Below are 142,500 nucleotides of genomic sequence, written 5' to 3'. Positions count from 1 at the left end.
CTGTAGGTTTAACATCTTTGCTGTGTGCTTGTTTCAAAATCGAACTCGGATGAATTATTATTAAAAAGATGTTGGCTTCATTAAAATGCATGTGAATATTCTATTTAATTGATTACTGGGCTAAAACTAATATCAAATTCTTAACAAAGGTAGAAAAGAAAAATAAGCTTAATATATTAAAAATTTGATTAGTTACTTGATGATTCATTAAAACATAATATGCACTGAATTCAGATTATAGAGTACGTCCAGTATAGTATAGGTAGAAAATCACGCAATTACTTTCTATGTTAAGAAAAGAAATCAGTTGAAGACAATCTAGTACGTGCAATAACGGTCGGCAACTCTCAGGGGTTCAGACGTTTTGACATATTGGTTTGTACGAGTTTAACATCCAACTTAAATTATTGTTTGGAAGGAAATCGCTGATTTAATTCTCTTATTGCATGAAACTTGACAAATTTTTATTTAAAAAATGAACTTTCTGTTGTATTACGTTTCATTTTACTATATCTATCTTCTCATGCAGAAAAGGGGTATTTTCTAGTTTGACTGTAGAATTTCATGTTTTCATCCAGGGGGGAATTATCAAATTGACTTCCATGGTTTTTGTTTTTTGCCTGAATTATATTTATTCTTAATTTTGATTTTCTGCTCTACTGAGATGTTGTTTTTATTCCAAGAAGTGTGTTTTGTATAACTAATTACAAGAAGGCAGATATTACAACTGAAAGTAGAAATGCAGTACTCTGTTAAACAATATAAAACTGATAAATAAAGGCAACAGTAGTATACCGCTGTTCGAAACTCATAAATCGATAGAAAAAAACAAAAAATAGCTTTACACAGTATAATTAGTCGTCTACATCTGTTTTCTTTGTCTTTAAAGTTATTACAACCTTATGATTTTCAGAGACATTAAAATCTAAATTTAGACAGTTGGTTTCTTATTTCTGATTGATTTCATGTATCGATACAATTATTTCACTTTTCAAAATCTTTATGAGACTGATTTTTTGGAGAATAAAATTAAATCAATGAACGAAATCAGACTTTTTGCTGCTGCTTTGGAAGCGTAGTTACAACGGTTAAATGAAAGGTCACATGACTACGGTGTCAAATAATATTGAATCATTGAAATATAGGCCAAAAATAAATAAGTGATATTTTGAGCTAATTTTTGGAAGTATCGTTGTCCATAAAATTGCACAAAATGAAATTTTCTTCGATAATGTTAATTTTTACATATTCTTAGTAAAATGTAATATAAGCTACAGCTTTGACTCAAAACGTTATTTTTAACATTCACACAACATCGTTAGTTTGCCCAGTACATTTCATAATTAGCAGATCTCAGATCTAAAAAGGCATTTTGGGAGTTTTTCGAATTAATATTGCTTTGCATTAAAGTTTAAACCAAATGAAAGAACAAAAAAAAAACGGAAACAGTGTAAATCTGACACAATTATAACTGTATATTGAACACCTGACTAAGAAATCAAACATTCCTAACAATGGGCTAGTCCTACCTTCTCCTTTGACACCTAATTACTTTTCTTTTTTAATATAGTCCGAGATTACCCTGATGTCTTACTGTCAGTCTTTTGTGTGATCTTGATCCGGTCGTTTAGTAGTCATAGCAAGTTTAAAAAAAAAAAAGGCCACCGTTAGATGTGATAGCATTTTCTAACTACGTATATTGAATGATGTCCAATCTCCCTTAATCGACTTTCAAATCTAAAACAACATTCCAGCTAGTTTTGTGGTCATACTTTTATTTTTCTATTCTATAGAGTTATGTATTTACTGGAAAAACATTTACGCTTGTAGATTTGTTGTTGTTTAGTTCATAGCTTTTATGACCAAACTAAAGACAAGTACATTTAACATTTGATTACGATGGTGTTCAAATTGGGGATTTTTTGTTAAAGTTATCAGACTTTTTTAAATTAAATTAAGGAGCCAACTATCCACTAAAAAGTAAAAGCCGTAAATTTAAGCAACAATAAATTACCATTTGCCCTTCAATAATGAGCAAAACCCATTATGTATAGTCAGTTATAAAAGGCAAGAACATGACAAAATTTGAAAAAAATAAAAAAATGTTTGACTATGACAAATGATCATCGAAAAATAAATGTGGCAGACAGCAACCAATAACATCCACTGATTTATAGGTTTCGGGATAGCCACATATAGAATGTGTCCGGTTTAACATGTTTGTGAGTGTCCCTTACACTATAAAACCAGGTTTAATTCACCATTTTCTACATTAGAAAATCCCTGTACCAATTCAGGAATATGACAGTTGTTATCCATTCGTTCGATGTGGTTGCCCTGTTGATTTTGTCGTATGCTTAAGGACTTTCTGTTAGATTTTTCCTCGGAGTTCGGTATTTTTGTTATTTTACTTTTAACCTCCAATTAGATTGTAAGAATAAAAGAAAAAATTGATTTATTGTTTTATAATAGCCATATAAACACCTCATTGAGAACACAATTATAAACAGAAGAAATACAAACATATTTATTTTCCAACAAAGATCTCTGATTACTAACATGGTTACGTGCTACCGAATTTAATTCATCAAATACCATTTGAAAAATCTGATTATGATGATTTGTACACTGGATTGATGACCGATGGAATCAGAGAAGGAAAAGATGCGAAAAGGACCTGATTTAATCCAATTTTCCATTGCTAGTTTAAATTTCTGTTGTTAGCTTTATTAGAATTGAAATAATGCAAAACTAAACATATGTAATATAAAGTCATACTAAAAGTAGTAATGACGTCATAAAAAGGCAATTTTGAACGTATATTAATCTTTGAGATCCCAAATTATAGAGCACAAATGAGAACTTCTAAAAAACTAAAAGCCGTGACAATTGGAAAGTCTTACAGAGATCTCATCTGCATTATGATTTAGGAATAGTATCAATTCATGTGAATACTAAGATTTTTATTTAATTTTTGTATTCTATAAAAATATGTTACGCATTTGCGTTTTCAATCATAGACTGGTGAAAGAGTTTATTTTTCATATATATCATAGTCATTTATTTCTAATGTACATTGTACTTTGAGAGATAGAGACTTTATTTAACATTAACAGGGTTGTTATTTTACTCCGATCAAAATCCATTGCAATTGTTTGTTATATATCCAATAAAGACAAATAAATAAACAAGCACGAATACCATTTTAGATGATAATATGATAATGTTTCCGAGTGACCATTATATAATAAGCAGTTATTGAGATACAAATGTAATAACCAGTCTCATCAATGTGAAAAACAATTGAAGATTACTGTTCCTAACAAATTTTCCACCTTATACATTGATATATCCTTAACTTTAAGTTTTTTCCGCAAACAATTGTAGATGGGAGAATTTTTGAAAATATTGACTTCTTGCTGGTATAAAATAGAAACTTATTATTATTTATCATATCTGCCACATGCTCATTCTTTTGAAAAAAAGATATATTCAATAAAATAGTAGACATGGACAAGACCTTTTCCATGGCAGATTTTGCCGTTTGAATATCAAATGATCTCAATTACTGGAAAAATGGTTAAAATACGCGTTTAAAAACTATTTCTGCGTTATAATAATAGCATAAGTTCATGTTACCATTATAATTATTACCATTGTTATTGAATATTTTGAATTAAATAGTAAAGACAATTTGTACTCACAAGAAAAAGATATTTAAATGTAATTTCCATGTTTAGTATTTACACCGATATTCCATAACTATAAGTATTATTCCTGTAATTCAATTTCATAATTGTTTATTGAGATTGAAAATGAAATATCTCAATCCTAGATGTTATAGTTTAGGCATGTTATCAATATTTTAATCAACCAATAGGAACAGCTTAGATAATCGATCCTTCCAGTCAGGTTCCAATAACTGCTTTAACTTTTATAGTAATTATACAGAATGAACATGATTGAACAATTATCGAAAATCCAAGAAAAAAATATAAATTTGAACAAAACATGTATTCTGCATCGGAATCAAAGCGGAAATCGAAAAACATATGCACTTTGTGTCGTTATGCGTCTCTGTTATGAACTTTTAGTAATTAACAATGACTTTGATATATTTGCTTAATGATTCAATTGAAGTCAATGTTCAACTATTACAGATGTAGCCACAGTTTATGTTATGCCTTGAGCAAAACTACGTCCCTTTTATAATACATTTTACACAAATTAGGTACGTAGCTAGAAACCAATTTGCAACCAAAAAAAACGTTCATCAAGATGCTCATATCACGTTAAAATGTTGTGGCAAGTTACATTCGGTGATGTCTAAATCATGAAAAGGAAGACTTCCGACATTGTTATAACGACCTTTGTAACATATTCGTGGTCTTCTATCTGACAGCTATTCTATAACGGTCATCCAAATCATACCAGTGTCTGTTAAACTTTCTAGTAAGTGAAAAATATAACTTAAGAATCTCTTGATTTTGAGTATTGAATTATCAATCAAAAGTCGATTGTAGAAGATCAAAGCAAGATATAATTATAACGAGAAATAATCAACTACGTTATACAACTTTACAGCTACAGCTACAGTTATCAACTGAAAGTGGGGGATTGGGTGAGTTAATTTGACAATGTATAGGCCACCTCATCACTTAGAAATAAGTTGACTAAACAATTTATAAAGTAAGTAATAAAAGCAAAAATATTTAAACTAATGAATCAAAGGAATGAAGTCTCGTCGGTTGTATATGTGACACCAGAACCCAGTTTCAAGGGTTCTTCGAGATAAGAAAATGTCCTTACTAAATTGAATCAAAACAAGCACTAATAATATAATACAAACAAATTTACAAAAAATGAAAACATCACTCTATTTCATGATTCGGAAGCGCTTTTTTTTTATTTACCTTAGTAAAGAACGCCGTCAAACAAATGAATTAAAGTCAAAGTCCAGTCTTTTTATTGGTATTGAATATGCTATGTACAGAGGATATGACAATCAAACACGACAAGACATACTCTGAAATCCAAATAGTCCTCTACAAAGTAATTGTAAGGTACACTTATTATTTATCGAACATACTTTCAAGCGGTTGGTTTTCCGATAGAAAAAACAGTGTTCCCCTTTTTATTCATTAATGCCTTTATTATTTAATAAACTTTACAAAGAGATAACAAAATAACATTTGAAAGATATTTCAACAGCGCTTGCGAAACAATTCGACGGTGCAGTATGTTGTACTGTGGGGGATAAACAATGCGATACAGGTTTCATGACCAGTCCTATCAAATATGTCAACAATATTTATGAACTTCGGACAATTTGTGGATATCTGTTCAAAACTCTTTGTTAATTTACCACAAATGTAGACATTTTTTAGGTCATTTTTAGTAGCAATAAACAAAAAAACTATGTCAATTGAACTATATCTGCCCTTGAATTTTTACTAGATAACATTTGTGTTCGCTTTGGAGATTCCGTATATTGTCTGGTTATCGGAATTCCAATGGGGACTAACTGTGCACCACTTATTGTGGACCTGTTTTTGTTTTGCTATGAGTTACAATTTGTGACATAAATCAGCAAAGACCCATCGAAACAACATCTGATAAACAAATTTAATAATACTAGATATTTGATGATATTTTGGCTCTCAATAATGACGACTTCAGTATGTACATTAATGAAATTTATCCTGTTGAACTTACTTTAAATAAAGCTAATACTAACAATGACCACTGCCCTTTTCTCGATCTTGATATCTATATCACTAATGGAAAGCTGAATACTAAAATTTATGATAAAAGGGATGATTTTACATTTCCTATCGTTAATTATCCGTTTATAGATGGTGACGTTCCCTTGTCACCATCTTACGGTGTTTATATATCTCAACTTGTACGATTCGCTCGTGTATGTAATAATGTTTTAGATTTTAACGAGAGAAATTTATGTATTTCTAAAAAATTATTACACCAAGGTTTTTGATATCACAAACTAGTCAAAACATTTACTAAATTTTATCATCGGTATAAGGACATCATTCGTAAATATAGCTCAACATGCAGACTTCTTATACGTTAAGGTATTTCACATTCATTTTTTTATGGAAATATTCTTTATAAAGCACAAAATTTGTCGGTATTCACCTCAGAAACTAACAAAACCTTTAAATAGGCTTATTTTAAAGAAGGGATATAGTTGTGAGGTAATTAAAGATTGCATATTTTGGCGTTAATATTGATTCACTTATAGGGTCTTTGCATCGGAACTAAACACATTTATTAAAAAAAAAACAATTCTTGGCATGACACGGGTTGTGTTCTTCTCATATATAGTATGATGGTATGATACTAAACTCCTAACGGGAAGGATTGTGTCTGATATTCATATGATGAAATCATAATCTTTCAATCAGTTTAATTGAAGTCTGGAGCTGGCATGTCAGTCAACTGCTGGTAGTCTGTTGTTTTTTTTTTATGTATTATTGTCATTTTGTTTATTTTCTTTGGTTAAATCTTCTGACATCAGACTCGGACTTCTCTTGAACTGAATTTTAATGTGCATATTGTTATGCGTTTACTTTTCTACATTGACTAGAGGTATAGGGGGAGGGTTGAGATCTCATAAACATGTTTATCCCTGCCGCATTTTTGCGCCTGTCCGAAGTCAGGAGCCTCTGGCTTTTGTTAGTCTAGTATTATTTTAATTTTAGTTTCTTGTGTACAATTTTGGGTTTAGTATGGCGTTCATTATCACTGAACTAGTATATATTTGTTTAGGGGCCAGCTGAAGGACGCCTCCGGTGCGGGAATTTCTCGCTACATTGAAGACCTGTTGGTGACCTTCTGCTGTTGTTTTTTCTATGGTCGGGTTGTTGTCTCTTTGACACATTCCCCATTTCCATTCTCAATTTTATTTCTTGTGAAAATACATTCAGCTTTCACAAACTTTTTACAAGGTGGTACTTTACATCCATCTTTTTTACTATAATAACATTTATAACGCTTAATTATGTGAAATGAAAATAACACCGCTCTCTTTTATGTTTTTTTATTGAACAGTTTTGAAAAGTTTTAAGAAATTACTTCTGGTCAAATGACAAGAAGCTGTGCTACTGAACCTTTTTAAATTAGTGTACTGAAAGATGTCTCATGCCTTAGTTTTATGTCTGTCGCGTCTGTCTATTTAATATAGATTCAAAATACTTGTTTGTTCATTTTGTAAAGAACTTTGTCGAAAACAATTGTCCGATTCCTGACTTAGTTCAGGCATTTTCTAGAAAATGGTTGATTAAACCTGGTTTTATAGCTAGTTTGACTTCTCACTTGTAGTAGGATTATCACATAAAATTTCATTATACTGACAATAACGCATGAGTAAAACAAGCAAAGATAAAAGGTAGAAATGTTAAAAAAAAATTGGGACACAGCAGTCAACATTGTGTTAAAACTTTAATCACTATAAAATGACAAATCTTTAAACAGACTAATTCACAAGGAATATAGTTACGGTACTGTTGTCTAGTCATTAAAGATGTATTTTTAAAAATTTTAATATTGATTAACTCGTATGGTATTTGCAGCGTAAATGAAAATATTTATTTTAAAATCAGTAGTTGAATGTTCTTCTCGTATAACTTATGATGACACGTGCTTGGACCTTAACCGGAGGTGTTTTGCTTGATTTTCATATGATGAACACATAATCTTTCGACCAATTTAATAATGTCTCTGGCGCTAGCATTGCCAGTAACTGCTTGTAGTCCTTGTTAATTTAATTATTTTTATAATTGTCATTATGCGAAGACTTCTTTTAAACTGTGTTTTACTGTGCACATTCATATGTGTTTGTTTGTCCACATAGGGTAGAGGTATAGGAGGTTCGTTTAGATCTAACAATACATCTTAACCCTATCGCCTTTTTGCGGCTGTGTCTTTAGTATTGGTTCATTTGTATGTTTCGGGTTTGGTGTGGTGTCTATTCAACTGAACTTATTTATATTGCTTATGGGTCAACTAAATCCCACCGCCTGGTGTGTGATTTTGTCGCTGCATTGAAGATCCATTGGTGACCTTGTAGTGTTTTTAACTCTTGCTCTTTGCAATAATCGCAGTTTCCATTCTCTATTTCTATTTTGTTATGTTTTGCTTTTTTCATAATAAAATCAAAGCTAGTATTGATAAAGACAATGTTCGAAATCTTACTACAGTGTTTCAGAATAAGTTTATTCAAGAATCAATACTTTTAAAAATGGATCTTATCTAATTTTGGGGCTCTGTTATTAATATCATCGTAAAAAAGGATTTTATTAATAAACATGGTTTCTGTAACATGTATAGTATGTCAGTACTTTGATAATGCACGTGTAATAACTCATGCGCACTGGCACTTCCGCCCAACTGTGTTACACATGTTATTCTTGTAAACAATGTAGACTAACCATGCTGTATATTAAACGTAGTTCACTATAACTTGGTTCTCTCTTAATGGTATACTATGGGATATAAACATGGTGTCAGATGTTAAAACCCGATGTCAGACAACGAGGAAAACGAAAACATAAATGAGCCGGAAGAAGAGATCATCCCAGAGGAACAAGCGATAGAACCACAAGCAGAACTAGCGATTGAAATGGCAGCCGTCCCACCATTGTTTAACATTCCATTCCCGGGGAAACTGGACTTGGATGGAAATATATCAACAAACTGGAAAAAATTCAAGCGGACATGGGACAATTATGAAATCGCATCAGGTTTATCTACAAAAGATACAAAACTACGTACTGCAACATTGCTTACTTGCATTGGCCCAGAAGCAATGGATATTTTTGATGGACTAGCTTTCGAAAATGAAGAAGACAAGAAGGACATAGCAAAAGTGATCGAAAAGTTTGAAGCGTTTTGTATAGGCAAAACAAACGAAACATTTGAAAGATACACTTTCAACATATGTAATCAAAGCGAAGCCGAAAACATCGACACTTACGTCTCAAAGCTAAGAAAACTTGCAAAAACATGCAACTACCAGGATTTAATAGAAAGCCTCATCCGTGATAGAATTGTCTGTGGAATACGGGACAACACGGCAAGAAAAAGACTTTTGCAAGAAGACAAATTGACTTTGAATAAGTGCATAGATATTTGCCGTGCTTTAGAATCTACTTCAGCAAAAATGAAAACCATGACAGGAGCATCTAACAACTTGGATATAGGAGAAGACATTAAGGCGGTAAGAAGTAAATCATCTTTTAACAAGCATAAAACATTTACACAAAAGCAAAGCAAAAGAAACTGTTCCTACTGTGGAAAACAATGCACTAAAGGAAAATGTCCTGCATATGGAAAAAAGTGCGACAGTTGCGGCAAACTAAATCATTTCGCTTCCCAATGCAGACAAAAAATGAAACCTAGAGGTAAAAGATCAGATGTAAGGCAATTTAACACATTATCAACAGACGAGAGCGATAGCGAATATGAGATAATGACTGTAGAAGCAGACGATGTAAACGTAAACATGTTACAGAATAAGATATTTGCAAGGATGCTATTAATAGATGAGAACAAAGAGGTTAAGTTTCAATTAGATAGCGGTGCGACTGCTAACCTAATTCCGAGATCTTATCTCATTCATTCACAAATTGAGAGTGGAAATGACAAGTTAACGATGTATAATCAGTCTACTATGAAATCGTATGGCACATGCATGCTGCGTGTAAAGAATCCAAAAACACACAAACGTTACAAGGTCAAGTTTATTGTTGTTGATGATAAATACACACCTCTACTAGGAGCAAAGGCCATTCAAGCTATGAATCTAATTAAGATACAATTTCAAAACATTATGGTATGCGATAACAAGAATGCAACAGGCATTGCGTCTATGGAAAGCATTATTTCTGAATACTCTGACGTATTTGAGGGAGAAGGAACATTTAAGGGAGCCTTAAAATTAGAAATTGATGAGTCCATACCTCCTGTTAAGTCTCCGTTAAGACGCATACCTATTGCACTTAAGCCGAAGTTAAAGACAGAACTTCAAAGACTGGAAAAACTAGGAGTTATTAAACCAGTTGATACACCAACAGATTGGGTATCCAGCCTTGTAATTGTCAAGAAACCTAGTGGGAAAATAAGACTATGCATTGACCCAAAGCCATTAAATAAAGCATTAAAGCGGTGTCATTATCCGTTGCCAATTATCGAAGATTTACTTCCAGAATTAAGCAAAGCTAAAGTATATTCCAAGTGTGATGTTAAAAATGGATTTTGGCATGTAAACCTAGCAGACGAGTCAAGCTTTTTAACTACTTTTGAAACACCGTTCGGAAGATACCGTTGGACAAAGATGCCATTTGGAATTTCGCCTGCCCCCGAATATTTCCAACAATTTTTGGAAAGAGAAATTGAAAATCTACCGGGAGTCCGAACCGTAGCTGATGATATTATTATTTATGGTGAAGGACAGACCATTGAAAATGCAACGCTCGATCACGATAGAAAACTCAAAGCATTATTGGACCGTTGCCGCGAACGAAATATCAAAATAAACAAAGACAAACTTGTTCTAAGAGCAACAGAAATGCCTTATATTGGACACTTACTGACAGCAGAAGGAGTTAAGCCAGATCCTGAAAAGATTGCTGCGATTATAAACATGGTGTCAGATGTGGGAAAACCGACAGACGTAAAAGGCGTGCAGAGACTATTAGGTATGATTAACTACCTAACAAAATTCCTTGAAAACTTAAGTGATATTTGCGAGCCGATAAGAAAACTTACGCACAAAGAAAACGCTTGGAACTGGACTTTTGAACACGACAAAGCATTTGAAATGATTAAAAAAGCAGTGACAAAAACACCCGTTCTCAAGTACTTTGACTCTAAATCCGAAACAACACTACAATGTGACGCTTCAGAAAAGGGACTAGGCGCTTCCCTAATGCAAGACAGTCAACCGATTGCTTACGCTAGCCGTGCTTTGACGAAAACTGAACAGAATTATGCACAAATAGAAAAAGAACTCTTGGCAGTTGTTTTCGGTATGGAGAAATTTCATCAATATACGTACGGACGCAAGGTGTACGTTGAAAGTGACCACAAACCGCTCGAAAGTTTGTACAAAAAACCTTTATATCACGCTCCTAAAAGGTTACAGAGAATGTTTCTCAGATTACAACGCTATGATATCGAACTAAAGTACAAGCAGGGTAAATATCTGTACATAGCCGATACATTATCCAGAGCATATTTGAGAAGCACCGATGGCAATGAATCAAAAACACAAGACGAAATACTCTTGGTGCGCTCCGACATAGAAGTCGAAGTTGAACAGATAAATATGACCGACTATTTGGCAATAACGGAAGAAAGACAAAAACTCATAGCACAGTCTACTCAACAAGACAAAACACTACAACAGCTTATCAAAACTATTGAAAATGGCTGGAATAATTCTGAACACCCGAGTGAACTAGATCCATTCTATAATGTACGTGACGAACTTTCTGTACAAAACGGCATTATATTCAAAGGTGATCGATGTATAATACCAAATGCAATGAGAAACGAAATACTGAGCCAGATTCATACTCATATTGGCATTGAAGGATGTTTAAAACGTGCACGAGAATGCGTATACTGGCCTAGAATGAATTCAGAATTGAGAGACTACATCAGTAAATGCGATGTGTGCCAGTCACTTGCTATGAAACAACCGAAAGAAACTTTAAAGTCACACGACGTGCCATCGAGACCGTGGGCTAAGATAGGAACCGATTTATTCACACTATCGGGAAATGACTATTTGATTACTGTAGATTATTACAGCAGTTTTTTCGAGGTGGATAGACTTTATGATACTTCGTCAAAGACAGTAATCAATAAACTTAAACAACATTTCGCTAGATGGGGAATCCCTGAAACAGTTATCTCAGACAATGGACCGCAATATTCGTCCGAACAATTTAAACAGTTCAGCAAGCAATGGGATTTTCAACATAAAACATCTAGTCCGGGACATGCACAATCTAATGGGAAAGTCGAAAACGCAGTGAAAACAGCAAAACGCCTAATGCGAAAAGCGAAAAAATCAAACAGTGACCCGTACATTGCGTTACTGAATTTTAGAAATACACCACAACAAGTGACAAAATACAGTCCTGTACAACAAATGATCAACAGAAGGACACGAACATTGCTACCAATGAAATCAGCATTATTTGAATCGAAAATTCCAGAAAATGTACGAAGCAACATCATGGATAATAAAAAACGTCAAGAAAAATATTACAATAAATCCGCAAGAGACTTAAACGAACTTAAACAAGGTGAAATTGTCAGATTAACACCACAAGATCGACAAAAAGAATGGGAAAAAGGAGTGATCAAGAATAAAAAATCCGAGAGATCGTATGAAGTCGAAAAGGAAAATGGACGTACCGTAAGACGTAACAGAAAATATTTGCGTAGAACTAATGAACAATTCAATCCGAAATGTCAAACGGAAGAAATTAACATTGATCCGAATGAACAAGAGATATCTCATGATGAAAACAAAAACAATAGTTCGGACCCTAAACATTCAGTCGTGCCCGATGTTGAAGAGAAATCTCAACCGTGTAGCCGTTATGGAAGACCAATTCAGAAACCAAGCTGGATGAAAGATTACGATTTAAAGTGACTTTTAACGGTTGAACATTGTAAATATTAGTTAGAGACTAGAAGTTAGGTTTAGTTAATTTAGTATTTGAACTTTAAATGACAGTGCCTTAGAAAAATCATTTTGATTCTAGAACATATACATGGACAGTTAAATATAGCAGTTAAAGAATTTTATAATTTTGTTCAGTAATTATTTTGAGTTTAGATTTTCTGATAATTTGATATAAGCTTCAAGTTGAAAAAAGAAAGGATGTAACATGTATAGTATGTCAGTACTTTGATAATGCACGTGTAATAACTCATGCGCACTGGCACTTCCGCCCAACTGTGTTACACATGTTATTCTTGTAAACAATGTAGACTAACCATGCTGTATATTAAACGTAGTTCACTATAACTTGGTTCTCTCTTAATGGTATACTATGGGATATAAACAGTTTCTAGAGGTGCAGCAAAACTTTCAAATCTTTGTATGAATATGTAGGTTTTCAATTTTGATTATTTGAGATAATGATATTCCTGACTTAGCATTAATTTACCAGTTATACAAACATGTATCTAACATGAACAGCAGTAGTTGACCTTTTCTAGATTGATACATTTTCATTTCTAAAGGGAAACTTCATATTAAAATTTACGCTCAAAAGAGAAGACTTTTATTCCCTATTGTTAATTTTCCTTTTTTAGACGGCGTCGTTCCTTTGGATCCATCACACGATGTTAATTAATATATCCCTACTCGTTCGTTATGGCCGTGTTTGAAATGCTGTCATAGATTTTAACGAACGTAATCAATGCGTCACTGGTAAGTTAAAATGTCACGTTTGATATGAAAAAGGAAATATTTTTTTATATAATTTTTTAATCAAATTAACATGAATGTCTCCTCATTTTTGATAGAAAGTTTTAACAATTCTTATCTAACTTAGACGAAAATTCCAATCAAGTCAATAGAAAAATTATCTAGCGAATATTTATATAACGATTGTGTTTGATTGAAGAGCATTGAGGACTCAGAAAAAAATCAAATGATAAATTCATACCAAATAGGACTACGATAATCTGTGCATAGAACTAGAAAATTCTTTGTATTTTGCCTAATTCAAAGTTTTTAAACAGTATTTATAAAAAAAAATATCATTGATATTTCATGCCAATAAAGAAATATAAGCCAACATTGTGCCAACAATATGCCAACGTATTAGGTACTTATCTCCCCCTTTATATCACATAATTAAAAAAATATTTTTTTATATTATTCCAACGTTCTAACAAAAAAAATGTGTTTTTTATTCTCTTTATCTAACATTTTCAAATCTGTGTAGTCATTTAAATATATCTACCTAAATGATTGAATAATTTTATGCACAAACAAAAAATATTTAAAACCAGGCCAAAACAACAAATACAATTTGAATATATTTTAATTTTTTGCATTTTACGTCAAATTGGGGTCAGTGACTCAGAAATGGAGTCAGGCCATAACCGGCAGTACAGAAGGCTCTTCAAGACGACTTACAACAACATCATTAAATAGGCAAAACACACTGCAAGAGTTATCCAGGTCAGTGACTCAAAAATGGAGTCAGTACTTATCTCCCCCTTTATATCACATAATTAAAAAAATATTTTTTTATATTATTCCAACGTTCTAACAAAAAAAATGTGTTTTTTATTCTCTTTATCTAACATTTTCAAATCTGTGTAGTCATTTAAATATATCTACCTAAATGATTGAATAATTTTATGCACAAACAAAAAATATTTAAAACCAGGCCAAAACAACAAATACAATTTGAATATATTTTAATTTTTTGCATTTTACGTCAAATTGGGGTCAGTGACTCAGAAATGGAGTCAGGCCATAACCGGCAGTACAGAAGGCTCTTCAAGACGACTTACAACAACATCATTAAATAGGCAAAACACACTGCAAGAGTTATCCAGGTCAGTGACTCAAAAATGGAGTCAGGCCGTAACCGGCAGTCAAAAACTAAATCACTTCAAATACAGTACGTACTAAAGAAAAGATCGTTAAGAAGACCAGCTACACTGCAAGAGTTATCCGGGGTCAGTGACTCAGAAATGGAGTCAGGCCATAACCGGCAGTACAGATGAATCTTCAAGACGACTTACCACAGCATCATCAAAGGGGCAAAACAAACTGCAAGAGTTATCCGGTCAGTGACTCAAAAATGGAGTCAGGCCATAACCGGCAGTAAAAATTAAATACTTAAGACAAATAAAATCCAAATTAATATGATTTTAAAAAATAAAAAAATAATAAAAATTAATCCTTTGAAATAACTTAACATATTTAAAATTAGATAAACAGAATGTAGGGATAAGTTAATTAAACTATTAAAATTATGCTAACTAAACAAGAACGCACGATAACCTTTGGCTTTTTTTTTTTCCAAATTCGCGGCACCCCAAATTATTTTTGTTTCTACTTTTGGTCATTATATAAATTTTTCATGTCATTAAGCCGCTAGTCAAATCTAAGACTTAAAAAATGGTACTTCGCAAGATCTGGTTTGCGCTAATCCAGTTTTAATTAGCGTGGGGCACTGTCTTCCTGCGGATAAGTGTTCCAGTGTACTAGCACTCTAAAGTCCTGCAACTACGGTAGGCTAGCACAAAGCAGTCAAAATTCACATACACCCTTTGGTTTTTTATTTATTTTATTTTATTTTTATTTACTTTTCTTTTTTTTCTATTACATACAAAACATCCCACTAAATATTTTTGCAAAAACTCACATACACTAATTTAGGCTTATTGTGGTTTATACATAATATTTGGCATATAAATTCACATACACAATTTGGCATATCAAAATTATCCGCTCTTTACTTGGCTGCTGGTGTACCAGGACAACGTTGCTGCCGTTCACTGCTGTTTACTTGGCCAAGCTTTCCTCCTGTTCCTACTTCCGGTGGCTCCGTGTTTAATAATTATTTATTTATTTTGTTTTATTTTATTTTTATTTTTATACAAAATTATTTCTATATTATTTTATTATATTTAATTTTATATTCTTTTATTATTTTTTATTATTTTATTATTTACTTAATCCTAAATATTTTACTTTTTTCATTCATTTATTTATCTAAAATTTTGCTTTTTAAATTTTTTGCTTTTATCAAATTTTCTTATCATTATAAATTATTTAAATTACCACATGGTAAAAATATAAATTATTTAATGCCCAAAAAGGCGCAAGCCAGGGCCGACCGTGCAAGGGCTGTATAGCCAGTCAAGGTCGTTAAAAACTTCCATTTGTTGTTACGTCAAATTAAAAAATCGACTTTTCTTGCTTTACAATTGACAAATGTGAAACTACTGAATATATATATACTATCATATAATATCTACCAGAATGCAACAACTTTTCATTATAATGGATATATAGTTGTAGACTATATTTAAAAAACATATGGTAGACATCCACAAAACATATCCTAGACATAAGAAAAATATTTTGTCCAGATGTTTAAAAGATGTTCTTTGGATATTTTCAATTGACACTGAATAATATCAAAATTATGTTATTTCAATATAAAATCAAGATATTTAAAAATAATGCTCTTTAAACATTCAGAACAAATATTTCCAGAAAATATGCTATTCACACGAGTACAGCCAGACATATCACGTCAAAAACATGTTTTTGAATGATATTTTGGTGATATTTTGCAATATATTTTAAAAATATCAATAAAATGTTTTTGTGCTACCTGGGTTATTAAGTCAGGGATTTCGTTACCATAAGTTACTTAACACTGCTACTAAATTCTTTCATAGATACAATGATTTGACCTTACCTGTAAAAAACTTATTAAAAACAGTAATACACATCCTAAATTTAATGGTAATATTGTACTAAAAGCGCGGACATCACTATGTGATCTGGGTTAACTTATCGAACCTTTAAACAAACTTATTAGTAAATGTTATCTTACCAATGTTGTAATTAGATCTTTGAAAATAGGTTAAAATGGCACTAATATGGATTTTGTCATCAGCAAATTAAAACATAACAAAATTTGTTTTCTTTCCAAACGGAATGTTTAAAGACACACACACGTTCATTTTTATCAAGGGGGTAAACTCCTTACTGTTCTACTGCCTGTTGATACACTTGTTTTTGGCATTGCACAAGTCATGTCTTCTTTGACTGTCCAGGAAGTAAGATACTAAATCTATAGGATGTGTTTTAGTTGATTTTGGTCTCTGATGCATGATTTTTGTGCCCCACCTACTATAGTAGAGGGCATTATGTTTTCTGGTCTGTGCATCCGTTTGTCCGTTCGTCCGTCAGTCCGTTCGTTCGTCCGCTCCACTTCAGGTTAAAGTTTTTGGTCAAGGCAGTTTTTAATGAAGTTGAAGACCAATCAACTTGAAACTTAGTTCACATGTTTCCTATGATATGATCTTTCTAATTTTAATGCCAAATTAGAATTTTTATCCCAATTTCACGGCCCACTGAACGTAGAAAATGATAGTGCGAGAGCGGAATCCGTGTACTTATTCTTGTTTATTGTTAATTGTTTTGGCTTTTAACTAGCTGTCAGTAACTACGAGTACTCTCAAATGATCTCAAATCGTACTTTCTTGTTAATTTGAACTGTTGATACTATTTGTAATGCTTTTTTGTTATTCAATGTCTATATACCAGCTTTGATTGTTTTTAACGAATGATTACACAGACAGAAGAAGTATACTTAACAACAAAATTATTTTCATTTACCTGTGTAAAATATGACGTAATTTTTTTTAATGTTTTTTTTTTTAAATTGTTTAGCATTTCACAGCTGTACAATACTTTTACTTTAATTATTGATCCCTTATCTTTATTAACTTTGTATTTATATTGTATCAGAGATCAATTTTATTCGTTCAGTGTATGTTTATTTGTGGATTTACGTTTTTTTCCGACGTAGTCGATATAGTTTCGGTTTGTGCCCTTTGAACTTAAGGACGCTTAACTATGGCAACAGAATACGCATGCTCGAAAATCCTTTCTGTGATTGGACAAAATGCTGTCATGGTGGGTGATTAAGTTGTGTTTGAAAAAACGTCTCGTTAATTATATCGTGATGGAAAGCAAGTGAAAAACTATAAATATTTGAACCAGATCTTACAAAGATTTATATTTTTATTAAAATAATTGTTTCTCCAATAGCTCTTTGTATCCGTGACAGCTGTTTATTCGGGACAATTATATTATTTTTAATGTAAACTTTGTTGTACGAACGTACATGACTTTTAGAACGCACCTGACGTTACGCACGTTATTGCGTCAATACTGTGTATTCAACAAGTCCACACTAATTAACAGCTTTTCTATAAAATCTTAACAGTTAAGATATATAAAACTTATATCCATAGACTAGACAGGTAAATACTATTTCGAAAAAAAGTGCAAATTGTTTTATCATACTTTACTTTAGTCTAAAATAAGGACAACATATTGACAAAACGTCAAAAATATGCGTGTCAGACGTAACAGACTATACGCATAATAACTTTAGCAGGGGTGTTTGTGTTCTTCAAAACAGTGTTATATCCACGAAAATTCGAATGAATAATATGCTTTATATATAAAGTATTACAATATTACTGAATATGAGTTCCTGTAAAGATCAACACTATTTTTTGGTAAAAACAAATAGTGGTCATTATGGTCAGATTTTGGAAAATGTTAAGTTATCAAAATTTATAGGTTTTAAAATATAAGATTATATGATATTTCGTTTGTGTAAATTATGCTCACAAAAGTACATATACATAGACCATATCAGAATCGAATTTTTGCAGCACTCACACTTCATATAAAAATGCAACGGCTTCTGGCAAATGTCTTGCAAGATGTCCAATGTCGGATTTTGCCGCTTTTTACAAATAAATTGGCATTTGCGACGCTATTCATCGAAAAATTAGATTAGTTGCATGCTACATAGTGCTTTTCCGTAATTGTGCTCTAACTTTGCAAAACAGCTACATAGTTTTCAATAATTTGCGTAGTCTAAACGACTTCGTTTTCAAAGAAATGAAATGTCTTGCAAGTTTGTCCACTGGACGATTTTCATACCTTTTCAACGTTGTCTATTCGGGGTACACTATTTATGGTGGATCATCTGTATATTTCCTCAGACAGAATTTTCTTGATGGTCAGATACTATCAATAAGACCACAAAGTATTAAAAAAAAACCGATGACTGGGGTTGTTCGTTTATATGAGGTTCTTAAGTTGTGAAAAAGTTAGTATCATGAGAGGATAAATAAATCCTCTTTTTCAAATTTTCAAATTTGGGAAGCGTAAAACTTCGATTTTTTTTTTATTTCTCTGCAATAAGATTCATATGTATAGAACTTGAAAGTAAAAATGAAATTGGGCCTAAAGCGTGCCTTTGGCTATATACACCTCTCCACATCATACAAAGCTTTTAAATATATGAGATGAATTATAATTAACCTTTAATTTCTGACCATCGTTTCATTTCTTAATCTAATTGTACCGCTATTAGTAAATTGAATTTTATAAGCAAGACCTGTTTAACTTGTAATTCCCGACAAAATTTTTATAGTAAAGCAAAATATATATCTTCCTCCTTTTCGGATCTAAATGGGGAAACATTGCATTTTATTACGTTTTATGTCAATTGGTCTCTGGTAGAGAGTTGTCTCATTGGCACTCATCATACCGTATATATCTTCTCATTTCATATAGATTTATGCATTACCCAAATACGATATATTTTGTTGTTTGTTGCTTACGTTACTTACAGTGGGAAATATTTCATGCATATTCAGTACAACTAATCATTAAGAAGTATCCATATTGATATGCAAAACAAAAATTACAAGCGAAATAAAAAAAACTTATCCCAAATAATCATTAATCGCCGTAAAACGTAAGAAATTGACGTTACCATTTGAGACGCAATCTCGTGCTTAACGTCACCTACGCATGTGAAATTTCCGCGGGGTTTTGGTGAATGTAAACAAAAAGATACACTGAGGACCGGGAATACTGAACACAAACAGAGAAAACGTAATTAAAATGGTATCTTTGTGCTTCTGAAGGTTATCGAAATGATAGTTTTAAACATATACTCAAATTTAAATACGTCTGATATCTTTTTTAAAGATAGTTCTTGTTATTAAGTTATGCCATTTCAATTGATATGTTATAAAGTGTCTTTCTATGTTGTGATGTAACACTATTGTTTCAGATAAGGAGGAAGGTTTGGTTCCATTAAAACGTTTAATCCTGCTGCAATTGTTTGCACCTGTCCTAAGTTAGGAATCTCATGTTCCGAAGTTGTCGTGTGTTGATGTGGTTCATAAGTGTTTCTCGTTTCTTGGTTTTTATATTATCTGGACCGTTGCTTTTCCCGTTTGAATGGTTTTAAACTAGTAATTTTTCGGGGACTTTATAGCTTGCTGTTCAGTTTGAGCCAAGGCTCCATGTTGAAGACCGTACCTTGGCCTATAATGGTTTACTTTTATAAATTGTGACTTTGATAGAGAGGTGTCTCATTGACACTCATACCACATAAGGGATAAGCTTAAATGACTGCTCTGAACACCCTTCTATGTATTCGGCAATGATCGCCAATGAGACAACTCTCCATCCAAATCACAATTTGTAAAAGTAAACCATTTACTTAAGGTTAAAGTACGATCTTCAACACGGACGGAGCCTAATTGGCTCTAATCGAACAGCAAGCTAGCTATAAAGGGCACCAAAAAAGGCTAGTGTAAAACCATTTAAACGTGAAAACCAACGGTTTAATCAATATAAAAAACGAAAACCGAGAAATCACATCCACAAACGACTACTTCATATATAACAAATCCAAATATTCTGTATAGAATTCAGACTATAATTTCAACAAATGGTATGCACTAAATATAAACCATAAATGAAGAATCCTAACCACAAAACCACATGAATCAAGTTCTCCCGTTTTGTCTGGAAGCAGAATTGTGTGATAGGAGTAGGCGTCTGATATGTATCTATTAAATAATTAAAATTTGAATAAATCCAATAAGTTAATTGTTAAATAATTAATGGCGCAGTTAGATTGGAAATTACATAGAGTAGGCCAGTTGCGTATACTATACTAAATCATTATTTTTCTAAATGAAATTGCCTTGTTAAATAATTGGAAGCCGAGCTGACACAAATAATTGTGAGGTTTAGATAACCAATACATATAAGTATGTTTTAAATGTTAAGAGCAGTCCTATAAGCTCGTGAAAGATATCAGACTTAAAGCTTAGATGTGGTCATTATTTGATTGTTTACTATAATTAGTTATCAAAAGTACCAGGATTATAATTTTATACGCCAGACGCGCGTTTCGTCTACATAAGACTCATCAGTGACGCTCAGATCGAAATAGTTAAAAAGCCAAATAAAAACAAAGTTGAAGAGCATTGAGGATCCAAAATTCCAAAAAGTTGTGCCAAATACGGCTAAGGTAATCTACTCCTGGGGTAAGAAAATCCTTAGTTTTTCGAAAAACTCAAAGTTTTGTAAACAGAAAATTTATAAAAATGACCATATAATTAATATTCATGTCAACACCGAAGTGCTGACTACTGGGCTGGTGATACCCTCGGGGACGAAACGTCCACCAGCAGTGGCATCGACCCAGTGGTGTAAATAGTTATCAAAAGTACCAGGATTATAATTTTATACGCCAGACGCGCGTTTCGTCTACATAAGACTCATCAGTGACGCTCAGATCGAAATAGTTAAAAAGATAATATAAGACTGACTCTCTGTGAAGCGCACGGCCTTTAATGTAGATTGATTTATAATTCATTCTTCAAAATATCTGTGTAGCAATTACGACATACCACCACCAAATTATATTTTTGGCGGGTTTGTCGGACGAATGGAGGGCCGCACGGCCGGGTGGACAGAAGGACGGACGGATGCACCAGACAGAAAACACAATCATGAAAATAATTTTACACTTCAAAATTAATTAATTTCAATATTTTCTTACTTTTATGTTTATAACATCATTTTATCATAATTTCTTAAATTGAGGTAAGGAAACTAGTTAAAACAACTGAAATATTAGTCGTAGAACACTAATTGGAAGCCTAGCTTGTCTACTACAGTGACTCTCTGTAAAATGCACGGCATTTAAGATATTGGCATTGAATGCATATTGATTTATAGTTCATTCTTCAAAACCACTGTGCAGCAATTACGACATACAACCAAAACATAACATTTTTGGCGGTTTTGTCGGTCGGTACAATCCCTTCGTATGGTATTTGCATATCTCAATTGATACGTTATTCTCGTGCATGTTCACACTATACGGACTCCATATACAGAAGAGCACGTGCTCCTTACGCAAAAACTGCTCACACAGAGATATAACAAATTAGAAATAACACTGGTAAATTGTATGGTCACCATCACCTTCACGATGCGTATGTGTCTAAACTAACTCACAACATTTTTGCCACGTCTTAGATTGTGGTAAACCATATGTAGACGTCGTATAACATATTTATTCCACAATGTGAATGCTTTGCCGAGTGTAATTTCGTATTGCTATTCGACGTGTTTCTATATTTATATACTAATATCCAACATTTATGCATGTAGTTATGGTGTTTCTTTTGTAAGACAGATTTGATATTTTGTTTTGTCTAATGTCTGCTGTTGAAGACCACGTGGTTCGGTATTTATTTATCCCGCTTTTGTGTATTCTATTGTTACTTTCTTACACGTATGGGTCCGAAGGGTTATTTTGTGCTGAGTTTGTTGTCTGCTTATTTCGTTTGTGGTTTGAATTGTGTGTTTACGGTACATTTCACTTATGTCTTATTTGTCATTATTGTCGAGTTACTCGTGGTTCGTCTACAAATATTTTGTTTTATGTTTTTGTTTTCATGTGTGTTAACTGTTTGGTCTTACTTTATCTTGCCTTATATTAGAGGTCGGTCATTTAAAGACGTATCAACCGTATCATATGCGTTGACGTATCCGCATCTGCAGATATACCAAAAAAAAAAACAGTATGTGATCCCGAGCTTTAGTTTTATGTACTTTCAATAATGCAAATGGGCGACTGATTAATTTCTAATGCAGAAATTTACAAAACAATTAGGAAATATCGAGTTTTTTTGTGGAACATGTAACCCGACTTTAAAGATATTCCGGATAGTTGGAACAGTTCACAGGCATGATAGGAGTGAATCCGGTAAAAATGTTTGTTTGTGTATGAACTAGTGCTCACGTATAACACGCAGAACCTAATTGTTATTTGACAAATAGAGTGATAGTCAGTACTTTTCTATTACCTTTTATGATAAAATCGCAAATGAACAATATTCAAGTTCCTTACATGTATATAAGTAGTAACGTTATATTTGATTTTTTTTATGTTTATTCAAGTAAGATCTTGAAATATTTTTTTAACTAGATTTTTAAAGGATTGTGTACGATATTCGTGTATCTGCCTTACATTGGCTACTTTTTAAGGACATGTAAAAGTAGTTGATAGAACCCGTTGTTTTTTGTACAAAACACCACTATCACAAATATTGAAAGTGTATGTTTGATTGTTTCGAAGAGATTCCATTTTTTTTATATAAAATGAAGCATGGTCTTATTTATTTAATAAGTTTGGGATCACATAATATTTTTTTTATATATCTGCAGATGCGGATACGTCAACGTATACGATACGGTTGATACGTGTGTAAATGACCGACCTCTATTACAGTCATTTTGTAAAATATGTAAAAGTTCAGATACAAAATCAGCTACTTCATTTTTATGATTTTGAGTTTAAAGCAACTACATGTGTTTGAATGCTCAGGATTTCTTTGTTTATACATAGTTTTGATTTCAAGGAAAACCCGACATAGTTAGAAAATACAAGTTATAACACCATTACTAACACAATTTCATTTTAAAACTCTTGTCAACGTTCAAAAAACACATAAAACAAAATCGAATACACTTGTACTGTCTACAATTAAAAAAACTATCTTATTTTAGAATTTATCCGTGATAATATAAACGTCACATAACATCACTTTTTGAGACGTTGATCCATTAAGTTGAGCTGACGCTCAGTACAATACTCTGTGTGTGATGACCTGTCGTTAATTCGTGGGAGGTGTCTGTTGTTATTCTGTGGTTTTCATGTTGTAATGTACTATTGCATTATCTACTTGTGTATTTCTCCGTTCTTAGTGTTCTGGCACTGATTTATTTGTACTGTATTCCTTTCACGTAGTGATTTTTTTCGCAGTATTTGTAACATTGCCATACAAGCTGGAGGTTTGACTAACCATAAAAACCAGATTCAACCCAACATTTTTTCTTAAAACGTCGCGTACTAAGTCAGCAGTATAGCAGTTATTTTCTAGGGACCATTTTTATGTATGTTGGCGTTTTTGTTGTAGTTCATTGTTTCTGTGGTTCTGTTGTCTTTCTCTTATTGTTGATGTGTTTCCCTCGGATTAAGTTTATAGTTTATAACTTGGATTTTTTTTTTTGCTTAATCGAATAGTGACTACTGGACAGCGGTATTCTACTGTTGCCTACAACACAATATTGGTTTCGATTATTGTTGTAGGAACTACTGCGACTTGCCCTCGTTCCATCTTGTCCTTTTGCCTTCAGAAAAAAAAGTTTCATTGACAACCATATCATTTATCAATTTTGTAATGAAGTCAAAAATGCTTGAAAGATGTCGACCATTTTAAAAGTTTAACACAGTTACACTTATCAGTCGTTACCTTTTCGATTCCACCGCTACAATAGTATCAAACTCATTGATCATTTATGATTGCATTGTCGGACAAATTAGAAACAGTCACAAACAACCATTGTTTTCTGCTAGTTTCGCCGGAATCCCTTCATATATTATTATCATATGAATTTGTGGAAATGACATTTGCAACATTTAAAACATTGAACATGCAATATTGTATATTGACAGTTTATTCGGGAAATTCTTAATCATACATATACCACAACGTTTAACGAAATAACATTCAGTAACAGTAAATATAATAACAAGTTCTAATGTTTTCTGCTAGTTTTCCCTGGAAGCAATTTATTCAGAAAAACGTTTGAGAAAATTACATTCTAAACAGTTAACATTAACTCTTTCCTCATGAAACATTTCATTTATAAGTTTCCAATGGACACATTCAAGGAAATGAAGTTTGACAACAGACTTTTAATTGTCGGCTATGTTGGTATCTTCTGCCTACTTTATGAATCTTCGTTTGCCTAAAATATTCATAATGTATACAAATTATTATACAAACAGTAGAGATTGTAAAGGATAAAATGTCGAAGCTTGGATTAAAAGATTAAAAGAATGAAACCTTTTTATGAATATAAAAACATTTAAATTGATCAACCGTAATATTATCATGCCTTCAAATCATTCTCCCTTTGTGTGATTTAATGAGCATACGAAATTAGTACAATCCATTGTGTTCCCTAAAGAGCGTTTTGGGTCCGTCAAATTAAACGAGCAAATCATTATTTCCTTAGGAAACAATACACGATGGAGTTGTTAAGGAATTTAAAAAAAAAAGACAATCCTTTCATCTTATCTAGAATTGATAAAAAAAAAACATATTAAAAAAAAGAAACATTTAATTTGGTGGGATTGCCAATCAGACAACTATCCACCCGAATTCAAATGGCGAGATATAAGTCATAATGAGGGGTCTGGGTTGAAATTGGTTTACCATCTTCGTCGTCTTGTTTGCCTAGTACCGAATGTGACTGTTTTCCCAGGTGTTAATTCGCTATGCTATAAGACGTGTCTCGGTATTAATACATCCAATATTCATGTATTTAATCATGATGTTTCTTTTGTAAGTCCGGTTGAATATTGTGTTATGTCGTATCGTACGTGGTTAAATTCTGGGTTTTTTTCCGGTACATTTACATTTCACATATGTCTTATTTGTCAGCATATTCGAGTTGCTCAGTGTTCGTCGACATTGTTTCTATTTTATGTTGTTTGTTTACAAAAGTGTTTACTGTTTGTTCTTTCATGATATTGCCATATATTACAGTATTTTTTTCTATATGTATGTAAAAGTTAAGATGATAAATAAGCTTTTTCATTTATAGGATCTTAAGTTTAAAGCAATTATTACATAGGACTTTTTGTAATACATAGTTTCGGTATCGAAGAAAAACCAACACGGTTAGAAAATACAAATATCTATCCCAATTTAACATTCTTCTACATATAATAAAACAAATCTATTCTATCTTTAGAAATTTACTTGTTATAATACAAACGTCACTTTTTGTGGCGTTGCGCCGGCTTAGTTGCTCATATGATTGATGTTAATACCGGTAATTTAGAAAGAAGTTTTGTGGATCACTTGGAACACCCAGCAATATCATGTTGTTTGTATGGACACTAAGTAATATACCTGTATCCAATATAGTAAAGGAAGATCCAGTTCTTCATCTTTGGTTGAAATTCAAGAGGAACATAGAACAGGCATATGATTATTCTCTTTGTCCTCCTTGGTAAGTGTCCTTGGTAAGTGTCATGGGGGTATATGTTGAGCTTCCGAGTGAATTGTTGATTCATAAATCCTTTATCAAGCAGTTTGTGTAATGTGATTTACACAAAAACGATTTTGTTTGAAGCTTTGTCAGCGAGGACAACAAAATGTGTCATGAAGATAGGACAGATGTTATGCAACATTTGGGACATTTGTCAAAGAGACAACAGCCCGAACAAGGAGCAGAAAATAGAACTAGGTTACTTGTGGTTCTTCAACGCAGCGAGAAACTTTCAAACCGGAGGTGGTCTTCAGCTGGCCCCTTAACAATAATGTATATATATAATATTTCAGCAAAATAGATGTCACACTCGAGATTGCGATACGTAAGCGCGTCACTGTCTTTTTTTATATATCCTATGGTGCTTGTTGCTGATGAAATATGTTCGTTGTTGTTCTGAAGTTTGCATAGTGTGTCGATTATTATATGATTTGTTTGTGCGTTTCTCTGTGATGAATTTTATTGCATGTGTTTGTGCTGCATTTCTGTCACGTAGTGTTGTCATTTCAGCGACTTAAAAAAAAAAAATTGTCATAATACGGGAGGTTAGGCTAGTCATTAAACCAGGTTCAACCCCACCATTTGTTTCTTAAAATGTCCTGTACCAAGTTTAGAATATATTAGTTGTAATCAAATAATTCGTTTGTATGTTAGCGGTTTTGTGTTCACTTCAGTGTTCCTGTTGTTCGTTTGTTTTCCTCTTATATTTGATGTGTTTCCCTCGGATTTAGTTTGTTACCCGGACTTGTTTTCTCTCAATCGATTTATGGCCTTTGAACACCGGTATACTACTGTTTCCTTTTTTTTAATATGGTTTGTGATATCTCAACCACCCCTTTATACCTCTAGCCAATTTGGAATAAACAAACACACAGAAAAGCGCAAAGTAAAACTCAGTTTTAAAAACAAATGGATTCCGATGTTAAATTATGTTACAGAAGAAACAATGCAAAATAACAATACTCAACAGAACAGTTAGTGACTTGCCAGCTCCAAACTTCATTTCGAATGATTAAGTCTTCTGCATATGAAAATCAACAACTTTGAACAATCTCTCCCGTTAAGGTCTATTAAGTAGCATGCCATCATGAATTATACTAGAACCGAAGGCCATTACCAGTATCATGAAAGAAACTGGTTATACAATAGATAAGTATATTCCAGATGCAAGGACACTATGAGTGAATCCATATTAGTTGAACGTATAATATGTCTACACGTTGATTTGTATTTACAGATGATGTCTTGCGCTGATTTTAACAAAATTGACAAGTTTGTAATATTGATAAAAATATATATATATCAGTGACAAAGAGATTTCTTCCGTTAAAGCTCAAATCATACAAGAGCGAATCGAACAAGTTGATATACTAGTACATACACAACAAACGATGATGCCAAGAAACCTTCTGCATTTCAGTGAAAGCGGATAATCAACAACAGGAAATGGAAAACCACCTCTTTTATCGTTAATTTCAGTATTAAGCTTCCCGTTGGAGCTTCATTTACACATGGTGTGAAGATATCCAAAAATGACACCATAACTAGAAAATAAATGTCTCGTATGTATAATTCTGCATAAGAATCCATAACAAGATAAAAAGAGGTTTTAATTTATTCAACGTATGTCAATTTTCACAAAGTCCTTTAAAAAATCTTCAGTGAATTCTTACTATCTGTTCTCGGCGCGGGACGTTTCATAGGACATTTGCACTTTATTTTTGGACACTTGCGCTTTAAATCATAGGACGTTTGCGCTTTTTACATTAGACATTTGCGCTTTTTTATTATTTGGGTTTTATGACTTCCTTCCTCTTTTATCGTTTCTCTATCGTTAACTTGAAGATTTTTTTTGGATTTTGACGTCCCAACGAGATAACCTTAAAAGATAATGTGAACATCTTCTCTTGAATTAGTCAAATTTGATTTAGATTTTCTTCTTACTTTGCACACAGCCTTTGATGGTCTTTGATACTGACTGTAAATCCATAGGATGAAAAGTATCCTCTGACACCAATATATTTTAATACAGCAAGGATTAATTTTCATGGTCTCTATGTAAGGTCCGTTTTAATTCTAGCATACAAAATTTTTTCTTCCATGAAAGGTTTTCACTTTTGAAGATTCTAATATATTTGTATATGAAGTAAGGAGATATGTAGTACACAAATCCTTGTTTAAACAATGTTTATCATCTGCCTTTGATATTCAGACTCTGTATGAATATTGAGTATTTTACTGGTTTTTTTTATACTTTCAGAAATAGACAGTTGTAGACTTCATTACAACTGCAGCGTTTGGAGTATATAGGCACCATCACAAAGAAAAACATGCATGCTTTATTGCGGATCGCATTTATAAAAGAAAAATGCAACCCAAAATACCAGCAGTAAATTCAACAATTAGGAGAAAAAAAGAAAAAAAATCCATGTAGAAATTCATTTTCTTGTTACGGTATCCTTTTTGGATATTTTCACAAAATGATTGATAAAACGTACGCTTTGGACAGTACGTCACACCCCGTCATCATGAAACAAGCGTCAAATCATTACACGTGTATGAAATACTTTTATAGTTACAAACGGTTATGATCAGAAAAGGGATGTTTTCTCTTGTCAATATTTTACTGATCCAAGTAAATACATTTTCATGCGAAAGTCTAATTTGTTATCATTATCAACTCAATTGACAAGAAATAATTATCTTTGAATCTGATAAAAATGGAAAACATACTTTAGATTCACCCCACAAAAAAGATCAAATAAAACCGCTTGGCCAAAGATTGCTTTATAATAACCTTCTATTTCAATGCATTTATAGCACGTTTTTATAGTTGAATGCCCTCATTTAGACAACTTTGTTTCTTTTAGCTTCTAATATTCCATTGAAATGATACTATTCTGTTCAAATTATTGTAGATTAATACAACTGATAAAAGAACAACAATTTACCCAAAAGAAATTAGTTTCCGGAAATAACTTGAATAGTTAATAAACCGGACGCTCCAAATAGTTAGAAGATTTGAAATATATATAACAGCTTCAAAATCTTAACACAAATAAGTACAACAAACGGCTTGTTTGTGTTGATTTTCCAATGAAGAAAATGAGTAATTGACCAGAACTTTCGTTATTTCTGTCAACAGAATCTAATAAATCTCCATGGCAAAATGATATGAAATGTGCAAAAAATTATATATTTTTTAGGAAGATACGGGTTTTTTTTAACCTGAAAAAAATATGTAATGCTTGGTAGTTGTTGGCATTGTATAAAAAAACATCATTTATTGTGTCGTATTTTTAGACTAGCCCTTGTTGATAGTTATCAAAGGTACCAGGATTATAATTTAGTACGCCAGACGCGCGTTTCGTCTACATAAGACTCATCAGTGACGCCCATATCAAAATATTTATAAAGCCAAACAAGTACAAAGTTGAAGAGCATTGAGGATCTAAAATTCCAAAAGAGTTGTGCCAAATACAGCTAAGGTAATCTATGCCTGGGATAAGAAAATCCTTAGTTTTACGAAAATTTCAAAGTTTTGAAATTGTAATAAGATTGTTTCGTCACTTTTTTGTCATGTATAAAGGTGAAATCTACGTATGATGATACTCACAGTTGTATACATATATCAGTCTAATCACAGCTAAATTTTCCTAGACTGATGAGGGTATATTACGAAAAAAATCTATTTCTCATGAAGGTTTGTGGTTTTTTTCTTATAAATCATTGTGTAACGAAAACTATACATCTTTTTGACCCAAAAACACGCAATTCCAGAATAGTTCCATAGCTGTGTATAGTACATATCATATACAAAACTGAAACTATCTTCAGACTATTGAGTATGTTTCAATCTATTTCATGTTGTACACTTCAATATGTAAAATAATTAGGTTTTAGAAATTGAACATGAATTTTCAATGAACATATGTTTACTACATAAATATTATTGTGAATTGTTGTAAGGTAATTATAAGATACATATGTCGCATGTTTATTCTCTTCAAAATTCATCTGATGTCATTGTTGGTTTGGAAGAAAATTCGAATTTCTCTTACGTGTAGCAATTAAGACTATCCTTTGTAAACTCGCACACATGTCCCATTGCTTTTGACATGTTGCGTTCGTTTTTATCCTAGGTTAATCGATAAAGTTTCACATCATACTGTCGCGATTTTTTTGTAATTTTGAGACAAGTCGTAAGGCGGGGCTGGGAATAGTATATATATCTTTTCCTGAGCAGGGTGAATTCTTTTAAAAACCACTTAGTATTAGATACACAAGTGAGGGCGTAAGTTTCATTGGGTGTATTTAATTTACACCACGATATAATTGTCAATGCAGAATACATGTAAAAAAAAATCAAAAATTTAGAAAGGGAAGTATAAAAAAGAAGATGTGGTATGATTGCCAATGAGACAACTATCCACAAGACACCAACATGACACAGAATTTTTTTTTTTTTTTACCTTAATCCTTTCATTATACTTGAAAGGCAATAAAGAAAAACATATAGACATTTGTATTGGTCAAAATTTTCACAATTCTTTTAGATATGGCCTCGTTAATTCGGTAAAAGGATCGGACTCACTAGAAGATCGAAATTATCGGATTTGAAAATATTGCAGGACGAGGATAAACCATTCTGATAATAACTTATTTGTCGTTTAATTAATATTCATAACAAAATGTATATTTATCGATTCTTATTCCTGCTCTGTCTTTGTGAGATTTTACAACAAGTGTATTACATGCAGCTGGTACATTGATTATATGTTCATAAATTGACTTAAAATATGATTCATTAAACAGAACAAGGAACATGTTCTATGTTTTATAATCCCGTGCATATTACTAAAATATAACGGATAATAATAATACTCATTTTATACTTGTCGATATGTTGACCAGTAATAAGTTTCAAATTGTGTTTCGTCTGATATAACTAAACACTTTTTGTGTGATTTTTATAGAAAACATACTTACTTATTTACTTACTGCCCGGTATGCCATTGTCTTTGGCCATTTGTTCTACTGTTCCCCATGGGTTATTCGTGGTCTTAAGTCCTCCTTCTACAGTACGTCTCCATGTGTTTTTTGGTCTTCCTCGTTTTCGTCTTCCTTCTGGAGTCCAATGTAATGCCGTTCTATAGTGATTGCATTTCTATCTCTTATCATGCCCAATTTATTTCCAACGCCTTATCATTAATATTGTACCCATGCTATCTTGATGATTGACACTGTCTTAAAAGGTCTTCATTTGATATTTTGTTTGGCCAGAATTTCCGCAGGATTCTTCTTAATCTTTTGCTTTGAAAAACTGACAGTTTGTTTATATCGACTTCTGTCATCCCCCAGCATTCTGATCCGTATAACAGAGTAGGTAATACACAACTCTGGTACAGTTTTAGTTTGGCCTGCTTACTGTACTGTGATGATTAACATACATTGCTTAATGATCTGAATACATTTCTGGCTTTATCTAATCTGTTCATGATGTCATTTCCTGCACCTCTATCATTTGTATTGTACTTCTTAGGTATGTAAATGTTTCTGTGATGGTTAGATCTTTTTCATCTACTAGGATAGGAGTTTGGTTATTGATGTTAAGGGTCATGACTTCTGTTTTCGTTTGGCTGATTTTGAGTCCAACTTGAATTGTCATAAGCAGTAAGGCATATATATAGAAAACATAGTAATCATTATTTAGTAATAGGACACAAAATGCGACCTAACAGAGAATATGTCACGATGATAAGGGACTTTGAAAGGGTTTTGTAACCTTAAGGTCATGTTATCGGCAGTAAATGGTCTTTGTCCCAGATTTTCAGCGTTCCGAGTGAATATTTTAGAACGGACATATTTAATTTTGTGTGTTTGGTGTTAATTTTGCGATTTCTTGTCAGTAAAAGAAGGCATACTTTAAATAATACCAGCATATTTTGTCGAGAGAAAAAAGACAATATGTCGAAATTAAGAAAGGTTATACGGCTGTGGAGTTTAAGGAAAAGGGACAACCGATGCATTATGTTTACACAAGCAAGAGTCACATATGTGGATAGAGTTATAGTCATTCATTTAAACTTCTCCGTCTATTATTGGCGAAGGGTGGCTGGATATACACGACCACGTATGGTCGAAATGAGAACTTCCATTGAATGCACCATCTAGTCTTCAGACACTGTTCAAAACACCAAGCCATTTCCTTCTTAGACCCTCTAGCCCCATTTGCGGCCCACATAACCTAGTCGATTAATCGAATGTTGAATACTAATAGTAGTATGTGATCGTCTTTAGTGAGTGGGGGAGATAATCGGTGGAGGACAAAGAAATTTGGCCTTTTTTCTACCTTAAGGGTCCCTATACATCAGGGTTAGTCTAGCGGGTTCAATGATTCATAGTTACTTATATAGCCAAGTTAGGTTAGGGGTTGTTTAAGGCTAGGGTCAGGTTAGGGTTAGGTTTAAAGGTTAGAGCTAGTGTAAGGTTTATGTATAGGTTAGGGTAAGGTTTGGGGATAAGAATACATTATTATAGTATATATCCGTTACCCTGCCCTGAAGGCCATGATCTAAAGAAAGTCGGGATGAAATTACATCAACGGTTAAAAAAATGGATGCTGAATCTTTATGTTATTAAATATCCAGTTAAAAAAGGTAAAAAATTAGTACGTCTGAGGCTGCAAAACTGAATTTTAGAACCCCTTAACATAGAATTGTAAATATTTTGAGTTAGAGCTGGTAGAAATTTCTACAATTTTGATCACTATTTGTCCCGGCATTGGTAGTACACTGCCTACACTGTAAAAATCTTTTTGAGATAGAGCAGGTGCGATTTTTTTAATTTGAATTTGTTGTCTATAAGAAATGCACTACAAAATAAGATTATAATTATCTGTATTCTCCGAATCGGGCCTTTAATAGTTCTAGATTCATCCGAGTAAACAGTACGTCAGTATTTTGATAATATTACAACGACATTTTGCCGCGAAAATAAACTTGAAATATAGTTATCTACCTTTAACATTCCCCGGTTAGCCAGCTGGCGGGGATTATATGTTGTTTGAGTTAGACGATCTTTGTACTATCTAATCACACAAAGCCACGTGTATGTATACACCTTTAGCATAATAATTAGCTGTGTAATTTAAAAGTTAGGAGAAGACGTGTATTTAATTGAATAGTCATACAGTGCTAAGTTTGCAGACGACAGGATTGCAGAAGGCATATTTTTTTTCTGGTAAGACTTGCACTTGTGGGTTGTGTATAGGCTAATGAAAAGAGTTAATCTATACAGCATTACATGGTATTTATCATTAAATTTTGGGAAATTAGATTTACAGTTAAAAAAGTATTACTATCGAAGAGTTACATATACTTAGAACTTCGTTTATTACTGTTTATATATATTGATCATTAATTAGTTAATATCCTACTTGTAGTTTCAATTAAACTTCATATTACATAGTAAATTATCCTGTTTTTTTCCCCTGAAATCAGAGATACATGTGGTATCATCTGCATCGGGGTTGGTTGGGGCTATAGAACCGCCCCTTTGTGTCTGTTGCAGTAGCTAGGGAAACTTACATTCTCAGAACCTATTACTGCAGTATATGTTATTTGCTGTAAATAAAGTTGAACTTTTGTTACCTTTTAATTTGTTTGCTACTCTGCATCAGATACAGAGGTTTGTTAGAGCTTTTTAGTCTATTGGTACCTGTTGCTGTTAAATAATCAAGTATATTTGATATAAAATATCAGAGTTGTCACTGGTTTAGACGTACTTATAACCAGATAACATGATTATTTCTGTGACTGCATCCTACATTAATTTGAAAGATCTTCTATGTCTATGATAGATAATTCAGCTGATCTGTAAAAATTCCATCTAAATGCCTTATTATACCCCATGCAACGAAGTTGCGCAGGGTATAATGTTTTTGACCCATCCATCTGTCCCTCAGTCTGTCCATTAGTCCTGTTTCTTGTCATCGCAACTCCTCTCAAAGCACACAACAGAATTTCACGAAACCTTTTTAGATGAAAAGGACATAATATGTAGTTGTAGTATTGGCAGGAAATTACGATTCAATTTTTTTCTAGGAGTTACGCCCCTTTGAACTTATTTACTTTAATGTACTTCTGCAACAGTTTGTCATAGCAACTCCTCTGAAACTACACAACAGAATTTCATGAAACCTTTTAAGATATCAAGGACATACTATGTAGATGTGCATTATTGACAGGAAATTATTATTCAATATTTTGCTTATACAATTTTTTTTCTTACACTTATTTAATTTCTCCAATGACAATGGGGGGACGTGGGGTATGTGAGCATGCTTACTAAGGTTCTTTAATTCATCATGTACTGTATTAAGACACTGATTAAAACTGATGAGGAAAGGTAACACCCAGCCACCAAAAGCTTTATTTTTGTAGAGCTTAGGTGGTCAAGTGGGTCTAGCACAGAACGAGGCGATTTGGTGACATGATATATCAGAAGCATGAGTTTTAATCCTGGCGAGGGACAAACAAAAAATTTTCTCCTGCAAATTTACCCATTTAAGAATAAGGTTGTTGGGCTAATATCATTTTTTACATGAATATTTAGATGATTTATACATATTTATGATATATATACTGTATGCATAATTCCAGCAAAAGAATATAAAAGATTTATAATTACTTTTTTTTCCATAGCTATGAAAGTTTCAAATAATATGTTTTAATTACATTTTTGTAGTTATGTATTTTTCACTGTTTTTTTTTTTTATTGTTTTGAAAAATGTAATCTTTATTGTGTCCAAGAATATGTACTTGCTGGTCCTTTTCAGTGAAACTCTACTTCTTATTGCACTTGGGTGTTTCAACTTTTTTATATTTGCCAAGGTTCACTAAGCTACAGTTCTGTAGCTACTTACACGTTCTTCATTTTATTATAAATTAGAGTACATTTAGATGTTCATTAAAGATATATTATTGGATTTACTGAAGAAGCATTGTTAAATATGTACCTCATTTCCTATATTGTTTGGACATGATATTGAATTTTGATCAGCTTGTAACAGCTTTTACAACCACAAAATATTGATATATCATTTATTTAACAATACAAACATGTTCAGTAAAATGTAAATTATGTAGCATTATACCTTTAATGTAAATGTAATAGGACTACCAATGTATTTTAATTTTAATTTTATTTTATTAAAACATATATTGTTGGTAACTTGGTTTTGCGTACTTTGGACTCATTTATTTTTGTGTGTTCTAATTTTTAGCTCGCCTGGGCCAAAGGGCCAAGTAAGCTTTTCTCATCATTTGGCATCTGTCGTCGTCGTCTGTTAATTTTTACAAAAATCTTCTCTGAAACTACTGGGCCAAATTTAACCAAACTTGGCCATAATCATCATTAGGGTATCTAGTTTAAAAATGTGTCCGGTGACCTGACCAACGAACTAAGATAGCCGCCATGGCTAAAAATAGAACATAGGGGGAGATTTTGGCTTATAACTCTTGAAACCGAAGCATTTAGAGAAAATCTGATTGGGGTTAAATTGTTTATTAGGTCAAGATCTATCTGCCCTGAAATGTTCTGATGAATCCAACAACCGGCTGTTGGGTTGCTGCCCCTGAATTGGTAATTTTGAAGGAAATTTTGCGGTTTTTGGTTATTATCTTGAATATTATTTTATAATAGATAGAGATAAACTGTAAACAGCAATAATGTTCAGCAAAGTAAGATCCACAAATAAGTCAACATGACCAAAATGGTCAGTTGACCCCTTAAGGAGTTATTGCCCTTTGTAGTCAATTTTTAATAATTTTCATAAATTTTGTAAATTTTTGTAAATTTTAACAAAATATTTTCCTCTGTAACTAATGGGCCAAGTTCATTATAAATAGTGATAATTGTAAGAAGCATGCATGTTCAGTAATGTAAGATCTACAAACACATTACCATCACCAAAACACCATTTTGTCATGAATCCATCTGTGTCCTTTGTTTAATGTATGCACATAGACCAAGGTGAGCGACACAGGCTCTTAAGAGCCTCTAGTTGTGGATTGAGGAAAAGTATTATTTTTCGTGAATATTTGATTGCAAGATTTACATAAATTTGCATTCAAGCCATTGTAGAAAATATACATGAACTTCATTGAACATTTAAAAAGTCAAATTCTTTAAACATGTTAAATTTATTATTGATATGAATGTTTTATTTTTCGCGAAATTTGCCATGGGATTAGCTTTGGAAATGTTAACCCATCATTTAAATTTTAATAGCATTAATATTATTTGTGTCCAGGCTCCCAAAAAATATACATAATTTTAAGTGTATTTACTGTAACTTGATGAAAAAATTAAGGCCTGTGTGTTGGGGTTTGGGAGGGGGGCCTTATCTGGTTCCAGATTCAGATCTTTTATTGTATTTATATGTATTTCCAGTTGTCAGCCACTATCAAAGTTGTTTGAGTTAGTCAGATATGTTTATATTTAGTTTGACACAATACTTAAAGACAATTTTCAGCATAATGCTAGTGGTTGAACAAAAAACAACTTTGTGAAGAATTATACCAGGGAAAACATAACTTGTCCAATTTTAAATGAAAAAAAGTTATGATTGGCTCTCAAAAATTAGGGTGGGTAATCTTTTTTTTGGGCTCCATTTAACATGTTTATTTAATAAAATAAAAAAGCAATAATTAGTGCAAGCAAACAGTTATAATGCACATGATCATGATCATGACATATAAATTGATATTTAATTTTTTGGATTAAATGATGGAGAGTAATCAATCAAAAATATAAAAATATATAATTTATATGTTAATAATACATTTACATCAGGCAACAGAAGTTCAATTTTAGGTCTTTGTATTCATGAATAAATACTGAACAGATAGGAACGTTTTAATGTTAATTATTACTTTTTGAACAGAAATCAGAAAGTTTGTCTACCAAAACATTTGCATAATTTATATCCAAATTTCAATATATTCAAAAGTACAAGTTTACAAGTACTAAGTTAAGAGAGATAAGAATTCTTATATCCTGTCATTGTTCAATGCTGATATTTATATTCTGTTGAAAGTGATATAATGAATACCGGTACCACAGGTTGGACTGCTGGGTCTGCCTACCGCAGTTGCACTGAATAATAGATATTTAAATATATTGATAGAGGATGGCTGTATATATATATAGAAGAGATATCAATTTGTGATACTTGCTTTAATACTTTAGTTTATATCCTTATTGACCAAAAGTCAGAAAGTTTGTATAATTTTTACCATGTTACTTTTTTTTTTTAAATTTGAAAGAGGGACTGAATGTCCCCCTCAAGATGACTTTCACCAATTTATATCAATAGTGCTAGACATTCTTGTGACTCTTAGTAACTATTATACTGTCAAATGTTTTAAACAATGTTTTTTTGTTTTGTTTTCAGAAATGAATTTCACTTGTTTATTGCTGGTGTTAGCTGTTGGTCTTTCTTGTGGTGAGAAAGAAACCGACAAGCATGGAGCAGGACACAAACCACCCAGCCACATGCACCATGACCATGAAAAAGATGGGGAACATAACGCACATTATGACCATGAGGCAGTGTTAGGTATGTATGAACTAGTTCATACTGGTGATTACTAATCATGCTAGTGTGAACAAGATCCTTAGCAAATCAACCATCTGTTCTTATCCCTTGGTGCTCAACATGTCTGAACTAAGCAAACAGAAGTTGAAAAAGGCATAAATTTTGAAGTAGAAATAAATTTAATTAGTTCTCAGGTATCCACATGTTCTGGAATAACACTCATCAAGTATGCAAAGGGACTTCTCTGAAAAAATAATTTACGCATGTAAAGTAGACTGTTTGTGTGTCAAATTAACCAGTTACATGTGCATAGATGTTTGCTGTTTCTGGTTGAAATTAAAATACTTCTTACTTATTTTAAGAAGTTACTTGTACAACCAAAGTGCATAGCCGTGATTTGAGTTGCTTTTTTGCCAAATGAGTCAATACTTGGTGGTTTTGAAAATATGACATGGTGCATGGAACATGATGTGAATGTTATTTATACACAATAATGACATGTTAAGTCACTTATATTTTGTCATACATTATGGTATAAATATAGGGGTTCTTAAATTTTTTTATCATCATTTGCATGTTATGTCTATTCTACTACACCAACAGTGTAATTCTTTTGCAGTTGAAATATTTTGTTTGTTTGCATTATATTAGGGTGTTAAAAAATATCAATATTTTGTTTGTTTCTATTGTAATAGGGTCTAAACAGTTAGAAGAAGAGTTTGATGAGTTAAGTCCAGAGGAATCAAAAAGAAGATTGGCATTATTGGTAAAGAAGATGGATGTCAATGGGGATGGATTTGTAACAGCAGAGGAACTAACACAGTGGATTCTTTTATCATTTCAGTTAGTTTATTTCAAAAAGGCTAAATTTGTTTCTTTGGTGTTGTTTAAATCAGTATTTTTATGCCCCACCTACGATAGTAGAGGGGCATTATGTTTTCTGGTCTGTGCCTCCTTCTGTCTGTGCGTCCTTCCGTCTGTCCGTTCGTCCCACTTCAGGTTAAAGTTTTTGGTCAAGGTAGTTTTTGATGAAGCTGAAGTCCAATCAACTTGAAACTTAGTACACATGTTCCTTATGATATGATTTTTCTTATTTTAAAACAAAATTAGACTTTTGACACCATTTTCATGGTCCACTGAACATAGAAATTAAAAGTGTGAGTTTCAGGTTAAAGTTTTTGGTCAAGGTAGTTTTTGATGAAGCTGAAATCCAATCAACTTGAAACTTAGTACACATGTTCCTTATGATATGATCTTTCTTATTTTAAAACAAAATTTGACTTTTGACACCATTTTCATGGTCCACTGAACATAGAAATTAAAAGTGTGAGTTTCAGGTTAAAGTTTTAGGTCAAGGTAGTTTTTGATTAAGTTAAAGTCCAATCAACTTGAAACTTAGTACACATGTTCCTTATTATTTGATCTTTTTACTTTTAAGGCCAAATTAGATTTTGTACCCAATTTCACGGTCCATTGAACATGGAAAATGATAATGCGAGTGGGGCATCCGTGTACTTTGGACACATTCTTGTTATATATTTGTATCACTCTAAATACTGTCAAAGAATGTCCATTGAAGATGAGTCTTAATTACAGTAACACTTATAAAAAAGAAAATGTGATGTGATTGCCAATGAGACAACACTTCACAAGAGACCAAATGACACAGAAACTATAGGTCACCTTACAGCCTTCAACAATGAGCAAAACCATACTGCATAGCCATAAAGGCTCCAAAATAACAAATGTATAACAATTTAAAAGAGAAAACTTATGTACAAAAAAAATGAACTAAAAACAAATATGTAACACAGCAACAAACAACAACCACTGAATTACAGGCCCCTGATTTGGGACAGGCACATACATACAGAATCCTAGTCTATTTTTTCTCCTGGCAATGCTTCAAAGGAGGAGATATGTTTGGGGATTATCCTTATTGGTTTCTGTATCTACCAAAATATAAAAACTGTTTGATACAATTTCTGATTTTAAAAAGAAAATACATATTACTTATATCTTTATCGGGCAGTTTAACTGTGACATAGAAAAACTTAAATTGGAGACATTTTAAATTTGATCCAGACTGTCCAACTTGATATATTAAATTGGTCAAAGTATAAAAATGCCTTGTAATAATAAATAAAAATGATATACTGAATAAAAAAAGTTTTTTTTAAAATTATACATATATATTTAAAAATTAGAATACTTCTAAACATATCAATAAATTGTATCAAAGAAGGTTAATCTATAGGTTTAATATTTACTTAAGAAAAACACGATTATAAAACTTATTTCATTGTTTTTCTGTGAGTTTGATATTTTTTTTTTTTATTAAAATATATGTTGCTGACTTTATTAATCTATATCGCTATTATTGCAAGATTTAAGCAAAATTCCTTAATATTTTCTGTCTCATTAGAAAATTAGATGAAGAAGATTCTTCAGAACAATTAAAAGAACATGATACTGACAAAGACGGGAAAGTGACATGGAAAGAATACATTAGTAAACAGTACGGTTATAATCCAGAAGATATGGAAGATTTTAAACACAGAGACCAAGAAGATCTAGAAGACTTCAACAAGGTAAAAAAGGTTAGTATACAGGACAACTCTTTGTTTATATGGATTTTATATCCTTTGGTGGCAGTTTACAGTTTTTACTTTGCTTTTTAGCTTACCTGGTTATTTTTATTACTTTTATTATTTTTATATCTGATGGAAGGAATTTTTTTTTTTTCCTTACAGAATATTTTTGTTGCATGTTAGACTAGAAAAATTTAAGATTTTCTTACCATTTTAATTTGCTTAGGCATAAGATATGAAATATATTTAAACCTGCCTTAACAGTCACCTGCTTCTAACAGTAATTTTCAGACCTTCCCAAACGTTTTCACTACACAATTTAATTTGAATTGGGGGTCACCTGTTTAAAGCTGTCATTAGTCTCCTATTTATAGACGAAATCTTCTTTTCAACTTTTAACAATGGTCATTTTAATGTTTTTACTACTGAAATAATCATAAAGAAAAAATCCATGTGTTCAATATTGAAGTGAAAATCAGAACCTCATTTCAAAGGTCACCTCTTTTGAGTGGTCACTTTTGATACTTTCAAAGAGTGATAGCTTAATACAGGTTTGACAGAACTTTTTTTTGGGGGGGGGGGGGGGGAGGTGTTAAAAGTATATATATATACTAGCTCACATATAAAATAAGGCCAACATAAAATAAAAATGCTTGTGTCTTAAAATGCCTTCCCTGATATTAGTGACAATTTTGACTGTTATTCATGAGAAATGGCAAGTTACCCCATAAATAAAAGTAAAAAAATAGTACAACAAATGAAATCCTATCCTACCTACTCTTCTGAGGAAGGAAACCCTTAACATTTTTTCCCCAAAGTATGTTAAGAAAGTAAAGATAAGAATTTGAAAGAAGTATTTCTTAGATATAGAAAAGTCAATTTTTAATTGCTTCTGAGCAGAACAAGATAAAGCTGAATAATTAAGGTTTAAGGTTTCTAATAAATAATATGTAAAGGCAACTTTTGACCTTTCAATATGTATATTCCTGTTATACTTTATTTTGTGAAGCTAAACTTTAATTGGTGTTACAAAGTATAAAGAAGTAGGTTGTTGAATTGTTGTTTTATCATGTGACAACTTTTAATAAATGTACATAGTCAATAAATGAAAGTTAATTTGAAAAATAAAGTAAAGACAAGTCAAATGTGATAAATACAAAATTGAATGTTAAGTGTATATAGTGTCTGGATTGTAAACTGCCATCTTATCATGAGTTTCCTGTATACATCAAATACAAAATGTAGTTTTAAGATTATTTCTCCTGATTTATCATTGTAATATACATGTAAGGTACTGAGACCATATTTGACAATGTGATTACATGTTTCTAGAAAGGTGCACTATCTATGTAAACTGACACTTTTATACAACTTTTTTAAACATTTGAAGACTGCAGATTTTTTTTTTTGTCTAATTAATTTCTGTTGAGGACCTTCAAATTCAGCTTTTACAGCAAAAAATGATTCAACTATACAAGATCTACAAAAAATGCCAATACAACTAAAACCATGGAAGGACATAAATGGGAGTACTTGAATGACGATTTTTAAAAATTGTTTAGTATATTTTAACCAGCGTTTTGCATTTGCGCCAATCTGCATTTCATTTGCGCTGATTTTTTTTTTCATTTGCCCCGATTACAGGTGAAGAGATATAAGAAGATGTGGTATGAGACAACTCTTATTTTCATATATCATTAAAAACCTTTTTTCATAAGTTGTACAAATGTTATGAATTATCAATATTAACATGTTTAAAGTGATAGAGCATTGATCAGGGTTAATCTTTGTTGATTTAATTTATCACACAAATTTCTAGAAATTGATTTAAATGCATTTAAGAAATTACTGTCCTTTGGAAGTGTAGAAAACACTAGTTTTCTGCAGTCAACAATTAATTGGCTTTATGTTTCCCTATTTTGAAAATTTCTTTTCCGCTGATCAATCCCAATTTTATTGATTATAGCCTGTTTTAATGGGACATAAAAAGTCCTTCGGATCCCTTCCAGAAATGGACATCTAGTTAGAAAATGTTCAAGGTTTTCTAATGTTACAAATTTATTTTTCATTCATTTTTTGTACATAAATAAGGCTGTTAGTTTTCTCGTTTGAATTGTTTTACATTGTAATTTCGGGGACTTTTAAAGCTAACTATGCGGTATGGGCTTTGCCCATTGTTGTAGGCCGTATGGTGACCTATAGTTTTTAATTATGTGTCATTTTGGTCTCTTGTGGAGCGTTGTCTCATTGGCAAATATACCACATCTTCTTTTTTTATATAAACACAGTAAAAATTAGTCTAGTCAACTTTTGTCTTCTCATTGTAGAACCAGGAGTGATTGACTTTCAATGAATATTTTTTTCCAATTTTTGTGTGGATGAAAGAGAAAAATTTTAAAATTTCATTGGGACATTTTGGTTGAGTCATATATTAGTTCAGTTGTTGCCTAAGCAGAAAGTGTCGAACTATACATATTTCATATGAATGATCAATGCAAGTTTGACAACCTTGATGAGTAGAACATTGATTTAATAGAATGAGTGAAAAAAAAACAAATCCACTAATTATCTGAACACGTAAAATTTTGTAGTAGTTTAATGATCCCTTTAGTTTACTTGTTTACCAGATTTAAGATTGTTTTACACATTTATTAATAAAATGAAACTTCTATAGATGTACACTCAAATTGGATGTCAAACTAATACAATTTATATAAAAAAAAATATAAATCCATTCTTTCAAATTATTATCCTTGGCATTTGTCTCAGATGCATAAGTGGGTGTTTGAATTTCAGATGTCAAAACATTGAATAATTATTTTATTTACTTTAATTAAAAAATTGTAAGTTAAATAGATCTGCTCTCAATTTAATGTCAAACATTTACAATTAATAGATTTTTTTTTAGATCAATTCTTTCAAACCATGATCATAATTGTGCTTGCATCTGATTCTTTATTATTATTATTTTTTTTAATTTAAGGTGTCAAAACAATAATTATTTTATATACTTTATAATCTGTACAAGGTCTACATGACCTTCAGACGGGGCCGTCCTGACTTGTCATTATATCATGGATCTGTGACCAAAGTTTTGCTTTCCTCATTAAGTATTTATCTCAATTACTATAAAATCAATAGGTCAACTTTATGTGGTGTATGTCATGATTGTAATGTACAAATGTCAGACTCACAGGTTTCATTTGACATTGATTTCATTTTCATGGTGCATTGGTCAGTGTTAAGTTTTTGTTGGTTGATCTGTTTCTCTGATACTATTAGCAATAGAGCCACAATATTTGGTGTATGGAATGATTTTATATGTCTGTCTGGCATGTTTCATCTGACCTTGGCATCTTTTTTTCATGGGTCATTGGTATTTGGTGTATGGAATAATCATAAGATGTATATTTTTTATATTTTTGTCTGACAGGGTTCATCTGACCATGTTCTAATCATAAGGCAATGTCAAGTTTTCATTGTTATTCCATTTTTAGCTCACCTGGCCTAAAAGGCCATGTGAGCTTTTCTCATCACTTGGCGTCCGTCGTCGTCGTCGTCTGTCGTCGTTAACAATTTTTCAAACATCTTCTCCTCTGAAACTACTGAATGGATTTGAATGAAACTTAAAATGATTGTTCCTTAGATTATCCTGCACAAAGTGTGTGCTTCGATTTTTGATCCGTCAAAAAAAATGGCCCCCGTTACTTAAAATAGAACATAGGGGTCAAATGCAGTTTTTGGCTTATATCTCAAAAACGGAAGCATTTAGAGCAAATCTGACATGGGGTAAAAATGTTCATTAGGTCAAGATCTATCAGCCTAGAAATTTTCAGATGAATCAAACAAACCATTGTTGGGTTGCTGCCACTTAATTGGTAATTTTAAGGAAATTTTGCAGTTTTTGGTCATTATCTTGAATATTATTATAGATGAAGATAAACTGTAAACAGCAAAAATGATCAGCAAAGTAAGATCTACAAATAGGTTAATATGACCAAAATAGTCAATTGACCCCTTAAGGGGTAAATGTCCTTTAATGACAATTTTTCACAATTTGTTCATCATATTTGCTAACTTTAAAAAATCTTCTCCTCTGAAACCACTGAATGGATTTGGATGAAACTTAGCATGATAGTTCCTTAGATTATCCTGCACAAAGTGTGTGCTTCGATTTTTGATCCGTCAAAAAACATGGCCGCCCTTACTTTAAATAGAACATAGGGGTCAAATGCAGTTTTTGGCTTATATCTAAAAAACAAAAGCATTTAGAGCAAATCTGACATGGGTAAAAATGTTCATTAGGTCAAGATCTATCAGCCCTGAAATTTTCAGACGAATCAAACAAACCATTGTTGGGTTGATGTCACTTAATTGGTAATTTTAAGGAAATTTTGCAGTTTTTGGTCATTATCTTGAATATCATTATAGATAAAGATAAACTGTAAACAGCAAAAATGATCAGCAAAGTAAGATCTACAAATAAGTTAAATATGACCAAAATTGTCAATTGACCCCTTAAGGGGTTATTGTCCTTTAAAGGGAAACTTCGCAAAAAAATCAAAAATTGATATTATGTCCATTCTGTATAAAAATGCTCAAATTTATAGATATTAAAGTTTTATTCCGCTAAATAAGAGATCACCATCGATTTTAAATTTTGAGTATCAGTTCTCTGCTCTCCGCCATCTTGCCACCTTCTCCGATGAAAAATCCTGATATGTCTATAAACCACAAAGGAACAAAACTACAGTAAACGATGTAGTCGTAATTGCGTGTCGAAATCTTGTCAATTGTACGGTTGTTTTATCTGACTGACTAACTTGATACGGAAAATGGTCTTTAAATAACCATATAGTCTGTTATTTTTAAACTGTTAATATTGTAATTAGTTAAAAAGTCAAAGTTCAAATCATAAATAAGTGTTCCGTGTAAATTGTTTTCGAAAATCTAATTCGTTCATAATTCTTTCAAGTAATAAACTTTATTTAAATAAATTCGGATCTTCCCTCATCGGATCACCAGCATGGCTAAAGGTATTACTCCCAAAGGTATTGGAAGGGGTGTAAGGTGACACGTCCAGGTATTCAATCGATTTCCTGTCCGGCGGGCTTGCAAGTTCATGCATCGTTTCACTTCTGTAGGTATTGATCAGTGTACACGAGCGTTACTTATAACTTTCCATTTTGAACTATCAGGTGCATGTATAATATACATTTTTGTCTTGCGTGTCCGAAAGTGATATAATATACTAGTCATTACTGAACTCATACGCTTGTTTATAAATAACATTTCTGGTGTAAATAATATTATTTATAAAAAAAAAAATAATACAAAAAAAAAAATTGAAGAAATACAAATCTATTTACATATTTTTCCTAGGGTTAATTTGGGAAAATGTAATATATACTCGTTGTCAATAGTTTAGGACAGATTGGAACATACCAGAATTATTGATTTAAAAAAATGTGCGCACTTGTCGACGATTCGTGTATACATACGCCTGGGTAGAAAGTTACGGAACTATAGTCAGTAGCGCAATTTAAAATATGTATACATGTATACATTGAACATAAGAAAGAAACATACATTTTGTGTAACTTGTGGTAAAAGTTTTGTAAATAGACTAGTCCACGTATGCCAACAGTATGTAATCAACGAATTCGATAGACTATTGTATACCAAAAGAAGAAGAAGAAAAAAAAGAAACAATTTGATTTAAATACAGGTCAATTTATAACTTGCTTTGGTTCATCGAAGTTAAGAACATAGTAAACTCACAGATTTATATATCAATTAGATTGTTCTCGAATAAAGGACGAAATTCGTCATCATCACAATTGTTCCAACATTCATGTAAAATATATGCAACTTGACGTACACTAATAATCCTCGAGGGATGTGAATATTTTCTAGGAAAACTATTGAGTATCAATTTCGGGATTTATTTTCTTTCTTGATATTCAATGACAGCAAGTTAAAGAATAAACTGCTTGTCGGATATTTGTCCGCTTTAGGGGTATTCTTGCAAGTTCAACAGACTTATAATAACATTCAAAAATAGGGAAAGATAACATTAAATTCGTCGTCTTTAATTTTAAACATCGTTGGTCAAATAGTTATTTAAGTATATATATACGTTGGGAGACGACGATTATTATAGTAGTCTCAGATTTTAATAAGGACGTTCCCGATTATGAATAAATTTGGTCGATGTTTTTCACACTTGAAAAGAATATCTATTCGTAATTTTTCGATTCCATTCCAATACAAAAGTATTTTTTCTTTATTCGTACATATTATATTCCGCTTCGGTAGAGTTATCTTCAGATAGTTTCATATATTAATTAATACATGGCTTTCAAAAGTCTAAATGTAAGTATTCTCGTACATTTTTTCGCCTAATAAAGACAAATAAAAATGATTTAGTAAAGCTATTTCTAATTTCTAAGTCCCCCTTTTTTATGAGACATAAATCAAGGACAAGACTTGTATATCATTTCATTCTGACATATGAATTAAGTTTCCCGTCTTTAACCGAAAATTGTGTATTTCTTAGTAAATTAACTTATTTGAATTCAAATAAATAATAGCACCAAATATAATTAAATAATTCCACGGCGACCAATTTTTATTTGTCACCAACTTGAATATGTATTTTTAATGTGTGTATTAAATGCTCCCACTGATCCGAATAGACAGTCACACCTGGCAAGGTGTGCCCTAGAGGCGTGGTTAAATACTGAAGTGCAAATAACAATTTACCTTTCAACAAGCCATCTACGAGTATTGCCACAGAACCGTGAATACACACATCGTATAAACCTAGTCATAGCAGAGATAGTAAAAGGTCAATAATAGTACACCAACATATTGGCTTGACAGATTATTGTACTTTAATTTGTTCACCTTATCAGTCCGAAAATGCATTTAATAAAAATAAATTTATAACTTTTTGTGTTGTCTACAAAAATAATTCGAATATATACGTTTAACATAGATAATTTATCTCACGAATGAGTACAATTGAACGTCTGTGCGTTTTATCTTCTTATTATCGGATGGTTATTAGATAAAGCATAAGTCATCGGCGCGCTTACGATTACGTTAAAATATGATTAAAAACCAAGACTTTTAATGATTGTATTTTAAATCCCGGCATGCAAAAATCAGGAGAAAACGTCACGACCTACAGGAAGTAGTTGATATTTTTTCATTAATTATTGAATTTCTCCTTTATTACTGCACATATAGCGATAAAACTTTGTGAATATATATATTATGTCATAATGAACATATTTAAACCATAAGTAAAAAATCGTGAATTTTCCCTTTAATGACAATTTTTTCACAATTTGTTCATCATATTTGCTAACTTTAAAAAATCTTCTCCTCTAAAACTACTCAACCAAATTCAACCAAACTTCATTGGAATGATCAGTAGGGTGTATAAAATAAAGTTTGTGTTTTATTTTCTATTTCGTCAAAAAACATGGCCGAAGGCATTGTTTACCAGGTGAGCAATTCAGGCTCTTGAGAGCCTCTTGTTCTGATACTATAAGCATTAGGTATGATATATTTGGTGTATTGAATGATTACATGGTGTTCATGTTGTCTGGTAGGGTTCATCTGACCTTGACCTCATTTTATTGAAAAATCATAATGGTAAATGTTCAATTTTTGTAAGAACTGTTTCTCAGATATTTTTAGCAATACTGCTAGTCTTATTTTATTTGATGTATGGAATGAAATTCATATTATAAGTAAAGTAGGCAAGACATTTCAGTGTGTTCACTCAGAAACTATAGTAGAGAAACTGTATTGTATAGCAAAAACAATTACTAGTGGCAGTAGTGCTCACGAAAAATAAAATGTATTTATGAAATTACAGTTGACCCCTTACCCTGTATTATGACATTAACACATATTTTTGTGGTTTTGCTGGAAACTATTGGAAATAAATTTATTGCATTGTATATAAATTAATGCAATAATGCTAGGCAAATGATACTGGTTTATCAGATAGATCTTCTATAGTAATTAGTATTGTGTATAATGGTCTTATAAAATCTAAATTGAGGGACAATTTTATCAGGAGGGGAACTTTTCAAAATAACACATATAAATTATAAACCTTATATAAGAACTTAGTTTTTATCAGGTTCTCTTCAAATTTGTATGGAGGTTTCCACTAATCAGAACCTCAGATAGGTGCCATATTAAAAAAAATCCTATATTGGGGACAATTTTATCGGGTCATGTGTTAAAAATATTCCATATAAATTCTTGTTGCTGGGATTGCAACTTCATTTATTTCATGGTTCTTGTTTTATTGTAAATTCTGAAATTTTGCATTCATTTTATTTTGCAATTATTGCACAATGGATAAAAACGTGAATTAATAATTGTGAATTCAAAAGGTTTTTTTTGTTGGCAAATCTATTCTATTTTTGCAATAAAACCATAGGCACTTGTTTCTATCCATGGGAAGGTCGACTATCCATATATATGGATTGTCGACTTTCCCATAAATAGAAACAAGTGATTGTAAATAAAACAATGCAAAAATTTTTGAATTTAGGGATTATAACAAGCTAACGTGATGAAATATACTGTGTATATACCCGGTAAATACATAATCTGTTAAACGATCATTCATTATATAATTTCAGATGGTAGAAGAAGACCACTCGAAGTTTAATGCTGCTGATGAGGACAAAGATGGAGCCCTTAATGAGAAAGAATATGTAGCATTTGAATTCCCTTATGACTTCAAACACATGCATGAAGTGGAAATGGACAGATCAATGAAAGATTATGATAAAAATGCTGATGGAACTATCTCATTACAAGAATTTCTTGGACAAGGTAATTTTATTGGTATTCAGACAAATATATTTTATATTATATTTTTCATAATAAAAAAAACCCAGTTTTGTGTGAGAAAACTGATTAAAATGAAGATTTCCTAAATAATGAAAAAATGACATGTTTTCCCCATATGACTACAGGTCAACACATAAACAAGGGCAGTTCATTCATAAAACTGAAATTTAAAAGTTGCCTTTTAAGAATTTTTAATAAGATGATATTTAATAATACACACTTTATAATTCAGAGGGTGCTGATGATCCAGAATGGGAAGCTACAGAAAAAGAAAGATTTACCGATTATGATAAAAATAATGATGGTAAATTAGATAGAGAAGAGATGAAACCCTGGATCTTACCTGATAATATGGAAACCGCTACAGAGGAATCAGACCATTTAATCGGCAGAGCTGATGATGATAAAGATGGAAAACTATCAGAAAAAGAAATTGTTGATCATAGCGAAGACTTTGTAGGCAGTCAAGCAACAAACTATGGTGCATTCCTCCCACATGAAGAATTGTAACCTTGGTCTCTATAGAACTACTTCATAATTTGTGAACATGATGCAATGAGTAAAAGTTGTTGAACGTAGATTTTTATTTTTTTCCCTTTGATATTTGGGGGGATAGGATTACATTTTTCAGATACTATCCCATGTATATTTTTGACAAGATTGTAGTGCTATTCATTATTTTGAAACCTTTAGAAGTCTTTAATATTTTTTGGAAATTTGTAATTGCGATTATTTTGTACATGTCAGGAAAGTGTAGTGATATAAATACAATTTTACCTTATTGTATCATGTTCTATATTTTTTCATTGCATTTCTTTGTTACATTTGTTTTGTTAGTGTTTCAAAAATATTCCATTATTCAATTTTTCAGGTTTGTAGTTCATGGAATTTGAATCTTATTATTATAACAAAAGTTGTGTTTGTTTTAGAGCTTTAATACACTGCTTTAATTTTTATCATAGTTTTTATAAGAATACTAGTATGGATTTTTCTGCTGAAAGTCTTAAATTTCAAACAATTTAAGGTGGTGGTTTTGAATAATTTGATACCATGTTATAACTTTGTTAGAATTTATAATGAACAAAATCGTGTTATGAGTGTGAACCTTTTATCATGTGCAATAAATTATAATACTCCAGTTCTATACAACTGTTAACACAATTGGGTGCTGATAATATTTTACATGTCATATTCATATCAGATTTATTTAAATGACAAACCTATAAAATCAGCCAAATTGAATGATATATAAGCCACACAAGGCAAGTCCACTTTTGACATGATCATAGTTAAAAAAGTCAGATTTCTCTATTTATCCTATTTAATTTTGAGGATAGGATGCTTATTCCTCTATTTACATTATGTTTATGGTATACACAATTGTTTTTCTCTGTACCGTTGTATTAAATGCATTGGCTGTATAAGAATAAAGATATATACAATATGTTTCTTGATTGAAAACAAACCCTGGTACCCCAAATTATTAGTTTGGGTTCCAATGTATCTCTGTTGCCAAATATTTTGTATGACACCTTCAGTTATTTCAACTTTAGTTTAAAATCATGAATTATAAATTTTCAAACAGCCTTGCCATATATATTGTGAGATTTATATGTTGTAGCGAATTATGACAGATTTGTGCAAGATATTTTATTTTTAAAAGGACCAAAGTTATATTTTATTGATGATATAAGATTTAGAATTTGATGTAGTTGTTATTAAACTTTAAGCTTATTAAAAGATTTATTTATGACTTTTGTTTTTATCATTTACTTACTTTTTGTTTTATCAGTTAATGTGTCTGTCATCTTTTTTGAACACTCGTACATCATTTTTTAGAGGCATGTTTTATTCAGCATAATTTAAGAATTCATTATCAAAATTGTTTCTTTTCATTGGTTAGCAATCACCTTGGTTGCTGTTACTTTGGGGGGAAATGGTGGAACAAAATGAATTATTTGTCATTAATAATATATTATACCAATCTTATAATAGATAACAAAAGGGATACTTCAGACTCATGACACCGTAATGAATAAAATTGTGTCAAGAGACTAATTGCTTTAGTTCTGATTTTTGTCTCGCTTGAAGGAGTCAAAAAGCGAGACATAGATATGATGTTTTCTGCTTTGGCAACAGCAGCAGCAGTGTCAACAATGTATTAGTTTGTGATTAGTTCTAGGATTGTGGTGGACCACAAGTTGTAGGTCAATGATATTTGGTATACATATGTAAAAGCATTGACACATCTCATTTCCATGGAGATTATTTGGCCCTTCCCCCTCAGCCATGGTCTATTGACTTACAAACTTTTGCTTATTTTACATGCATCAGTTTCTGATTAGGTCAGTGTATGGGGAACCATTAGTGGTAGGTCAATGGTATTTGGTATGCAGCTGTTTAAGCATCGACAAATCTCATTTCCATGGAGATTATTTGGCTCAGCCCCCTTAGTCATGGTCTATTGACTTTGAAAATTTTGCTTAGTTAACATGTATTAGTTTGTAATTAGGTCAGTGTATGGGGAATCATTAGTAGTAGACCAATGTTAATTGGTATTCAGTTTTACTAGCATTAGCACATCTCATTTCAATGGAGAGTATTTGGCCCCATCCTCTGTCATGGTCTATCGACGTTGAAACTTTTTCTTAGTTTGCATGTGTTAGTTCCTGATTAGATCAGTTTAAGATGATCTGCTTATGTTAAGTCAATGATGTTTGAAATTCAAATGTATTGGCATTTGCAAGTATCTTTTCCATAGAGATTATATAGCTCCATCCCTTCTTCATGGTTCATTGACTTTGAAAATTTTACATAGTTTACAAGATAATGTTTGTGTTTAGGTTTGTTTAAAGGGAACAACTTATAATCAGTCGATATTTGGTATGCAGTTGTATTAGCATTTGCACATCTCATTCACATTAAGATGGTTCAGCGTTGTATTTCAGTTATGGTTCATTGGCTTTGAATATTAGTCTAACTTCTTAAATATTGCCATTTTAATTTCAACATTTACATAATAAAATAACAAATCTGGAAGACATATCTCTGTGATAACAGTTTATTTATCTGCAATTGGAAATCTTTTTCAAAAACCAATAAAAGAATATGAAAGAACAAATATCTGCTCATTGTTGAAGGCCATACATGTTTTAAATTTCTTTTGTCATTTGGTCTCTTGTGGAGAAATGTCTCGTTGGCAATCATACCACATCTTGTTTTTTTATATACTGTAAATTCAGAAATTATTGCGAGGTTTTTATTATTGCCAAAAAATGCGAGAGTTGGAAACAAGATAATTTAAACTCGCATTTTGAAATATTTTATATGAATTAAACCGGATTTTTATCAAAATCGCATTTAAGTCTAAAATGACAAAATCACAATAATAAATGCACACAATAATTTCTAAATTTACAGTATGACCAGAAGTCTTAATTGAACTACAAAAGTGTCAAGAACAATTGTTTAGTTCTTGTTTATCTTGCCTGTGTCCCACTCACAATCTTTTTTTAAAACTATTTTGTCATTTAATGAACTTGGAATTTAATTGGTCCTTCTGTCAGTCCTAAAATAATTTAAATAAATGATTATCCTTAAAATAAAGCTAAGTCTGCAAATATCTAAAAATACAATTTAACTCAAAATTCATATGATTTCACAATGTTTTATTTTATAAGCTTGGTAATAAAATTGAGAATGGAAATAGGGAATATGTCAAATAGACAACAACCTGACTAAAGAGCAGATAACAGCCGAAGGCTACCGATAAGTCTTCAACGCAGCGAGAAAATTCTGCACCCAAAGTTTGAATGTAGCACTTAGTTATACTATGAAGTTTTCCCTTAATACCTTTACTTGATCTTGAATGCAAATTATTTTGACCAATTTAAGAAAAACTATACAAATCCTTGATGAGAGGAAGTAATGTTTCCTATGGGTACATTGCAGGTCATATTTTCATATTTTTTTACTACCCTTAATGGAGAAAAATGCATGTAAAATTACCAAAAGTATTTTGGTCCTATTAGACAATAGCATTTAACATTAGTTTTTCAATGGTTTTGGTTTGTTGATTCTAACTTCAATACTAGTACCGGTATATATATAGGATTCCAACATAAGTTTGATATATTGTCAGGTAAAATGGGAGGAAGATTCCTATTGATTTGGAGTTGACTAAGTTTGAGGTCATGGTTATTTTATAGACAAAAATTTTCATTTAGCTAAAAAGTGAGTTTTCAAATGCAAAACCAAATATTTCATATCTGATTGGAACTTACATGGAGTTTTGTCCCTGACCAAGTTATAGTGAGTAATAATACACAAAATTTGTGCAGGAAAGGGTTTTTCAGTGCTATATCAAATGCTTATATATATGAAATTTCAACCTTACTTTGATATTTTACACTTATACAGAAAAAAGGTCCCTATTGATTTTGAGTTCACTATATCTAAGGTCAAAGTTTGGCATGGATGCTAAAAAAAAAAGACTCCACATTTTTATTTTGACAGTTTGCCGAAAAACTAGTTTCTGCACAGTAAATCACAATTATCCTTTTTATTATTTAATTGTAATCTAACATAGATATGTGGTAACTTAAAATGAGAGGAAGACTTTAAGATTTTGAGGCCATTTCATCTGAAAATAGTCAGTTACAAAAATACATTTTTGCTAGGAAAGAGTTTTCTAGATGCTAGGTCAAATACTATACATGTATATGGAATGTCAACTTGCATAAATATATCAGTGGCTGTTCCAGAAGCAAGGGGGTGGGGGTTGGAACCCCCCTTTTTTTATTGACGATCAATGCATTTGAAAGGGGACATAAAGTTGGAACCAGCATCCCCACCCCCTTTATCCTGGGTTGGGAACCCTTTTTAAAAATAGCTGAATAGAATGATTACTCAGGAGAAAGAGATCACTATTCTGATTTTGAGATCATTGTATAAGGTCAAGGTAATACAATGTAGTTACAAAAAAAAAAAAATTTGTGTCTGGATATTTCTGAATACAAAGGTCATCCTAAAAACCAGATAAAAAAAATTACCTGAAAAGAAAGGTGACACATGAATTAATGTCCAAAAACCCTTTGTTTTGATGATCAATGCTTAATTGTCTGTTAGTAAAAGGAAAATTTACCACATACTCATAGACTAGATTCTGTATTTTTCAAAGTTTATACTTTTAATTTATATTTACTCATAAGTATACTGCATCTTTTATTTGCCCAAATGATGACTTTCAATTTCTCAAGAAATTATAGCAGCAATTAATGATGAACCTTTATAGTATCATTTATTCAATATTAATTTGTTTTTTTTTATAATAATATGTGGGATAAAAAACATATACAGCCTTTTTATCTTTACTAATTAGCGATAAAGAAAAATTGTTTACTACCCGGTAGTTAAAGGTTAATTGGATCAGACACTTAAAGTAAACACAAAAAGAGCGTGCTATGTCAACTTTTCAATTTCTGTACATCTTCAAAACAACCTTGGACACAATTTCTTCAATAATAAAATTGATCTTACTTATTGCTTAACCTTAATGCAGTGTTTATTAATTTGTTAAGTTGATAATGTTAAAGTATCTGAGAAACTAAATTAGACCTTGATTTTTTTTCATAGATTCAAGTAAAAACCATATGTATATGTGTTACAGGAAATATTTGTCAAACCTATTTATATCTCTATGAATTAGTATTATAATGAAGAAAGAGAGACAAAAAATACCAAAGGAACATTCCAACACATGTGACATGTCCAAAAACTAAACTGTCAACTCAATTAAAAACCAGGTGCTCCGCAGGGCGCAGCTTTATACGACCGCAGAGGTCGAATCCTGAACAGTTGGGGCAAGTATGGACACAACATTCAAGCTTGATATAGCTCTAAATTTGGAAGGTGATCTAATTTTTGACATAATATGAGTTTCTGACAACAAAAAAATGTCAAGATCTTACAATCTATTGCGCAATATTGTGCAATTAAAGATTTCTTCTTCAAACTTTTCAAAAATTTGGAATTTGAGAAATTTGTGAAAAAAAATTGAAAACTGCTAGGCCCTTTTTTTTGCAATTAGTCCAAAATCTGACATTTCTGTATACATAATTTACAAGAAGTGTAAGGGAGGTAAATCAGAACATACCCAACATTGTATGTTTTAAAAATGTTTTTGAGTTGCTTCCCTTACACTGCTTTTAAATTGTCTTAATTGTCCATTGACCAGAAAAACCTAGTTTTTGTCGAGCCTGCAACTTTTGTTGCAGAAAGCTCGACATAGGGATAGTGATCCAGCGGCGTTAGCTCACTTCTTAAAAGCTTTATATTTTAGAAGGTGGAAGACCTGGATGCTTCATACTTTGTATATAGATGCTTCATGTTACGAAGTTTCCGTCAGTCACATGTCCAATGTCCTTGACCTCATTTTCATGGTTCAGTGACCACTTGAAAAAAAAGTTCAAATTTTTTGTAATGTTGAATTCTCTCTTATTATAAGTAATAGGATAACTATATTTAATATGTGCGTACCTTGCAAGGTCCTCGTGTCTGTCAGACAGTTTTCACTTGACATCGACCTCATTTCATGGATCAGTGAACAAGGTTAAGTTTTGGTGGTCAAGTCCATATCTCAGATACTATAAACAATAGGGCTAGTATATTCAGTGTATGGAAGGACTGTAAGGTGTACATGTCCAACTGGCAGGTGTCATCTGACCTTGACCTCATTTTCATGGTTCAGTGGTTATAGTTAAATTTTTGTGTTTTGGTCTGTTTTTCTCATACCATATGCAATAGGTTTACTATATTTGTTGTATGGAATGATTGTTAAGTGTACATGTCTAGCGGGCAGATGTCATGTGACCTTGACCTCATTTTCATGGTTCAGTGGTCAAAGTTAAGTTTTTGAGTTTTGGTCTTTTTATCTAATGCTATATGCCATAGGTCAACTATATTTGGTTTATGGAAATATTTTATGATCTTTATGTCAGTAGAGCAGGTTTTATTTAACCGTGACCTCATTTTCACGGTTCATTGCACAGTGTTAAGTTTTTGTGTTTTGGTCTATTTTTCTTAAACTATAAGTAAGTAATGTGTCAACCATATATGTTGTATAGAAGCATTGTTAGCTGTACCTGTCTGCCTGGCATGGTTCATCTGACCTGGACCTCTTTTTCAAGGTTCATTGGTCTTTGTTTAGTTATCTTGGTTAATGTTAAGTTTATGTGACAGTTGTAATAAAGCTTAGCTTTATACTTAGGACTATCAACATAATATCAATGATTAGTATAGAAGGCGAGACATTTCAGCGTGTGCACTCTTGTTCCCTTTTTGGCCCTTTTGCCCCTATTTCTAAAAAATGTTGAGTGATAACCCTGAAAGTCAATACTAACCATCCCTTCATATATGGAAACTAGTGGTATAATTTCAAAGAGATTTATACACTTAAACACAAGTTATTGTTTGAAAACTACAAAAATGCTTATTTTGGGCCCCCTTTTTTGCCCCTTATTCCTAAACTATTGGGACCATAACCCCTAAAATCATTCCCAACCTTCCTTTAGTGGTATTGAAACTTCTGGTAAAATGTATAAAGATTCATTCACTAAAACAAAAGTTATTGTCCAGAAACAAAATGCGTCTTCGGACGAGGACGCAGACGACATGATACCATTATACGACGCAAATATTTTTTTTGCAGTCTTATAAAAAGTCCAACAAACAAACATCAGTACACAAAGTGAAAGCTATAAATATTTTTGTATAAAAAAATATGATAGGGTATGTAGTTTTGCTATTCAAAATATATGACAACCATTTTCTTAGACTGACAAATGTCTGCTTGATATCTTCTTCCCCTTTCTTTTGAAAAATTTAATGATATAGGTCAACAAATTGTTGTAGTCCTTTCTTTTGTTTTTTTCACATGATTGTGTCAGTCTCTCCTGGACTTATGACTTTTGATTATCCCTTTGGAATATTCTGTCTCTTGTATTATTTTTGCAAGAATCAGTTATTAGTATGTAGATCCTTTTAAAGACATTAAAAAACATTGACAAAAATCAAATAAAACTTTATATCCAAGATGTAATATTTCCAAATTTCTTCTCTGGAGAGTCTTTTGTTTATAAAAAGCTTGTCAAAATTTCATTAAATTCAGTGAAGGTTTGATAAAGTTGTTGATGAATGAAAAACTTTAACCATAGACTGACACTATATGTTAACTGTAAAAAGAAACTATGTTAATTAATCAATTACATTTTGAACACGAATTTATGTCCAAAGTACACGGATCCCCCACTCACGATAATTTTTTATGTTCATTGGACCCTGAAATTTGGCATTTAAATTAGAAAGATCATATCATAGGGAACATATGTACTGAGTTTCAAGATTGGATGATGAAAAGAGCATTATAGGAAAGTTGTTTAAGTTCAATCCCTTTGTTTGTTTTTACCTTTTAAAGCAAGACAATCATAAGAATCTGAGATGTTCCTTTATGTTTAGAATAAAACGGTTGACGTGAGGGCATGGCCCTGAGCCAATGGTATAAGTCTACAGATTGCTTGAAAGCAATCATATCCCAAAAACTACCTTGACTAATCATAGGGATTTTAACGTTAACCTGAAGTAGGACAGACGGACCCACAGACCAGAAAACATTATGCTCCTCTTCTTTAGTAGGTGGGGCATAAAAATACTGAACTCCAATAAAAATTCAAAATGAAAAATCCCTTATCAAATGGCAATATCAAAAACTCAAACATATCAAACGAATGGAAAACAACTTTTATATTCCTGACTTGATGTAGTCAAATTGCAAATTGACAGTAAACTGGTTTTTCAGTATTTTGTGAGGAACTTTCAGGCTTATTTTAACTGCAACATTTTATTCACATTTTCCAATCTATCAAGGACTACAAGTACTAAACGGCAAAAATTGAAAACGTCAATATCAAACTTGACCACCATTTTGTCTCAGAAAAAGCGAATTGAAATTTTAAGAGCATTGGCTTAACAGTTAATAAGTAATTGCACATATCATTTTGTTACCAGTAACAGTATACTGTGGATTCATAATTATTTGTTGAAATACCAATTTTAGTGGATTTCGTGGGTACAGGAAAATCATGAATTTAAGTATTTAGCGAATTACAAATTTTCTATAGGAATGTATGCAGACTAGAAAATCCATGAAATTAAATATCCATGAAAATGCAAGTTTTCCTCAATCAAATAAATTAGAACCCAGACAAATAAATGAATCCACAGTATTAATCATTTAAGGAGGCTCGAGGGTATAAAAATTTCAGAAAAAAATTAAACATTTGTTTTTCATTACAAATTTTATTCATTACCTTTTGTAATATATGGTACAAAAATCATTCAAAACAATCAATTCGTGTTGGCCCCAGATGACTTTAAAAATGTATACATCATTGAAAAAGTTTCAAATTATCTCCCTTTGGTGGAAAAATGCCATGTTTTGGCTTTAAAATTGAAATATCTTTTTTAACTCATCGGTGACCTATATTTTTTAATATAATTTCCATATAAGCTGTACTTTAACTAAATAATTGTAAAATTTGAGCGATTTCTGTAATAAATTTCTTTTTTTATTTCGATATTACCTTTTTTTCTCCAATTACTTCAACAGAAAAAAAAACCTTTACAAAAATGTATGCTTCTTTCGAGGGCAGATTGTGAGCGCAAATGAACGGTGACCCCACTTTTTTATTTTGTTTTTCTATTAACTATAAGATCAAGTTCATTTATAGAAAAATATAGAGAAATCCTATATAAATGATTTAGACCCGCGAACCCCCTTAAAAGGTTTGATGTAGTAGTAATTTCAAGGACAATATAAACTGTTATTTCTCAAAAGATCAAGTACCATTCCCTGAGTGACAGTTGAAGTGATAAATAAATCATCAATTATAAATTGACCTCCATTTTTTCATCAGTAACAACATATTATCATTTGTAAACCATTGGAAGAAGAGATCATAAGCAATTATAAAACAGAACAGCTCAAAGTACTATTTTCAGATATAATAAGAAGGACCTAAACAGTAAAAGTGAAAATTGTCAATAATGAACTTGATCTCCATTTTATCATTATTATTATGAGGTGAGAGTTTTTTGTTCCGTGACTTTGAGATGAAGAACAGCAATAAAAGGGTTATTTTTTATTTCCTTGTGCATGTACTGATTTTGTGTCATGTATGGATACCCCATAACCTTTGTTATTCTATTATATAGTACAAGATCTAGAATAATCACATAAATATCAAAATAAATTTATTACACATTAATTTTATAAACATAACAAATATACATTCTTAGTCACAATATTTAATGCATGTTTCTGTAGTTATGGAACTTATTACTAATTTAATACTTTTTAATCCACTTCAATCAAGAAGTTCAATATTTTAAAATCTGCCTGTACATTATATAGATGGGTATATAATAATTGCTTTTTACAAATTCTCCCAGGATGTGCATTTCTCATCTATCGATATTGATAAGAGAAGTACTTTTGTTAAACCTTGATTGGCAAACTTCTTGAAGATATCATATTCAAGGCACATGCTTTATAACACTCATGTTCACTTGTCAGGATTTCAGTCCAATGTCCAAATGAAGTGTTGTCTTGAAAATCCAACTGACCTCCTAACCTTTGCAGGACTGTAGAACTTTCTGTAAAAGAGTAATTAATTGAAATATTGTCAAATTTTATTTTGATTTAGTATTTGACTAAAGAAGGTTCAAATGTTAAAAGAAAGTTAAAAATAATAAAAGTACAGAGTTCCTATGTCCCCTGTAAGCACATATATATGGTATGTCTATTTTTCTAAGGGGTATAACTCGTTAAAAGATATTTGATGGGAAAATTATTTTCATAACAATCTGAGAAATTGCTGATATAAACCTACAAAAAAAAAAGTTTCATAAATATTTGGCAAGAATTTATAAGAGAGCACTTAAAAGACAATTTTCCATGTTTCCAAGGGACATGGATTTTTGAAAACTTAAAAATAATTCATCTACACTGATTTTTTAACTTGTCTGAAATATTGGTGATATTATAAACCTATGATTTAAGTTTTATAAAAATCTGGCAACAATTGGACATGAGAGAGCGCTAATAAGACCAGGATGGTCACCAAGTTTTCTAGGACAAAACGTTTATGTTATAGGACTGGATAAACCTTGGTTAGAACAAAACATCAAAGTATCATTATACGATGTATGATGGCATTAAATGTAATTTAAGGTATTTCTTTGCTATTCATATACTCATATGTAATTTTTACCTTCGATACTGCTCTTATATGATCATTATGTATAATATTCTTTTTTTCTTCTTTTGCTTTATTCTGAGCTTCAATGGATAATTTCTGCATTGCCAACAAATACTGTAACCATACCTGTAATAATATAATTACAACTGATTAGTATATCTGACATCAACACTGAATATCAAACCCACTAAAACATACAAAACTAGAGGCTTTAAAGAGCTTGTGTCTTTCACCCAAGTCTATGTGCATCTTTAACATTGTATACTTCTTATTAATTTTGCATCTATCATGTCTATCTACCGGTAATTTAATTTTTGCCCTAAAACACAAAAGATGGTAAAACTAGAGGCTCTAAAGAGCCTGTGTCGCTCACCTTGGTCTATGTGAATATTAAACAAAGAAAGCAGATGGATTCATGACAAAAAATTGTTTTGGTGATGGTGATGTGTTTGTACATCTTACTTTACTGAACATTCTTGCTGCTTACAATTATCTCTATCTATAATGAACTTGGCCTAGTACATGTAGCTTCACCCTTATCTGAAACAATGGTGTAACATCACAACATAAAAAGACATACTATAAAATATCAATTGAAATGGCTTAACTCAATCAAAAAACAAATTAACACAAGTGAATATACATTGAACGAATAAATTTGATCTACATGATCTATGATACAATGTAAATACCAAATTGATATTATAAGGGATAAATAAATATAGGCAGTGAGCCCGCACTAGTTAGTAGTATACTGCTGTGAGGGGGTCTCATTGGGGGGTTCTGATCCCGGATCCCACTTACTGTTTTGTCAGATTCCCATATCCCGTTAACACTATCATGACTATGTACGTAAGCAGTTCTCATTTTTTTGTAATTTCCCGTGTCCTACTAGATTTCATTTCCGTTTTCACGTGTCACGCTTACAAAAAAACGGCAATCCCGCGTCACGCTAAGACCCCAATGAAACCCACCTGTGAGATGTTAAACAATTTTAGAAACACAATAATAACCTTTCCGCCAAAGAATAATATACACAGGTAAATGAAAATAATTTTGTTGTGAGGTACATGAATACAGTTTAAACCGTGAATAGCAATATTTTTACAAAATAAATAATTTTGATGTTTGTGTACGAAGAAGTGAAAATTTATAGTCATACAAAACACTTATCAAAGCTGATATATAAAAAAAGTCGGAGATATACTCCTGAATAATTAAACATTAATTAATAATACATTTAAAAGAGCAAGTATTACAAATACATGTAGTATCAACAGGTCAAAACTTGCTAATCATTTCTTTTATCATTGTTTATTTAACCCTCTTGCTGCCAGTTTTTTTCAAGGTTGCATTTCGTGTGCCAGAAAATATGACAGCTTGACGTCTGTGATGTCACATGCCTAACAATGATGTCATTCAATTTTTGACGTCATCCCATAACAATGCATACATGTATAAATGGCAGTTACATTTGGGACCCATTATTTAAGAAAAATATAACACTGTTTAATCTTCGAACTTTTAATTCGCCTTTTCAGAATCTAAAGGACTATGGATAATCTCATTGTTCATACATTGTTCACCAAAATGAAAATAATGTTACATCATTGGCTCAATTTCCATTGCTAGAACGTTTTAAACCAATCACAACATTTTGGTGTAAGCTTTGCACAATATTACCCAGAATGCATGAGCACAGGAGGTTGAAATCCTATCAATGAGGGTCTATAAATATGTCAACTCGACTATCACAGTAGAGCTTCTCTCGTAGAGAGAGATTCTGAAACGGTGAATTGAAAGAGATACAGCAAAGTGGGTCTCATTGGGGTTCTACATCTACATCGTACGATGATCCATCAGCACATTGATGACTATACGTCGGCGCATCACAAAATTTGAAACGTGAAAGTCTAATAATAATTAAGCATGAAATCCAGAGTTCGCGAAAAGTGTCAGTCCTCAGGATTTCACCACCAAAATTTTGCACAGGACTGACACAATTTTAGTATTTTTCAATAGAATTTATAGTGAGGACCAGCAGATTTTCTTCAAGGACCACCAGAAGAAAAAAGATTTCGCGAACTCTAGAAATCAGGAAAGAAAGACCTGCGGGACACGGGAAATTACATGAGCTATTATGGCAACCAGAAGCAGGATACAGTATTTTCACTAAACAATAAGTTGGAACTGGGATCAGACCTCCACTCCCCCACCCCCCCCCCCCCCCCAAAAAAAAAACACCAATGAGACCCACAGCAAATATGAGAAGCTTGCATAAATTGAAACATGAACATGTGGGTCCCTCTGGCAGCAAGAGAGTTAAAGTTTCTATCTTTTTAGTTTCAAGACAATCATGACAATAGGTAAAATACTCAGAAAGATAGGCCTACAAATAAGTTCTGGAGAGCATATAAAACCGTATTATTCCTACCAATGTTAACACTTTCTTCTGTTTTACTTTTGTTTTCTTTATTTGTCTGTGAAGAGCAGAGTTCAGCTTTGTTTTCTGAAATTTTGGTGTAGTTGTAGTCATATTTTTGTCTTTGTTATCTTTTCCACTTTAAATTTGAAACCGGAAAAAACAATATGCGGGAAAATTTATAAAAAACGGTACCGAGGTAGGCGATTTCCATTCCCGGAATTATTGTTGCATAAACATTGTTTTCGAGCTTCTCTATGTTCGAGGTTAAAATTGACCCTAAAGTCCTCACGTTCTAATTCCGAACATCCGCGTGTTTGAAGTTTCCGGTCTACTAAATAGGTAGTACTAATAGACTAAACATTTTGTAATATGTATAACATGTGATTTTGAAAGAAAACTAAACGAATGGCATTATGAATTTGTGAATAGATAGGTAAGCTTATATTGGATACATGTAGATATATTGATGAGGATTCAGGAATGATTTGTGAGTAACACTAACAGAACATCGTTTTAACACAAGGATTTGTATACAAATATTACCTATGGTTTAACAAACCCTTAAAACGACTATCCCATGTTCAATAACAATGTTTAAAATTATTAACTTTTTAGTTATATGTTTATTTGCATCAAATTTTCCTAAAGAATTATTAAGGTTTTTTAAAAACAAAAACAAATAACTGATATGGTCTGATATATATATTATATAAAACTCCTATAGATTATTTTATGATTCTGTAAAACCTGGGAATAGGAATTATAATTTATCTCGTACCAATGCCCACTGCAAACTTGTACCTATGTCACCTTGTACCACTGCTAACTTGTACCATTGGAAACTTGACCAACTTATTTAAGGCCAAATAAAAAAGTATGTGTGGTTCCAGTTACGTCTGAAAAAAAGTTAGGGTAGGTAGGTAGGGAATTTTTTTTATTTTATGTTTTTTTTTACATTGAGTCTATGGGAGCAACATTCTGACTTTAACAGTGCTTGATGAAAAATGACAATAAAATCTTTAGGGTAGGCTATTTTTAAGCCGAAAAAAGTAGGGACGGTAGGGTTACTGGAACCACATATATATTTTTATTTGGCCTAAGGTTAAAAAATTACACTTTGACAAAAATGGCTGTGTTTGAGTACTCATGAAATTTTTCTCAGTATAGACAATATGGTGTAATTTGATAAGTTTTAAAGCCTGGCAGCACCTAGATATATACAAGATGTTTTTATTTTGTGTTTTAAAAAATATAAATAAAATTTGTGGGTTTATCTAAACATTTAGTTTCCTTGCTGCAGGTGGTGTAAAAATAAACACAGCTGTCTGGTAAAATCTTTGCGATTATCCCCCCCTCAGCATGCTCAGGTAATGATTGTATTATATCATATTGATTGAAATAGACAATACAGTCATTCCCAAAAAATGGGTACAATTACAAAATTTCAGTGTCGCCGGCAAATAACCACAAAATGCAAGCTTAACATATGTCACAGATAATCTTTTTCGTGTTCTAAGTGATTAATATGTATGCTAAAATAAAATTATATTCTTTTGTGATGTATATCGTAAATATATTTGTGTGATTTTCTATTCAATATACGGAAATCACACGAATTCCGAATGTCGCCAAGAAAAACTCCAAATATCGGTGTGAATAAAAATACTTTATTTCATCTAAATCATGATTAGATTTGCTTTTTTTATTTGACACTGTATTGATTTTTATCCACAAAAATATTTTAGAATCAAAAGTTATAATATACACTTTGATTTACCCATTAAACCAATGTCGCCGATAAACGTATAACCTACCGTAACGTATCTTTAGGTACAGTCAAAACATATTTATATGATTGGAAATCATGCCCAAAGTGACTTTAAGCAAAGTTGATACATCAAATTTTAAAATCCTGCCTTTAACTTTTATTGCAATGAAACGAAAAATTAAAAAAAATCTTCTCTTTCTCTTTTTTTCGATTATCGCATATAAGAATCCAACCTACGTAACGCGTATTTTGGAACGCACTAACCAAGAACAAATCAAAATGATGCTTATTTCATTGAAAGCATCCATAAAGCTTCTCAATAATCAGTTTTGAGAAAGCAACTCAACAATATTGTTACATATTTCCATGTATAATGTAAATAAAACTAACCTCCGTTTAAATAACCTCCCTGACGCAGTTATTTACAGCTAAGTTGTCAGACTTTTCTATCAGTATCAGGGGCTGCCGACACTGCCGAAAGTCATTTTTTTTTAGCAGACATCATTTATTATAAAGAAAACAGACAAACAAAATACAGATTTTAAGAAAAAAATGTTGTTTTGAGAAAGGTAGGTTAACTTGTTTTTTCCCTATTAAGTGAGCAACATTATAACGTTTAATAAACGTTATATCAGCCATTTTCTTAGATTTAAAATAGTCTACAACACAACTTGTGTAATTACGACGACAATCATAACTTTAACTGCGGTTTATGGCAAACATTTTCAAGATTATTTAGGACTTATCAATGTAACGGAGGTTATGCAAATAAAAAAAATCTAAAGATGCATGTAAACACGATCATACCAATTGAAATTCTTGTACATTGTTATAGATACCAAATCAGTTCATCAATTATCACTAATAAAAATCAAAAGGTGATGTCAATCATAGACGACATCATTGATTTAAGTAACGGAGGATAGAAATTTAAGGAAAAAAAGTTTTTTTTCTCTAACAGGACTTTACTCTTTTTAGATAACGATTTACTAAGAAAAATGTTTAATTCTGTTGTCTTGTTAGTCATTTAATTCTAATATTTACATTCATTTATATGTTTGCTGTTGGTAAGAACTGGAATTGTCCGTTATGGAGGTTTTAAATGTCGTTACGGAGGATAGAAATTTTCGAAATGAAACTATTTTGACTCCAAAACTTCATAGTTGAGTATAATACATGCATTATGGTGTGAAGGAAAATGACATTATCTGTATAGAGCTAATCAAATTAAGTTGAACAGTATTCGGTTTAGGTAAAACATATTTTTGAGTGAAATTTTATGAATCGTTACGGAGATTTTGACAAGAACAAGTCCATTTGACTTAAAGAAACATATAACTTGATAGAAAACAGTTTTTTAGTTTGTAATGTCAATAAATTGTTTAGAAAAGCTAGCATTAAAGAGTTAAGTGTTACTATGTATCAGCATTCAGATAATGGTTTGATATCAACCTCCGTAACAAAGATGGGGGTGTGGATTAATACAAGCATAAAAAATACATACAAGTGATTCAAAACATAAATAATAGGGTTTTTCCTGGAAAGCTGTATTATAAAACTAAAATATTATATAGCATAACATTTCATTAGTTTAAATTTATTACTAAATAGGTTGTGAAAACTACTTATTTGAATTATTTTTTAAACACTATATTAATTCAGACCTTAAAATTGGTATTTGCTTTCAATATATACAGAATAATACGTATAAATCAGTTTGCTATGGTGGTAAATGTAACCCATTTCACATGAGCCTGGATTTAAATCTTGTGTTTTTCTCTAATGCAATTTTTAAGATGACTTTATACAACACTAACCTCCGATACGTTCATACTTACCTTGTCTTACAAAAAATGCTAAAACTAGAAAACAACTAAAATGGTGTAAGTAAAAATTAAAAAAATGACAAACTAGATATAGACAAAGAAGAAAACAACACTCTCTCTCTGCTCAGTTGAAATTTATTTTTTAACAGTGTCTACATTCGAATTGTACCCATTTTTTGGGAATGACTGAATAGAGGGTCAATAAAAAATCAACACAACAAAGGTGAATTAAATAGTGTAAATGAATGGACTGTATCAAATGAAACTAATGTTTTTGTTTATTTTTAACACCATTTCTGTGGCAAGGAAAGAAAATGTTCATTAAAATCCACAAGGATTTTTAACCTTTTAAAACATTAAATGGATGCATGGCAATATTTATTTATCTAAGAGCTGCCAGGCTTTAAAACTTTTAAAATTGTACAATTTGTCTGTACTTGGAGAGCATTTTATGGTGTTGTAACACAGCCATTTTTGTTAACATGGTTAAATTAAAGTGTATTATTGATAAACATTAATAATATGAGGCAGGCATAACCTGTGAATGGGGACGAAGTCTGTATGTATTATTTTTTAAATTCAATCACGTTGATTAAAGAAACCGAAATACCGTACGTAACGTTCCCGATTTTGATTCTGTTGTTAGGGAATTAGCTGTGACGTTTTTTAAGTAATGACGTCATATTCGATGTAAACAAAAGAAACGCTTTCATCAGGTAACGTTTTTTCATATCAAACAATTATTAAAATTGAATTTGTATTGAGATCCAATCTTATATTTTACCAGACTAATAAATATAAATTTTTTCAAAGTCTCATGCAAACAAGACAGATATCTGCGCAAAAGCGGAACAAACCGGAAACGGGAAGTAGATCTGAAAAAAAAAGTTAACGATTTTGAGTTCATTTTTTTTTTATTGCTTTTTCTACCGTAATTGGGGACTTCGTCCCCATATTAAATACATTCAAATGGTGTTTAATTGCGAGTCAGATGAAGAAAACTGTAACAGATTGGCTTTGTTGTCTCCCTTGAACAATTCCATCATTTAACTGTTACTGATAAATGTTTCATTAAATGTTTAATCATTAGACATAAGTTAAATTATAACGATTTTGGTTTATATAATAAAAATTTGTTTATTAAAGAAATGTATTTATTTAGAAAAAATTCTTCTTTTGTTTAATATATATTTTTGGAAGGACCAAAGGCTAGAAGAAGCTGTGATCTGCATCCCCATATTCCCAGCAGGAAAATCAATGAATATCTTTATAAACAATAGCATAAAACATTCATATTATTGTATACCCATTTTAATGGTACAAGTTTGCAGTGGAACAAGTAAATATTATTATGAGTTAAGTTTGCAATGGTACAATGTACATGTTGACTTGCTACATGTACATGTAGCTAAGAAAAGTATACAAAAGATATTATTTCCCAAGTACATTTTAGAACTTGAGAAAAGACTTTTAAAATCTTTGTTGTCGATCTAGCAGATATGGTACTGGTCTTCATCCATACAAAAAGTCTATCCAACTAGTACTAAAGTTAGTAGTATGGTACTGTTCTTCATCCATCAAAAAGTCTATCCAACTAGTACTAAAGTTAGTAGTATGGTACTGGTCTTCATCCATCAAAAAGTCTATCCAACTAGTACTAAAGTTAGTAGTATGGTACTGTTCTTCATCCATCAAAAAGTCTATCCAACTAGTACTAAAGTTAGTAGTATGGTACTGTTCTTCATCCATCAAAAAGTCTATCCAACTAGTACTTAAGTTAGTAGTATGGTACTGGTCTTCATCCATCAAAAAGTCTATCCAACTAGTACTAGAGTTAATAAAACAGTTGTAATTCTTCAGTATTGAATTCAAAGAAAACTTAATTTGATGTACTGTCACAAAATAAAAGTTTTTTCATAATATTAGATTCAAATGGATAAAGTATCATGAGTATTCTCATCTGAAATATTATTTACTAGAATAAATATTGCAGTACAAATGTATATGTTCCTAATATATATATAACCTAATAAATGGTATAGAATATTTGTTCCACCAGGAACAGATATTATGATATTGTTTATAACTAAGTTTCCAGTGGAACTTCTGGCGGAACAAATATATGTTGTCAGTACAATTACATGTTCATCATGTCTACATTTTTGTAAGTTTAATTTGGATTCCAAAAATTAACAAAAAGTTAAAAGTGTTAACATATTTAACGAAGACCAAAAGCTGAGAAAAGTGACTTTTTATACTTGACATAAAATTGAGAATGGAAATGGGGAATGTGTCAAAGCGACAACAACCCTACCATAGAGCAGACAACAGCCGAAGCCCACCAATGGGGCTTCAATGTAACGAGAAACTCCCGCACAAGGTATCGTTTCAGCTGGCAACTTAACAAATATGTATATACTAGTTCAGTGATAATGGACGTCATACATTCATACTAAACTCCAAATTATACACAAGAAACTAAAATTAGAAATCATGCAGACTAACAAAGGCAAGAGGCTCCTGACTTGGGACAGGCACAAAATTGCGGCGGGGTTAAACATGTTTTTTGGTATCTCAAGCCTCCCCTATACCTCTAGCCAATGTAGAAAAAACCAAACACACAACAATACGCACAGTAAAACTTAATTTAATAGAAGTCTGAGTCCATACTTTGAAGTTTCTATATACATGTATGTAAATTTTTTAGATGATCATAGAAATAAAACAATAACCAAAAGATGGGGTTCGGAACACAACTCAGAATACTCCTTTGGAAGAACTTTACAATAAGAAAAAGGCAGAAGGTAAGATTCTTTCCTTTATATATAAAGAATATATTTGAACAAAAACATATTTTGCATGAGAGGGGAAACAATTGGTATTATAAAGTTTACAGCTAAGTACAGGAACATAAATGTTTATCATATCAATACCATGTTTCCTTTAGTACAATTTCCCTCTAAATTTTTCTTATCAGAATGTTCAATCAATTTCATGAGAGGAAATTCAGGAGGAAGTTTACAGAAAAAATAACAGAAATACAATACATGTATTTATAATTTTAATTTTCTTCTTCACCAGAACTTCACATGTAATTCATTGTGCTTCAGTTATTGATCGACAATCCATATTATTCTACACACTAATAATATCTCCTACATTTTATAGATTAACTCCATATACAAATGTTATGCATAATACATGTACTCTCAGTTTTTTTCTTATATCATATTTTTTAATATATAAATGAGGAGATCAGTATGATTGCCAATGAGACAACTACATGTATCCACATTAGTGACCTACTAAAAGTTGAGGGTGTAAGCAATTATTATACTCACCATTAAACATTTAACAATGTTCGAAACTTAAATTAGTATAAAAGACTTATATTCTGTTTAACTCAAATTACATTCATATGCATATATACACCTAGCTATATATATATATATATACATATTTTGGCAGCTTGACTAATTAAATAGTCGGTTTTGGCAGATTATAGAGTCTTGGATCAGTTAAAATTGTATATGAACCAAAAATGTAAACTTATCATTTAACTTAATCAAATCAAATCAAATTATTTATTGGTGTAGAATCCAAGTTTTGCTTTGTAACCAAGACAAACATCTTAATATTAACACATATATATATACAAAATCCTAAGTTAACAAATGACTGGCTATTATTTCAACATGGAATTATTTTAAATTATGGAATTTGCATAATTTCTTGTGCTTGAAATTCCATGTTTATTCTGTATTGTTGATAATGTTTTGAGTGGTGCATAACAATTTCCATACCATACCTTTTGTATAGATAATGTTGTGCTATCTTCTTTGTAATAGAAAGTTAAAACCTTAAAAGCATGGAATTTATTAATAATTTCAATCACAAGAAATTTGGCAGATTCCATAATTTAAATAGTTCTAAGTTGAAATGATAGCCTGTTCAATATTAATACTATATACTGAATGCCAATGAAAACGCAACACTTGCTTTTTCAAAAATAAAATTTATATTAGAAATGATAATCTTTCAAAATATATTGTTCTTGAAAATTAACAATTTTAGCAATAGATCGATGTCAAACAAAAATGTTTCATTGTCATCTTTCGGGCAAAATTGGTAAACGAAACTTCCAATGTCGAATCATCAACTCACAGTCCTAACAAAAGATGTGACAACCCCGTGGTGCAGCACAATCTCGACAGCGCCGTGGAAATGATCATCCTGGAAGTTTAATGTGATCCCGAGGAATGTTATTCCACTTGTCCCGCAAAGCAAACTCAAGCTGATTTTATGATATTGGTGGTGGTTTTCATCGTCTCAACCATGTCAAATCTGATGCAAAATTTGCTCGATCGGGCCAAAATCCGGCGAAAAGCATGACTATTGGCCAAGGCGGGAGCCAAATGTCTATGTAACCACCACTGACGGTATTTGGTACATAATGAATGATTTTTGATCTACAGAATTCGATGTTTACGACAGACGGCCGTTTAGATGTCACTACGGGAAGACTGGGGTGCTCTTTAACAATTTCTGCGCAAATGGTGCTTTACTGAAATTGCTCCAAAGGTTCTACCGTGACCACCATTGAACTCTCATGACCTTTGGACAGCCATCAGAGTCGATATCGGATATGTTAAAGACCAAATGTAACGGTCTTGCTGAGCGTTTCTTGCTTTTTGTACCCCGGGTTGTGGCTTATCATTAAATGATCAATTTTGGTTGAAGTTGTGGATGATTTGGGTTATTGTAGAGGCTACGACTTCAGTCTTCTCGTAATTGAATGCTGTGAAGGGCTTCATTGGATCATGCCCAAAACTGCATGTCGCTGGTTCTCATAAAGTCCTGGCATTTACTCAGATGTTTATTGCAGTTTCTTTACAATAAGGGCGGGAAAATTCATGACATTAGCCAAGCTTTAAATTACAAAATTGTGAAAATGGTGCGTATGTTGAAAAGCGGTGAACTCGGTTTATGTCCATTCAAAATAACCCTTACTTCGCATTTCTTCCAAAAATCACTCAACCGTAAAGTTGTCGACAATTGTATTAAAAGTCATTTTCAACCAACTATGCAAAGTTCTAATATAAATAAAATAAAAATTATAAGATTTTTTTGAAAAACAAAAGTGTTGCGTTTTCATTGGCACTCAGTATAACTTATAAGTAGTATACATGTATGATGTATATAGATATTTGGAGGAGGACCAAGTTTACAATTTTTGAAAATTTGAAAATGAGACAATATTTTTGATGAGATTGTTATAAAACATGTAAAATATAACAAAACAAATATCATAAATAATATAATGTAGTAAGAAAATAATCACAAATTTGTAAAAAGCAATGTAGTTTCTTTTCGGCTAGATCATTTGTTAAACTTGATCAACGCATTTTTCAATCCAATTGTACTACATTGTAACTATTAAATTTGCTTTGAAAGTATATTTGAGTGTTTAACCCTTCTGTACTGATATGATCCTTTTGGCACCCTTGAGCGTGAGCCAAAATATTCTTTTGGACAGTTTTTGCACCACAGAGCTGAGGGGGAAATTATCCTTAACGATGCCATAATTTCTATTTCTAGAAGGTCATAATGCAAACAGAAAAATTAATTTACCTAATATCACAAATTTTTGAAATATTATTTTTACAGTATTTTTTTAAATGGGTAAATGTAGTTGTAAAATTGTGCTTTATTATCATGTATTTAGTTTTCCTCTTAAAAGTAAGACTTCAAACCAGAATACTTGGTGACCTATTATAGTTGCTAATTTCTTTGTCATTTGATCTCTTGTGGAGAGTTGACTCATTGGCAATTACACCACATCTTCTTTTTTTATACATTTATTTTTTTAAGAATAAAATAATATTTTTTAAAACTACTTGTATAATTGCACAAATATTGAAATTATAGATTTTTTATACAACTACATTTGATAGAATAAAAAGAGATGTACTGTACATGTATACATCAATTAGATATGAACCATATGTCCATTTAAATTGTTAGGAAATTTGTCTGACACTGAGTGTATTTGTACTCTATAACATGATTGTGTAACAGAATACATTTTCTAGGTAGAACGTCAACAAAGGAGAAGGCCACTATTTAGAACATAGCTATATTTATTGATCCTCTTCAATAGCAATAGCCATGTGATATTCTATTGTGTAAAAATATCAATGCAGGTCCTGTAATATAACATCATATATAACCAAATATGTACTTATTAAACTTGTATGACATTGAATATTAAAATAGATTTTAAGTTCAACATGTTTAAGTACAAGTGTATTCAATTCTTGAGTGATACATATTTTCTCCTATTTTGTCCACTCATTTCAGTTAAAATGATCATGATTATTATAACAGAGTTTATAAGAGCAGAATATAAATCAAAGTGTATTGTAATGGCAGAATTTGGTTAAATTTAATTGAAAATGCAAACATTATCATATAAATGTAAATAAATTTATGCAGGAATAACCAATGCATTAAACATGTTAAAAGTCAAAGACATTTGTTTGTATACTCTTCAGCCACTTTCAGAAGGTAATTAACTGGCTTAAGTAAAATACAAGAGAGTTCCGAAATAGTTTTTGTTTCAAAGTTTTATCCCTCATCTTCAATAGTAAGGGGCATTATGTTTTCTGGTCTCTCTAAGAAATGCCTCTGGTTTTCCATCTCATATCTGGTAAGGGAATGTTTAGTTAAGTTATTGTCATGACTGTGAAGTTTTGGTAAAATCAACATGTCAAATAACTTGGTGCACATATCTTATCTTGATTTCAACTTTAAAAAAAATTATATGTTGAATTACTAGAATGACACTGATTGCTTAAAAATACTATACATGAAATGTTAAATATGTAATTTTTTCTATATCTTTCGAAAATCGGTATCTACGAAATTAAATGAATCCACAGTACTTTTTTTCACATTTAGTCCTTCTTGCACACTTCACAGGGAATTACTTTAGTTGCTACTGTTGAAGAATTTCTGTAATTATGCTGAATAATACCTCATAATTAGAATTAAGAAGATCATTTTCCATGTTGAGTAAGTTAAATTTATTTTATTTGTCTATTATTTACCTTATTAGATCTGAATAGAATTGTATCAAATTAGTAACCATATAAATTTTTTTTGTAGTTTCGCTTGTTTGCTGAGATTGTATTTCCCTTAGCTTTGTTTTTAATTCTTGTGATAGTAAGAACACGACCAGATCTCAAAGTCAATCAACCTGAATGTAAGTAATTCTTCTGTCGGTCATTGTAAATTAACCTGTTCTGGAGAAAGGGAGGAGAGATACTTCTTATTTATTTTAAATTCTTTTACATTTTAGGTCTTTAGTTATTTATTTTCTGTTTGGTTACCTATATGATGTAAAGTTAAGACAAATCAGTCCACAATGGTCCAGGGGAGTCATATTTATGCAATTTATATCATATATGGCACAAGAGCTAATGCAGAAATTAAATTTACTTTTCCTTGAAAAATGAATCTAGAATAAGAATGTACATCTACACTTAGACCAGGTATTTATTACATGAATGTGTTGAATTAAAGTTCGAAATTTTATTATGCACTATAAAGTACCACTCACTGCCTGAGAGACCTGCCAAGTTTTCTGATTTATTGGGGATTTCCCCCCATGAGAAGTCTCGGCCAGACTCTTGAAATCCTTAATGACTTAAACTAACTGCATTAAAACTGGCATTCAAGGGAATGAAAATGCATTTAAGCACACATGCACTCATTCATAACCATAGAATATTAGGCTTAAAACATTATTGACATGTAGAAGACATGCATTATGTTCTCTTATTCTTTAAATACCCCATGGAGATTTTAAAAAAAGTTGGCAGGTATATATACCAGTATACATAATTTGTATGATTTTTTTATTCTAGACGATTCAAAATCAGTCAAATTTAACTTGTAATTTATTTATATGAATATATTTAACATTTAACTGAAGATACTACTTGAGGGAATGTTTTACCTCAGGTTTTACCTCAGGTGAACTATTGAACATTCTGTGGGAAAGTGTCTGGACCATAAAACACTTAACTGATATAATCTAAATTGAATTGTCATGAATGATGACATATAAAAAATGTATAATATACATGATATAAGATATAGTATGTTGCCATTTTGTAAAAGATGTTTTATGGATAATTAGATATTTTCCCATTGATTTTAAATTGTTAGAGTTTTAAAACCTTGAACATGTTTATTGAGAAACATAATTTCTTTCCTTGCATTTACACAATCTGACAATTGCACAAACATATTTACATTTCTCGTATTGGCTATGCATTGACATGTTTTGCTGTACATTGTAAGACATGTAGTTTCTAACATTCAAGCAAGATCAATAACAACAATAATAGTGTTGTTCATTTGATGTATTGGTTGTTTTATCATTAATATGTTATGGGATTTTTGTCTCGTGAAAGTTTCTCTCATTACAGTATACCATCTTTTTTTTCGGAGTCTCATATTGACTTATCCTGTAAATTTTTCCTGAACTAAGGTATATATTCCATGGGAATTTCTATCTAATGTAGATTTAACTTAAAGTATACAATGGGAATTTTAATGTTCCCTCTCTGGGGGAGGGGGGCATTATTATAAAGTGTTACCCTTGTCTGTCTATATACAGACATTCAAAAATTGTTTCTCTTCTCTAACTTTAGTTTGCCTGAACCAAATGTTATGAAACATATATAAATACACAATGCTTAGTACCATAGAACACAGATGGGTATACATTTACAATTAATTCTCCATAGGCGGTAATGGTAACGTTTTCCTCCGTTGCTCAGTCCATATCGTTTACTTGAACATGTATGATGGCTCATATCGAAGCTGATACATTTATACATGTCTGGTTAAATTTTCGGGGTGGCAAGTGAGATTACTTTTTTCGCAAATTGATGGACCCCGGAAGATGGTGAAAAATGTCACTCTCCTCATGAAATAATCCCAAAATTCTGATCATAAAATTCAATAAAAAAATTGTCCTTTCTAATAATTTATTTCAGGTCAAATCTACATCTTTCTTTTCTCATCACACCAGCTCTATAAAACAGTTCTTATTGTTCATTTATGTCCATTTTTAAAATCACAGCATCCACAATTGTATGGCGGACTAATATTTTTTTTAATTACGTCATCTGAGTTCCTCATCTCAAGGTCTATTAGGGATCCTGACCCAGATCAAGTCCAAGTTTGGGTTAAGCAGTTCTTGATTTATGCCCTTTTAAAATCATGATAATGTTGTATGCACATAGGGTCATCATCTGTTATCCATGGACTTATTCTCCAATTTTTTGTTGCTCAAGTAAATTTATTCTGAACTACAGAGAGGCACATGATAATTTATCATAAACTAAAAGGGAGGTGAAAATTACCAAAACTGGGGATCTCAGGTGCTCCAGAAAGGTAAGCAGATCCTGCTCCACATGTGGCACCGGTTGTGTTGCTCATGTTGCATTAGCATTGGATCATTTCATTTACATGTAGATTGTTTGGGCCTGTACCGTCAGTCAGGGTTCATTGAATTTGAATATTTTGCATTACTTACATGTTAAAGTATTGGTATTTTAATTTAACATTTACATTTTACTATCAAAACAACAAAAAGGTTAGACATATCTTTGTGTAAACCATTTATTTTTCTGTTTTAAAGGTCACTTTGATGGCAATGCTATGCCGAGTGCTGGCACTTGGCCTTTTATACAATCGTTAGTTTGTAATGCAGAGAACAGATGTTACCAGACCGTTACAGCTAATGAAGCTGCTGGTACAACAGCCACAGGAAATCCACAGGCTTTGTAAGTACTGTAAAGGCTTTAATTATAGCATAGATTTCATAAATGCAAGTAATGTGACTCTTTGAGTATCACAATGATAAGATTTTTATATGCAGAATTTTCTGAAAATTGCAATAATTAATCTCACATGTCTGTCCTTTCACGAAAAAATTGCAATGAATAAATGCATGCAATAATTTCTGAATTTACAAATATATCTGTAATGCACAGTACCAAAGCAGTACCAAAGCCATATATATATATATGCGCAGCAATTCTCTGTACCAACTTTGTATGACCAGGAACATAATGTAACATAAAAAAAATATATTTGAAAACATAGACTGTTGAAAATGAAACATTTATGTAGTTGTCAGAATTATTGTAGACTTAATTTGCATTGAAATTACTTATTTTTAAAACTCAGATAAGTAAAATATCAAATTATAAGTGATGTCAAAAACAAGAATAATTTGAATATCTGACATAGATTCAATTGTTTTGAAATCTATTAAATTCAAACTTTTATACATGATATTGTTACCAAATTTTGAACAAGTTCTAAATAATGTGTAACATGGATGCCATTGACTATATATTAATTTTGTAAATAAAAAGACATGAATTTTACATTTCCTAGGATAACTAGAATTTTGACAGATATAGGACAATTAGCAGATCCTGAACTTATACGGAACTTGCTAAGAGATGGACAGATTATATTTAGAGTACTTGGCATGATCAGGAATGGAACAGCAACCGGTTTGTACACCTATAATTCATAAGGAATATGTATAGATTTCTTTCATCCTAAATAACTTAATGTTATGTGATCAAATATTTTCAAATGAGTCAAACCCTTTGGAAATATAAATTATATAGAAAATTGTAAGCTCTCTAAAAAGCCTTCATTTCATGTGAAGTGTTTACGAAATTCATATTAAAAGTTTGTGTCAATTATCTCTTGAAAAAGTTTGAATATTAATATCGAATATCTATTTTTACAGGAAGCATATCCTTTTGAAATGTAATTTATATTGAAATTGTATTGTAAAAATGTAAGGACTCACACACATATATTTCTTACTGGATTTTTGAAAGAATATATAAGCAATCTCTTGGAAGATTTGATAATCTGACTGATCTACTACTTTTGCAGTAGTAATTGTCCTTTGAAATGTGATTTATATTGTGTATTGTAGCGGGTGTAAATCTGTGAAACATATCAACCAATTCTACATTTGCAGGAGTTATTTCCCCTTTAAATGTGGTTTATTGTCTGTTGTAGGTGGTCTCAACCTAGGAAACATAGTGACTAATCCTACGGACCTGAGGAACCAGATCATTAACAACAATATCAGTCTGTCTCCTGATGTGATAGATCAGTTACTTAATGCCACAATAAATCCAGCTGTAAGTCTATTATATATGCTTGAACAGACCATTTAGACACAAAATTTGTAGTGACCAATTAGCCACAATATATGTAGAGACCATTAAAACTATGTATGTAGAGAGCATTGAGCCACAATAGCTACAAATTATATTTGAGACCATTTTTCCATAACACATATATTTAGAGACAATTTCTTCATGAACATACATTTGTACGTAGATATGAAAAAGAAGATGTGATACGATTTCCGATGAGACAACTCTTGACAAATGATACAGAAATCAACATCAATAGGTCACCTTACAACCTTCATCAATGAACAAAGTCCATACTGCATAGTCAGCTTTAAGAGGACATGAAATGACAAATGTAAAACAATTCATACGATAAAACTAACAGTTAAATTAATGTACAAAAAATGAACTAAAAACAAATATGTAACAAAGCAACAAACGACAACCTCTGAATAACAGGCTCCTGACTAGGAAAAGGCACATGCATTCAGAATAGGGCAGGATTAAACATGTTAGCAGGATCCCAATCCTCACCCTAACCTGGGACAGTGGTGTAACAATACAACATAAAAACAAACTATAAAAATAAGTTGAATATGGCTGAAATACATCTAACAAAAACACAGAGTGGATGTGGCTGGGTATTTGAACATCCCAACAACAAAAAGACACTAAGTACAGATCTAAGAGTTCCTCACAGTTTGTTGTAATATAAATAATTGTCTTCAAAATATACTTGAGTTTAAAACAATTAAGAATCAAATTAGTATGACTCATTATTGCAGAATTTTTTTCTTTTAACAAGACTGACAAAATATCTCAATCTAACAACATTTACAACACAACTGAGTTGGATTATGTTTTGATTTAAGATTAAGGAATATAAGTTGCATGCTCTTCTATTTCAATAAAATTTTGACAAGAATTGAAGCTAGCTTGCATCAATATTTTCTTGTGCTAATATATGTCTTTTTTCTATCATAGCTGCCAACTGGTGTATTGTTCGACTTTGGAGAATGTCGATTGATACAAAACAATGGAACATCAGGTGGTATTCCAAACACCAACATAACTGCTCAGAATCTTCGTGGTCTTGTTTGTGATAGAAACTTAAATGAGACTATTATTTTCCCGACACAGTCTATCTCAGATACAGTACAGACACAGCTGTGTAATCTGACCCTAGTCCAGTTTGACCAGCTGTATGGTTTACTTCTGTCAGCACTCAATAATACAAGATTAAATGAAGAGGTATAAATTTTATAGGGAGGTTCTATTTTTGGTTGCAGAGGTAGTTCATGTGACTATCATCATATCTTTGTTTAACTTTAGGCCTTTCAGGGGCAGATCCAGCCATTTTAAAAAGGGGGGTTCTTAACCCAGGATAAAGAGGGGGGGTTCCAACCACATGTCCCCATTCAAATGCATTGATTGTCCCGGAACCCTCCCCCTGGATCTGCCACTGCCTTTTTACATATGTTTAAAGGTAAGAGAGACCATCCTTTTAGTCTTGGTTTCCATTTCTATGAGATGTTGTATTTATCTGAAAGTTATAACAGAGTTCAATTGTAAGAAATCCTATATTAACTGAAATGAGAAGTTCATTACCTAGTACAAGTAAGGACTGTTCTATAAAGTCTTACTGAGGAGTACACTTTGAAATCTCATTTTCAAATTGCCTTCCCTGGATATCATACAGGTTTGAATGGAACAGCTCAGAGTAGAATTTATTTTGTGATATAAAATGCTCTTTGTATAAGACATGAATTGATCTAAATAACCATAAAAAATGTATCCTCTGAGACTCACCTATAAAAACAAGAATCAATTGATTGTTGGTTGCTTAACATCCAGTGGATGAAAACAAGGAAATATTGGGTATACAAATTACACACATAAACAAATGACATCAAAGAAATCATCAGTCTTCAACAGTTGACAGGCTTCTATACAGTATCATATGTAAAATCTTATTCTGTTGTAGATAATAGATTATATAGAGAGGAATGGAGGACAAGAGTTACTATCTAATCCAGCAGAATTATTACAGTTAGCCAATGATGTAAGTTACTTAGATATTCTTATTTCTTATTAATATTATTGAAACTAAAACCGTTTGAAGATTGATTGAATGTTCATGATATGTGCCACTTCCAGAGACCATGGCTATATCAAGGTGGCAAATTGTTATTGATGGAGATAAACACTATCCTTAATATGAAGATTGTTATGACTGTAAATGAAAGAGTTATTAGTGTTTATTAGGTGCACATTTTAGAGGCCATAACAAACTAAATGATTATTTGTCAGTGTTCTCTGTAATTTAAGTCATTAGTAATGTAGGTGGTAACTACTGGTACTTTGAAACAAGAGTTCATTATTATTTTTTTTTACTTTTTACTTCATAGTTTGCAACCTTATACCAGGATTACCAGAATGACAGAGATGTTATCGAAACTGTTGAAGGCCTTTTCAATCAGCTCCAGGGAACTACAATGGGACAGACAGTCAACGGCACTGCCTTGGTCCAGAATTTGGTGTGTGGCCGAGGGGCAACCAAATGTAGACCTGGATATTATATAGCTGGATCTAGTTGTCTCCCCTGTAAGATAGGAACCTACCAGCCTAATGCCAATCAGGGGTCCTGTATACAATGTGAAGATAACCTAAAGACTAATGCTACAGCCTCTACCAGTGAGAATGATTGTCAAGGTATGTCTCATTATTTGGATATGTAATTGTAGCTAGAGAGGTTCTGTGAGAGACATATTACTGAAAAAATATAGGAATTGTAGGAATTGCGAACAGTTCTGTAGATTATATAGTTTCAGTTAGCTAAAAATCCAAAATATCTTAAATACTACTTTAAGGCATTATTCAAACATCTGTATACCATTTTTTTTGCCAACACAAAATGAATATTTGAATAAGGAATAACAATTTTTCATACTAATAAACATATAGAATTAAAATTAAATCATATACTATGATACAATGGTAGCTTTTTCAGCACATTGTCTGACAATTGTCATGAAAAGAAAAAGTGAGATAATGGATACAATAAACATAGATTTTATTTCTGTAGTAAATTGTGGAGCAGGCCAGGAGGGAGATGATGATTGTTCCAGTTGTAAGTTAGGTTATTATAAACCATCAGCAGGGCTTTATCCATGTATGAAATGTCCTCAACACAGAACATCTAATCAGGCCAGAACACAATGTAATATCTGTAAGTACCACTGAAAAAGTAACTACTCATATATATTTCTGTTATATATTCCTATAAAATTTCGAAATTAAATTATGAAGATCCTAAATAAAAAGAATAACTAAGAAGAACCTACTAAGATTATAATGCTTGAGAAATATGAATGATTTAATTTTTGATTTTGGGGGTTTAAATGCCACTTTCAAGCACTTTATTTAGGCTATAAAACCACCGACCCTCGATAGGAAAACCGACGATCCTAGTCATTTAAGATTGGAGCCGAGTGCACCAACACGAGCAGGGTTCGAACTCACAACCTCACTGTTTTCTGACTAGTGATTACAGTAGTAACTAGTAGATCATTCAGCCACCGAGGCCTGGAGAAATATGAATGTGGAAGTCTTAAGTATAAACAACCTTAAGAAAAATTGGATTCTAGATTATGAAGAGAAAAAATTTGGCTAATGGCTTAAGATTTTCGACTCAATATTTTCCATGTTTGGATTAATATTCAAAACAGATTTGTAATAACAAATAATAACAAAAAAATACAGTGTTATTATTCTAAAAAATTTCAGCCTTCAAAGTAAAAGTGTTTTTTTTTTAAAGATTAAGTGGTATATGACTCTTTCAGAGTTCAAACTTCTAGAATAATAGTTCTGAGAGTCAAGAATTTGATGAAATTTGAAAAAAAATTAATAATTATTTAACATGGATCTGTTGAATTTTATTATTTGCTTTAGTAAACTGTGCACCTGGATACAACATCAACAATGGCCAATGTATACAATGTTTGAAAGGATACTACCAGACTGGGTATAACATGACATCATGTACAGCATGTCCAGCCAACCATGACACACAAAATACTGGGTCTAGTAAATCTACAGATTGTCAAGGTAAGTCATGTACAGCATGTCCAGCCAACCATGAGTCTCAAAGTACAGGTCTGTAATTATTTTATATGGGTATGTGTATGTGTTATATTACCTGAAAATAAAAATCCTAGGCTTGAGTCATTTGTCGTCTATCAGGCCGCTCATCAATGTGAGGACATCCGATCTGGATAACAACTAGGTAATGACTGCCAAATATACCATGGGGAATCCCAGAATTCCTTAATATGACGTGGTTGTCTTCCCAATGTACATTTGTAATAATAAACCCAAGTATCTGTAGTTCCGAGTATATCATATTCATAACAGGTCCAGTAAATCTGCAGATTGTCATGAACAGCATGTCCAGCCAACCATGACAGACAAAATGCAGGGTCCAGTGAATCTATAGATTGTCAGGATAAGTCAGGTGCTTCATGGTACAATCAACTATAGAGCATTGCCATTGGGTATTGAAGGTGTATTCTCCTTTAAGTGAAATGGAAAACTTTAATATTTTTTTGGCTGGTTTTTTATCAAGCAAATAGTAGTTAGGACTAAGAGCAAGCCTAGTAGTTTTAGAGTTAACATTGAATCTTATCATAAAGACGTGTTCACTTTTGTACTGACCTTGTGAGCTTGGAGGTCAAATGCATACTCAGTATAATAAATTAATGAAATATAGATAAGGCATTATATAATAATATAATAATGGTATTCATGTGTTTTTTGTAGCATTTACATGTTATTGTCCTTTAGTTATAATGTATGTGACTTTTTCAGAAATCTGCCCTGCTGGTACAGAGGGAGACACTTGTAAGAAATGTGAGAAAGATTACTACAAATCTACAGCTGGTATCCAGGGGTGCATGAAGTGTTCAGAGGGGTTTACTGCAAGTGATGATAGATCTAAATGTATAAGTAAGTGTTAGTCATAGTCAGGAAACAAATAAAATATCAACTGTCTTATTTTATTAACTTTATAACTGCTGTTTCTGTTTGATATTCTAGTGAAAAGATAGTGTACATTTCCATTAGTTATATTTAAGAGTTTGTTTAAATGTTTGATTCTTTTTAATATTTGTGTTGTCAAGACAACTCTCATCTGTTATAAATAACTGCTTCGTAAAACTTTATCAAAGAAAATATATGTTTAATAGTAAAGTATTTTCAACACAATGTGACATAATTCTTCTGATATTTCTACTAGTATACTAGAAGTTCAGTCTAGTGTTTCATATTACTTTATTTCAACATAGTAAATCAAGAGGTTAACACAGAAACAACCACTAATAGAACAGAGAACAATCGGTGGTTTACAGAACAAAACTGGTCCACAGAATCATCTACTAAATCAACTTATAGTAAATTTAGGTTTAATAGAGGTTATGTCGGAAATAACAGAAATATTAGAGGATAGCAATATTTCATTTAAGAAATTTGATTATAAAATGTTATTTGAGATTTGGGTAGAAATGCAGAAACATGTTTAGTATTTACATGTCTGATATATTGCTATTCTCTTTTAAAAGATAGCTCTACCCTATTTGTTTTAAATACTTTTAAATACTGTGAAAGTACTTTAATTCGTGGGTATCAATTTTCGTGGTTTGAGCAATATTAACATGTTCGTGGGTTTTTAAATTCGTGGATTTTAGTTTTCTAATATAAAAAAAAATAATTGAAAAAGTAAAGCCTTTAGAAACGAATGTTACAAATAGTCTTGATTGAAGGAAATTGCAAAGTAAACATTGACCGTGTAAATCGTATTGATAACACTAATTAACCCATGATAAAGTGATCAAAGATTAAAGACCATCAAAGGTGTTAATTAGTCCATAAACATGTCACCTAAAGAAAACAGTAACATAAACAAATGCTTTAAAGTATCTTGAATTGTTCAAAATCAAACCCAGCATGAAATTATTATTTCCAATATGTACGAGAACTATGAGGATATAAAATGAACACTTTATCATACTAGCATATCAATACAGGAAATCTGACTTTCGTCAATCAAAAATATTTTTTATGAGAATAAAAAGATCAAAAGTTGTACAGTTAAGGTTATTAAGGGGGCTCCTGGGTATAAATGATTTTTTTTTTCTAATATAGGATTTCGCTATATTTTTTCATAAATGAACTTTATCATATACTTAAAAGAAAAATGAAATAAAAAAATGGGGTCACCGTTCATTTAAGCTAAAATCTGCCTCTGGAAGAAGCATACATTTTTGTTAATGTCCTTTTTTTCTGTTGAACTAATAGGAGAAAAAGAGGAAATATCGAAATAAAAAAATAACCTAATATAAGAAATCACTTAAATTTTACAATTATTTAGTTTATGTACAGCTTATTTGAAAATAATAATAAAAAATATAGGTCACCGATGAGTTAAAAAAGATATTTCAAATTTAAGGCCAAAAAATGGCATGTTTGCACCAAAGGGAGATAATTTGGAGCTTTTTCAATTTTTAAAGTCATTTGGGGCCAAACCAAATCAATTTTTTGGGTTGTTTTTTGTACCATATCATAAAGTTACAACTAATAGTGTAATAAATAAAATTTGTAATGAAAAAATAAAGGTTTAATTTTTTGCTAAAATTTTTGTACCCATGAGCCACCTTAAAGATTAAATAGGTATAATCCTGCATGCGGTTGTAGTTCTGTGACTGCTATTAAAGTATTCTCAGATTTGGCGTTATTCAATATATTCTCTAGATCATATCAGTAGTCAAACCTACCCATGGGGATCTTTCCATGTCTTGATTTGGACAATGGTTGTTTTATTTCGTTGGACACTTAAATTCGTGGATAAAGTCATCCACGAAAACCACGAAAATTGGTACCCCACGAATAAAAGTACTTTCACAGTAACATGTAATGCTGAAAGGATCTAATTGGAAAGAAGAGGGAAAAGGGGTGAGAGGGGACATGAGGTGTGAGCTCAAACAGAACAAAACTAAACCAAACATTCTCAGCTTCTTAGTGTAAACTTGTGTATCCCTTTTGCTACTTCCTGGAATGCTTTATAATGAAGAAGTGAAGCTTGTTAACATTATAGTTGATACTTCCCTTTTACCTTGCATACTTAATCACATTCCTTTCAGTGTTGGCATATACATATAGAACCTAGAATATTTTAATTGAGGAGATAATTCATAGTTCTATCAAACACTGTCTAAAGATGTATAGGAATTCATGGTTTGTAATAATGTAATGCTTATGTTTAATATCAATGCATTTTATAGTTAGATATTAACATATTTTTCTAGGTCTTTTGCAATAAGATTTTGTTTTTCCCGAATTTCCTGTCCAGTCTGTATTATAGTTTCAGTTGTTGTGGCCTGCATGGTATATAGGTCATTTCTAGAATCATGTCTTTCACTGGAAAAAATTGTCAATTTTGCAAGCCTTTATGACGTCATTTACCAGATAGAAGCGTGCTTGTATCCCTGCTCTATAAAAGTTTCAAGCACATTCATAATCATCATTCTGTAGGGTAGTCAATAAATAATTAATGTTCTGTAAGTACATAATCATGATTGCTGTATGACTGAGGGAGTGTGACCATCCTTTTAGATTTTAATTTCCCAAATATTTTATGCAGTATAAAATAAAACTTTTTCATCCGTTTGCTCAACATGTGTTGGTAATTTCTATGCATACATTTTTGTCACATGGTGAGGGAAGTCACATGACAGATTCGTCTGAAAAACCATATTCCGGAACTGGCCTATTAAAGGTGATGCATAGGACAAATAATACATTAAATGGATTTTTTATGAAATTTTATATTATAGGTGTAGTAATTATTTCCCTTATATTATTTTCAGTGGATTGCAAGGCTGGTTCATACATTGATGGCAATAAATGTTCTCCTTGTGGTTATAGCACATATCAGCCAAATCGTGGTCAGACATCTTGTTTGTCATGTGACTCCAACAAAAATACCACTTTCACTGGATCTGACAAAAAAGATGATTGTAAAGGTAAGCAAAGATATTTTGACGTTATTAAAAAAAAAAATTCTAACAAATAAAATATATAAACAGCTTTAAAGGTAATTCTGAAAAATATTTTTATGTTTTATTTGGTGAAAAAAAGTGCAATTACCTTTTGATACTTCCCAGAAAACCAGCAAATACTGAACAAATAAGTTTCAGGTATCATGTTCAAATATTAAATCTACATGTTTTACTGTTCATTGAAAATAGTACATCAATTTGTCAAAGAAATAAAAAGTAAGTATATAAACACATATATTATCTATCTATTCCAGTGTACTGTGGACCAGGTGAAGAAGGGACAGATACATGTGCTCCATGTAAAGACGACTTTTATAAATCAACTGGTGGCAGGACAGCATGTTTACAATGTACAGGTCACATGACCTCTACTAAAAATGACAGAACTAAATGTACAGTTTGTAAGTATTCTCTTTACATATTAGGGATTTTAAGGATAGTTAAACTCAATGACTTATTTTTATTAGGATATAGATATGAGAAAATGCCCTTGAAAAAGCACACATACTTTTATGTCTGTAAATTTAAAACACCAGAGAGGAATCTCTTCCTTTATAAAAGTAAACACAGACATGCAGCTGATATGTTTTTTTTTAATGTTGAATATATCACAGAGGTGCAATTTCATCTTCTGCTAATGCGGGGTTCACACATTGCCGATTATTGCTCCCGTTTGAGATCAGACAGCGATACGACACGAAAAGTGAAAAAGTCGGATTAGTATCCTCAGTTATCTGGAATGTCCTATTATTGTCTGAACGCAGTCGTTTTAGTTCGTAACAGATTCCTACTGGTCGGGAAGGGTCCGAATAGTTCGGCAAAGCACCCCGACAGTTAGGTGCGTCCCGTAACATTCGGGGAAACTCAGCCGATTTTGTCTAGTCGGATTACAATCGTGCCTATGTCGTGGCAGATTCTGCTGTATCGGATCGAATTCCTAACAATGTTCTGTGTATTCGGGACGGTGTCCTGTGGAACGGGAATGATCTGGAGAAGTCCCGACAATAACAGAATACAATACGACTGAGACCAGACAAAGCCGTTTGCAATGCGATAGACGGACCGTGATAGGATTACGTTCCGACAGTACCTGATCATCCCGATTATGCCGACAGTTTTCGAACGGATAACTTCCGTCAGCGTCGGTTCACTGTCTTGTCACTATCTGATCTCTGTCGGATTACATTCGGTAGAATCGGGACGCAGTCGTGACAGACTCGGTCGAATTTTACCTGGCGAAAGATACAAATCGAATTTCAATCCACGATTCACAGGATCTTGATCAGACTTTTGACAAATTTTAATCGGGAATGGTCCTGTCAAGGACGGCAGTAAAAATCCTGAATGTGTGACCCCAGCTTAAGATGTCTGTAAAATCTGTGTGCTGATCTTTTTTAAGAAATATTTATTATGAGTGGTCTACCTACAGATTTGGTGTCTAACTGATAGCTGAGAAATAAATGAATGGTTTATGGTTTTCCTATGAAATATAGGTATGAGTTGGAATTTCCCCAAAAATCAATGTCATGATTGGGCGGTGGACTCAACATTTGTACTCAAAGGAGTAGGTCCGTTAATGACCGATTTTGGCCTCAAATTTCAGGTTCATCTAGGGAAAGATTTTGACCACTTTTTAAACACTTAAGTGTTTATTTCATTTGAATCAATTAGTTTATGTGAAAGATTTTAACTGATTTATAGTCATTAAAAACCACCCGATTTAAGCTCAAATGGGACAAATCTACCAAATATGCCAAAAAATGTCACTTTTCAGATGGTTTTTGTCAAAAATGAAAGTGGCCGCATCCGTGTTCATCCTCAATCTTTAAATATGTAATGTATTATCATAAAATACAACTTATATTTTAATATTAAGGATGAACACGAATGCGGCCACTTTCGTTTCACACGAAAACCGTCTAAAATTTAACTAAAATGCTAGAATTGTGAAGATTTTTGTAATTTAGCATGACTTAATGGTGCTAATACCCGATATATGTGCATTGTATTGTCAAAAACAGCCCATATTTATGTAGCAGAAGCATTCTACTGTACAATAAATAACTAAAAGTTTACATTTTAACAATTTTGTAAAACTGCTATATTTTGGGGCCAAAAAGGGGTCTCACTTGACCTACTCCTTTGTTTGTTGAGATGCTCCTAATTTAAAAATAACTTCTCTCAGCACAACAGGGTACACATGGTACTCTTGCGTTAATATAATCAATGTATTTTGAAAATTTACAGTATATTGTGATCGTGGCTATTTCTATAATGCTGGAGACAATACATGTAAACCTTGCCCTGAAGGAGATTATAAAAGTGATAGAGGAATGGCAAAGCAATGTGATTCATGCAAACCTCGATATGAAGTGATAGGCAACCCTGGAACTCAATGTAAAAGTAAGTCTATGTTTCACACATGTCAGGCTTGCACAGCTCGATATGAAGTGATAGGCAACCCTGGAACTCAATGTAAAAGTAAGTCTATTTTTCACACATGTAAGGCTTGCACAGCTCGTTATGAAGTGATAGGCAACCCTGGAACAAAGTGAAAAAGTAAGTCTATGTTTCACACATGTAAGGCTTGCACAGCTCGATATGAAGTGATAGGCAACCCTGGAACTCAATGTAAAAGTTAGTCTATGTTTCACACATGTAAGGCTTGCATGGCTCGATATGAAGTGATAGGCAACCCTGGAACTCAGTGTAAAAGTAAGTCTATGTTTCACACATGTAAGGCTTGCACAGCTCGATATGAAGTGATAGGCAACCCTGGAACTCAATGTAAAAGTAAGTCTATGTTTCACACATGTAAGGCTTGCATGGCTCGATATGAAGTGATAGGCAACCCTGGAACTCAATGTAAAAGTTAGTCTATGTTTCACACATGTAAGGCTTGCATGGTTCGATATGAAGTGATAGGCAACCCTGGAACTCAATGTAAAAGTTAGTCTATGTTTCACACATGTAAGGCTTGCACAGCTCGATATGAAGTGATAGGCAACCCTGGAACTCAATGTAAAAGTTAGTCTATGTTTCACACATGTAAGGCTTGCATGGTTCGATATGAAGTGATAGGCAACCCTGGAACTCAATGTAAAAGTAAGTCTATGTTTCACACATGTAAGGCTTGCACAGCTCGATATGAAGTGATAGGCAACCCTGGAACTCAATGTAAAAGTTAGTCTATGTTTCACACATGTAAGGCTTGCATGGTTCGATATGAAGTGATAGGCAACCCTGGAACTCAATGTAAAAGTAAGTCTATGTTTCACACATGTAAGGCTTGCATGGCTATATATGAAGTGATAGGCAACCCTGGAACTCAATGTAAAAGTAAGTCTATGTTTCACACATGTAAGGCTTGCACAGCTCGATATGAAGTGATAGGCAACCCTGGAACTCAATGTAAAAGTAAGTCTATTTTTCACACATGTAAGGCTTGCACAGCTCGTTATGAAGTGATAGGCAACCCTGGAACAAAGTGAAAAAGTAAGTCTATGTTTCACACATGTAAGGCTTGCACAGCTCGATATGAAGTGATAGGCAACCCTGGAACTCAATGTAAAAGTTAGTCTATGTTTCACACATGTAAGGCTTGCATGGCTCGATATGAAGTGATAGGCAACCCTGGAACTCAGTGTAAAAGTAAGTCAATGTTTAACAAATGTAAGGCTTGCACAGCTCGATATGAAGTGATAGGCAACCCTGGAACTCAATGTAAAAGTAAGTCTATGTTTCACACATGTAAGGCTTGCATGGCTCGATATGAAGTGATAGGCAACCCTGGAACTCAATGTAAAAGTTAGTCTATGTTTCACACATGTAAGGCTTGCACAGCTCGATATGAAGTGATAGGCAACCCTGGAACTCAATGTAAAAGTTAGTCTATGTTTCACACATGTAAGGCTTGCATGGTTCGATATGAAGTGATAGGCAACCCTGGAACTCAATGTAAAAGTAAGTCTATGTTTCACACATGTAAGGCTTGCACAGCTCGATATGAAGTGATAGGCAACCCTGGAACTCAATGTAAAAGTTAGTCTATGTTTCACACATGTAAGGCTTGCATGGTTCGATATGAAGTGATAGGCAACCCTGGAACTCAATGTAAAAGTAAGTCTATGTTTCACACATGTAAGGCTTGCATGGCTATATATGAAGTGATAGGCAACCCTGGAACTCAATGTAAAAGTAAGTCTATGTTTCACACATGTAAGGCTTGCACAGCTCGATATGAAGTGATAGGCAACCCTGGAACTCAATGTAAAAGTTAGTCTATGTTTCACACATGTAAGGCTTGCATGGTTCGATATGAAGTGATAGGCAACCCTGGAACTCAATGTAAAAGTAAGTCTATGTTTCACACATGTAAGGCTTGCATGGTTCGATATGAAGTGATAGGCAACCCTGGAACTCAATGTAAAAGTTAGTCTATGTTTCACACATGTAAGGCTTGCATGGTTCGATATGAAGTGATAGGCAACCCTGGAACTCAATGTAAAAGTAAGTCTATGTTTCACACATGTAAGGCTTGCATGGCTCGATATGAAGTGATAGGTAACCCTTGAACTCAATGTAAAAGTTAGTCTATGTTTCACACATGTAAGGCTTGCATGGCTCGATATGAAGTGATAGGTAACCCTTGAACACAGTCCATGTTTCACACATGTAAGGCTTGCATGGCTCGATATGAAGTGATAGGTAACCCTGGAACACAGTCCATGTTTCACACATGTAAGGCTTGCATGGCTCGATATGAAGTGATAGGTAACCCTGGAACACAGTCCATGTTTCACACATGTAAGGCTTGCACAGCTCGATATGAAGTGATAGGTAACCCTGGAACACAGTCCATGTTTCACACATGTAAGGCTTGCATGGCTCGATATGAAGTGATAGGTAACCTTTGAACTCAGTCCATGTTTCACACATGTAAGGCTTGCATGGCTCGATATGAAGTGATAGGTAACCCTGGAACACAGTCCATGTTTCACACATGTAAGGCTTGCATGGCTCGATATGAAGTGATAGGTAACCCTGGAACACAGTCCATGTTTCACACATGTAAGGCTTGCATGGCTCGATATGAAGTGATAGGTAACCCTGGAACACAGTCCATGTTTCACACATGTAAGGCTTGCATGGCTCGATATGAAGTGATAGGTAACCCTGGAACACAGTCCATGTTTCACACATGTAAGGCTTGCATGGCTCGATATGAAGTGATAGGTAACCCTGGAACACAGTCCATGTTTCACACATGTAAGGCTTGCATGGCTCGATATGAAGTGATAGGTAACCCTGGAACACAGTCCATGTTTCACACATGTAAGGCTTGCATGGCTCGATATGAAGTGATAGGTAACCCTGGAACACAGTCCATGTTTCACACATGTAAGGCTTGCATGGCTCGATATGAAGTGATAGGTAACCCTGGAACACAGTCCATGTTTCACACATGTCATTATCATATTGAACAATTAAAGCAAAATTAAAAAAGATTGTGATACAAGTCATGATGTAATTAAACTCACATCCATTTTTCACTGAACTGGTACACATTTTTAGCTCACCTGGCCTAAAAGGCCATGTGAGCTTTTCTCATCACTTGGCGTCCGTCGTCGTCGTCTGTCGTCGTTAACAATTTTTCAAACATCTTCTTCTCTGAAACTACTGAATGGATTTGAATGAAACTTAGCATGATTGTTTCTTAGATTATCCTGCACAAAGTGTGTGCTTCGATTTTTGATCCGTCAAAAAACATGGCCGCCGTTACTTAAAATAGAACATAGGGGTCAAATGCAGTTTTTGGCTTATATCTCAAAAACGAAAGCATTTAGAGCAAATCTGACAGGGGTAAAAATGTTCATTAGGTCAAGATCTATCAGCCCTGAAATTTTCAGATGAATCAAACAAACCATTGTTGGGTTGCTGCCACTTAATTGGTAATTTTAAGGAAATTTTGCAGTTTTTGGTCATTATCTTGAATATTATTATAGATAAAGATAAACTGTAAACAGCAAAAATGATCAGCAAAGTAAGATCTACAAATAAGTTAATATGACCAAAATTGTCAATTGACCCCTTAAGGGGTTATTGTCCTTTAATGACAATTTTTCACAATTTGTTCATCATATTTGCTAACTTTAAAGAATCTTCTCCTCTAAAACTACTGAACCAAATTCAACCAATCTTCAACTGAATGATCAGTAGGGTGTATAAAATAAAGTTTGTGCTTAATTTTTTATTTCGTCAAAAAACATGGCCGTCATGGCTAAAAATAGAACACAGGGTAAAATGCAGTTTTTGGCTTATATCTCAAAAACTCCAGCATTTAGAGCAAATAAGACAAGAAGTTAAAGTATTTATTAGGTCAAAGGTCTACCTGTCCTGAAATTTTCAGCCGAATTGGGTAACTGGTTTTTCAGGTATAATGCCCCTGAATTGATGATTTTAAAGAAATTTTGCAGTTTTTGGTTATTATCTTGAATATTATTATAGATACAGATAAACTGTTAATAGCAAAAATGTTAAGCAAAGTAAGATCTACAAATAAGTCAATTTGACCAAAATTGTCAATTGACCTCTTAAGGAGTTATTGCCCTTTAAAGACTTTTTTCACAATTTGTTCATCATGTTGACTTACTTTAAAAAATCTTCTCCTTTGAAACTGCTGTATCAATTTCAGCCAAACTTAGGCTAAATGAGTTTCAGAGTATCTAGTATAAATTTTATATTTCATTTCCTTGTATGTCAGAAACATAGCTCCTATGGCTAAAATAGAACATAGGAGAAAATGATTTTTTTTTTTGCTTTTGAAGAAAATAGGACGATTCAAAGAACATTTAAATAAATTGAAAAGCCAAAATAATCATTGATGAGAGATTTAACCAAAAAAATTAAGGTGAGCGATTCAGGCTCTTGAGAGCCTCTTGTTTTTAGAAGCCAGCTGATGCCAGCCTCCAGGTGCGGGTTTTTCTTCCTAGGTTGAAGACCCGAAGCCTCAAATATAGGTGGCCTTTTGCTGTTTTCTGCTTTTGGTCTGGTTGTTGTCAATTTGACACATTCCCCATTTTCATTCTCAATTTTACACTTATGTTCCTATTTAATCTACATGAAAACATAAACAAACTTTTGGTCAAGTCAACAATATTATGTATGCTGTTAAATGAATTACACACCTGTTTATTGTTAAAAATCCTAATCTTTAAATTAATGTCAGGCTTCAAGATTACTTTTTGCTAACCTCTTGTCTTCCATCATTTAAGATATGATTTACCTTATTACAGGAACTGTTTGTGCTGATTTGATTGACAATTTAAAGTCCAATAGTTTTGGTAATGCCATTTGGAAACAGTTAAAGCCTCTAGTGGAAGGAAAGATACCATATGCACCAAACACAACAGCGATTAATGATGTTATTAAATTAGTAAGTACAGGAATACATTGTTATTCTGAGGTGGATAGTAATAACTTGCTATGAATTTACGAAAGAGAAGTAATAATGTGCGGCCCTAAAGGCTAGAGTTTCAATTGTCAAAAATATCCCAAAACACCTCAAAATATCAAGCAAATATATAAAAAGGTCACAATTTCTGTAAAAAATTAATTGTTGTCAAAATGAATTCATCATCTGATCTACCAAACTTTTAGTGTGATCTGATTAAAAAAAAATATATTAAAATTTATATTGTTTTTATCTTATAGGCAAACAAGACATTTGATGATTTATTTAATATTGTGGACTTGGCCAGATCATGGAGAGCAGAAAGTGATGTTTTGTTCAACTTTCTTGAGACTAACCCTGAGATACAACTTCTTAGAGTGAGTAACAATAGAATTATTAAGATTCTGGTTAGACCATACTACAACACATAAAGACGTCATTAACAGTCCCATTAAAACATGACCTGGTGCAATGCCAAAATATAGGTATTGAAAGATTGTAGTATCATGAAAGTACATATATATAATATTTAGTATGGTTTTAATTTACTGATAACAAAATCAATATTCATACCAATAAAAACAATATTCAAAGATTTGAATACAACGTTGAATAAGTAACTTTTAGAATAAGTTTATTCAAAGGATTGATAAGTTTATCAGGATCGCATCTTAATTTCTGGGCTTGGTTAACAACATAATATTAAAATTTAGGATGTACTATTCTGTTTGAAATATATTTTTTCTACAGGTACAGCCAAACTTGCAAACGAAATTTTTGTATCTATGAAAGAATTTAGCAAAGGTTTTAAATATTTCATTTAGTAAAGGTTTAAAGTTAAAGCTAATGTTCTTATATAATTTGATAATACACACATCTTTATTGACCTTTGTGATTGAAAAGATTTCAAACCTTACTTATCCAAAGTATTTACTCAATTATTGTTATTAAGTCGTGACTTTATTTACAGGATTTCACTTGTTCTGAGGCATGTGATAACCTATGGCATACACTTAGACGAACAGCTTGTAATGGAACACTACCAGGATTTAATATATCCTCTCTCTTATCTGGACTTAATGTTGGTGGATTTAATATTGGGTCCTTAATACCAGGTCTCTCTACAAGTGGAATGAATGACTTCTTGTCCACTATACCAGGATTTAACCAAAGTGGACTTACAGCCCTTTGTGATGTGGACCCAAACTACAGCCCCTGTGAGTCACTGTTTCAGTTTCTTTACAGTGGTACTGATATTAACATTTCCAATTATACATGGAAGGAAGCTTTAGAGAATGTTAACAGTGTGCTTGAAATGGTGTCAGAATATGGAAAGGTAATTCATTTTGGATGTTAGCAAATAGGCCTGGTTGAACTAAAAACTTGGTAGTGTTAGAAAGGACATCAATAACTCAAGCTTTTATAAATGATATCAGTTACTCTTTTTATAAATTTCAGGTACTTTCTTTATAAACTGTTCATGTAGAATAACCTATGTCATATTCAATCCCTCTAGGTTTATACTCCCCGCTCCTCTTCACCTAAAAATGATATACTGTAGCTTTTAGGATAGTCTGAGGTAGGGTATACACTCCATAAAAAAATGTTATAAAAGATGAGTTGTAGTATGAACCATTTATATCTTTATCAATATTATTGCAAATGTTCACTTCTATAAAGATAATAAGATCTTTTTAAAAATTGTTGGAATCAAAATTGGTGAGTAGGCTATTAGGAATCAAAAGTAAAGTGAAACAAATCACAGCTTTTCTATCTAACTCATTTACATAAATGCAACACTGTTTGTTTTGATGTAAGTTGAACACAAAATAGTTAGATTATGTTCTTAAATGTTTAATATTGTGGTATTGTTTCAGTGTTTTGTATTTGACAAGTTTGAAGGATTCAAATCCGAGTATGAATTGACATCAAGAGCATTACAGCTGATTGGTCAAAATAAATACTTTGGTGGTAAGTTTATAAACAGATGATGATTAAACACCACATTTTGCTCTTGTTACAAATAATCATTTTCATGTTAGTTTTTCTTAAGGGGTAGTTTTGAACGACTGATTGTTTGTAAGCACAAATTTAATGGGGAAGACTCTTTCATGGTCAGTTTAGGTGCAGTTCTTATTTCAAAAAATAACAAATTTTCAAATTAATTCTATAATATTTGACTTGGACTATCCAGTTTTATGATCTGATATGTTTAAATTTCAGTAATAGTTGTGTATTTCATATTCTCCATGGTTAAATCTATAAATAAAACAAATGTAAATATGCTGACAGCCTATTGAATGTGATAGATGACAGATAATTATATTTCAAATAATGTAGTTTCATATTTATTCGTTTGATACCAATATTTGTTGGTTTCATAGGTACAAGTGTACCCAGAAACAATTATTTGTGTCGTTGGGTTGTTGTCTCATTGATGTATACCATGTGTATCACATATCGTTTTATTCATAATTATATTTTTTATTTAACAGCTATTGTGTTTGATAAAGAACATAAAAATGGACTTGAATCACATGTGAAATATTCCATCAGAATGAACCAGGATCGTGTTGATACAACAAACAAAATTCAGAATAGGTGGGTATAAATTTATCAAGGTAAGATCACTCACCTGTAATAGTTGATATATCTTTAGTCTTTTTTATTCATTACACTCACAACTGAACTAGACATATTTCAGTTATGATAATGTATCTGATGTGGCCATTTGTATATTTTTAGATAACCTCTGTTGGTGTCTCTTTAAGAAATTGTTGTGAAAGTCTTATGGTAGCATGTGCTTATTTGTGCTGGAGGTCATGTGTTTGATCCTTGACTACATTTGAATAGGTGTATTATATATTTTTTGGTTCAGATCTTTAACTTATCTATTGGACAAAAGAGAAATCATTTATATACTAGAAAATAATGTAATTAAGGAATGACTGTAATATTTTTTCTGTCTATGATGCACCACATTTTTTATGTTATTTCGAATAGGTAGATAAAATATTACAGTCATTTCTTATAATTTAATTCTTAAATCCATTTTAAACCGGAGTTAATCTGAAAAAACGTTGATGACGTCACAGTCACATGACAAAATTATGTCTATGGGCTGATAAACAAAACGAAGTCAGCCAATCAGAAGACAGGTTACATTCAAAATTGAATTATAATATAATATTTACTAATAATTCTTATATGATTTGCATTTTTTTATGCCCCACCTACGATAGTAGAGGGGCATTATGTTTTCTGGTCTGTGCCTCTGTTCGTCCATTCCTTCGTCCCGCTTCAGGTTAAAGTTTTTGGTCGAGGTAGTTTTTGATGAAGTTGAAGTCCAATCAAATTGAAACTTATGTACACATGTTAACTATGATATGATCTTTCTAATTTTAATGCCAAATTAAAGTATTAACCCCAATTTCACGGTCCAGTGAACATGTAAAATGATAGTGAGAGTGGGGCATCCGTGTACTATGGACACATTCTTGTTTAAATACTTGAATTGGATTGGTCAATTGGAGTTTTTTCCTAAACTACTTTCCTAACCTTCACTGTGATCAATTCATGAACAATGCAAGCGAAAGATTATTTTGTTACAAGTACAATTCAAATTCAAATAAAATCTCATTAAAATGAAGTTTCTAAGGTAGGTGCTATTTTATTTTAAATTCTGTTGTATTTATCGAACATTTATGGATTTTAGAAAGTCTATATGGTGGTTAACTCCTAAGTTTTGAAATGTTAATTGTGCATTTGATGGTAAATATAGTAGCCATTAAACTTAAAAATGTTATTTAAAAATCGCAAATAAAAATATGTTATTGACGTGTAAATCTGGGCTCCTACTCACAAACTTAACATACATGTAAAAGTCCTTCAGACTTTTATTCAGTTTGTGAGTTAATTGTGCCGATTAACAAATCAATAAAATCTAGAAAAAATATGTTTAATCCTATATTGGCTATAACAATGAACAGTCAGCTCTGCTGTCAATTTTTCACTGTGTTGAAATAAAGGAATAACATCCTTTCTGTTAAAAATGTATATTTCTAGGTACTGGCGACCAGGACCTAGAGCTACGCCTGGAGTAGATACAAAATATGTAACATATGGGTTTGCCTATATACAGGATATGATTGACCATGCTATTATTAAAATCCAGACGTACAATACATCTGATGTAGGAGTTATCACACAGATGTTTCCATATCCATGTTATATCCAAGATAAGTAAGTTATTATCTGTTACAGGTACTGGCGACCAGGACCAAGAACTTACTATAGATATCTCCGTTATGGCTTTGTTTTCTTACAAGACATGATAGATCATGCTATAGTTAAAAAACAAACAAACACCACATCAGATATTGGTGTGGTACTACAGCAGTTCCCTTACCCATGTTATATACAGGATAAGTGAGTAGCATGTTGTCGTTTATTACAATATTGTATTATTTACAAGCTGTGATTTGTTAATAAATGTCATGTGTTTCAATTATAACATACTTATAAATATGGGGTTGCATAAAATAAAATTAATAAACTTAAATTGAAAAATAAACATGAATTCTTTGTATAGCTTGAAATAAATAGAAAAGGAAAACATGCAGATGACTGAGATGTGGATCCATGATTTTCAAAAAAGGGGGGAGAGGGGCACAAAGGCAACATTATGAGTTGGACAATCAATGCATTGACCATATGTAGTTCTATAAGGCCCACTCTTAAATCCAACTCTGCCATGGACTGTTTTTTTAGGTAGCTTATTTTTATAATGACAGCAAATGAGAATTGAACGAAAATGTATGTGTAGATTACTCATTGTTGAAAGGCAAGTCATAGCAGTTGAATAATAAAATGTTATAATAAAACAGTTGTTGTCTTTTCAAAATGAATAATACATATATGTGCCCTTTAATTATATAGGCTTTATACTACCTCCTCAGTCAATATACTTTAATCAGGTTGATCAAACATGTATTGATCTCATCAAAATGCTATAATTGTATATTATAGACTAAACTAAAAATAGTAGGCTAGTAAATTGCAGCTACAATATAATCATTTTAAATGCAAAAGTGTTTATAGTATAGAATTTTATATATGTCCATAAAGTGTTCTTTTTAGATTTTTATTGACTCAGATATCTAAAATGTGAATTTCTGAGTGAGATGGTAGTTCTTTTTTTTTATATATATTTTTGTTGACACATCTTGGATATACCTTCCCCCAAAACATAATATTCAACATGATATTTTAACAAGGATGTTGATCTTTGTAAGTTTATCCTGCATTGATGAAGGCAAGACATGACTAATAATCGCCTGACTTTATAAATATTCATTTATACAACTTGTCCTTCCAAAAGACTTGGGTAGAAAACTTTAGCTTCTATGGGATGGAATGATTAGTATTTGGTCTTCAGCTTGATAATATTGATTTGAAAAGAATGAGTAACTTTTTACAGCAGCTGTGCAGCCACTTCCTGTTTACCAATTTTTATGCCCCGTCTACGATAGTAGTAGGGGCATTATGTTTTCTGGTCTGTGCGTCCGTTCGTCCGTCTGTTCGTTCGTCTGTTCGTTCGTCCGTTCGTCTGTCTGTCCCGCTTCAGGTTAAAGTTTTTGGTCAAGGTAGTTTTTGATGAAGTTGAAGTCCAATCAACTTGAAACTTAGTACACATGTTCCTTATGATATGATCTTTCTAATTTAAATGCCAAATTAGAGTTTTGACCCCAATTTTACGGTTCACTGATAGAAAATGATAGTGCAAATTTCAGGTTAAAGTTTTTGGCTTCAGGTTAAAGTTTTTGGTCAAGGTAGTTTTTGATGAAGTTGAAGTCCAATCAACTTGAAACTTAGTATACATGTGCCCTATGATATGATCTTTCTAATTTAAATGCCAAATTAGAGTTTTGACCCCAATTTTACGGTTCACTGAACATAGAAAATGATAGTGCAAATTTCAGGTTAAAGTTTTTGGCTTCAGGTTAAAGTTTTTGGTCAAGGTAGTTTTTGATGAAGTTGAAGTCCAATCAACTTGAAACTTAGTATACATGTGCCCTATGATATGATCTTTCTAATTTAAATGCCAAATTAGAGTTTTGACCCCAATTTTACGGTTCACTGAACATAGAAAATGATAGTGCAAATTTCAGGTTAAAGTTTTTGGCTTCAGGTTAAAGTTTTTGGTCAAGGTAGTTTTTGATGAAGTTGAAGTCCAATCAACTTGAAACTTAGTATACATGTGCCCTATGATATGATCTTTCTAATTTAAATGCCAAATTAGAGTTTTGACCCCAATTTTACGGTTCACTGAACATAGAAAATGATAGTGCAAATTTCAGGTTAAAGTTTTTGGTCAAGGTAGTTTTTGATAAAGTAGAAGTCCAATCAACTTGAAACTTAGTATACATGTTCCCTTTGATAAGATCATTCTAATTTTAATGCCAAATTAGAGAATTTATTCCAATTTCACAGTCCTTTAAACATAGAAAATGATAGTGTGAGTGGGGCATCCGTGTACTGTGGACACATTCTTGTTTTAAATGTTATAACACATCATTGTACAAGGAAAACTTTTGTCAAACTTTCTTTACTTTAATCAAGGATAATGTTTGGTCTACAGCTTGATAACAGTGACTTGTAGGGAGAAAGCAATGTTTGCATCCATTGTGTAGCCACTGTCTGTTTGCTAATAGTTTGAAATTTAAAGCACTAATTTTACAAAGAAAACCTTCATCAAATTAAAGTTACTTTGGCTTGTTTTGAAAGAATAGATTCTGTTTTTTGACTGCAGCTTTATTATGCTGAGTTGTTATGAGTAATCGATTTTTACATCCCCCTTGCAGCCACTTCCTGTTTGTCGATATTTTGAAAATTTACAACACTCATTGTACAAGAAAAATATTCATCTAATTTATTTTCTGAAATAAAAGGGAATGATTAGTTATGCTTTAGTATACATGATATCTTTTTCGTATTTATTTATTAATTTGGATAATTAGTAATCATGTCATTTTTAGAGACAACTTGTTTGTAGAGGAGGGATGGTAATGTAAGGGGAATGGGAACTTTATTCTTCACTATTAAGATTCATCAAGCTTGTGAAGATTATATATCTTTAAACAAATATCAGTTAAAAAAAATAATCATTTAAATAGTGTTAAGCATTTGTAAATAATTATTTTTACCTTTATCTTTATTGTTATAGATTTATCTTCGCCATATCTAGAACTTTGCCATTATTCTTGGTGTTAGCCTGGGTGCTGTCTGTGGCCATGATATGTAAGAATATTGTGTATGAGAAAGAGATGCGTCTGAAGGAAATAATGAAGATTATGGGATTAGGTAATGGTGTCCACTGGCTGGCGTGGTTTATTGATGCCTTCATTGTTATGTTTATATCTCTGATACTGATGGTTATAATTTTGAAGGTAAGGAATAACATTAATAAAAGGAAATATTGAGTATACATTGTTTAGACAGTAACCTAACAACACAAAAGACATAAACTCTTATGGTTATTATATTGCCTTTGGCAATGGACAAGTGTCTGTTTGATATATGCACTCTAAATTGCTAGGAATCTGTATAATTTATGACTTGACTTTTCAATATATTAATTTTTACATTTTTTGATTAATCTACAGAACATGATGTCTCTTTTAGTCATAATTGTAATATGGCCTTTGCAAGGTATTCTTTTAGTCATAATTGTAGTATGGCCTTTGCAAGATATTCTTTTAGTCATAGTTGTAATATGGCCTTTGCAAGGTATTCTTTTAGACATAATTGTAATATGGCCTTTGCAAGGTATTCTTTTAGTCATAATTGTAATATGGCCTTTGCAAGGTATTCTTTTAGTCATAATTGTAATATGGCCTTTGCAAGGTATTCTTTTAGTCAAATTGTAATATGGCATTTGCAAGATAATTAGTCATAATTGTAATATGGCCTTTGCAAGGTATTCTTTTAGTCATAATTGTAATATGGCCTTTGCAAGATAATTAGTCATAATTGTAATATGGCCTTTGCAAGGTATTCTTTTAGTCATAATTGTAATATGGCCTTTGCAAGGTATTCTTTTAGTCATAAATGTAATATGGCCTTTGCAAGATATCTGTTTTCATTTAGTAATTGTCATTTGATTATATGTCTGCAACATGATTTATACATTTAATTAAGTTTTATTTTTTTTATACAATTTCAGGCTGGAAAAGTTCTTGAACATTCAGACCCCTCAGTAATCCTGTTCCTGCTAACAGCATTCACAGTGGCTACTATATCACAATGTTTCCTCTTCAGTGTTTTCTTCTCCAAAGCTAACATTGCAGCGTGTGTTGCTGGGTTTCTGTACTTCATGTTGTATTTGATATACCCTCTGTGTACTCAGTGGGAGGAGCTAATGACAAGTACACATAAAAATCTAGCTGTAAGTAAAACATGTACTCCATTATGTGTTAACCTCTTTCTTTATCTAGCAGATTTGTCATGTATTTCATTGAAGGAACAGATGATAAGGGTCTCTCTGCAAGTAAATTTACAAATGGAATATTGCATCTTAATTCTGATATTATTTGCATATTTGGAAATACCTTAATACCTCGGTTTTTGAACCCAAAGACACATATAACCAATAAACATCTAGCTAGACAACTATTATGTGGGATCAGGGTCATAGTTATAACAAGTATATTCTAGCATATGTTAAATGGATTCAATACGGTACAGGGTAAAATAGTTCCTACTCATTTATTAAACCAGTTGTGATAAGACTTTGCTAGTATGTTATTTTTTTTTTAGTTAATACATAAACATGTATAAAGCATCATCATATAAGTTATATTGACTGATGTGATTCTTTATAACAGGGTCTCTCATCCAGTGTGGCCTTTGGTTTTGCCTGTAGTTATGTAGCTAGGTATGAGGAGCAAGCTATTGGTATCCAGTGGAGTAACATTGGTGATACACCTATTGTTGATGATGATTACAGCTGTTTGAATTGTATAATCATGATGATTGTTGATGCCATTATATATGGTTTGTTTACCTGGTATATAGAAGCTGTTTTCCCTGGTAAGCAGTCATTATATCTTTGTGTAGTAAAGTAATTTATTGCACAAATTTAAAAAAATAAATGTTTATTTGATTGTACTATTTTGGAATAATGTATAACTTCGAAAAAACAAGACCATTATGATTAAAAATTTAGATTCTTCCACTGCATAAAGTAGATAACATAGCATTGCACAAGATTAGGTGGTGAAATCTTTCTCTAATAATATTTAGACGATATCCAGAAAATCTTGATCCTTTCTTTAGAATGATCTGTAAAAAGATGTGTTCTTTTAATGTGACGTCATAAGGCATGGTCACCTTTTTACATCACAAAAGGAAATTCAGAAGAAAACAAATTAGACGTCATAATTAATTTTTTGACTGATGAAGAACTGACATCAAACAAACCACACATTGATAAGATAAAAATAATCAGCGCGTCAGGAAAAAAATTAAATTGAGTAGGAATTAGAGAAAGACTACTAAAGGCTTAAATTAATTCAGGTACTCTCATAACCATAAGTTATGCAAGTTTTTTTTATATATATATATCTTGTTAATCAATTTAAGGTCAGTTTGGAATTCCAAGGAAATTTTATTTCCCCTTTCTGAAGTCATATTGGTGTGGCTCATCTATATCTAAAGAAAGAAGTGACCAGTACATGTATCAAGGGTCAACTATGGAGCTCAAAGGTCAAGGTAAGTAGTAACTTGATCTGTACAAATGTTTCTATATCTTATTGGTAGAAATTAAATATGAACTAAGCATAATTGTTTGGGCCTATTTTATACTCTGTCAAACAACTTTAAGACATCACAAAAAGATTCAGTCATATTTTAAAACTATGTGGTAGATAAATTTTCATAGTATTATATCTTTAAAATGAAAGTAAATATTAATGTAGTGAGAATGAGATTCAGTTATGATTTTTAAAAAACAATGCTGTGATTCTTTCTGTAAGGTAATACCAATGTAGATTTATGTAAAAATAAAAACCATGTCGAGTTCCTGTCTCCAAGGTAATGCCAATGTAGATTTATGAATAACTAAAACAATGCCTGTTCCTTTCTCCAAGGTAATGCTAATGTAGAAGAAGAACCAAAGAACAAAAAAGTGGGTGTGTCCATCAGAAATCTAAAGAAAGTTTACAAAACTGGAAACAAAGTAGCAGTGGATGGTCTATCAATTAACTTTTACGAAGGACAAATATCATCATTCCTTGGACATAATGGAGCTGGAAAGACAACTACGATGTAAGTTTTTTACAATATTTTTTGTGGTGCATAAGATTGGTTAAAGATATCTGATGACTTTTTCAGAAGTTCAGAAGCATATAAAAACTTTTATACTTTGTAGTGTTACTAAAGATCAGGAAAGAAACTTAATGTCGAAAGATCACAGGTCATTTAATATTGTTTTTTAATAGGCGATTTATTTTTATAAATTTACATTTTTGGCCTACCTGTATTCATATGTAAGAAGGCCCAAGTATGGCATATTTGTGGCAATTTATATTCCCATTTATTCTCTTCCAGGGAAATGTTTGAAAAATGTATCACATACTGAATTTGAGTTTGTTTACATAAAGCACTGTGGGCACTTAAAAGTTTTCAAATGTACCAAATTGGAGAAGTAAAATTTCCTTGCTGAACTGTCCATTTTTTAGCATACCTAATAGCCTTGACTTTGGGAATATGATTGAAAATATTTAAAGAAAAGCTGAAATGTGTTTATTTTACAGGTCTATTCTGACTGGACTGTTTCCTCCATCAGATGGCACAGCCTTTATCTATGGTCATAATATACTGACCGAGATGGATGCTGTCAGGGACAGTCTTGGCATGTGTCCACAACACAATGTCTTGTTTGACAAGTAAGTCTAGAATTATTAGCCTGTATCTGTGGTCATGAATTAGACTGAAAAGAAATATTTTTAAATGTGTCCTCAACACAATGTATAACTTGACGTGTACGCTTCTGATTTATACCCCTCTTCTAGAGGTATTTTACTTACAATTTATCTGTCTGTTTGAACAACACAATATTTGTCATACTTTTCTAAGCTTTAATTCTGACTTATGGGTAAAGTATGACTTTGGTTCTTTATTTATGTTTATGAGAAATAGTAAAAATTTCTTTGATCTTAACATCATAAAACCCGATATTCAAATGGCAGTAATCTTAAATTACTAAAGCTTAAGTTGCTCATGGTTGCATGCTAGCCTTGGTTGCTGTGTGTAGTTGTTAAATGCCTGGTTGGTTCAACCTTAAGATTTAAAATTGATATTTTCTGCTTTTCTTCTTGGCATGTGGCATTAAGGAGTTGATGCAAAAAAAAATATGTTTAGAATAATGTGTTAAAATAGTGTGACATGTCTTCCTGTAGACTGTTAACAGAATAATGTGTTAAAGTAGTGTTACATGTCTTCCTGTAGACTATTAACAGAATAATGTGTTAAAGTAGTGTGACATGTCTACCTGTAGACTGTTAACTTGCTTGTGAACCAGCACTTTAAAAGTTCTGTTCAATTTGTCAGTCTTATACACAGCAGAATTTATATTTACTTCATATAGACATATTCTCATCCTACGAGTGCATTTAATTTGACACAGGAGGTAAAACAGCCATCCTTAAATAAAAAGAAGGATGTATTGAAATTTATATTTGTGACATAACTGTAATTGTATTATAGACTAACAGTTGAAGAACATCTATGGTTTTATGCTCGATTGAAGAATCTTGAACCTGAAAAAGTCAAACGAGAAATGGTGAAAATGATTCAGGATGTTGGATTGCCACACAAAAAGAAGGAATTATCTTCATCACTCTCTGGTAAATATAATTATTGTATTTCATCATACATGTAGCATTTATGTGTCCTCTTTTGCTCATTTGAATTGTCTGTAAATTAGCATACCATATCACAATAGCTAAGAGTTTGAAGTTCAGTTTAAAGACCAAACAGCCTATTGTTTATGCGCATCAGCTAACGCAACTTGGTAGTGACATAAAAGCTCTATGACGTTGTTTCTAGCAATGAAAAAACGTCAAATTATAACGTCCTATTTCGCGTTTTCCACGGATTCCAACATGGTGTACGCTACGTAGGTACGCTACGTCTCCCAAGAAAAGAGGAACTATTATGCGTCGCGCTACTTTAATATCCTGTGGAGATTTAACACAAATGGACACATAAGATACTACACTATATTTAACCTTCGTTCTAATAAAAATAATAAAATATAAATTTTGATCTCAACTTTTTGCATTTGCGCCGTTCTGCATTTCATTTTTTTTCTTCTTCACTTGTGTAAATTTTGTCTTTCGTTTGCGCCGATTGTGTACAGGTAAGGTGACAGGTTTTTTTTTGCCCAATTTATGGGCATTATGTTTTCTGGTCTGTGCGTCCGTTCGTTCGTCCGTCCGTCTGTCCCACTTCAGGTTAAAGTTTTTGGTTACAGTTTTTGGTCAAGGTAGTTTTTGACGAAGTTGAAGTCCTATCAACTTAAAACTTAGTAAACATGTTCCTTATGCAATGATCCTTCTAATTTTAGTGTCAAATTTTCAAAAATTAAAAAAAAATGAGTATTCACAAGGTTAGGCCCATAATCAAATATTCGTAAAAGTTTTGACATACTGGCAACATGTGCATGTAACTGAAGTCTGGATGATTCCCGTAAAATAATGTCCGATCTTGCAATGAAGTTAAAATTTATTTATACTGCTTATTTGACAAAATCTTATAGTAAAAATAAAATGATAACAAAGGGTAATTTTTGTTTGTCATTTGTTTCATTTCAAATTGTCTTAAGGAGAAATGATAAACATATTGTCTAATCGCACTGAAGCTTACAGCTAATTTTCTAATGTATGTAGATCAGCACTTTGGTTTGCCTGCTTGCTTTGTTTGTATATTTTGTATAATTATATTTTGATAACGTCCAATTCAATTAAATAGCATGTATACAGGTTTACATACCTATATATAAAGATGTCAATCTTAATAACAGAACTTGAGTAAACATTAATTAAGGAAGCCAACCAAAGTTTCACCCTACATGCATTAGGAAATTAGCTGTAAGGCAAAAAGTATTAATAAAACTAATACTCAGCGAATGTGAATGTGAATTAAAATTAAAATTTTCGGTGTTTAAAACTAAATTGTTGTAAGTTTAACTTATGACAAAAACAATTGCTCCAAGAATAATATCTGAAATAAAATCGCTCCCTTTCATTTAGCTACAACTGTGACCGGAAAGATTGAAAACAAATTTCGATTTTCAATGCCGGCAACAACCTTTTCTTTGTTTTAATTTCCAAAATGAGCAATTTAGATTTATTATATTTTATCCTGTTGGAGAAATCTTACTTTGTAGTTTTCAACGGAAAATTATTTCTAAATTAATTTTTGAATCAAAAACTTTTTGCATTTTATATTTACTGTCTCGTTTATTGAAAACACATGAGGTAGTAATAAAAGGATTGTATTTTAAGATAGATGTATAACGTTTTAGAATCAAAACTTTCATTCATATATTATACCTATAATTTTAATTTCCTAATATCTTAAATATTCTAAAATAACGAATTCACAAACTCGATGCAATAATTTCTAAACGTTCGTCCTAGGTCGGCAAAAATAATGGTATAAAGAACTCCGTCCATGCTTTTGTATGTCCGTCTTTCAACAGTACCGAATGAGTTCGTTACGGCAATCTTCTGAAATTGACGCGAAAAAGAAACAAGCACATCTAGTCTGGTATAGTCAAATACTCTGTAAGTTAACCAGTGCCATCTTTCATTTCTTTTTTTTATTTTCAATCATTTTGCTTATGTGGGACAGAGGACAAAGACAGACTTTCCTAACAAAAGCGGCGTGAAAGGTTATTTTAAACAATTTTCCATTCCGACGGATGGTGTTTCTGAAGGTTAATATTGTGCGGCAACATCGTAAGATCTGATACTGACACATGCATTTAATCTCTTGTATTACCGGATAATAAAGTAGGTGAATATAGTTGTCATTCTTGGAAATTTAAATGTGGGTTTCAAACGTCCAATTTGCGATTTTTTTTCAAATAGTGCGCCAGCAAGGAAAGTTTGTACTATGACGTCAGATGCAATGGTCTGAAGAAAGACAACTCTTTTCTACAAAATGAACGAGAAAAAAACATGAAAATTACTTAGAACTTTTTTGAAAGGTCGGTGACATACGCTTTTTATTGCTTTATTTTGAAGAGTACACATAGCACTTTCCTTCTTGAAATTATTATGAAGAAATCACTGGTAGATATTTTTTATTACTGGAAACGTTTTTCATTTTTACGTTTTATTTTTGGCGGGAATGAAATAAATCATATTTTTAAAGATCAAAACAATACGAGTCTAAAACTCTTGAACCTCTAGTCTGGTATAGTCAAATACTCTGTAAGTTAACCAGTGCCATCTTTCATTTCTTTTTTTTATTTTCAATCATTTTGCTTATGTGGGACAGAGGACAAAGACAGACTTTCCTAACAAAAGCGGCGTGAAAGGTTATTTTAAACAATTTTCCATTCCGACGGATGGTGTTTCTGAAGGTTAATATTGTGCGGCAACATCGTAAGATCTGATACTGACACATGCATTTAATCTCTTGTATTACCGGATAATAAAGTAGGTGAATATAGTTGTCATTCTTGGAAATTTAAATGTGGGTTTCAAACGTCCAATTTGCGATTTTTTTTCAAATAGTGCGCCAGCAAGGAAAGTTTGTACTATGACGTCAGATGCAATGGTCTGAAGAAAGACAACTCTTTTCTACAAAATGAACGAGAAAAAAACATGAAAATTACTTAGAACTTTTTTGAAAGGTCGGTGACATACGCTTTTTATTGCTTTATTTTGAAGAGTACACATAGCACTTTCCTTCTTGAAATTATTATGAAGAAATCACTGGTAGATATTTTTTATTACTGGAAACGTTTTTCATTTTTACGTTTTATTTTTGGCGGGAATGAAATAAATCATATTTTTAAAGATCAAAACAATACGAGTCTAAAACTCTTGAACCTGTATTTGATAGATACAAATCTACTGTTTAACGTGAAACAAGAATTATGCTTGTAGGTTTGATATAAAGTATTTTTTGGAGAGTTTATATAACAAGCACATATTATGTTAATATTCGGGAAAACACGAAACTGAGGTTGCTATAGCGACAAAACTAAGTCGGTGACCCCCAATTTTTTTCATCATATTTTGTTCCTCAAATCATGAAATACCTTCACACAAAATTTTAAGGAAAAATCACTGGTAGAAATGAATAGGCTGTTTGGTCTTTAATAGTTCTGTGGTCTGATTGGCCAGAACATCAAGTGCAAGACCACACCATATTCATTGAATTTCGCATTTAGAGAAAAAGAGTTACCCAATCAAAACATTAAGAACTAAAGAATATAATTTCATTTTAGATTGAGCCATATATAAATTTTTTTTATTTTTTTTAGGTGGCATGAAGCGGAAGCTTTCTGTAGCTATAGCCTTTGTTGGTAATGCCAAAACAGTTATTCTTGATGAGCCTACAGCTGGTATTGATCCATATGCCAGGAAAGAGATTTGGGAAATTTTACTTAAACTCAAGAAAAGTAAGAAGTTTAATTTGTTCTATTTCTTTACTCTATGTTCATAATCTTTTGAAACAAGTTTTTATATATTGTGAGCCTCATTTGAAATGTGACTTGTCACTTGCCTTCATTTTGAATAAATTTAAAAAAAAACAGCATTCAATTCTATAATGTTAAATCTGTAAACAGTCCACAAATGTTTATGCATTCATTTCATCATGAGTATCGATTAGTAGATTAATTTGTAGTTTCAAATTGGCAAACAAGTTTAGCAAGACAATCTTCATCTATTGATAAGTCAATTAGACAGAAATCATCATTTAGTTCCTTATAGAAGTTATTGTCGTTAAATGAGATTATTACATTGGTTGCAATGAATTACATTGATTTCCCAGTTAGATAAAAACCGATAATTTCACATGTGAAATAAACGTGGTTATTTCACTCTCTGACGTCATACAACAATAGGCGTTGTCAAGACGTCGATAACGTCGGATCAAAACAAATTGTCAATGCGTAGGAAAAAGATATAGTTCCTTACATTTTCTACATTAATTTCATAAAAAAAAAACATTTGCCAATGTAATAAAAAGAATAACTAATCGCCGTATTTGAATATCAAAAATAAGACAACTTGTGACCGAACGCCGCTATGGATTAAACTCGTGCTGCGCACTCGTTTAATCCATGCGTCATTCGGTCACGCGTTGTCTTATTTTTGATATTCAAATACGGCGATTAGTTATACTATAAATATTTTCACATTTTTGTGTTGTTGGAATCAGAAAATCTGAATAAAAATGAAAAGATAAAAAAAAGAGAATTTCAGTCATCAATTATGTTTCCACTTCCCAATACTTGTATCCATAGAACACATTGTCATCTTAGTATTGTATTATTCATTACTGTTTCTGTTAACAGAGAGAACGATTATTCTGTCTACACATCACATGGATGAAGCTGATGTACTTGGTGACAGAATTGCCATTATCTCACAAGGTAAACTATGCTGTTGTGGTTCTAGCCTCTATCTGAAATCCCAGTATGGTAATGGATATTATCTGACCTTAGTACAGGATGATGGGAAGGGTAATGACAAAGAAGACAGTGATGATGACATGGATTTTATGGATTCCAGGCCACAATCTAGAGGAAGTGTAAGGACAACTGTAGATGTCAAGGTAAATTCATTTTTGTAAATGATAAAAAAAATATTGGAAAGGAAAAAAACCCTGTACAACTAGTATTTAAATATTAAAGCTAGCTAAACAAATTTGATATAATGTTATGCAATAATTTTAATGTATGTTTGCCATATAATGACACCCTAATTACCAAATTTTCCACTTCACATCAAAATGTTATCTATTCTATTTAAACTTAATAGTGGTTAATACTCATTTAGACATACATGTATATTTATAGTAGTTTACTAACGAATTGTTTTTAATGATATTACAGCCAATAGTAAATAATCAGTTTGAAATAGAAGATGAAGGATTTGGTGACAATTCTGATGACAAAAGTGATAGTGGTGGATCTAAGCCTCCAACTCCTCCTCCAGAAAGTGCAACCATGGTACCAGGTAGGTTTATCATTTCCATACAAATAGAAAATAAAGAAAAGTGTTTTTCATTTTCAGATCCTTGCAAGTGAAGTGTGTACAAAATTAATCAGTATTTCAATCAAATTGCAGGTCATTGATTGCTTAGAATTGATTTCCATATTTGCTAAAAAAAAAATTAAAATATATTTTTGGAAGATTTATTTTCAAATTTTCTTTTTAAGGATTTTCTACAAAGAGAACTACTGAATTTATTGGTAAATATGTAAAGAAGGCCAAGCTTGTTGAAGAGAGCAGCACAGAACTGACCTATCAACTACCAGCAGATGCAGCTCATTCAGGACAGTTTGAACAATTATTCAAACAGTTAGAAAGATGCCATAAAGATATGGGGATATCTAGCTTTGGTATATCTGATACAAGTCTAGAGGAGGTTAGTAAAGTAGAAAATTGGGAATTGAAATGGGCAATTTTTTAAAGAGACAATAACTAGATCAAAGAGCAGAACATGGCTAAAGGCCACCCATCAATGGGTCTTCAACACTGTAAGAAAATCTAGCACCCTGAGGCGGGCTTCAGCTGGCTCCCAAACAAAAATGTGTACAAGTTCAATGAAAAAAGACGTCAAACTAAACTGTAGTCTATTCTGAACACTCAAATTGTGATATGTCATTAAATAAAGTGAATACAAATCACCTTAGCGAGTAACTAGATATGCCAAGGCATTGTTAGTTTGTTTTTGTGATATGAATTTGAATGTCCCTTTGGTATTTTCTGCTTCTCTTTTAGAAACTTTCTATAAACTGGACCATTTTGAAGAAACTTATTTAATTTACTTATATCATATGATTTTTTTTTTAATTTACATAAAAGAATTATTCTTAAACAAGATCCTTTAAAAGAAAGTTATGGCAAGGAACCTGACACACAAAATTATGTTTTGACGAATTAGCTTATTTGTGTGTCAGGTTTGGAGTAAGAATTGCATTCACATTCAAAACCCTGATTGGATTGGCTAGATAGTTTTCATACCTTATCATTACTTTTGAGTACAAAAAAACATTGCAAAACTCCAGTTAACATGCAGTGTAATAGAAGGACAAGTCACATGGTATATCTTATCTCATATCAGTTTACAGGATGATAGAAATGAAATGCCTATAAACTTATGGCAGTGTTCCCTTTTAGTATTTAATGTTGATGTTTTTATTTTACAGGTATTCTTGAAAGTAGCTGAAGAGACTGGAGTTGATCAGGATGATGAAACAAAAAGGAAGAAATTAGAGGAAGGAACTGATAGTATGTATTGATTTTTTATACTCCACACTATGAAGAAACTGGGATATTTAGTTTTTGACCCATCTGTCAGTCATTTTATCTTTGCCTGATGTTATTTCCAATATATTTGGAGTTATGGTCACATATAATGAGAGGAAGATCCGTAATGAGTTACAGTTCACAACATCCAAGGTCGTGGTCATAGTTACTCAAAATAGATTGGCATTGTGCTTGAAAGTAGTGTCTTCATGATAAATCAAATACTGTAGATGGTCACACATAATGAGAGAAAGACCATATTGATTTTTAGGCCACTTCATCCAAGGTCAAGATCATAGTATTAATTTTATTAGGGTATAAATTACATTCATAGTAGGCATTAACAATTATGGTTGAAAATATGTTAATTTTTACTCAAAGTGTGTCACATAACCAAATATCAAGTATATTGGTTACATAGGGTAAATCACTTTTTCTTCATATTGCATGATTCTTAGGTGGAGTCATACAATAAAACAATAGACCAAAAAGTGCAGAAAAGTAGTTACTGGGCATTAATTCAAATACTGTGAAAATATAGGATTGCAACTTTACTTTGATATATGGTCACATATAATGAGAGGTAGACTTGTATTGATATATAGGTCACTGCATCAATGGTCAAGGTCTTAGTAAATAAAATCTAGGACCTTTTAATGGTTAGTTTCAAATATTTTACGAAGGAAGTAACACCACTTTTAACCATGTACCAAAATAAACCATGCCTTCTAACTTTCCACATGGTCCTTTTAACCAATCATATACATAGAAATGAAAAGGAGTTAAGATAATTACAAATATTCGATTTTTTTCTTTATTCCTGTGATTTTTTATTTATCCTAAAACCTAATTTATTTTTAGGTGGTAGATTTGCTAAACCTGTCACTAGACTCAGCTTCAGAAGGAAGAAAAAGAAATCATTCCTGAAAATGTTAGCAATAAAAGGAAAGAACCCTAAGGTAGACTCAGAAGAACTTATGGATGATACAGGTATATCATATTTTAATTTACAATCCAATGTCTCTAATAACATAAGAATTTATGTATAAATATTGTTCTGTTGTAGAAATTAGAATTGCAGGATTCAACACACATAAACACAAAATGTTGTTTGAATAAGGAAGAAAAACACTCATTTCTATAAGGTTTAGGCAACAATTTGTTTCTCTTAACTTTAGTTTGCCGTAAGCAAATGTTATTAAACTTATACACAATGCTTATTAACACAAAGAAACAGATCAAGTTTGAATTTTAATTGCGTCTCCTTTACTGTTCTAGAGTTATACTCCTTTACAAATGAAAAATTTCCAGTCTCTACTTTGAGTTTGCCTCTAGCAAATGTTATGAAACTTATACATTACCCTTATTACCACTCAACTCAGATCAAGTACAAATTTGGATGCGTCACTTTTACCATTTTGTAGTAATGTCCCTTTCTAATGTTATATGGAAGCACTGGTGCTTTCTCATTTGTTTCAGTTTTGACATTTGGAGATATCTACATATTCACATAGGCTATTCTAAAAAAAAAAAGCTTTCATTACCACCCCTTAGTTACGTATTAGTTATCATGTAACATAATTTTGATATTTACTAGTTGAAGGCAAACTGTCAGTAAATGAATGAAAACCAATTGTTATATATTCCTTAGCATAATAATCTTGGTTGTGATGTTCATTTAATGGTAATGATTTTGTTCTAGTGGACTCTCCAGATAAATGTCTTCTTCAAAAAGGTAGCAAATTTTTGTTAAGATTTATTTTATGCATGATTTGCTTTAGAATTGTCCAGAATGTTATTTATTTAATGAATTTTGGTGTTAAAATGTATCATCTACTACATGATAGGAATGATGATATGTGGTATTAAACAAAAACAGAAAAAAAACAAATGCATGACTAATTTGGTAATGGATTTAAATTTTTAAGATGTAAGTGATCAGCTCCTCATCTTTTTTTAATGATTTTTCCATGCATTATTGTATATATTTTCTTTTCATAAATAATATTTATAAAACTTAAAAATGTTAGTTTTATTATAACTTTATGGCCTGCTAATATATAGAATGTGTTATGGCTTCACATTCCTTTTTGTAAATTATTATTTCTCTTACATTTTCCTTGTCAACATCCTTTCTCCCTTCTCTTTCACTAAGCACAATACCCATGTCGATCTTTTTTTGCCTGAAAGCTTGTCAAATGATTTGGAAGTTGTTTGGAAATGCTAGGATTAAAGTACATTGACAATAGCATGAAATGAACATGATTTTTCAGTCCAGTGAAAGAATTAGAACAATGATTTGGTACAAAAAGAATCATAGTATGTGATCTTAACACCTTACGAGTTATAGAAGCTTTTATTATACATTCAAGTGTTTGATTTCTAAAGTGACTTAAAAAAAAACTGAATCATAAATTTGTATTCAGTCTTGCAAACAGTAAAAATAATTGTTGTATTTCTAGTAAGAATTGATGAAGCCGTTAGTTTTAACTAAAATAGGAAAATGCATAAAGATATGAATGTATATATTATATAAAAATCAAATCGTTATTTGTCATATACATCCCAAAAGTTTTAATAGCTTTATTTAAAGTATGCAGTCTAAATTTTTCAAAGAACAGAAAAATATGCATGCATCTAAATGGAATTTTATCTGTTTAAGTATTTTTTTACTGACTCAGAAATGTTACATTGTATTTAAACCGTTCAAATTCCTATAGCAGGCAATTTTTTTTTCTATCATATCTTTTTAAAAAGAAATGTTGAGGAGAATTGTGTGCAAAAAATCCATCAATGAAAAATATTTAAAATGAATTGTATTCACAGAATCTGTAATATCAGTTCCAACCAGTGAAAAGAGTATTGAGACCGGCTTCAGCCACAAGGACCATGTGAAACATACAGGAGCTAGACTCAAACTTCAGCAGTTTAAAGCTATCTTTTTGAAAAGGTTCCACAGACTTCGACGTAGCAAGAAAGGATTCTTCTTTGAGGTAACAATATATTTTGTTATAAAGTTATTTCTATTTAATTGTAGAATTATATTTTCCAAGGAAGTGCAAAGTTCAAACTACCTTCAGAATGATTTTTGGAATTGTATAATTTTCACTTCTTTAACTATTTTTTTGGTTTTTGAAAAAATGAGTGTTTATACATATAAGAATCCCAAACATAAAATAGTTTAATAATTTACCATTATTTATTTATTATCTTTATTATATAACATAGTATATCTATTTCAATGCTGTTATCTATTTTCAGATCATTATGCCAGCATTGTTCATATTGGCTTCTATGGCCCTTGCAAAGATACGACCACCATCATTTGGAGAACCACCTCTGGAACTTCAGCCATGGATGTATACTCCACAGAAAGGAGCACCAAATCTGTATACCTTCTTTAGGTGAGGCTTATGTTATTACCTGTTATATCTCTGTGTGTGGATGGTTTACCTTGTCCATCTGTTTGTCTTCTTGTTTGATTGTCTCTCTGATCATCTGTCAAACATTTCCATTGCATCTAACTTAGCATGTAAAGTATGAGATGATGGGATATTTGGTCTGGAACTTCATAATGTTGAATAAAACTGTTTATTATATACTTAGTGGTAAATACAGATAAATTGTATGTGTAATACAATGGCAACCCGTGATGATATTGATATCAGCACGGTTGCAAAAGCTTTATCACACCTTTAATCTGTATGACGTCACGTCATCGATTGCAGTCATTGTTGCAAAGGCTTTATCAAAACCCTAATCTGTATGACGTCATGTCAAACCTATAATCTGTATGACGTCATTTCAATCCTCCTTATCTGTATGACGTCATGTCACATAAAAAACATCTACTTGAGATATATGTACATAATAAAGTGTATATGATATGGCTTTTTCAATATCTCACACCGTATCAACCCTCAACCAATATAATCCTTCGAGCAGAGCTCTTGTGATTATATTGGTGTCTCGGTTTGATACGGATGCGATATTGAAAAAGCCATATGATATTCTCTATGTATTGTGATTTTAGAACATAACTGGCTGTTACTTTCTGTTTGCTGAATCTTAGTCTTATTATGCAATCTAAGCAGAAAATATATTATATCTTCTTAGCTTCTGTATTACAGAGTGATTTGATAGTTGATTAGGAACATAAATATTTTGAGTTATACTTTGTAAACAATTTTCAGACCTACTTGGCAGTCACTTCCTTATACATTTTTATGACACCCACTGAATATGTATTCTTTAATGTTATATAACTAGTGGTAGTATACTTTTTTGAGCATTGTATTCAACTCCTTGTTTTTACTAAATAACATGTGATTTTCAAATTAATATTTTTTATTTTTCAGCAATGATGGAAATGACTTTGGTGTTGGTGCAGACCTAACGAAAACATTACTGACAAAACCATGGATGGGCAATAGATGTATGGACCCAAAGATTAAACAGATCAGGTAATAGCTAACAGTTAACATTAAGAATAAAGAGTGCAGTTTTTCTCGAGCATATTTTCAGAGCATAAATTTTTAATTCTAGTTCAAGAGTTAGACTGTTTACCAGTTATAGTTTACATGATTCTACGATGTAATCAATTTACATTTTTGTATTTCTAAAACAGTGAATGAACCATAATTTTGTCCTACTGTCAAGAGATATATTGTTCAATAGCTATGTATGTGTAAACACCATATTGCCACTATGTGGTGAATTACAGTTGTAGAGTAAATAAAGTTATAACTGATGATATACCTTTTTTTGTAAATTGGCAACCTCTAGATTAATTCTCTTCATTTTCCAGACTACTTGCAAGGTATTTAAAACTCAGATAAACTAGACATTCTTAAAAAGATGACAAGTCGGACATGACCTTGGAAAACAAATTTATGTTTAGGATAGGATACTAATTATCAAATAATTACACTTGCCATGTACAAAGTAGACATACAATCAAATATTTATATTTCTTGCAGTGATTATTCCTGTAAAGCAGATAGTTATGAATCTTTATGGACAAATGGTGGCAGGTTTACTGGTAATGACGCTATAGACTTTCCACAATGTGACTGTTCTAGTGGATTTCAAGTGTGTCCGTCAGGTAAAACTATTAGGAGAATAATTCTATTGACATGTTTACTTTTGAACTGTTAGTATTCTAGTGAATTTTAATTTTTTCATTCCCTTGAAATTAGTGAATTTTCTGACATAAATGTGAAGGGTAGAAATAAATGATTGTAAAACCTTCTTAAAACAGTGAGAGAAAAAGCAAAAGATTTCAAGTAATTTGTTATACATTAACAGGTGCTGGAGGTCCTGAACCACCTAAGAAACTGCTACCGACAACAGACTACCTATATAACATGACTGGTCGTAACATCAGTGATTGGTTGGTCAAGACAATGAAGCCGTTCCAGAAAAGGAGGTAAGATAAGACAACCTTTGAGTGTGAAAGTTGTGACTGTTTTTTGTCGAGCCTGCAACTTTTGTTGCAGAAAGCTCGACATTGGGATAGTGATCCGGCGGTGGCGGCGGCTTTAGCTAACTTCTTAAAAGCTATATATTTTAGAAGGTGGAAGACCTGGATGCTTCATACGTTGTATATAGATGACTCATGTTACGAACTTTCCATCAGTCACATGTCCAATGTCCTTGACCTCATTTTCATGGTTCAGTGACTACTTGAAAAAAAAATTAAGATTTTTTGTAATGTTAAATTCTCATTTATTATAAACTTAGGATAACTATAATTGGTATGTGTGTACCTTGCAAGGTCCTCATGCCTGTCAGACAGTTTTTCACTTGACATTGACCTCATTTCATGATTTATATGTCAGTTGCAAAGGTTTTATTTGACCTTGACATAATTTTCACAGTTCAATGCCAAGTGTTAAGTATTAGTGTTTTAGTCTGGTTTTTTTTTAAATTTATAAGCAATAGTTCAACTATATTTATTGTATGGAAGAATTGTTAGCTGTACATGTCTGCCTGGCATGTTTCATCTGACCTTGACCTCATTTTCATGGTTCATTGATCAATGATTAGTTTTCTTGGTTAACGTTGAGTTTATGTGACAGTTGTAATAAATTTATATTTAGGACTATCAACATTATATCAATGATTAGTAAAGAAGGCGAGACATTTCAGTGTGTGCACTCTTGTTTTTAACTAGGAAGCTATATCCTTTTTTAACCTGTGATTATACCCCCGCTTTACCGCTTTAAAAAAGGGGGGGTATACTGTTTTACCTCTGTCTGTCAGTCCGTCCGTTCGTCCGTCCGTCCGTCCGTCCGTCCGTCCCTCCGTCCGTCAGTCAGTCCGTCCCATGAAACTTTCGTCACATTTTTCTCAGGAACTACACATCCACCCTTTCTGTAATTTGGTATCAACATTTATATATGTCAGCCATACCGTGTGATGCGTTTTCAGATTCATCACTTGACAACTTCCTGTTTACCGAACACTTGTCTGATTTTACACATGATAGCCAAGTTGAAAATTTTCGTCACATTTTTCTCAGGAACTACAATACAAGGATACCGAACACTTGCATATTTTTACACTATTAATATTATCCACTTGCGGCAAGGGTATCATCAGTGAGCAGTAGCTCGCAGTTTCACTTGTTCATACAAGAGTACATAATGTTTTAATACATTGCATAATAAACTGTTATGTGTTTATTAATTCTTGATAAATAAAAAGGGGGAAAAACTATTGTTTATTTTGCTTGTGATAATGGATGTTTATAGCACTGCACGGGTATGTCTCTCCATCTGTTGTTTTGTTTGTTTGATGATTCTTTCATCCATTTGTTTAATTTAATTTAGGTATGGTGGATTTTCTTTTGGAGATATTAACAATATCAGCCTGGCCCTGAACACAAGTAGAATACGAGAAATATTTGAAGACATTTTGTATAATTTGACTCAAACATCAACAAATTCATCAGAATTTTTTAATGACCTTGAGGACATTTTAGAAGATGCTGTTACACAGGATACTGTCAAGGTAAGACATTTCAAGGTTATGATAGATATGCTGTCAGTAACCTTTACCTTAAAAATAAGCAACTTTCTACCCAGTTATGAACTTGAATGCTTTTATGAAATTCTCCATATACATTTATTTCATGTTTGAAGCGGTGCAAATTTTTTATTTAATGTGACCTTTCCCAAAAGTTGCATTGTAGCAAAGGAGAAGAATAATAGTGGTCTGAGGCCAGAAACACAAAAAACGAATTTAACAGAAAGAAACAAATATCGGACTTTGGAAAAAGGGAGAGAGATTTTGCTACCTTTTATGGAATTTTCCATACATAATATATTTTACAAAAAATCATCCAACAACAGTTCACAAGCTGTAAATGCCCGCAATTTCGCGGGTGTGTTCTAGTAACTTATAATATTCACGCAAGTAACAGGTAATAGGCCACAATCATATGAGAAATTTTATAACATGTGACATTATGATTTCTATATTTTCAATAAAAACTGTGTTTTTCTATTCAAATATCAGTTAGATACATTCAGTTTGTATAAAATTTTAGGTATGGTACAACAACAAAGGTTGGACAGCCATTGTTTCATACATGAACGTGATGAATAATCTGATTCTACGTAGCCGACTGAGTCCTGGCCAGAATCCAGAAGAGTTTGGTATAACAACAGTAAATTATCCCATGAATGCAACTGTCAAACAATTTACTGAAGAAACACTGTAAGCATGTATTAATTTTATTCTTGTAATACAGTCCATTTAACAAAATAACTTATTCTTAAAGATGGAATTTATAGCATGTTCCATACAAACTATTTTAATGATTAATTTTTTTTGTTAAATATTTTTGGATGTAGTTGTGATGTAATACAATTTAAGATAAAATTATAATTAAAGATTATGGTACCTATGGACAAAAAGAATTTAAGATGCATTTGGAATTTTTATGGAAGCCATAACTGAACATGGGAAAAATGTAGCAATCATTTGTATATTTACACTTTTCTATTTATATTTTTTTGTAGATGAGAAAGTTTATATATTTACACTTCTCTATTTCTTTATTTGCAGACGAGAAAGTTTTATAGATGTGACTATAGCAATCTGTATGATATTTGCCATGTCATTTATACCTGCAAGTTTTGTCATGGTGTTGATAGAGGAGAGATCATCAAACTCCAAACATTTACAATTTGTTAGTGGTGTCAATCCATTTATTTACTGGCTGGCAAACTTTCTATGGGATATGGTAAGTAAAATCATTAGGAATGGAATATTGTATACACAAAAATTATTGTAAGGTTTTTATTAATGTAAAAAATGCGACTGGGTAGGAATCGCAATAATAAAAACTGACATTGTGGTATTGGATACATATAATTGAATGCATATTTACCTGAAATCATAATGAATAATCTTGCTTTTTTTGTGTTTTGAAAAAGTGCAAAAATAAATGCACAGAATAATTTCTAAATTTACAGTTATGGTTATAAGTGCTTTAATATCAAATCAATCAAATCAAATCAAATCAAGTTTATGGTACATTTATAAATTCACAATATAATATCAACTACTAAGTGCTTATCATTTAGATATAGTCAAATATTATGAGTGCCAGTAATACTTGAATACAATGAAAAAACTGTTCGAAACAATACTGAGGAAATGAAAATATAGGAAGTACTATTATACTTGTGCTCTTTGAACTCATTACTTTTGAATATCCATATAATCATGTTTAAATGAATGTTGTAGCCTTATAAGGTGTTTTTTGTAATATAACTGCAACTCTCTTTAAATGATATGTTTTTTTGGAAAGGCCCTGAATCAGTCTAAAATTTTAAAACTTCAGTTTAAATTCAGTTAATACATGTATCTGTAATTTTAATGTATATAATCATGGCTAATTTATTCTTGGAAAAGCTCTGTAAACAGACAATCTGACATAATTTGACTTCTGCAATCTTGGGATGATGGTAACTGATGTTACGATAATCTGTTACACACCAATGCTTATTGTAAACAAGAGCTGTCAAAATGACAGTTAACTGGATTCTTAAACATTTATTTGTGTTCTGGCATTTATCAATATTACAAGGACTAAAACTCCTAACAGGTAAAATTTATGATAACATATTAAAATTTTAAAAGGTTTGGTTAAACGGTTCATGAGTAAATGCACGGACACAACCTTTTTTAAACTTTCAAGAACCGTAACTCCTGAACGGTAAAAGTCAAAATCGTCATTATTGAACTTGACCTCCATTTTGTTGTCAGTAACAACATATTAAAATTTTAAAAGGTTTGGTTGACTGGTTCATGAGTAAATGCACGGACACGACATTTTTTAAACTTTCAAGAACCGTAACTCCTGAACGGTAAAAGTCAAAATCGTCATTATTGAACTTGACCTCCATTTTGTTGTCAGTAACAACATATTAAAATTTTAAAAGGTTTGGTTGAACGCTTCATGAGTAAATGCACGGACAACATTTGGTTGCCGCCCGAAGCCCGTCCGTCCGACTGCCCGACCGCCCGATCCCCAAATCAATAATCGACATTTTTGACACAAAAATCCGGTTAATGAACTACTGAATGTCTTTAAAATAATTAGGTTGAGATTGAGTTTTTGGAATCAAGATTGAATACTATTGTTTACATAAGACAGATGGATATTGATGTTGTGTTGTTAGAAATGAGGATAATATCATATATTTAAGATTGTATCCTGTTTTTCTGACTTGCATAATTTTATTTCAGGTGAATTATATGATACCGTCGATTTTATGTATTATCATCTTCTTGTGTTTCCAAACAAAGTCGTATGTTGGACCAGGAAATCTGGAGGTTCTCATTGTATTGCTGATCTTATATGGGTAAATATTACTGATTTAATCATTTTCTAGACTATCTAGACTATTTATAAATTATCTTTGGTCATCTCAAAGAGATCGATTTTCTCGCTTGAGCTGTTACTTCAAAAGTAAAAAAAAACAATCAAGTTGAAATGACTTATAAAAATCTGTTTATCACTATTCTGCTTATGACCATGATGACGAAGCTGAAATTAATAGCATGTGCACCCTTAGTTACTACTCATAATTTTTCATATCACTCTATTGTGCTGCAAAAGGAAATTATTAGTTTGTAAGATTGAAGGAAAATTTCGTAAAAAAGCGATAATATAGATTATCACAGTGTTATAATTTGTTAAAAAGTTTTCCTATAAACTGCAATTACAGTAATAAATGCAGTTCATTACTGGCATTTTATACCACATTTACAGAGAGATTGGTATACTGCAATATAGTTGTGTGTGTCTCCGACATCTGAGAACTGCTAACAACTTCTCTTTTCCATATGAAAATAAAATTAAATAATATGTATGATCATTGTTCACATATATTTTTGTTTGCATTTTAAAAGATTTCAAGGGAAACTTCTTGCTGTGATCATATATACCTTACTCATAGATTATTTACTACAGTTAAAGATATTTTCATATGGAATCTTAATGAGGGTACTGAAAGATTCAGTTTTGGCAGTTTTATTAAATTCAAGGTTACATGTTGAATCGCTTTCATTTTAAAATATTAGATAATGTAGTGTCATGTCTCTTTTGATTTACTTTATTATTTTGTTATGTATTTCAGATTTGCCATGACCCCTCTGATGTACCCCTTCACCAGATTTTTCAGTGTCCCCAGTACAGCCATGGTAGTACTGACATCAGTTAATATCTTCCTGGGAACTACATCTACACTGGCTACATTTATTATAGAATTCCTGGAAAGAGATGACGAGGTGATTTATTTATAGATCTTGCTTGACAAACTGAGCAAAAAACATTCATTAGAACAAGGGAGGATACAAAGAATCAATAATAATTTAAAGTTTTGTTTGGCCAAATACTCTTCTACAAGAAATAGTGTGTTATATATAGAAAACTATAGATCACTGGCCACCTTTCATTATCATATTTTTTTATCTGAATAATTTGGGGGTTTTTCATACAAAACACTGATCTTGTCTAGGTTGGCTAGGTCATTGGGGATTTCTGCTTATGTTAAAAGGAGAAATCAGTTTATTGCAAAAGTAATGGACCATTGAAAAGTTTCTGTAGAATTTTAAAACAAATGACATCTAAGTTGCTCAACTAATTCATTCATTATATATTTTATTGTATGTTTCAGGAACTGAAAAATGTCAATGCTATATTGAAAAAAGCCTTCCTATTGTTACCTCAGTACTGTCTAGGACGAGGTTTGACAGATATGTCTCGTAACCAGCTATGGGCAGATAACTCTGATATTATCAGTCCTGGCTCATGTAAGTTCATTTAGTAGCTAAGTAAGTACATATTGTTGTGTAAATCAGGTAATTATATTTTTATGTTCTATAGCTTTCTGATTTTTGATAAGTTATCATATGATCAAGAAGGTTCTACTGTAAAAGAAAAAGATATCAGTGTTAAATTTTAGTTCAATTTTTATAGGGATTATGCATAAAATAACAACACCTAAATGATTTGTTTTTAAACTCATATATATCACTATACCATGAATATTTCAATGTAACTAAAATTTATTAAATTATATATTATAGATGAAAAAGTATGGAAGTCACCATTTGAGTTTGACCAAGTTGGAAGGAATTTATTGTCCATGTTTTGTGTTGGTATCTTGTTCTTTATACTTAATCTACTGATAGAATACAACTTCTTCCTCAGTAGAAGGTAGGCTCATTAATAAAACTACTAAGTACTGTAGATTAGTTTATTTTTGTGGTCACCAATCTTTTGCGTCATATAATGGTATCATGTAGTCGTCTGCGTCGTTTGAAGACACATTTAGTTTCCAGACAATAACTTTAGAATATGGAATTGAATCTCTATAAATTTTAACAGAAGGTTCAATACGACTAAAGGAAGGTTGGGATTGATTTTGGGGGTTATGGTCCCAATAGTTGAGGAATTAGGGGCCAAAAAGATGGCCCAAAATAAGCATTTTTGTAGTTTTCAAACAATAACTTGTGTTCGAGGTTATGAATCTCTCTTAAATTATACCACAAGTTTCCATACCATGAAGGGATGGTTCGTAATGACTGGGGGGTTATGGCTTAAAATGTTTTGGAATTAGGGGCAAAAAAGTGGAAAAATGTTTTTTTCTGGTCAATGGACAATTACAACAATTTAAAAGCAGTGTAAGAGAGGTAATTCAAAAAAAATTAACATACAATGCTGGGTATGTTTGGATTTACCTCCCTTACACTACTTGTAAATTATGTATAAAGAAATGTCAAGTTTGGACTTGTTGCAAAAAACAGGGGGGGTGGTATTAGTTTTCAATTTTTTTCCACAAATTTCTCAAATTCAAATTTTTGAAAAGTCTGAAGAAGAAATCTTTAATTGCACAATATTGCATAATAGATTTGTAAGATCTTGACATTTGTTTTGTGCCAGAAACTCATTTCATGTCAAGAATTTAATCAATCCAAATTCAAAGCGGTATCAAGCTTGAATATTGTGTCCATACTTTCCCCAACTGTTCAGGGTTTGACCCCTGAGGTCGTATAAAGCTGCGCCCTGCAGAGCACCTGGTTGTAGATTGAGGAAAACCTTTCGTTTTTGTGAATATTTAAATTCAATGTTTTAGCAAAGTCTGCATACATTACTTTAGAAAATTTGTAATTTGTTGAACATTTAAATTTGTGGTTCCCCTGTACCCACGAAAGTCAACAAAATTGGTATCTAATAATTATTAATGAGTTCACAGTATAGTTTAAAAAGTATAACTAATCTAGCCAAGAATCATGTTGTTTGATACATTTAAGAAATGCTTGGTGTCAGTGGAAACCAGATAAAAAATGGATTCTATGACTGCAAGTGTAGTTTGTGGACTGTGATACATATTGTAGTTCATGTTCCTCAGATACTAAATGTATACAATCATTTTCTGTTAGTTAATTGCTAGACCTACTTATAGTTCCCATACAAATTTAATTTCAGTTTTTAAAACATCTTTAAAAGGTGGTACATAATACCACAGGGAGATAACTCTGTAAAAATCATCTCAATTTTTCATCACGTTGTATTGTTAAGGAAATATTAAGCTTCTCAATGATCAGAATTAGTGTTGTCAAACTGCCATATATACAAAAACAAAAATCTGATAAAGTGAATTGTTCAAGTTATTTTTTAAATTCTTAAATTTTTATCAAAGGGTCAAAGTAAATGCTTTGTCAAAATTTTATGAAAAGTAAACAAGCCAAATTAATTTTAGTCAAAGAGTTTCACTGTTGGATACCACCTGTTTCATATTTCCTAACCTTTTTGTTTGTAAACTTTCAGTTGGAGCTGTTTCTGGAATTCCAAACCTAACTTTAAATCCCTGGCTGATGAAGACATAGATGTTACTAATGAGAGAAAGAGAATAAATAACAAACAGACAAAGGAGGATGTTCTTATAATTGACAACCTGACCAAGGTAAATATATAGAGGCTGTTCCCTTAAAACATGTAATTGATAACCTCTTCAAGGTTATTGACTAGAGGCTGTTTCATTTAAAGATAATTATGGCACTTTTAAATGCTACTTTGGTTGGATGTATTAACCCTTTATTTTCAGAATAGATTAATAGAACCCCAGTTCTTCAATAAACTACTTCAATTGTTTCATGGAGATGCTATACTTTTGTGGGTCTAACCAAAAACTTATAATTTGTTTTTCCTGGTCTTCTCTTAGGCATAAAAAAAAGAAAGAATAAAACTTGTCAGTTTTTGAAGAATTGTTCTGGATAAGGTAACATAAATTCTTGTGGTCCAGAGTTGAACTTTGAGGGGAGTTCAGCCTTCTTTTGTGGGAAAAAAATTGTTGATTATCAAGAGAATTACTGAAGCATTGCTGGAGCAGGCACCATCTTAGGCAGTCAGTGGGCCTCCACTTCACTTATGAAAATTTCTGGATCCGCCACTGTGGTCTATTATCTTGTGTGCATTGCCAGGATGTGAGACGAGTTCAAAGCAATCTGAACTTTAGGTTAAAAAATTTAAAGGATTTGCATTGCCTCACTTCCTTTTTTTTTTTAATAGAGGAAATAAAACAAAATCCAATGATGAATTAAATTTATGTATTAGTAAACCCCAAAATAAATATTATGAATGAAAATTATACTGAGGTTCATATAGTTGTCCATTTGATGTATGTATAAAGTTCTGAATAAAATATTTTTGAGAATTACATAAGTGTTCTTCATTCACACCAGGTGTACAGACTTCATGGAAAGAAGGGCAGGAATATAGCAGTAGACAGATCATGCTTTGGTGTACCTAATGGGCAGTGCTTTGGTTTACTAGGTGTAAACGGGGCTGGTAAAACTACAACATTTAAAATGTTAACTGGTGATGTAGATGCTACACAAGGAAATGCTACACTAAATGGACACAGGTAAATATTATCGACAATGTGATAAAGGACTTGTTGTAATTTGCCCAAGAAAATGTAGTGTGGTTTATAGCCACCTTCAAATCATTTTATTTTACAGGTTTATGGACAGAATTTCATTTGCTTTGCATATTTGTCAAAAGTAATTCAACAAAACTTGACAAAGGAGTAGGTCCAGTAAGACCCCTTTTTGGCCCCAAAATATAGTTGTTTTACAAAATTGTTTAAAAAATGTAAACTTTTAGTTATTTATTGGAAAGTAGAATGCTTCTGCTACATAAATATGGGTTGTTTTTGACAATATAATGCACATATATCGGATACTAGCATCAATAAGTCATGCTAAATTACTGAAATCTTCACAATTTAAGCATTTTAGTTAAATTTTAGACGGTTTCTGTCTTAAATGAAAGTGGCCGCATTTGTGTTCATTTTTAATATTGAAATATAAGTTGACGCCACCCCCTTTACTCCATAATGACGCCTTTTGATTCCTGTGTAGTACCTCAGTTGAAACGCTTTGACTCCAAAATGTCTGCATCAGACTTTAAAAAAATTGTATCCAATATGAAAAGGAGATTTATGAGAATATCTGACTTCAAATTCATTGATGAAATATTTGTTTTCACAATGCATTAACACTTTAAACCTTACAAAATTTTTTTTTACTGAAAAAAATCCTATGCAAATCAAGTATGTAAAAAAATAATTCCAATGGAGGAAAGGGTTAATATTGAAATGTTAGTTGTATTTGATGATTATACATAAAATATATAAAGGTTGAAGATAAACACAGATGCAGCCACTTTCATTTTTGACAAAAACCATCTGAAAAGTGACATTTTTTTGCATATTTGATAGATTTTTCATATTAAAGCTTGAATCAGAGCGATTTTAATGACTAAATCAGTTAAAATCTTTCACATAAACTAATTGAATCAACTGAAATAGACACTTAAGTGTTTAAAAAGTGTCCAAAATATTTCGTCAGATGAACCTGAAATTTGATGCAAAAATCGGTCCTTACCGGACCTATACTCCTTTAAGATATCATTTTATTTTTTCCTAGTTTAGGTGGTAGTTCACAGTTTAATATCTTTATTCTTTATATACAGTATTCTAAAAGATTTGGAGAAAGTCCGGTTGGACTTAGGTTACTGTCCACAATTTGATGCCTTTGACCCGTTACTAACAGGAAGGGAGATTCTATGTTTCTTTGCTAGACTGAGGGGAATTCAAGAAAAGGACATTAAACAGGTTGGTTTTAGGACTATTTCATAATAAAATAGATATTTTCCCTGCCAAATATTATACTACTAATAAAAAAAGCGATTTTCATAATTTATAAGGACAGCTTATCTTCTTCATAGCGTACTATTTAGTCATTTTGCACAACAGAGTTGAAAAAAAACCTTTTATGATAGGAATGTTTAGCATTTCGCAACTATGATTAAACATTATATAATTTTTGCAGCATATTGCATGAAATTTAGATATGTATTAAAGGCCTAGAATATAATTGAGAAATACAGTGAAGATTATTAAATTTCTGCATTTTTTATATCTTTTGTACCAAGAAAATAATAGTATCTTATATCATGTGATAAAATTCATCTCAATAGTGGAACTTATAAAACTTTATATCTATAATTTGTTTTACAGATAACAGAATGGGGTATCCGTAAACTAGGCCTGATACAGTATGGAGATAAAAGATCTGGTGATTATTCTGGTGGAAATAAAAGAAAACTGTCAACAGCTATTTCACTGATTGGTAATCCATCTGTTATATTTATGGTAAGTCCTTTACATGAATAAGTTGAACAAGGTTGTGCATTACTTTTACAAGGTCATTCATAACTATGGTTTTGATTTTTCTGGTTAAGGATAATAAGCTTTAAATTTATGAAATTGTTTCTGAAACCCCTAAATTCTCATATACCTTTTTTCATAACACTAAAGATTATTTTCTCAATTTGAAAGATGCATGCAGAATAAGTATAAGTCTTCAAATTTATACAACACTGTATGAGTTACAATTATTACATTACAAAATCAAAATTTAAATTTCAGGATGAACCTACAACAGGAATGGACCCTCATGCCAGGAGATTCCTTTGGAATTGTATAAATAATATTGTCAAGGATGGAAGATCAGTGGTTTTAACATCACACAGGTAGGAACATGAAATGAAAATATTTAAGGTTGATATTTAATTTAGAAACGAGACCAAGTGTTGTGTGTTAGGGTAGTGATCCAAAGAGTAAACTTCAACAGTCTCAAGAATTCCGATATTGAAATGTATTTTATTTAAAAAAAAAGATGATTTTAAATGAATATTAAATTATGAAAAAAACTGCATTTGCTTTAAAACCAGTTTCTTCACTTTAAATATAAATTGAAGATTTGCTATGAAATTTGAATAGTATGGGCTTTGTACTAACCATTCATGTGAATGTATTTGTATTTACAGCATGGAAGAATGTGAGGCTTTATGTAACAGATTAGCAATAATGGTCAACGGTAGATTGAAGTGTATAGGAAGTACTCAACATCTCAAAAATAGGTAAAAATACAATTACGTTAGAATAAGTAGGATGATGAAATATTTTGGGAACTTGACATATCACAGCATTTCTTGTTTTATACTCTACATCATATAATGAAAAAATGAACTTTGAACTTAAGATTCTAGCCATTAAAACAATTCTTTTTAATATAAAAAGAGACGGACCATATGAATAAAATTACCTCATATTAAATTTTATTGTTATACATCAGTCTGTTTGACTGTCAATGTGTCTGTCTGTCCTTTTGTCAGTCACATAACTTTGTCAGTTTAATTTACCTTAATTAATCAAGATAATGCAAAGCTTGACAAAATGTTTTTTTTGTTTTGTTTCAGTTTTAATAATTTTATGAGTTAGTGTTCTCTTATTACTTTAATGAATTACAGAAAATGTGTGTTTATTTTGAAAGAGAAAAAAATTTATATTTTTAGTTAAGGTATAATATATATTCGTTTGTATGATTTCCATCTTAGATTTGGTAATGGCTATACTGTGATAATCCGTGTTGCTGGAGAAATACCAGTACTGGAACCAGTTAAAGACTTTATGGCTAATGTGTTTGGTGATCCAGAATTAAAAGAGGAGCACAATAATATGTTACAGTATCAACTGAATTCCAAAATAAAATTGTCTCGTATATTTGGTCAGATGGAAGCTGTGAGGGATAATCTCAATATAGAGGACTACTCTGTTTCTCAGACCACCTTAGATCAGGTTAGTTAGCTAGTTAGTGGGACATTATATGATTTATTTCAGTTAAAAACATGATGGTCAAAATAATAGATAGAATATCTAATCAATGAATTCAAATATCTAAAAATATTAAACTCGTGACAGAACAACACTGATAATTAATTATAACGTGTCTGCTACTCATATTTGTGAATTAATGCATTGTTAGGTCACTGGTTGAACATTTTTCTTTATCTTACCTCCTATAGATTTCTATGAACATTATTGGTTAGAGCAACCTCATGGAGACCATATATACATTTCAGATGGGGTTAGAAGGTGGGGCTTATTTCAATACATGGTCGAAGTAGTGTTATGTCCCTTTTGTAAAATCTGAAAGGTTTCAATAGATGAAAAAATTGATGATGAATAATTGAAATAAGTTCATAAAACATATTAAAAGCCAAAAAGTTGTTATTGTTGGCATAGACTAGTCTAAATACCATATGTTAGGATAGTCAGTAAGATAAATTCATTACACATTGTGCTAGTGACCTGATATGATTTCTATGGGGTCAGCAAATTCCAAATGGGGATTCCAGCTTTCAAATTTTCTGACCCCATATAAATTGTATTATGGTCTCACCCCTTATGGTCTCACCCCATATGGAATTTACTGACCTCATATATTTTGTTTGAGGTAATACTTCATGTTACCAATAATATTTGAATTTTTCAATAAGTCTTCTATAAATCATGCTTTTTCACTCAGAATTGTTAAGAGTTATTTATCATTAGTGATATAATTATAATTTCAGGTATTCATTCATTTTGCCTCCAAACAGACCGACATGTTAGATGATGAACTGTCCAATGAAAAAGGGTCATCTCATAGAGGTTAGTAAAAAAAAGTACTTGATCATTTTATTTGATACTGGTAAACATAACTTTCAATCCATTGGTACAATATTTCCTTTTTATAGAGGACAGTGTTTACTGTGAAAGGCCACACTCTATTGTAAATAACTGACAGATTATATCATTAATCAGACAATCATTATTTCACACTTTAGATATAACAAATCAAAAGAAAATATACACTTTTGGGGTTTTGAAATTATTTGGTCCTCAGGATATGCTTAAATGTGTACCCACAAATAGAACCTTCACAGTATTCATAGTAATTAAGTTATAATTGTTACATTCAATAGTTTAGATTGTATTCTTTCCTCTATGTTTTAGGTAAACAATTAAGTTTTAGGAACAGTATTGTACCCGATGATTCTGACATGGAAAGTGTAACAGGAAGTACTGCAGATCTAATGACGCATGAAAGGAGACTCAATATCTGTAAGTAGTTAAAAAAAATCTACCACTATTGGGAAATGGGAGGGGGGGGGGTTATAAATGGCATGATGGAACAGATTATTCTGACACCGATCGTCCTTGGGCTGTAAAGCCAGTCAAGGTTGTTCAAAACTCCTATCATTATTCTGATATAGAGAGTGGAATGGAGTACTATATATCTTATAAAAAGGAACATCATACATGTAACACTGTAGAAATTACTATGAATTTAAGAATATATAAGAATAAGTAAGGAGATTTGAGTAAAAAAAGATAATACTATCAGCTAGAACCATTCAAATTACTTGGGTTTTAAATCAAATTAAATTCTCTGTAGTCATTTTTCATTCAGAGTATAAGAGCAAATATATGTGCCTGATCATCAATATAATGTTTACAACTTCAGAATATATTTGATAGTTTGTTTCTTTGTTTTCAGATGGGTCCTTCAGAGGGGAGACAACGGACGATGAAAGTTTAGCAGGAAGCACTGTAGGACTGGTTAGACCGAACAGTTCACGTAGCAGTACACGTAGTACAGCCAGTGATCAAAACTTTCCAAATGTTCAGATATTCTGAGAAGTTTCAACTTTGTTTAAAGACTGAAAAGATTCATCCAAATGTTGTGATTCTCATATGAATTCCTTAAACTTGATATCGTCTGTGATACAATGACGCAAATTTTGTAACTTTGTTATTTTGTTATTTACGGATGGCACAGATTTTGTAATTTTGTTATCTCAGTATTTACCATAGATCTGTTAATGAATTTCTGTTACTTTTTAATGATCCTTCACTTAAAGTGATTGCTTATATTGCATCATGTAAATTTGAATAATCTTGTTACTTTACAGAATTTGATCAATCAATCAATGTAATTCTTATAATAGCTTCAGCTACCTCAAGGTTTTCCTGTATACTTTAGAACAATCACGTTTCAATTTGTTATAAATATTGATTAATATTTCTTAACCCTCTATTTTTACAACAAGAGAAGTTGTGTTATTATTAACTACATATCTGCTGGCAGATGATTTTAGAATGAAGATGTAAATATTCTTGTATATTACCAATTTTTTTACTTTGTATTTTTTATTTTCATTAGATTTGCTTTTGAACAATAACATATATATCTTGCTCAGTTTAAAGAATCTAAGAGTTGCTCATTTTATTTTACATTACATAATTTTCTAATTTATCAAACTGTCTTGGCTACTAAAGAATTTATAATATGATACATGTACAAACTGTCCTTTGAGGAGGAAATTGTTGTGTATTTGATTTGTAATAAGTCAGAATTATTTATCAAATTCATATTCCTTAATGTGTGCACATTATTTAAAGTTAAGAATATTTTCAGGTTAATCTTACACAACTTATAATTTTTCTTCATGGAAAAAAAATGTTAATAACTGATTATATTGTGGCATCATTTACAAGTTAGTATTGCTAATCTTTATTCTCACAATTTTTAAGTTTTAGAAATGAAAATTGTGCATATTGACAATGGACAAAAATGGCTTACTCAATTTTAAATATTACAGAACTTTTATGAGTATTTTTGTCAATGGATTATGCGCTCAATTTGTTGTTTGTTTTTGTTTAATATTGTTACCAAATGGAAGGCAATGTTTGCAGAAAAGTGATGCTCAATCAATTACTGCATATGGGACTGCAAACTTACTTTAATATATGGTCACAGAATATAAGGAAGATCTTAATGATTTTAAGGTTATTATGTCAAAGGTCAAGGTTAAAATAACATAATTTAAAAAGACAAAACTTTGTGCAATTAAGAGGTTTCTGGATGCTTACACTACATTAGAGAATTTCCTTTAAATTTGTCGACACATGTAAAAAGAGGAAGATCCATATTGATGGTGCAGTTTCTTGCTTTAGGGTCAAGGTGATACTTCCTAAAACATGAGGCAACATAACAATTACAACTATGCCATTAGGTGACTAAAGTAAGAGATATTCCAATTTTTGTTAAGGGCTTGTAGTATTTGAGCTGTGTCTTTGATTTATAAATATGTCTCTAAAGGGAGAAATTTAAATTATGTATATAATTGTAAGGCTGAACACTGAGTTCAGGTGTTGATTGACAGAAATTAAACATATATAATGACATTCAGAATGCAACAATTTATCAATGATAGTTAGTATCATGGTTGATTTAATGATTTTGATAGTGTGCAAATAAGAGACCATACATTTTGGCAAAACTTTTTGTCTAAATGTTATCTTTGTTTTTTAATCTACTAATGCAAACCAAAGTAAATATTTCATTATAGACGCTGAAACACTTTTAAACTTTGTTATTGTTTGTTTACCTTATGTTAGAATTATGCTGTATGTGTTGCATATCAAATCTTTAATTTTTCTTAATAATGCTAAGTTTGTGATATCCTCAAAGCATAATTTATCATATAGGATTTTGGCATAAATATGAAAATATTTTTTGCTCTTTTGAAGTGCTATTGTTTTGGTTGAAGAAAATATAAGATTATTAGTATAAGCATTTGAATTCTTAGACTTTACCTTTTTTTCACACTAACCACATTTTCTCATTTCTATTAATATAATAAACTTGTTGAAGTATAAACAATCATTGAGATGAATCATATGTCACAGAACTAATACTTGAGATTTTTTTAAAGAAATAAAAACAAAACAGATCTTGAATTTTAGAAAAAGATTTATTTTCTCAATTCTATAGTGTCATTTTGGAACCTATCAGCAAATTTCAATCATACTTTTGTTTTTAGTATGTTGTAAGCTATTGCAATCATATTTTTAGCTCACCTGGCCCGAAGGGCCAAGTGAGCTATTCCCATCACTTTGCGTCCGGCGTCCGTCGTCGTCGTCCGTCGTCCGTCGTCGTCGTCCGTCGTCGTTAACTTTTACAAAAATCTTCTCCTCTGAAACTACTGGGCCAAATCAAACCAAACTTGGCCACAATCATCATTGGGGTATCTAGTTTAAAAAATGTGTGGCGTGACCCGGTCAACCAACCAAGATGGCCGCCATGGCTAAAAATAGAACATAGGGGTAAAATGCAGTTTTTGGCTTATAACTCAAAAACCAAAGCATTTAGAGCAAATCTGACATGGGGTAAAAATGTTTATCAGGTCAAGATCTATCTGCCCTGAAATTTTCAGATGAATCGGTCAATCGGTTGTTGGGTTGCTGCCCCTGAATTGGTAATTTTGAGGAAATTTTGCTGTTTTTGGTTATTATCTTGAATATTATTATAGATAGAGGTAAACTGTAAACAGCAATAATGTTCAGCAAAGTAAGATCTACAAATAAGTCAACATGACCAAAATGGTCAGTTGACCCGTTTAGGAGTTATTGCCCTTTATAGTCAATTTTCAACCATTTTTCGTTAATTAAAGTAATCTTTTACAAAAATCTTCTCCTCTGAAACTACTGGGCCAAATTAATCCAAACTTGGCCACAATCATCTTTGGGGTATCTAGTTTAAAAAATGTGTGGCGTGACCTGGTCAACCAACCAAGATGGCCGCCACGGCTAAAAATAGAACAAAGGGGTAAAATGCAGTTTTTGGCTTATAACTCAAAAACCAAAGCATTTTGAGGAAATCTGACATGGGATAAAAATGTTTATCAGGTCAAGATCTATCTGCCCTGAAATTTTCAGATGAATCGGTCAATCGGTTGGGTTGCTGCCCCTGAATTGGTAATTTTGAGGAAATTTTGCTGTTTTTGGTTATTATCTTGAATATTATTATAGATAGAGATAAACTGTAAACAGCAATAATGTTCAGCAAAGTAAGATCTACAAATAAGTCAACATGACCAAAATGGTCAGTTGACCCGTTTAGGAGTTATTGCCCTTTATAGTCAATTTTTAACCATTTTTCGTAAGTTAAAGTAATCTTTTACAAAAATCTTCTCCTCTGAAACTACTGGGCCAAATTAATCCAAACTTGGCCACAATCATCTTTGGGGTATCTAGTTTAAAAAATGTGTGGCATGACCTGGTCAACCAACCAAGATGGCCGCCACCGCTAAAAATAGAACATAGGGGTAAAATGCAGTTTTTGGCTTATAACTCAAAAACCAAAGCATTTTGAGGAAATCTGACATGGAATAAAAATGTTTATCAGGTCAAGATCTATCTGCCCTGAAATTTTCAGATGAATCGGTCAATCGGTTGTTGGGTTGCTGCCCCTGAGTTGGTAATTTTGAGGAAATTTTGCTGTTTTTGGTTATTATCTTGAATATTATTATAGATAGAGATAAATTGTAAACAGCAATAATGTTCAGCAAAGTAAGATCTACAAATAAGTCAAATGACCAAAATGGTCAGTTGACCCCTTAAGGAGTTATTGCCCTTTATAGTCAATTTTTAACAATTTTCATTAATTTGGTAAATTTATGTAAATTTTTACCAAATATAGTTCTCTGTTACTAATGGGCAAAGTTCATTATAGATATAATTGTAAGAAGCAAAATCGTTCAGTAAAGAAAGAACTTCAAACACATCACCATCACCAAAATACAATTTTGTCATGAATCCATTTGTGTCCTTTGTTTAATATGCACATAGACCAAGGTGAGCGACACAGGCTCTTTAGAGCCTCTAGTTTTAATGTATGAAAATAAATCAAAATTGTGGATTGGTGTGTATATTTGTTTTTGAGAAACAAGCATTTGAAAAATTATAAAGTTTGAGGGTCAAAAAGGTATATCTGCAATGTACTTATGAAGAAATGAATGCTTTACTTTACAAAAACAAAACATGTACTAAGAATTTCAGAATATTTTACCATTTGATATGCTGATGATTTGACATGACTTATTATTTGTTGGTTATAGTAAGTTTGTTTTGTTCACTAATGGTTTGATATTTCATTCATCAAAAGTCTTTCACATGAATTTAATGTGGTTTAAAACTTAATAAGTGTCTTTCATAATTGTTTTATATAGAATAAAAATTTCTATTAAGAATAGATTTCATTTATTTATCTTGCATCGATGCTAAAGTTTTTTTTTTTAGATTATCCGATGAGAACTTTAGCTATCACTTTGGTGTTAGTAATCTGTAAACTGTTTAAAAATCTTCTTTTCCTGAAGTACTTTAATATGAAGTGGCATTAGGAGACATATTAAAATACAGTTGATCAAGTTAATCATTTAATATTATATAATTTCAAATTCTGCCCAAGATAACGTCATTGAGGTACGGAGTACGACAAACAAAAGTACAATAACATAAAATCGTTAGCTCGTCCATTCACTTTAATTGGTTATAGTTTTAATAACAATGGGTCGCGTGTGTGTCCTGTGCTAGTTCTCACTATGGCAGATCTGACATGTCCATTGTTTCCCCGTCACCAGTTCCTCGACAATTGTTAGTTTCCATTTGCTTATGGTAACATTGCCTGAATATAAACGACATTACCCGTGTTGATTGCTCTCTCGTGAGATATTCCTTTTTCCAACAATTCTAAAAATTTGTCTAGTATGTTTCTCTGTAGTTTTGTGCATATTTCAAGATTTCCTATTTTACTCTGCAATATTTGCTGTATCTTGAACGTCTGATTGTGGATACAGAGTTGTGTTTATTTTCCATCTGTATAACAGGTGTGATGATATCAAAGGCTTTGATGTATGAAGAAACATATGTCAGGGTTTGGTCATTTAAAATCGCTTTGATTACTGTGGTGATAATTTTGAAGTGTCTCAATAGTGACGTATGACTTACACTGTGTCCTTCTTAAACAAATTTTTTGTCAAACCAATTAGATATGTCTCCTATCGCCACTACAACTTGGTAACATCACCAAAATGTAGTGGTGATAGGAGACATATTAAAATACAGCCGTTTAAGTTAACCATTGAATAACATATAATTTGTGTTATATTTGTTATTCTGTCTGTTGCTTGGTCCGTTTCTGTGTGTGTTACATTGCAGTGTTGTGTCGTTGTTCTCCTCTTATATTTAATGCGTTTCCCTCAGTTTTAGTTTGTTACCCCGATTTTGGTTTTTGTCCATGGATTTATGAGTTTGAACAGCGGTATACTACTGTTGCCTTTATTTCGACCTCTTCTGACAAATTTCAGGAATATATGACCTACCTCTATTTAATGATCATTAAACTGGCTGTCAGACACCAATCAGCAATTGCAATTTTGACGATGTTGACCTGTTGATTGTTTCCGACCTTATAGTCCATGGGCAGAGGCACAAAAAAGTCTGGGTTTTTTGTCCATTTGCTAAAACTGTTTACTCAATTTAGTTGAAAATAATGTGTAATGAAGGTATTTTAATGCATTATCCATATGATACATTTTTGGAGGTAAGTTGACCCTGCCCCTCAGTCCTGGGTATCGGGACCGTTCGCCCTAGGTCCGTTCGCTCTGAGTTTGTTCGCCAATAGAGACCGTTCGCCCTACTATAAAAATATTAAGAAGTTGAATAAACTTATTCAGATATTTCTATAGTATATATCATGTATATTCTTGAAATTAATGGAAACATTGAAATATTTAAAAGTTTATGACTTGTTTAGGATCATTAATTGTTCAATGACAAAATAATTCGGATCACTGATTATTGTGATACTTGTCTTTGGATGGATTAATAATAAAAACAAGCTGAAACGTTTTGTTTTGATAAAATATTCAGCTTGAAATTAATAAAAACAATGATGTACGAACTGTAAATTATGAAACGGATTTACAAGTCCATTTATTTATACTCTAAGACTAGTCATACTGCATTCATTCGTGATTGACTGAATCATGAACATATATATATTGTTAGGTATACTGTTCCCAGACTGAATACAATTCTTTTGTTAACAAATATCATTAAAGATACATACATTGTATACCAGTATTCTACTCTGCAAATCAAAGGGAAAATGATAAATTGATTGCGGCAATATAAATATTCCGTAAATTTTTCAACAAACTTTTTTACATATTTTGTTCAGATACTTAAAATAATGCGACTAGACAACAATTAGAAAAAAATAAAAAAAATGAAAATCAGGGCGAATGGACCCTGGACGAACGGACCCAGATTCTCAGTCCTGGTCTATTGACTTTGAAACATTAGCTTTGTTCACATTTAAAGTTTGTGATTAGATCACTTTACGGTGGACCACTTTTGATAAGTCAATGATATTTGGTATGCATTTGCATTAACATTGGCATATCTTTTTTCAAGGGAAATTATTTTGCCCTGAAACTTCAGTCACGTTTCAATATTGAATAACAAACATTCTGCATAATTGAAAAGTTCATTCATCAAATCTGTAGACGTAAGCCGAAATATACCACATAGCCTTGATGCTGGGGTATTACAACTTTCTACTATTAGTATGTGGTACAATTTAGATACAAAAACAATATAAATTGAAGCTTTGTCGGCTGGAACAACAATATTTTTATCGTGAAAAATTGTTTCTGTGGCCAAAGCTTCAAATAATATTGTCTTTGTATGTGAAATGTACTACTTCGAGTGTCTTTTAAAAGAATTAGGAATAAATAAGCACCCAGGCTATCCCTCATACAAAAACATATCAAATATGAGACTTTGGCCTCAATGAACATTACATTGAAAATCAAACTCGGAGACTATTTGTATTGGATACATAAGCTTCACAAAATTCTGTACAAACAAAAGTACATTGCCCGCTTATCTGCATGTTCGACTAAAGAATTGTCCATAAGATTGCCAAAATTCTGTCCGCATTGAAAAAGGATCTTCAGAAATACTGTGAAACATTTTACTCTCGAAGTGGTATTATCCATATGTGGATTCTAAAAAAAACTATTAGAACTTCTAAAAATTTTTAAATTTCGATCTTTTTCTGAATTAGTTCCATCAACCCTAGACCTGTATACAACCACTCTACATAAGAAATTGAAAAATCGTCTAAAAGAAATAATCCACAATGCTTTTCAACATAAAAATGGTAGCGTAAGCTACAAATTTATTATTTTGTGATACCATTATGATATATTTGGTTAATAGTGAACAAAAAGGTAATTAAAACATGGTACACAGAGGAAAAAGTTATCAGTATTGCTGGAGTTACTTACTGACAATATTTTTGAATTTGGAGGGAAACTTTTGCAACAAAATGTCGGCATTCCTCTGGGAACGAATTGTGCATCTCTCCTTTTCGATCTCTTTTTCCACAAAGTCGAAGGGGACTTTAGGTTTGCATTATGTCTGTCTGTCTGTCTGTCCATCCGTCAGGCCGGCAAATCAGTATTCCACACTTTTTCTTCATGCTTAAAGATATCGATTTGATATTTGGTGTATTGTTTTATCATGACAATTAAGTTACAATCAAATTCAAATTTTGTTCCGGTCTAAAGCTTTTCTGAAGATTAATGGTTCTTTGACTCAGAAAATTCACTAAAATACTAATTTTCTGCACTTTTTTGTCATTCTTTAAAATATTGAATTGATAATTGGTCTAAAGATTTATCATGACAAGTTACAGTTAGAGTTTGAATTTTGATCAGGACTTATGTTTTTGTGCAGAGTTATGGTCCTTTGACTTAGAAATAAACTCATCATAGATACCAGGATTAAATTTCGCATTTACGCGTCTGGCGCGATTCGTCTACAAAAGACTCATCAGTGACGCTCGAATCCAAAAAAGTTTAAAAGGCCATATAAAGTACGATCTTGATGAGCATTGAGGACCACAATTCCTAAAATTAATGCCAAATACAGCTAAGGTAATCTATTCCGGAGGTAAATTCACTAAAATAACCAGCTTTCCGCACCTGTTTTGTCGTTCTTGAAGATATTTATTTGTTAATTGGTATATAGTTTTATCAAGACAGGTTACAGTTAAAGTTTGAATTTTGTTTCGGTCTGATGATTTTATGCTGAGTTATGGTCATTGGACTTGAAATATTTACTTAAATAACCTGTTTTAAACACTTTTATTCGTCATGCTTGAAGATATTGACTTGGTATTAGCTATATAGTTTACAACACGACAAGTTATAGATCAAGTTAGAATTTTGTTCCAATACACTGAAGGTGGATGACTATGTCTTGCCATATAATACTTATTTCATATGAGTCACTCAGAGTTCCTCCAGACACTTGTCAAACACAAAAGATCAAAGAAATAAAGGCAACAGTAGTATACCGCTGTTCAAAACTCATAAATCGATAGAAAAAAAACAAGTCCGGGGTACAAACTAAAACTGAGGGAAACGCATTAAATATAAGAGGAGAACAACGACACAGCATTAAAATGTAACATACACAGAAACAAACTAAGCATAAGACAATTAGAATAACAAAGATAACATCAAACATAAAAACATGAATTTGGGATAGAAAAGTACCGTGACACGTCTTATAATAATGTGAATTCACACTCAAATATACTTGAGGAAACAAACGACACAAAAGAAACACAACGTTAAAATGTAACACACACAGAAACGAACTATAATATAACAATGCCCATATTCCTGACTTGGTACAGGACATTTTTTAAAAGAAAAAATGGTGGGTTGAACCTGGTTTTGTGGCATGCCAAACCTCCCGCTTTAATGGCAATGTTAAATATAACATTAAAATGACATCACAACATTACAGGACTACAATACAAATAAATAGGAGAACATATTGGACAAAGAAACACACGAATAATAGCTAACAAAAGGCGCAAGGTTTAAAATTGAATACGCCAGAATTGCGTTTTGTCCACACAAGACTTACTAGTGACGCCAAGATATAAAAGTTCGAAAGCAAAAACAAGTATACAAAGTTGAACAGCACTGAGGACCAAAAGTTCAAAAACAAATTGTGCCAAGTACGGCTAGGGTTTTCTGCTTGGGATAAGAACATCCTTATTATTTAGAATAACTTATACTTTTTCAAACAGTAAATTTTATAAAATGACTATATTCGCCGTGGACACAATTTCTCCGTTTTATGATTTTGAGGTGTAAAAACTTCAAAGGATGGCTGAAATGGAAGAAATATGCCAGTAAATTATATTTTAATAACAAATATAATTATTTTCAAACAGAGACAAAATTTCGGCACTTATCTCAAAGGACCGAAAAACGGACAACGATTTTCTGCCAATTTCCTGAATTAAAAACACGATTTCAAAGAAGTATCTCTTAGTAATTCTTTGACCAATTGCCCAAAATTTCAGTTCTTTACACCTTTGAAATGTCTTTTTTTTTTTTTTTTTTTTTTTTATCTATAATGAAATTGATTTGATAAACATTGTTTAAAGCTGCAGTTATTTGGTTTTTAAATAGATGTGTGGAAACGGCGAATATGTGTCCCCCTTTGGCGAAACATTAGGAAATTTCAAACATCCTTTAATCTAATTTTGTAGATGATTTTTATTCAAACAAACACGTTGTCAAGCTAAGAAATGTTTTGCATTTGAAGTTATCTTCATATAGAAATATCAGTATACTTCAAAAACAAAATGACTTGAACATAAACTGCAAAAAAACATGGAAAGATATGGCGAAAATGAGCATCCCACTCTACATGATAAAACTGAAGTATTAACTAATTACAGAAAAAAGGGGGGAAACCGTATACATTACATAAACCAACATAATCCAACACAAAAAAAATAGACACACCCGAGTTATTCAAGGCCTCAACGCAAAAAGTGAAGTCACATTTGAAATTGTAAAAAAGGGGAAAAAATGACGTCACATTTGAATTTCTAAAACAGCACACACAAAATGATGTCACATTTGAATGACTAAAACTATTTATCAAAAATAAGATAGATTTACGATTATATTTGTACTAAATACTGATATTACATTTAATAACAATGAAATGCAATATTTATTAATATCAAACAGAGGTATCAATTAGACTATTAACTATATTCTATGTCCGGTTTATTCTGAATCAAATTGCAAACGTAATACATCGTACAAATTACGTTGAACCAAATCAAATCTAATAAATGAAGGCGGTGATTAATTTTCTTTACCATAACAGAAAAGTACCGTAACATGTCTTATAGTATCTTATTCGAATCCACACTCAGTAAAACAGTCGCAATCGGGAATAAGTCACAGTCGGTAATTAAAAGATTAGACGACGTAATAACAAACCACCATCTAACATGTGGTAAAAATGTCCTTAGCTAGTTTGGACAAAGACACATCGTATGGATCAACAAATCGTGATGGTGTCCGTAAAATTTACTGAGTGTCAATTTTAATCTGTCCTCGTCATAACTTTGTTGGAGCAGTTTCAGCGTAAGGAACACACTCCTGTATATGAAGTCCGTAAAGTGTGAACAGGCACAAGAATAACGTATCAATTGAGACATGTAAACACCACACGAAGGGACAGAGGGTATGTTACTGCTGAAAAATGGAAAATTGATAATTGGGAAGTTG

At 31.8% G+C, this 142,500-nt stretch overlaps 2 protein-coding genes across 12 annotated transcripts; both read left to right on the top strand.

The window, feature by feature from the left end:
• The first annotated feature begins 33,196 nt into the window (after positions 1-33,196).
• On the top strand, positions 33,197-51,102 carry LOC139500730 (calumenin-like). Of its 8 annotated transcripts, none has more exons than XM_071289573.1 (6): positions 33,197-33,498; positions 37,731-37,895; positions 38,570-38,717; positions 40,300-40,474; positions 49,138-49,333; positions 49,584-51,102. In XM_071289573.1, exons 2-6 carry the CDS (start codon positions 37,733-37,735, stop codon positions 49,859-49,861), a joined length of 960 nt encoding a protein of 319 aa, XP_071145674.1. In that variant the 5' UTR covers positions 33,197-33,498; positions 37,731-37,732; the 3' UTR covers positions 49,862-51,102. The 8 variants fall into 8 exon arrangements, with proteins under 8 accessions (XP_071145674.1, XP_071145687.1, XP_071145707.1 ...); XM_071289586.1 differs by having other exon boundaries at positions 33,264-33,382; XM_071289606.1 differs by having other exon boundaries at positions 33,270-33,382; positions 40,300-40,465.
• Positions 51,103-63,385: 12,283 nt separating this feature from the next.
• On the top strand, positions 63,386-133,368 carry LOC139500798 (phospholipid-transporting ATPase ABCA1-like). 4 transcript variants are annotated; one of them, XM_071289677.1, is made up of 57 exons: positions 63,386-63,524; positions 69,393-69,489; positions 73,853-73,949; positions 76,401-76,545; positions 77,165-77,286; positions 77,813-77,937; positions 78,919-79,185; positions 79,919-79,996; positions 80,343-80,646; positions 81,020-81,163; positions 81,886-82,041; positions 82,801-82,938; positions 85,854-86,009; positions 86,300-86,446; positions 88,293-88,448; positions 93,341-93,480; positions 93,759-93,875; positions 94,469-94,834; positions 95,376-95,469; positions 95,994-96,099; positions 97,762-97,926; positions 100,724-100,946; positions 101,723-101,944; positions 102,384-102,588; positions 103,141-103,269; positions 103,647-103,824; positions 104,313-104,444; positions 105,265-105,404; positions 109,061-109,198; positions 110,099-110,358; positions 110,639-110,762; positions 110,966-111,174; positions 111,959-112,040; positions 112,920-113,048; positions 113,761-113,793; positions 114,885-115,051; positions 115,320-115,462; positions 116,417-116,521; positions 117,038-117,162; positions 117,366-117,486; positions 118,892-119,072; positions 119,611-119,780; positions 120,132-120,309; positions 121,821-121,936; positions 122,714-122,864; positions 123,254-123,389; positions 123,666-123,795; positions 125,410-125,545; positions 126,324-126,505; positions 127,618-127,759; positions 128,165-128,299; positions 128,576-128,679; positions 128,977-129,069; positions 129,547-129,787; positions 130,564-130,642; positions 130,988-131,095; positions 131,532-133,368. In XM_071289677.1, the coding sequence occupies exons 2-57, from the start codon at positions 69,424-69,426 to the stop codon at positions 131,669-131,671; spliced, it is 8,376 nt and encodes a 2,791-aa protein (XP_071145778.1). In that variant the 5' UTR covers positions 63,386-63,524; positions 69,393-69,423; the 3' UTR covers positions 131,672-133,368. The 4 variants fall into 4 exon arrangements, with proteins under 4 accessions (XP_071145778.1, XP_071145763.1, XP_071145787.1 ...); XM_071289662.1 differs by lacking the exon at positions 97,762-97,926 and adding an exon at positions 97,564-97,740 and having other exon boundaries at positions 63,398-63,524; XM_071289669.1 differs by lacking the exon at positions 97,762-97,926 and adding an exon at positions 97,564-97,740 and having other exon boundaries at positions 63,402-63,578.
• Positions 133,369-142,500: the final 9,132 nt, after the last annotated feature.

The sequence above is a fragment of the Mytilus edulis genome, chromosome 1, assembly GCF_963676685.1.
Source record: "Mytilus edulis chromosome 1, xbMytEdul2.2, whole genome shotgun sequence".
NCBI classification, from domain to species: domain Eukaryota; kingdom Metazoa; phylum Mollusca; class Bivalvia; order Mytilida; family Mytilidae; genus Mytilus; species Mytilus edulis.
Note: the sequence above shows the minus strand (reverse complement) of the source record. Positions and strands in the feature narration are given on the sequence as shown.

Bases quoted from the DNA above. Each gene is read 5' to 3' on its own strand.
- LOC139500798 (XM_071289662.1), top strand. From the start codon at position 69,424: ATGGGGTTCGGAACACAACTCAGAATACTCCTTTGGAAGAACTTTACA. The intron at 73,950-76,400 runs GTAAGTAATTCT...TCTGTTTTAAAG, and splicing joins CAAAGTCAATCAACCTGAAT to GTCACTTTGATGGCAATGCT. The intron at 93,481-93,758 runs GTAAGTACAGGA...TTTATCTTATAG, and splicing joins TTAATGATGTTATTAAATTA to GCAAACAAGACATTTGATGA.
- LOC139500730 (XM_071289573.1), top strand. From the start codon at position 37,733: ATGAATTTCACTTGTTTATTGCTGGTGTTAGCTGTTGGTCTTTCTTGT. The intron at 37,896-38,569 runs GTATGTATGAAC...CTATTGTAATAG, and splicing joins TGACCATGAGGCAGTGTTAG to GGTCTAAACAGTTAGAAGAA. The intron at 38,718-40,299 runs GTTAGTTTATTT...CTGTCTCATTAG, and splicing joins TGGATTCTTTTATCATTTCA to AAAATTAGATGAAGAAGATT.